A 101,959-nucleotide genomic window follows, 5' to 3' on the forward strand; every position below is an offset into this window, starting at 1 on the left:
ATTTTAAAAAATAAATCCAACCCTTTTGTTTAGCGGAATTTGAGGGTAAGTTGTCATGCTCTCATGAGTCCCAAAATCCACAGCTCTGCGATGTGCAGCATGGCTATAGCTGCGATCATAGAAGTCACCAAAATTCTGGTGAATGTGAAGTAGCTTTTGGGGTTCCCGCCCTCATCCCTCTGTTTCTCCACTTTTATGTAAATAAGGACTCTTTCAGTGGTGCCCTGTGTCATGGACTGTTCCAATGTCATGCATATTTCTATATCTGGTGTGCGTTTATTTTAAAAGCTGTTCTCTTCATGGAAAATTAAGTGTAGAGAATAATAAAGGATATTTCCTGTGCCATGTATCTGGTAGTGGAATTCTTTCTGGCGTGAAGGTAAAATGCTACAAATTAAGTCCAATGGGTCTTCTGTGATCAGCCTCTAGCTAGTAAAGTAGAGCTTCTGGTCATAGTGGCCCACCTATCAGCCAAACAACTCTTTTGATAACCTATGGAACAGAAGACTGGGGGGAGTTACATCTGTAATCCTAGCTCTGAGATTGACATATTTTTATTTAAGTAGAAAGTGGATACCAAGTTAGTAGTTTCGCTTTTTCGTTTCTAGGGCTGAATTTCAAGGGGATCAGAACTTCCAGTTGGATGGAAATGAATGTGCAATTTAGCACTTGTGTGCATTTTTCTGGGAAGAGGTATACACTAACACTTAGAGCCTTAGTGCTATGTTGTATTGTTTGGGGAAGGTGTGACCTTACATTGTTATTTTTAATGCAAGTAAGCAGATAGACAGTGACACCAATATAAGGGTGTTGACAACCAACAGTTCAGTCTATGTCTTTAAGTAGGTAAAGGCTGTCAGGGAGTGGGTGGTGGGCCCGAGAGATGAATTGAGGCCAAACAGAGAATGGGATGGTGCCGGAAGTAGTGAACACCCCAGTGATGTCTCTTAGGGAGGTTGTAGAGGGAACTCAGTGTCAGGTAGGGGTGTGAGAGGGGGTTGCATACCTCTAAGGTTCCTTCCATTTGGAGCTTATGGAATTTTTTTTTTTTTTTTGAAATGCCATGAACCCAACCTTGCACAGCAGCATTGGGAGAGTCAAATACATTTATGCCAAAGATGTCGGGGTGGGTTTGGCTTGTCGACTTGGAGTTGGGCAGACATCCCAAGGGGGTATTATCATCTGATCATTTAAATTTTACCTCCAGAATTGGAGTTCGGGTTTATTATAATGAATCAAACAAAAGGCAGCCACATTGCTTCCAGCCCTCCCCCCATGCCTGCCGACATTTAATAAGGGGCCCTTCGGGAGTAAAGTAGGGAGCCTGGGGCAGAGGAGGAAAGGGCAGCTCTTCTGGGGGGCTGGCTGCCACTCTGTCCTCTAGGCTGACAAATGTAGTTGGAGAAGCCTCGCAGGTGGGCTTCACTTTAAGAAACTGGTGGATGGGCTTCCCTGGTGGCGCAGTGGTTGAGAATCCGCCTGCTGATGCAGGGGTCACGGGTTCGTGCCCCGGTCCGGGAAGATCCCACATACCGCGGAGCGGCTGGGCCCGTGAGCCATGGCCGCTGAGGCTGTGCGTCCGGAGCCCGTGCTCCGCAACGGGAGAGACCACGACAGTGAGAGGCCCACGTACCACAAAAAAAAAAAAAAAAGAAAAAGAAACTGGTGGGCTTTTGAAATGTCCCAGTTTTAATCACACTCCTGTCCTATGTTTGGAGAGATAGAGCTTCATTTTTATCTCCTTCCAAAAGGCCCTGATATGTGGAGTCTCTCCCTAGGCCTCAATTTGTTCATCTGTGCAATGGGTCAGAGGTTATTAACACTAAGTGTTCATGGATAAGCTTCAGAAATATCAGAACCTTCTGAAATGAAACGCAAATTTTTGTGTGCATGAGGTTGTGTCTACCTTTCTGGGAGAGAGAATTGATACATTCATCAGATTCTCAAATGTTGAAGACTCACAGGTATATATTACCTTTGGGGATCTCTTTCTTCCAATAGTACATGGCATCTCTCTCTGTCCTCACCCCAAATGAAATCAGTATGACAACAGAGTTCATTTCTGAATCTCCATCACCCTGCATTATGTTGACTTTTCATTTTAATCCCCACCCCAGATCCAATATCTCATCTGTTTTCCTGGCAACAGTTATGAAACCTTAGTTTTCCAATCGGTAAAATGAAAAGGTTGGATTAGGTGAGTCTGTAAAGTCCCTTCTGTTTTTTGTTTGTTTGGGGGGGTGGTGGCTACACTGCATGGCATACAGAATCTTAGTTCCCTGACTTGGGATGGAACCCCATGCCCCCTGCAGTGGAAGGGCAGTGTCTTAACCACTGGACCACCAGGGAAGTCCCCCCTTCTGTTTTTGACTCTATGATATACTCTCAGGGAGCAACCACAGATGTGATTGGTGAATTCACACTAAAATGTGAATGACTACCTTTCTAGGCAGCTGCTGACAGACAGAAGTGGGAGTTGCTGCTTTTCACCCATTCTACGTTTTTAGCGTAGGTTTCAGCAAACATTTTCTGTAAAGGTCTCTGTCAGAAGTACTCAACACTCCTGTTGTAGCATAAAAGTAGCTTTATTTACAAGAGAGGTAGTGGGCTGGATTTGGCCTGAGGTCTGTGGTTTGCCCTGGATTACTGAAAAGAACAAAGGTTTTGAATCAGATTAGACCTGGGTTTGAATACCAGCTCTACTACTTACTCCTGTGGAATCTTGGACAAGTTATGTAAAATCTGAGTCTCTCTAGCTTCTGAAGAGTGGGAATAAGACTTCCAAGAGGATCAGTGGGATCAAATAAAGATGACGAACACTTAAGAGCAACCTCTCTGGGGCCACATTGCCTGGATCCAAATCCTGGTTCCATCACTCAATTGTGTGAAGACTTAGGCAAGTTACTTAACCTCCCTTTGCCTCAGTTTATCATCGATCCATGGCAATGACAATGACCCCACCGCCTCATAGGATCATAGGTAGGATTAAATATTAATATTGGATTCAGAATAGTGCTAGCTTACACAGCTTGTTGTTATACATTTAGTACATGTCAGTTACATAATGATGATCTATTTCTTCTCCTTCTCACCCACCTTTGCCCATTTCAAAGGCAGCCCAGCTACTGCTGTGTTTTCATGTAGCCGAAACAATGTCTCTGTTCCCTTGTCCCCTCCTTAGGAAACTGCCCCAGAGGTTTGCATTGGGGTCTGAGTAGCCAAATCTGAGTCTCCTTGGGCCTGAGTGCATGTGACCACTGGGCAGGAAGTTCCAGCTTCGGAAATACCAGCCTCCACAGGCCTTGCCAGGCAGCAGCCAACCTCCTGCAGGACCTGGCTGCCTCACAAGCCCTCCGCCGTCAGTCCCCATTAGGCTGCTGGCAAGGGAGATGCTCCCTCAGCTGGGCCATGTTTCAGGGAGGCCCTGACCTCAGCTATGACCCAGAAGAGCTGGAGACAGAAGTGTGGTAACCAGAGGCTCCTGAAAGAGCTGGCAAGTGATTGGCTTCTGAGGTCTTTCTTATTAGCTACTGGCTTGTCATCAGGCCTGGGAGGGGCTGAGCTGGGCCCCTAGCAGAGCATGAAGGTAAGGGGTTGGGCTGCAGGAAATCAAGGGAAACCATCTCCGTCCAGAGAAGGCCCAGCAGGGGTCGTGGCCGGAACATACCCTTGAGCCACGGTTGATTGTTTCTACAGCAAAGAATATAGAGGGTGCAGCCACCGCACCTACTGCAGCTTCAGGCTCCAGTCCAGAGTCTCAGCCTAGGACAGGAAGATGTGGAGTCAGAAGAGGAGAGGCCTGAAGCAAAAACTCAGCTTCTGGCAACGGTGAGCCTGGGGTAGAGACTTGAAGGCCATGGTCAGGCCAACAACAGGGTACCTGCCTACTGCCCACCCCGAGTCCATTCCCAGGTTCTTGCTACATTTCTGTTCTTGCACCACGGCACCCCAGACTTCCCTGGTAGTTGCCATTGACCCCCGACTCTCATCTCCAGCCACTTGATAGTAACAATAACCTATCAATGGAGAGGAGTGAGAGGGCAGGGCCGATAAATGAGGCAAACTCACTTCACAGATAAGGAAGGACATTGCCACTCTGACGTTTCAAGTGAGCTGCAGAATCAGATCAGGGAGTGTCAGAACCAAGACTAGAATTTTTAGGTAAGCAATTAAATGTATAGAGTTCCCCACCGGAGTTTTAGGATTGGAAGGGAGCATGGCACAAGCAGTACCTGGCTTTGTTAAAATAGAAAATGGGGCCATCCAGGTCTCACAGGCCGTGGTTCCCAGGAGGACTGAGACCTTAGGAGCATCAGCACCTTGGACGAGGCCAACCCACTGGACTGACATTCAATTAACAAGCACATTAGCTTATCCTGCCGCAGTTACTATTCCCAGTGCTTTACAAATTGCAACTCTTTGAATCCTCTTAATGAGTCGATGATGTAGTAGTATTATCCCCATTTGTAAGTGGGGAAAATGGAGACACAAAGAGAAGAGACAACTCACTAGCTGGTGGGACTGGGATTTGAAGCCAGGAAGTCTGGCTGCAGTCTGTGCTTCTAACTACACTGATGTGCTTTATTCCTTGGTCCCCAGCCATCTAGGCATACCATGGTCCAGCTGGTAGGGGCATGGGTCCTCAACTAGTTCCAACGCCCTCTTCAATTACAAATAAGTACTAGATATGAAAATAAATTTATATGTGTACACATTTGTAATTTGTACACATGTACATACTTTATAAACATGTTATATATGCATGCACTTAAATCTATATACATTTATATATAAATATAATTTGCCTACACAATGCTAGGAAGCAAATGACTCGCCCTAGATCACAAAGTAAGAGATTTCATCTTGAACAGACCTCTCCTGTATCTCAAGGAAAATATCTTTGCTGGCTTTCTCCACACACACCCCAATCCCATGCTTTCTGGTTCTTATGTCCATCTGGACTCACTATCCAAAAGCAAAAATATTATACTCATATGCGTTAGGATGATAAGTGGCTGCATGTAACTGAAATCTAACCGTGGTCTCTTAACAATGAGTTTTTCTCATTTTCTTGTAACAAATAGGCAATGAGTCAGAGAGAAGAGTGTTCTTCAGCAGGAAGAAAAGGGAGAAGTGTCCCCGGTTCTGGAGAAGGACTTTAGTGAGGATCTCCTCCTGGACATGCCCAGAAGCCCAGGATGCCTCCGGTGATGCTTAAGAAAGTCATCAAGGATTTGGACTCCTTCTAGCTTCCTGTTCTACCATCTACAGCATGTGGTTCTCACAGTCATGGAGAAAAATGGCTAATCTACCGCTGACATCTTGCCCACCTTTCAGGCAGGAAGAAGGGAAATAAAGAGAAAGAGCAAAGGGCAGAGGCCTGCTGAATCTGTGCCTCTTGACTCTGAAGAAGAGTGGATTTCCTAGAAACCTACCTGGATGTCCATCTACATCTCAATGGCCAGATTCATGTAACCTGGCAACTTTAGCTGTAAGAGTCTGGGGTGGGAGAAAGACTGTGTAACTGGATACATTGCTTCTCTGGACAGAATCAGGAAGAGGATCTTAGGAAGAGGATGAGAAGGATATTGGGAGGACACTGGTCGTTACCTCCCTTTCATGCCTTCCTCACCTGAATTCCATCATCTGCTGACAATGGCAGGGGCCCTTGTGAAAAGCACCACGGTCTGAGTGGCCATAGATAAAGGGCTTCTCTGTCCTATGGGGTGAGATCAATGACTCCCTTGGGCTCAAGTTATGGGGATTCGGGACGCAGGTCTTGCAGGTAAGGACAGACTGACCTGGGTTGGCATTTACAGAGGCACCTCTAACTGGCTGAGCAGGCAGGTATGTCTGCTTGTAGCCAAATATAAGAGTTAAAATGTTAACAACTGACCTTCTCTTTTAACTCATGTATTAATTCAAATAATGTACACATGCTGCTTCTCTCTGCTAACTATGCTGATAGGCTCTAGCCTGTTTGGCTATTGCTTTTTCTCCTGAATCACAGCTGTGTAGGATCAAGCAGTCAGCAGAAAAACAGTCAGTCTGGCCTGCCTTGACTGGAGGCAGACCACCACAAGGTCCGTGAATCACGTAAGTATCAAAAGAAGCGGATCCAGCCCAGCAAGGTCTCAGTCGCACAGTCTTGCGATCCCCACCCTCAAAATCCTCCTTAAATAGACCTACCCTCTTTCAGAGAGTAGGACAGGTAGTTTTCAAGATCTTAGTCTGTTACCCTCCTCATTTGCTGGCACATTAAGAAATTTTTCTTTCCTTTATCCTCAAAACCTTGCCCTCGTTATTCTCATTGGGCATCGGGGACAGGGACCAAATTTTCGGTTACAAATTGGTTGAGCCGGCCAGAGGCACCTCGCTTCCCCCAGTGGGGTGCTGTCCATCCCCTACCCAAGTCCAATGGAACCCTGTCGGAGCGGCGAGGGGAGGACCCGCCCCCGCCCCAGGTTGCACTTGGAGCCCACGCCGGCCAGAGGGCCGCCTTCCGGGAAGAGAGTGAAGGACTGTCCAAGCAGCTGCCCGGAGCCCCATTTAGCTCTGCGGAACTCCGGTCTCTCTCCCCAGATAGGACGTGGTCTCCTGCAACTTGAACCTTCTTGGAGGAAAAGGAAACAGATTTTGGAAGAGTCGAGACACCTTGGCCATTTGGGTAAGTCCCCTGGTGTGCACACCGAGATCCTTGATTCCGTACTTTTAAGGAAGGTCGTTAAACTTCCAGCCCTTTACGGGGTGTTTGTTGCACCACTGGTATGGAAGTCACGGTTGAGTGGGACCAGAGAACCCGGAGAAGTTGTTCCCTTTTGAGTTTTGAAAGGTTCCTGTTTGTTTAGCTGTCCTTGTTGGGTTTGGTTCCTTTGTTGTTCCTTTGTCGTCTCTCTGCTTTTAAACATGGGAGGTGCCGTTTCAATTCCGTCTGAAAGTTCCTTGGGAAGGATTATGGCCGAATGACCAACTTACAGCTATAACGCTATGTCTAAAAGGAAAATGGGTAATGAGAGCACTATTCCATCTTGCAGTTATTCCCTAGGGTGTATTTTACAAAACTGGGTGATTTTTAATATGCTCTAGAAAGAGAAAGAAGTTTTTGTTTGTTTGTTTGTTTGTTTTAACACTGCATGGCCACAGTGTTCTTTAGACTCCGGAGAAAAATGGCCAAGATGAAGTTTTTTTATTCCCAAACTGTTTCTTTTTGCATATGCAGTTAGAGAAAGCTGGTTTGATAAAATACTTTTTTTCAGAATTCTGACCCTGTGAGAACAAAAATATGCCTAGGAGAAAGCTTGAGGTTAACTCTGACATGTCCTTGAAATAGAAATGCAGCCCACTTTGCCTGAGACTTCAGCCTTGGGTTAATAAGTAGAACTGTTGCCGAAGTCTCGGCTTCTCTGTGCACCGATGCCGAAAAGAAATTCGGAGACAGAGATTTTGGAGGAAGAGAGAGGTGGCTTGATTTTTCTGCCAGGCACAAAGGGAAGACACAGCAGGCTAGCGCCTCAAGGACTGTGACCCCCACCTCCTTCGGGAATCGGAGAAGATTTTATATGTGGGGCTGCAGTCCCGGGTAGATGATAAGGATCAAAGTAGTGAAGGTCTTGCATTCTTCTTCTTCCCGCATTATTTCAAAACAGTCACAGATGGCGTCAGGCAGTCGGGTAATTGGGTCGGTTTGTCTCTGGGTTATCTGGCCTGCGACCTTGTTTCTGAAATGCAAATCCTGCAAGGGGTGATTTTACAAGGGAGTGCAGGATGTAATTCACATAGTGTTAAAGAGTAATAGGTTAGCTTTGTGAAGTACAAATCTAGTTACAGAAACTACAGATGCTAGTAAGAGAAGAGAAACCAAAAAACTAAGAGTGATTAACTCTTTCAGGCCGGGTTATCTTTCTTCTCTAGCCTGTTCAGTGTTCCCTTGTTCTCAGGAGAGGGAGAACTTCACTTCTATTTTTGCTGCAACAAATTCCCCACTGCTAGTTCATTCCTTCCATATCAATGGAGGGAGAGAAACAGGCGTCATTCTTGTCTGGCTGAGGACAAAACTTCAGTTTTGCTCCACTTGACAAACACCAGCTATCCGGCCCAGGGGCCCATCTATCTCCTATTTTATATCCCCCCTGAGAGGTGTGAACCCCAAGAAATCTTCATTGGGAGGATAAGGGACGACAGTATGTCTTCTGTAGCTTCTTTAGGCTGGCAAGGGGCTCGCAGACCCTACCTAGTTGGGGTCACGGAGCTCTCACCCTGTCTTATGAAGGGCACCGGGGTGACTTGTGTTGTTGTTTTGGCAGGATCTGTTCCGAGAAATGGCTGGAATCTTTGCATCATCATTATCTTGATGTGAACCTATTGTAATCTGGAAGAGACAGAACTTAACAAGTAGTTTAAAAAAAAAACAGAGGCCAAAGTTTAGTAAAAGAATGATTGTAGCCGGGGGCCCAAGCAGGACTAAGAGCCGTGTTATGCTTGGTAGTAATTTTGATCCTGGTCTAGATAGAGTCAGCACTTGGGTTACGCTGTCTAAAGGAATGGAGCCATTTGGTGTGTTCATATATATAATTTTATGTCCTCTTCTATTAGCCTAGTGTGATTGATGTAGGTGTAACAGACCCTGTTAGAAGTATTTGGAGGAGTGACAACCTAAACGTTAATAGACAAAATAGATCTCATTTCTTTTTAGGAGAATAAGCCTGAAACCCAGTCTAGGTCTGGCGCTTTGGGGAGACTTGTAGCTAGGTAGCTGGTTATCTAGTTTCATCAAAGAAGGTTTTAACCTTTGATGTGGTATTAACATATAACTAACAGGAGCTACCGGTCACTACATATGTGTTTTCTCTTTTTGTTAACATATGATCTAAAGCAAGTTTTTCATCTAAAAGTGTAATAGTTACCAGAGGAGACCTTTAAGAAGTAAGGTTGCAGTTACCAGCTGCCAGCAGACATTCTTTTGAGAATGGCTGGTAACATCCCAAATCTAACACAGCTCAGAAAACTCAAGTTCTTAGCAATAAAAGGACTTGCCTAAAATAACACCTAAGTGTCACTGTTAATGCTATCAGTGTTTCTCTAGGTATGAGAAGATGCAAGAATTGGGGCTCATAAAATCTTCTGAAAGCATTGAACTATCTGAAGGCCTGTCCTGTCTGTTTTTCCCAGAGCACAGAGTGCCTCATTTAAGATCTCCACCCTGAACTCCTTGTAGAGGGTGTTGAAGGTCACCAGCTACAGAAGCTCATGATTTAATCCTTGTAGAGGTAGATGGCAAGTGTCAGTTTTCCGTCGGCAGGGCCCCTTTATGGTCATAATTTCAACCATGGTTTGGGGCATTTCATGACCATTTTGTCCCACAGTACTAGGAATGCTCTTTCCCAGGTCTGGTGAAGATTTTGCTGATAGGCCACTCCATGTGCTATTATTACTGGACTAGGCCTTTACTCGTATCCAGAAGTCTCTGGACCACCTGTCTTCCTAGTCTCTTATGGTCCAGGATATTCCCTCTTGTTGCTTCCTCTCATATCTAGAGTTAGGTTATGGTAATCAATTGATCTCCTATGGAACTATATATCCTCATTTTATCAGAGACTCAGTCACACATTTGGTAACGTAAGAAACAATACTTTTTTTGAAATAGGCAAAATACAAATAGCATAGCTGGCAGTATTAATAAAGTCATAAGTAAGAATTAAGCCAAGAACTTCCATTAGGTGCAACCCAGTATATCCCAGGTTGTCTTGACTTAGTCTGTTCTATACCAATCCCTATTCTTCAGGGAAATTATATATTGGCATTGTCCATAAGGTACTCAGCCCAGTTTCCTAGTGTTACTAGAATGATTATCCTTAGTATGATTTAATTGTTCCCAACATAGAGAAGCCTTTAACCTTAAATTACCATAGCCTGGTGTTAATTACATAAATCCATCCCATAATTGTGGGAGGTTTTATTCCTTGGCTGAAATTTTGCTTGTTGCTCTGATTGAACTTTGAGTAATAGAAGAAAATTCATATTTATGGTCAGGGTCAGAGCAGGTATTATTAATTGGTCAGGTGAGGGTATCTTATCTGGTGATATCAATAGTGGCCTGAACCTGACTATAATTTTCCTTTTAAGATTAATTTTTTTTTTTTTTTTTTTTTTGTGGTACGCGGGCCTCTCACTGTTGTGGTCTCTCCTGTTGCGGAGCACAGGCTCCGGACGTGCAGGCTCAGCGGCCATGGCTCATGGGCCCAACCGCTCCACAGCATGTGGGATCTTCCCAGACCAGGGCACGAACCCGTATCCCCTGCATCGGCAGGCAGACTCTCAACCACTGCGCCACCAGGGAAGCCCAAGATTAATTTCTTAAGAGTCAACCAATTAGAGCCTTGGAGTAGAGAAATCCACTCAGGTAATCCAGATACTAGACATAGGTAATTGGCCACAAACCCAACAACTGGATTGATTTTTAAAACTAGCATAGGATTGTGCCTATGATAGAAAAACATTTGATTCATATGCGAAGGTCCAAGAAGTCAAGAGAACATTATAAATGGGCATATGAGTCAGGTCCAGGATCTTGGGTAAGCTGTCTATTTCTGATGTTGTCTTTTTCTCATCCTGGTGTGAGTGTAGTTTCTCCTCTGAGCATTGTTTTAAGGTGATTTTGAGGTCAGCTGCCCTCTCTATAGGCCAGTCCAGTGCAGGGGCCCTTTGTAAGTGGAAATTAATCCAAGAATTAATTCCCTTTAGTTTTACTGTGTCTGAGCTAGTTAAGAGTACCTGATAAGGGTCCTTCCATCCAGTTTGGAGATAGTCCTTTAAATTATGTCTTTTCCAGTATGTATAATCCTCTGGTTATAGGTCATGGGGCATCTGATCTTCATCCAAAGATAGATTACTGAGATAAGCTTTAGAAACAAACTTAGAGTGGCCTTTAATAATTCAATTAAACTTTTTAGCAATATAACATAACAGCAAGGAACTATCTGGGAAGTGAGTCTTGGTAAACACAGACTTCAATTAACAAAACTAGAATTTAATATTCAGTAAAACATAATTGTTTTTCTTCACTGTGAGGGCATTAACCTTGCAGCCAGGGAAGGCTTTATCCTATCAAATAAAAAATGAGGTTTGGGGCTTCCCTGCTGGCGCAGTGGTTGAGAATCCGCCTGCCGATGCAGGAGACACGGGTTCGTGCCCTGGTCCGGGAAGATCCCACATGCCGCGGAGGATCCCACATGCCGCGGAGCAACTAAGCCCGTGAGCCATGGCCGCTAGGCCTGCGCGTCCGGAGCCTGTGCTCTGCAACGGGAGAGGCCACAACAGTGAGAGGCCCGCATACCGCAAAAAAAAAAAAAAAAAAAAAAATGAGGTTTGTTAGGGAGCCGGAAAAAGCCAAGCAGCCATCTTGGATTTTCCATAGCCCTGACTGTTTGATTGACAGCTATTGTTTACACATTTTTAATCCCCTGATTTAGAAGTAGACTGTTGTCATGTTTTCAGGACATCAGGATGGCAAAAGTCTGACAATGAGGGGTTAAGTTGTGTAGAAGCAGAGTGAACTTTATCTATGTGTGCCATCATAATCTTTATAGAGCATTGTGAAATAATACTTATTTGCTTTACCGAAGTAACAAAAGATTTTAAAAGCAAATGTAAATCACTTAAAGGCAAAGAAATTTACATAGTCTGTTATTAAAGCAGCACTCCAAGAAAACTTTGTTCTCTTAACAGAGACAGAGAACCAAATTTTAGTCTGGTATCAATAAACTTGGCCTGATGATTTATATAACTGTAATTGATCATATAGGCTTTTTGCTTGCTGAAACTTTTATAAGGAGTCTCAGACTGAACTTTTAAAAGACCTCTCAGGGAAGTCACACCAAGGCCTTGTCACAGATTTCGCTTACCAGATGTAGGTGAATTCCTCCCTTTTCAAGGTCCCGAAAATACCATGAGATTTCTATACCTGTTAGTGAGGTAGCCTTCCTAATTTATCTGATAAAGCTGCTGGGGACCTAAAAGTTTCCAGTCTTTGGAGGGAGCAGATAGAGAAGATTAATGTTTTAATCTTACCCATAAGTGTAAATCACCAAATTGTTGTAAACCATAAGTAGCTTGAGGAGAAGAGCTTCTTTATATCCAATTTAGCATTATGGTCTGAAAGTCAGAAACTTGTATTTATCCAAAAGTCCTTTTTATAAATCTTCTTGAAGAGGAAGCATTTTTGCAAAGACATCAGGGTGAAGCTGTGTCTATAGAGACAAAAGACTTAAGGCAAATTTAAAATCTGATTACAGTGTAATTACCAAGGTAACTTGGTTACTGTTGTGACATATGACACTTAATAACTAGAATTATGACTGATAACATTTTACCAGGACATATCAGAATTTTTTTGAAACTCCATATAATTTCTAGACTATCTATATTAGTAACAATTACCATACAATATAACCTAAGAAGATTTATTACACATTTGACAATACTTCCCACATACTTTTAACATACCAAATGAACCTAATTAGTGTAATCTCTCTTTTGGGGATGTTTCAGGGGCCATTTGAAGCACCGCAAAGTTACCTAGAGGTCAAAGAAACTTCGTTACATTTGATTTGGGAAGTTTTATCAAAAAAATCAAAAGCGTTTAGAACACTCAGATAAGATCATACGTCACTGGGAAACAGTAGTTATTTACTTAGCCAAAGTAACGATAAAAGATTTTAAAGGCAAATATCAAACGGATCATTTAAAAGGTAAAGAAGCATGGGACTTCCCCGGTGGCACAGTGGTTGGGAGTCTGCCTGCCAATGCAGGGGACATGGGTTCGAACCCTGGTCCAGGAAGATCCCACTTGCCGCGGAGCAACTAAGCCTGTGCGCCACCACTACTGAAGACTGCACGCCTGGAGCCCGTGCTCTGCAACAGGAGGTCACTGCAATGAGAGGCCCACGCACCGCAACAAAAAGTGGCCCCCGCTGGCTGCAACTAGAGAGGGCCCGCGTGCAGCAACGGAGACCCAATGCAGTCAAAAATAAATGAATGAATGAATGAATAAATAAATAAGCAAGCTTGAAATCTGTCATCCAAGGCAGTTCAGCATCTTAAGAAAACTTGTACCATGTATAAAACTCTTTTCTAAGGGTCCGCATTCTGCAAACCTTTTTTTATCACTTTCTGTATCCATTTCTTTATTTTCCCATTCAGAAACAGCCACCTGTAAGTCAGACCTACTTCCTTATCCCTTAATAAAATACAATTCCATTCCTCATACCTTCCTTACTAAAAACACACTTCCTACTTTCCTCAAGCAACCATGAACTGTCCTTTATATCAGTACTCTGTAGATTGGAAAAACATATATCCAAATAATAATTTTTGAAGAATGTGCTTTCTTATAGAAAATATCTCAGTGTGGCACCAAGCACATTTTTTAATAGTTCTAAACCTTTTGTTTCTCTGTAAAAGGAAGCCAGTGTTCAGTAATTACTGTTTCAGTATTTTATTTGGAAATGGCCTAGTTATTTAATAAACTTCCATCCTTTAACTTAATTTAGCAAACTCTAAATTTTCAAGTTGTCGAATATCTGGAGAGATCATGCTTAAGCGAATATTCCTAAAACATAATTATTCCTAAAAATTCATCCAAAGTTCTTATCTCATTTGCAATTTTTCTTCTTAAAAGTTTCTTCACATCGAGTTATTTTCATTGCTGACAAATTTGTAGCAGATATAATAAGGTCTTATTTAGTTTATATTAAACCTAGGCACAATAAAAGTATTGTACTTAATGTTGATGGCTCTAAAGACATGTCCAGATTAATTAGATCAACAAACGTAAACATTAATACCAGATATTAATTTAATATTGAATATTTCCCAGTTCACATGAACCTGAAATTTATTTAACTTTTCTTGTATTTAGAATTGTTTGATTTGTAAGTGCTTACTTTTCTTTAAAGCCAATTAAATAGAGCTCCTTTACAAATTAACCTCAGCAATATTATCCAAAGACAGAAACACATACTGAGACATACACATATATCCAGACAGAGATCTCATAGTTTCCACTTGAGATTTAAAATGTCTCTTTGCCTCTTTTTTTTTTTTTTTGTCTTGAAGTTCTACTAATTAACCCAAGGCTGAACTCTCAAGCAAAGTGGACTGTGTCTGTAACTCAAAGACATGATAAGAGTTAACTTCAAGCTTCATCCTAGGCATATTTTTGTTCTCTCAGGGTCAGAATTTTGAAGAAAAGTATTTTAACAAGCTAGCCTTTTCTAATTGCACATGCAAAAAGAACTGGCTTTGCAATTTTAAGAAAAGTTTTATTTTAACCAGTTTTCTCCAGAGTCTAAAGAACACTGTGGCCATACTGTCAAAAATGATCTTTCTCTTTTTGTGGTCATGGTTTCACAGCTAAAATTTAAACCAGATAGTGCTCAAATTGGCTCTGATAACAGGGGCAGACTGGCTGATAAAATGTTGTCCTAGCGGGGATTGTCCCTCTGGGGAGGTGGGGTTAGTTTGATTAGAAGAATCTGAAGGAGTAAGGGAACTTGCAGGGTGGGGGAATCTTGGTTCCCCCCCGCCCCCGCCCCGGCCCTGAGAATTGGGAGAGGTTAGAAGAGGATCATTTAGAATGTCAGGGGAGTCTTTTTGTTTTTTTCTGATTCCTCCGGCTTTTGATTATGGAGCCACATAGAGCAGAATTATAATAAAAAGGGCACAAAGTCCTGAACATAAGGGAACCTCAGTCCATTTTCCCCATCCTGTGGCAATAAAGATCTAATTGTAGGAGACCCATTTTCAGGCCATTTTTCTTTGTCATTGGATCATAGCTACAGGTCGACCAGTCATTTAAGATTTTCCCTAAAAGTTCCCAGATGCTGGTGGAACCGCTTCCCATTTTGGCTAGAGCAGTTGGTAACAGACGTTAGATGTTACCGCGCTCAAATCAAAACATAAACCTTCACCTCGTCAGCTGGAAGTCACACATAAACATAAACCATAAAAGGAAACAGCAAAGGGATGCTCAAAAAAAAAAAAGAGGGCTTCCCTGGTGGTGCAGTGGTTGAGAGTCCGCCTGCCGATGCAGGAGACACGGGTTCGTGCCCTGGTCCGGGAGGATCCCACATGCCGCAGAGCGGCTGGGCCCGTGAGCCATGGCCGCTGAGCCTGCGCGTCCGGAGCCTGTGCTCCGCAGCGGGAGGGGCCACAGCAGTGAGAGGCCCGCGTACCGCAAAAAAAAATTAAAAAAAAAAAAAAAAAAGAGAGAGAAAAAAAGGAAGAAATAAAAACTAGAAACATATGGCAGAGACCTGCCCAAACGTGACTTCCGAGTCCCACTCGACCTGGATGGTTGCCCCAAAGCGGCGCCTTACATCAGAATCTCCCTTTGCAGGGAGAATTCCACATCAGGATTTCCCTTTGCAGGAAAATCCTCCAAATTGGAACCGAAGTTCCCCTACGGGGATGGTCAAAGGTCACGGAGTGCACTCCCAGAGACTCACCGTAGGTGCTGACGGGGTGTGTCGCGACCTCCATATGCCCTGCCCTCTTTCTGATCCTCCAATATTTAGTGTTTTCTCAAAGTGGAAGTCCAGGCCGGCACAGGCAAGAGAAGAGAAGATGTCCTTAAGGCCAAAGAAGCCTGGCAGCTGCTGGGTCAGCCTTTCCCGCGTTCTCTGCCGCAGCCTCGGAATTCCGCAGCCGAGTCGGCGGGCCGGGTGTGATCGGGGCACAGCCCTGGGGCAGGGAGTCCCTGGTGATCTGGACTCAGGGATATCCTCGAACCCTCCGCTCTCCTGAAGGGCGTGGAGAGAGGTCCCCAAGCTTCCGATCAAGCCGAGGGGCACTGCGGAGCCGCCTGCCTGCGAGCAGATCCCGGAGGAGCCCCATCTTGTGGCCGAAATCTCGGCTTCTCTGTGCACCGATGCCGAAAAGAAATTCGGAGACAGAGATTTTGGAGGAAGAGAGAGGTGGCTTGATTTTTCTGCCAGGCACAAGGGAAGACACAGCAGGCTAGCGCCTCAAGGACTGTGCCCCCCACCTCCTTCGGGAATCGGAGAAGATTTTATATGTGGGGCTGCAGTCCCGGCTAGATGATAAGGATCAAAGTAGTGAAGGTCTTGCATTCTTCTTCTTCCCGCATTATTTCAAAACAGTCACAGATGGCGTCAGGCAGTCGGGTAATTGGGTCGGTTTGTCTCAACCTGGGTTATCGGGCCTGCGACCTTGTTTCTGAAATGCAAATCCTATACATGGGGTGATTTACTACAAGGGAGTGCAGGATGTAATTCATATAGTGTTAAAGAGTAATAGGTTAGCTTTGTGAAGCACAAATCTAGTTACAGAAACTACAGATGCTAGTAAGAGAACAAAAACCAAAAAACTAGGAGTGATTAACTCTTTCAGGCCAGGTTATCTTTCCTCCCTAGCCTGTTCAGTGTTCCCTTTATTTTCCTTGTTCTCGGGAGAAGGGAAACTTCATTTCTATTTTTGCTGCAACAGAACCTCAAGCCAAGGGTTTGAAAAAGGCAAAGAGGCTCTTTTTTTTTTTTTTTTTTTTTTAAGCGGAACGCGGGCCTCTCACTGTTGCGGCCTCTCCCGTTAAGGAGCACAGGCTCCGGACGCGCAGGCTCAGCGGCCATGGCTCACGGGCCCAGCCGCTCCGCGGCATGCGGGATCCTCCCGGACCGGGGCATGAACCCGTGTTCCCTGCATTGGCAGGCGGACTCTCAACCACTGCGCCACCAGGAAAGCCTGCAAAGAGACATTTTTAACCTCAAGCAGAAACTATGAGATCTCTGTGTCTGTCTGGATATATGTATGTCTCATTATGTGTCTGTCTTTGGATAATATTGCTGAGGTTAATTTGTAAATGAGCTCTATTTAATTGGCTAAAAGTAAGCGCTTACATATCAAACATTTCTAAATACAAGAGAAATTAAGCTAAATAAATTTCAAGTTCACATGATCTGAGGAATATTCAGTATTAAATTAATATCTAGCATTAAAGTCAGTTTAAGTTCGTTGTTTAAGTATGTTAATTAGCAAGGCACATCTTTAGAATCATCAACATTAAGTATAGTACTTTTATTGTACTTGGGCTTACTGAGAGTCAATAAGTTCATACTATTGGGATGGCCAAAAAGTGCCTTCGGTTTTTAAGTAAAAATAAGACACATTTTTCATTTTCATCAAGAGCTTTATTGAACAACGTATTCACCCTTTTGTTCCACTACCTTCTGCCATTTTCCAGGCAACTTCATAATTCCATCTTCCCAAAACTTATCTTTTTGAGCAAAGAACTGTTCCAGGTGCCTTTTACAGTCTTCCAGGGAATTGAAATTTTTTCCATTAAGAGAATTTTGTAAAGACCGAAATAAATGGAAATTCGAAGGTGCAATGTCTGGTGAATATGGCGGATGAATCAGAACTTCCCAGCCAAGCTGCAACAGTTTTTGCCTGGTCATCAAAAAAACATGCGGTCTTACATTATCCTGATGGAAGATTTTGGGTTTTCTGTTGACTAATTCCAGACGCTTTTTGTTGAGTGCTGCTTTCAGTGGGTCTAAATGGGAGCAGTACTTGGTGGAATTAATCGTTTGGTTTTCTGGAAGGAGTTCATAATACAGGGCTTCCCTTCCAGTCTCACCATATACACATCACCTTCTTTGGATGAAGACCGGCCTTTGGTGTGGTTGGTGGTGATTCATTTCGCTTGCCCCACAGTCTCTTCCGTTCCACATTATTGTATAGTATTCACTTTTTATCACCTGTCACAATTTGTTTTAAAAACGGAACGTTTTCCTTAGAGAATCACATGCAGAAATATGGTCAAGAAGGTTTTTTTCACTTAATTTCTGTGGAACCCAAACATCAAAGCAATTAACACAACCAAGATGGTGCAAATGATTTTCAACTCTTGATTTGGATATTTTGAATATGTTGGCTATCTCCCACATGGTATAATGTTGATTGTTCTCAATTAATGTCTCGATTTGATCGCTATCAACTTCAGCTGGTCTACCCAACCGTGGAGCATCGTCCAGCGAGAAATCTCCAGCATGAAACCTTGCAAACCACTTCTGACACGTTCGATCAGTCACAGCACCTTCTCCTTACACTGCACAAATCCGTTTTGCATTTCAGTTGCGTTTTTACCTTTCTTGAAATGATAAACCATAATATGCCAAAAATGTTGCTTTTTTTCTTCCATCTTCAATATTAAAATGGCTATACAAAAATTTCCAATTTTGATGTCTTTTTAAAATGCATGCTGATATCACAGCTGTCGCATACAATCTAACAAAATTGTTTCGAATGAAGTCAAAGAAAACTAAGTGCTACGAGAGATATGAAAAAACCGAAGGAACCTTTGGGCCAGCCCAGTATATCTATTGCAAATTTTGTCAGCAAGAAAATTAACTTGGTATGGGATAAAAGCTTTTGAGTGAACACTTTGGGAATAATTATGTTTTAGAAATGTCTACTTAAAAATAGTTTTTCCAGGGCTTCCCTGGTGGCGCAGTTGTTGAGAGTCCGCCTGCAGATGCAGGGGACGCGGGTTCGTGCCCCGGTCCGGGAAGATCCCACATGCCGCGGAGCGGCTGGGCCCGAAATAGTTTTTCCAGATTTCTGGTAGCTTGAAATTTTAGAGTTTTGCTAAAGTAAATTAAATGATAACATTAAATGTCAAAATCATTTTTAAGGTAAAATACTGGAACATTGATTGCTGAACAAATCTAAGTTTACCTACTTTTGTCTGCTTACGAGAGGGAAACTAAAGATGTTTGGGTTTATTAGACATGCGTCTTGTACCACATACAAGAGAAATCATGCTATGAGGAAACTATGTTTTTGGAGGTTATGAAATAAATTCTTAAGTTTGCTAATCAAGGAATGCTGATATCACAACCAGTTAAATTACTTGTTTCTTGGTTTTGTTAAGGTTTCTAAGAGTTAAAAAATTATTATATATAACTAAAGCTACTAAAATAATAAGAGAAACATTTCAATATGTAAAAATAGTAGGATATATGTTGTCAGTGACAGAAGATATGAAGACTGGAAATATATTCATGGGGAAAAAAAGGAGAATAATTTTGTCCTAGAGCTGATTGCTTATAGTTTTAAAAAAGGGGACAGATTAATATGGACACATAAAGTTATGGAAGGTTTACAGAAAAAGAACCTTGAAAAAAGGAGTGTTTTTTAATGGTCAGGATTGATTAAGATTAGATTGAATTTAATTAAATGAATGGATTTTGTTATTAACAGTAAAGTGGTACCAATAAACAAAAAGAATTTGGTTTTCTCTCTCTGTTAAAAGAACAAAGTTTTCTTGAAATGCTGCTTTTGATAACAGATTGTGTGAATGAATCTCTTTGCCTTTAAGTGACTTGTATGTGCTTTTGAAATCTTTTATTACTTTGGTTGAGTGAATAAGTATTGTTTCAAAATGACCTATAATTCCATTCACCAAGTGTTTTGAAACTTTTTGATATTTTTGACAAACTTCCCAAATGTCAAATTCTAGTTAAGCTTCTTCTGACCTCCAGCTAACTTTGAGGTGCTTCAGAGGGCCCCTGAGGCATCTCAGAAAGAATATTAAACTAATTAGGATTATTTGGTAGATTAAATTAGAGGGGAAGCATTGTCAAATAAAAGGTAACATTAAGCCTTCTTTTTGTTATGTCTATATAAATATATTGTGGGTGTTACCGAAATTATATTAAATTCCTTAAAATCTTATATGACCTGACATAAAATGTTATCCATCATCAAAATTGAGGCTCACACCAAAGGGACTGAACCTGAGTATCAGGGAAATGCCCTGACTTTCATGCAAAGTAAACAACAGAATCTTTAAAGATTATAGCACATGTAGATAAAGTCAATTCTGCTTCTACAAAGAAAATTAACCCCTCATTGCCATCCTGATGTCTTAATAACATGGCAACAGTCTGCTCCTAAATCAGAGAAATTAAGATAGGTAAACAATAGCTGTGAGTTAAACAGTCAGGGCTATGGGAAACCCAAGACGGCCACTTGGATCTTCCCAGCTCCCTGGCAAACCCCATTTTTTATTTGATGGGTTAAAGCCTTCCCTGACTGCAAGACTGATGCCCTCACAATGAAAAAAGAAATGGTTAGAAAATGCGTTTTCCACTTGGGATATTCTTTCTACAATCATAATTTGGCTATATTCGGTAAAAATGAGGGTACTTTTAGAGAGAAGAGATTACGTTTCAATAGATGTTAAATTCTAGTTTTGTTAATTGAGGTCAGTATTTACCGTCTAAAACTCTCTTCCCAAATAGCTCTTTGTTACCGTGTTACATTATTGTAAAGTTTAACTGAGTTATTAAGAAGATATCCTGGGGCTTCCCTGGTGGCGCAGTGGTTGAGAATCCGCCTGCCGATGCAGGAGACACGGGTTCGTGCCCTGGTCCGGGAAGATCCCACATGCCGCGGAGCAACTAAGCCCGTGAGCCATGGCCGCTGAGCCTGTGCGTCCGGAGCCTGTGCTCCGCAACGGGAGAGGCCACAACAGTGAGAGGCCCGCATACCGCAAAAAAAAAAAAAAAAAAAAAAGTAAGAAGATATCCTAAGCTTGTTTCTGGAGCTGATCACTGTAATCTATCTTTGGATGAAGATCAGGTGCCCCATGATCTATAACCAAGGGGTTATGCATACTGGAAAAAGCATCATTTAAAGGACTGTCTCCAACCTACATGAGAGGCTTCTTATCAGGTATTATCAAGTACCTCATGCACAAGGAAACTGAAGGGAATCAACTCTTAAATTCATATTTCCCAATTAAGAAGGGCCTCTGCATTGAACTGCCTATAGAAAAGGCTGCTGACCCCAAATGACAACCACACCAGGATAAGAAGACAACAGCGGTGGTAGACAGCTGACCCAAGAATCTGTATCAGCCCTGAAGAACCATCCAGCTAATGTAATTGAACTGTTTACCAAATGTTTGTCTTCCTGTCAAAATGGAAAGTTATTGTTTTACTTCTGACCATACTTTTAACCCCAATGTTCAGGATGGAAAGAAAACTCTCCAGTGAAGTTGTCTAACTATTCATGACATGTATCCCTGCTTGCTTTGCGTGTACTGCTAAAAGCACATATACAATGTTTGAATGACAATTTGGTACAATTGATTAACTGCATAGCCTCTAAAGTGTTTCCCTGTCAGCATACCTCACTGTATCTGTTTGTCCTATCTGATTAGTTTTCCCCCAACGTGGAGAACTAGGCAAAGGTATAAACGAAGAGTAAGCCTAGCACTGAGGGACATGAATGGACCCGGAGCAGGCAGCTAAACCACTCCACTCCTTAAATAGACCTGCCCTCTTTCAGAGAGTAGGACAGTAGTTTTCAAGATGTTACTCTCCTACCCTCCTCATTTGCTGGCCAAATAATATTTCTCAAGGGAATTCCCTGGCAGTCCAATGGTTAGGACCCTGCTCTTTTACTGCAGAGAGCGCAGGTTCAATCCCTGGTCAGGGAACTAAGAACTCACAAGCCATGTGGGGCAACCAAAAAATAAATATAGATAAATAAATATCTCAAGGACTCCAAAATGGCACTGGCCAGCACTAGTGTGCTTGTGGTAGAATGAGCTACCAAAAGTGGCTACCGCCAGCAACTGTGTCCCCGGGGTGAGCTCCAGTTGCTTCCTGCCTCTCCGGGAGACTCTTCTAGAACAGCAGAGGTGACTCAGGAGGCCCTGGAAGATCTCAGCATCACAAGACGGAGAAGCCAGATACCAAATCACGAGGGAAGGCCAGTTGCAGTTGGCAAAACTCATTTGGACTGTGATGTAAGTGAAAAACACGCTTGTTGAATGAAGGCATAATCAAAGAGCTAAAAGACTGGAATGTTTCTAAGTGCCAAGAGCAGAAGAGTACAGGGTTTTCTGTGAAACTTTGGAAAGGATGATGAACTACTTGACAAGAAATTTTTCTCACTCCAAACAATTGGGTTGAATCAACTGGCACTTTGGTGAAGCTATCCTGAGAAGCCACTATTCTTTTCCATTTTCTCCTGCTGCCCCCACATATAAAGAAAACAAAGTGTTTCTAAGGCTATAGATAGCCATGTGGGATGGTATTGTAATTAATACTGATTTCTGAAGACCCTGGTTTTGCTAGTGAAATGATAGGAGAATGATGTGTGTACATTAAAAGAAGTGTTGTTATATTAAAATCTTTTTTCTCTTTCCTTCATTCTCAAAACCTTGTCCTCATTATCATTTGGCATTGGGAACAGGGACCAGAATTTTGGTTACATGCTGAGCAGAGCATTTCTGCCCACTCCAGGCTCCTGCTCCCCTTCTCTGGCCTGACAGGGCCCCTTGGCAATGGAGGAAGACAATCAAAATAGAACATGGGGCTTCCCTGGTGGCGCAGTGGTTGAGAATCCGCCTGCCGATGCAGGGGACGCGGGTTCGTGCCCCGGTCCGGGAAGATCCCACGTGCCGCGGCGCGGCTGGGCCCGTGAGCCGTGGCTGCTGAGCCTGCGCGTCGGGGGACTGTGCTCCGCAACGGGAGAGGCCACAGCAGTGAGAGGCCCGCGTACCACAAAAAAAAAAAAAAGACCATGAGCAGTGTGGCCACCAGGTGGCACTAGCACCCACTCCTGCTGCCAAGCAAAGGCTGAGGGAAGCCCAGAGGACTAGGGGTCTTTGTTCTCTGGACCCATCTCAGAGCCTATCTGAACCCTCAACACCTCCCTGACCAGGGCAGTGAAAAGCGGTTCTTGTTTGGATGAAAAGACCCATTGGGTTTTGTATTGTTATATCTTGGGGGGCATTATTCACTCATTCATTCATTGATCAAAATCATACCCAGCCATTCCAGGAAGGAAATAGAGAATACAAAGAAGGAATAACCCTATTCTCAGGAACTCTCAGTCTAATGGAGAAGACAGATGGTGTGCTAATAAGGAAACATTTATTGAGCACCTATTGCATACTTCTTTAAAGCCCTCTAGTGGCTCCCATTGCCTTCAAGGTAAATCCAAACTCCCCCTCCTCAGCCCACCCTACCTCGCTGCTCTCGTCATCCTGTACTACCTGCAGGTGTGTCCCCAAGCACATCCAGCCCCCTGGGCCGCATACCTGTGCATTTCTCTGAAACTGACTAATTCCTATTTGTCCCTCAAGATGTCACCTCTAAAAAAAGCCTTTCTGAACCTATCCTTGTCACTGTATTTACCACAATTTGTCAAACTGATCTTTCAGGGGACCAACAACTTTGGGGCCAGGAGGTCACAACCACTTACTTTTATTTGTATATCCAGTGCCTGGACAAGTATCTGGAACATGGTCGGCCCTCAGTGGGTGGTTGGGTTTACAGATGAATGAGACAAGGCCATTTCATGACCTGGCAGTGAAATCACGCACAGAATCCCACCTAGGGCGACAGGGCTCCCCATTACCGATGGCACTTGAGCTGAGTCATGAGGGAAATTCCAGGTCGTGAGAGTCACAAAAGTGACAGCACAGAAGTATGAGGCAGTACAGGGAATACAAGGATTTGCAGATTTGAAGGGTCTAAGTGAAAGGGCTGCAGAGGGACATAACATCCAGAAGAAAAGGGCCCTCCTATTCTGGATGAGATGGAACTTTTTCCAGAGGGCGGTGGGGAGTCACTGAAAAGCTCTAGATTGGTGGAGTAATGTGATCAGACTTGGGTGTTATATAGTGTATCAGTGAGCAATTGCTGTGTAACAAACCACCCCCAAACTGAAAACAACAACCATATATTTGGCTCCTGAGTCTGTGGGCTACCTAGGAAGTACTGCTGATCTGGACCAGCCTCTGCTGATCTTGATTGGGCTCACCCATGTGTCTGCATCTATGGCTCAGCCAGAGGCTGGCTGGTCTTTGTTGCCTCCAGGTGCTGTCTCATTCTCCAGCAGGCTCAGCTGGGCTTGTTCACATGGTGGTCACAGGGGCGCAAGAGAGTAGGTATTTACATGCAAGGCCTCTTGTGTCCAGAGCTGAGAGCTGGCACACCATCACGTCTGCTGTGTTTTATTATCAAAGCAAGTCAAGCGGCCGGCCCAGACTCTTCATGAGTGCAGCTGCAAAATCACATGGCAAAGGGCACGTACAGAGAGATGCGAAAATGACTGTGGCCATTGAGATGAATCTCTCTGGCTCTGCAGGATGGAGAACAGCAGCAGGGAGAACTAGTTAGAGTCTTTGATTAGCCCAGGTAAGAGGCAAAAGATAGATACTCTTCAGAGAAATGCTCTGTGAGTGAAGTCTCCTTAGCACTTCCAAGCTGCCAGGTACTGGATTAGTTCCATCTTGGAGGCTGGGGAGGCCACCTGGACCAGAAGACATTTAATCTCAGTTTGAAGAGGAGGAATAAGATTTGGGAAGCTCCCACCCAAGCAGCCACTGCATGGTTGGGGCTTTAGAGGCTGCAAGAGCCAAGGGATCAGTCCGAACGCTGTCCCTGGGAGTGTGAGCTCAGGCATAGTCACCATTATTTGGGAAGACTGCTGAGAGTTTGGCCCTGGGGTTGTGGTCCAGCTCCATGCCTGAAGGAGGTGTGGCTATATGGAGAAGAGGACAGCAGAGAATCATCAGTCAAATGGGTGCCTTTCGCCAGAATCAGGCAATGATGTTAAAGATGCGAAGCCCAGGTAAAGATTTTTAAACCATGTTCTGTGTAGGAAGGCAGGATTACTTTGCACTTAAGGACTCAGGTTCTAGGGCCAAACTGGCAAGGGTCATATCCCAGCTCTGTCACCGGCTCTGTCATGGGTGTGAGACCTGTGCTGTCACACAGTACCCACTCAGAAGCCTCCAGGCTCTGTGGTAGCTTTAGTACTCTGCTGTTGCCATCTTGAAAGTCATAATAATTTTTAAATTATTGCATGTGCAGTCCAGTTCCTTTAAACTAATCTTCACAAAAGCCTTGCTAGGTAGACATTAATATGTCCATTTTACAGATGAGGTAGCTGAGGAAATGGAGGCAGCCAGTATGGACTTTCTAAAGGCAGAACTGGCATGGCCCTGCCAGGGGGTAAACAGCAGTAAGGGAATAATCTGCCCCTAATTTGGTTCTTACTCTGCTCTTACCCTCAGTTCCAGGCCTCTCACAGTATCATAGCACCAGGAGGAAGATAAAACCCAGTGGAGCCTGGGCTGTCAGTGCACTGACAGCCAGAGCACTGGCTCTGGACTCGGGAGATAGAGATAGAATTCAGAGCGTGATTTTCTGGTTGACCTTGGGTGTGTACATTTCCCTCTCTGAGTCTCAGTTTCTCCATCTATAAAATGGCACAGATGCATTCTGAGGTCCCTTGCTGCACCCTTGTATTAATCAGGTCTTTTATGTTCTGTATTCTGATGCCTTGACATCTGGGGCCTTGCTGATTCTGGAGGGACTGCCCCTCCCAGAGTTCGCCAATCCCTCATGATAGGAATGAACTTCCCCTTCAAGCGTGCCAGAGCCTGTACCCCAACTACCTTCTTTATCAGGCCCTCCACATCTGGCCACTGTCATCCTGCCCTAATCACTCCAGGCCAAGTACCTGACAACTCCCTAAGCCCCAGAACCTGTTGAAATTGGCTACTTTGCCAATCCCAAACCTGCTTATCCTGCCTCACCTCTTCCTTCCTCCCAGCAACCAAGATAAAGGTTCTTGCGCCCAATTCCTCCTTCCTTCCTCTGCCTCCTGATGCACCCGGTGCCTCACCTTGTGGCCCACCATGGTGGTGTCACGCCCCCTCCTCTGTGAGCAACAAACTATCTTTTCAGTGGCAGCTGGCTCCTGATCCATGGCCTTACCACACCTCAGGTTGTCTATTAATACACTCTACCTTAAAACAACCCCTTTATTTATGAATTCCTTTTTTTTCTTTCTCCATTCCAGGCACTCTTTAGAAACAACAACCCATTTCAACCTTACAACAGCCCAATGAGGTAGATACAGTTGTCACCCCCATTTTAGAAATATAAAACCGAGGCACAGAAAAGGGAAGGTTCTTGCCTCAGGACACACAGCTAGTAAGTGCTGAGCTGGGATGCAAACACATGCACTGTGGCTCCAGAGTTGGTATTAATATTCTGGTATGCCACTCTCCATGATTTGGCCTCATCCATACTAGTAATCAAGAGGAAAATAGCAGGCACTCTCCAAGGTTCTCAACAGCAAGGCGGGAGGTCAGCTGATTTCCCTCCTGCACGTGGCCCGTGCAGCTGTGTCTCATGGCGTTTACCCTCCCCTGTGTCTCCTGCCACCAGATTGGCTGGGCTCAAAGCTCCAAGTCCAGAGAGTGAGCCATCGCTAGGGAACTTTTGCCCTGTATGCATCTCTGGCACCTCGTCCCAGACAAAGATTTCAAAATGTCACCCCGCTATTTGCATTTCAGGAGGACTCATGCCAAGCTGTGGAAGTGGAGAGGTCAGGACCAGAGCAAAGAGCCAGAGTACAGAAGAGCAGCTCCCATGCCTACAGGTCTCTAGGAGTTTGAAGGGGCAGTACGGTCCCACCCCTCAGCTCTGCCCCCCTCCAGTCCCGCCGTCTCCAGCTCTGGCTGCAAACTCCTACCCCCCGAACCCCCCAGCCACCTCTAAGACACATCCTCCCCTCCCCAGAGTTTGCCCTCTTTTATACTGACAGCCAGGACTAAACCCTCCAATTACAGGTAGCCAGAGACTCTTCAAACAATTTGTTTCATAATTGTTTCTCCCTTCCTGGACTCTAACCTTAGTGCACTGTGAGCTACCCAAGGCAGACACCAGCACACAGAGGCCTTTGGACAAGGGGAGGCTGTGGTCTGGGGTCCTCAGAACAACTTGAAAACTTTCAGAGCAACTCCCAGACCCACAGCCGCCCAGCTGGGGAATTAAGGGCAAATCTTTTCATTTCCCTGGGCTTCTATTTCATAGAGTTCCATGCTCTTATTTTGGAAACACCTTAACTCTCATTCAGTCTCCCTTCTGATGCCTAAATTAACTTCACAATATTCCTGCTAAGTGACTCAGCCTCCTGCTGCACACCAGCAGGGTCAGGGAACTCATTACCTCTCCAGGCAGGGATCTTTGGACAGAATGTTCTTACAGTAAAGGGACTCCATCTCTCCATAGTCTTTGGCTCTAATTATTCATTCATCCATCCCTCCATCTTTCCTTCCATTTATTCATTATTTCACTTATTCATTCATTCTCCAAACATTTACCAAATGCCTGGCACTATGCTAAGTGTAATGGATACAAAGATAAATCCAAGACATGTTGCTGTAAACTGGACTGGATCCTGAATTTTTCTAGTTTCCTCAAATATCAGGCTACGACTCTCCAAACTAAAGTTTCAAGTTTTTTCCCACCCTTCTGATTTGGAATCACTAAGCACAAATACTGTCCTTGAATCTCCTTGGAAGGGAACCTATTATAACAGGTCCTCCAAATATGACAGCCAAATATCAGGGACTTAAACCTTGGGTCCTCATTTCCTTCTTTTTTTTTTTTTAATTAATTAATTTATTTTTGGCTGCATTGGGTCTTTGTTGCTGCACGTGGGGTTTCTCTAGTTGTGGCGAGCAGGGGCTACCCTCACAGGCTTCTCATTGCAGTGGCTTCTCTTGTTACGGAGCATGAGCTCTACGCACACAGGATTCAGTAGTTGTGGCACGCAGGCTCAGTAGTTGTGGTGCACGGGCTTAGTTGCTCCACGGCATGTGGGATCTTCCCGGACCAGGGCTCAAACCCGTGTCCCTGCATTGGCAGGCAGATACTTTTTTTTTAATATATAAATTTATTTGTTTTATTTATTTATTTTTGGCTGCGTTGGGTCTTCGTTGCTACGCATGGGCTTTTCTCTAGTTGCAGAGAGCAGGGGGACCTCTTCATTGGGGTGTGCAGCCTTCTCGTTGCAGCAGCTTCTCTTGTTGTGGAGCATGGGCTCTAGGCACATGAGCTTCAGTAGTTGTGGCACGCAGGCTCAGTAGTTGTGGCACATGGGCTTATTTGCTCTGCGGCATGTGGGATCTTCCTGGACCAGGGCTCGAACCCATGTCCCCTGCATCGGCAGGCAGATTCTTAAGCACTGCGCCACCAGGGAAGTCTGGCAGGCGGATTCTTAACCACTGTGCCACGAGGGAAGTCCTTTGGGTCCTCATTTCTCAACTTAAAAGGATTCCTCTAGACGCTAGGAACTGCACACCTGCTGGAGACCTCAAAATCAAATTGACTAGGAAAAGAAGCAGCCAACATTGAGGTAGACTACTTCCTACCAAGACATTGGATCCAGAAAGTTTCATTCCATTTCTCCTCTGCTATTTGACCATTCTTTTCCTAATTCTTACACCATGAAAATATTTTATGATTCTTTTGTCCACCCTTTGCCTTGCTCTGGCCTGGAAAGATAATGCCATTGCTCAAATACCTCAGGACATCGCAAATGATGGTAATCCAACCACCAGATGACTGTTAGATTTGCCACAATAGTGGTGATTCTGTAGTTTTTCCTGTCACAAACTTACCTTGATTTCCAATGGCTCAGTTTCCCTGGAACAAACTCAGTCCCCTCTGTACTGTGTCAGACAACGTGACCATGGGGGTCCATATCCCTGTCTCTGATTCCCTGCCTGTGATCCCAAACTGTGTTCAAAAAGACGGACACAAGGCAAGGATAACTGGAATAAATATGCCTGTGTGGTTTATCAACCCTCAAATTTTATTGACCTCCATGGCTGATGCCTTTCCGGCCCTGAGACACACACTCAAGTGGGAATTATCAGAAGGCATTCATTATTCAAACTTAGCTTCCTTTGGCAGGTTACTACTCTTCCGGGTAGGAGTAAGTGTAAATGAGGCTATGATCTGAAACCTCTCCTCAACTGTTAAAAGCATTGCAGGATCTTCTGCTAACATAATGGTTGCCCAACAAAAATCCTTAGACTCTCTGGACAGGTGGGTTTTTGTTTTTTTAACATCTTTTTTGGAGTATAATTGCTTTACAATATTGTGTTCGTTTCTGCTGTATAACAAAGTGAATCAGCTGTACACATACATATATCCCCATATCCCCTCCCTCTTGCGTCTCCCTCCCTCCCTCCCTATCCCACCCCTCTAGGTGGTCACAAAGCACAGAGCTGATCTCCCTGTGCTATGCGGCTGCTTCCCACTAGCTAACTGTTTTACATGTGGTAGTGTATGTATTGGACAGATTGTTTTTGATAATAAAGCTGCCGTTGAGTATCTTTTAGCTGAACATGTAGGCGTCTTTGCTGTGGACCATGCCACTTGAGGCACCTGGATTAACACTTGTGGGGAAGTTGAACATCAGTTGAGCATGAGATCACTGAGCAAGCCACATGCCTTAAGGAAGTGGCTCTTTCATGGGCTTCCCTGGTGGCGCAGTGGTTGAGAATCCGCCTGCCGACGCAGGAGACACGGGTTCGTGCCCCGGTCCGGGAAGATCCCACATGCCGCGGAGCAACTAAGCCCGTGCGCCGTGGCCGCTGAGCCTGCGCGTCCGGAGCCTGTGCCCCGCAACGGGAGAGGCCACAACAGTGAGAGGCCCGTATACCGCAAAAAAAAAAAAAAAAAAAAAGGAAGTGGCTCTTTCAATGGGGCCTTTCCTTGACTTATTTGATTTTGATTGATTTAGGTCTTGGGGACCCTGGCTTTAAAGTACACTCTAGACATTGGGAATTATCCTGCTTCTGATAATCATAGTAATCTCCCTGGTGTGTTGTAGCCTCTCAAAATCTTTAAATACATATTCGTAGCCAATCTCCCTCAGACTGGAACATCAGAAAAGGAACAAAGAGAATAACCAACTAAAAAAATGTGAATCGAAAATCATGACCTCTGAATACAACAGAGATTCAGCAAAGACCGTCATGACCTGTGAATGCCACACAGAGGATCAGTGGTAGCTGGGAGTGGCCCTGATGCCTCAAATTGTATCAGGTCTCTCAGTTAAGCTGAGACTCTGACCAAAAGCGGAAAATTGTCAAAAGAGACAACGGTCCCAAAATGGAATCACTTGCACTAAGCACACGTCACCAAACAGGTTTAATATCTAACTTAATTTTATAGTTCAACTTCTCCCAGGAGTAAAATGTTAAACCAGTCGATCTGGAATTGCCTGGTCAGCACCAGTGAGGTCATTGGCCTGATAGACCCCTGCCATCACCCCCTTAAAATTTTTTTTTTTTATTATGGTAAAAGTCACATAATATAAAACATACTGTTTTAACCATATTTAACTGTACAGTTCGGTGGCACTAAGTACATTCACATTGCTGTGCGACTCTCACCGTCATCCATCTACTGCAGTTTTCACCTTCCTAAACTGAAACTCTGTCCCCATTAAACACTAACTCCCCATTGCCCCTCCCCATCCCCCCAGCCCCCCAGCCCCTGGCATCTACAAATGTACTTTCGTACTCCACGAATTTGATTATTCAAGGAACCTTGTATAAGTGGAACCAAACAGTATTTGTCTGCACCTACTGTATATTGGAATGCATTTTTAAGGTTAACTTAATATGTGTCCTACAAACAGATTGTACCTCCTTTTTTTTCCCCTGTGCTAAACAATAGGTTCTCATTAGTTATCTATTTTATACATAGTAGGGTATATATGCCAATCCCAATCTCCCAGTTTATCCCACCCCCTTTTCACCCTTGGTGTCCTTTGTTCTCTATGTCCGTGTCTCTATTTCTGCTTTGCAAATAGGTTCATCTGTATTTTTTTTCTAGATTGCACATATATGCGTTAATATATGATATTTGTTTTTCTCTTTCTGACTTACTTCACTCTGTATGACGGTCTCTAGGTCCATCCACGTCTCTGCAAATGGCACAATTTCATTCCTTATTATGGCTGAGTACTATTCCATTGTATATATGTGCCACATCTTCTTTATCCATTTGTCTATTGATGGGCATTCCATGAACTGGCTATTGTAAATAGTGCTGCAATGAACACTGGGGTGCATGTGTCTTTTCAAATTATGGCTTTCTCTGAGTATATGCCCAGGAGTGGGATTGCTGCATCATATGGTAATTCTATTTTAGTTTTTAAAGGAACCTCCGTACTATTCTCCATAGTGGCTGTATTAATTTACATTCCCACCAACAGTGCAAGAGGGTTCCCTTTTCTCCACACCCTCTCCAGCATTTGTTGTTTGTAGATGTTTTGATGATGCCCATTCTGACGGGTGTGAGGTGGTACCTCGTAGTTTTGATTTGCATTTCTCTAATGATTAGTGATGTTGAGCAGCTTTTCACGTGCCTCTTGGCCATCTGTATGTCTTCTTTGGAGAAATGTTTATTTAGGTGTTCTGCCCTTTTTTTGATTGGGTCATTTTTTGGGGGGTATTGAGCTTCATGAGCTGTTGTTATATTTTGGAGATTAATCCCTTGTCAGTTGCTTCGTTTGCAAATATTTCCTCCCATTCTGAGGGTTGTCTTTTCGTCTTGTTTATGGTTTCCTTTGCTGTGCAAAAGCTTTTAAGTTTAATTAGGTCCCATTTGTTTATTTTTGTTTTTATTTCATTACTCTAGGAGATGGGTCAAAAAAGATCTTGCTGCCATTTATGTCAATCGGGAATTGCCTGGTCAGAACCAGTGAGGTCATTGGCCTGATAGACCCCTGCCACCCCTTAATGTAAGGTGACGATGCCACCAAAAATCCACTCCTATTTAGTAACTTCCTTGTCCCACCTCCTTCTGCCTATAAGAATCTTTCATTCTGTATAGCTCTCTGAGCATCTTTCTTTCTGCTATATGGGATACCGCCCGATTCATGAATCATTGAATAGAGCCAATAAGATCTTTAAATTTTAATCAGTTGAATTTTTACTTTTTTAACACCTTTAATTCATGACAGTTTACAATCTTCCATTTATAGAAATAGGTAAAATTTTCTTTTTGAACAATTATATTAAAACAAAAAGAATTAATTCATTTAAGAAAACTGCTCATAGGAACTTCCCTGGTGGCGCAGTGGTTAAGAATCCGCCTGCCAATTCAGGGGACATGGGTTCGAGCCCTGGTCTGGGAAGATCCCATATGCTGCGAAAACAACTAAGCCCATGCGCCACAACTACTGAACCTGCACTCTAGAGCTCATGAGCCACAACTACTGAGCCCGTGCACCACAACTACTGAAGCCCGCACGCCTAGAGCCCGTGCTCCACAACAAGAGAAGCCACCGCAATGAGAAGCTTGCGCACCACAACGAAGAGTAGCCCCCTCTTGCCACAGCTAGAGAAAGCCTGCGTGCAGCAACAGAGACCCAACACAGCCAAAAATACATACATTATTTTTTTGAAAAAGAAAACTGCTCATAATAGTACAGACAGTATGCTGATATGGCTAAAAATGTGATGTTAGCATGAGAATAACAGATTCCAGAAACACTGTATATGTCTAGGCTGCATTGAAAAATTTCGTAGAATTCCGGGTTCATAGAATGTTGATCCAAGGTGGATGGTTCATGAGGGATCACCTCAGCCATCGCCACCCCTGCCTCTCGCCACTCCCTTTCCAAAAAGGACGTCTGAAGTCACCCTGTGGGTTTCCAGACCTCTGGTCCCCCAGTGCAGCCTTCTCCACCATGAAGACTCTGCCTGATTAATCCCATGATTAATGGACAGAGTCCAGTTGAATGGTCCAGTAGGATGTGGGCTCAGACTTGTCCAGTGCTTGTTCTAGTATGTGCTCTCCATGTATCTGTTGAGTGAATTGATGGAAATGGCAGGGGTCTGATTTGGAGCTTAGAGGTGTCTTCTTTCCCAAGACCTGCCCAGCTACTTAGGCATTAAGGCCAGTATAGGATTTTCATCTTCAGACTAGTTCCATACGGCAGTTTCCCAAGTTAAAAGCTGTAATCTCTATCAAAGGCCACTGGAACAAGAACTGTATCCCTTACGGCTGGTGCGACCCAGGGAGAGGGCACAGGTTAAGCAAACTGAGGTCTGGCTTGATGCCTCACCCATTTCTGCAGAGTCATCATGAGCCAGGAGTGGGCATGCAGGCTGCAGACACTTCAAGGTCTGGGCATAGCTGCGCGTGTTTGCGGAACTGTGGGTGTCACAAGAGGGCATGTGATGGAACAGTGGGGCTGGGAGAATAATTCATCCTTACCTTTTATATTTTGCTAAGACAGCATCGTGCAGTCTTCATAGTCTAAGAGCCAGGTCTGTCTCAAGTTGCAAAGGCCAGCTGGCCAGGGCAAAAGGCAGGATGGTTTTGCCTTAACAGCTGTGTGTGAGTGTATGAGTGCAAAGTGATTAGAAACAGCTTTGTTTTCTGCTTAGGAAGACAGCCTGGGTTGTTCAGTGTGGATAGAGATAGGGGTGTTCTTTATTAGGCTGTGCTTTAGGACCCTGGTAAAAGGGAGGAGGCCAGCCCAGGTCAGTCTTTGTAGAAGCAGTTGCCTCTGAGGCCTGACTCTGCTGCTGTCCCAAACTCACCCCTCACCGGCCTGCCACAGTGGCTAGAATGGGTACAAATGAGCATCACTCTTACACCTTGGGTCTCCAGAAGCTTCATTTCAGATACAACCCTATGACGTTGGCCAAGAACCCATGAGCTTTTCTAAGATTGTCATGTGCCTTACGGTTGCCCAATTCTCCCTAATGTTAATATTGGTCTGGCCTGGACAAGGTCACTTTTGACAAATGACAGTTGGAAAACAGTGCAGGCATGGAGAAGGCACAGCTGCCTCTTCAGTCTGCTGCCCTAGAGACAGCCCCTTCACATCTGCTCCCTCTCCGTGGACAAGAACACGTTTCACATCTCACGGCTCCACTTAACACAATGCTCAGAGTAAGGTCTGTAACACCGTGCAGCTTTTGTTCAATTCTCAGCCCTTCCTCTTACTTGCTGTGTGACTGGGCCATTTCCTTGTCCTCACTGAGCACTGGAAGATCATAGATGCAATTCACAGGTTTATTTTGAGAACTAAGTGAAATCCTACATACAAAGCCCTCAGCACCGTCATTCCCACACTGTGAGTGCCCCGTAAATATTTGTCAAATGAATGTCTGAGTGAATAAAAGTGGAAAATACTAATAAAACACTCGCAGGCTTCCCTGGTGGCGCAGTGGTTGAGAGTCCTCCTGCCGATGCAGGGAACACGGGTTCGTTCCCCGGTCCGGGAAGATCCCACATGCCGCGGAGCAGCTGGGCCCGTGAGCCACGGCCGCTAGGCCTGCGCATCCGGAGCCTGTGCTCCGCAACGGGAGAGGCCACAATGGTGAGACGCCCTCGTACTGCAAAAAAATAATAATAATAATAAACACTCGCAATATTATAGCCAAGAAATGGCTGTTGCAACACAAATTAGAGGTATAACCTTCCAAAATTTTTCCTCCCCAAAGAAAGATATTTTTTATATTATAATGGGATATTGTACATGACTAGATTTTTTATTTTTATTTATTTTTTAAAAATTGTTTTATAAATTTATTTATTGATTTATTTATTTTTGGCTGCGTTGGGTCTGTTGCTGCATGTGGGCTTTCTCTAGTTGTGGCAAGTGGGGGCTACTCTTCGTTGCGTGGGCTCCTCATTGCAGTGGCTTCTCTTGTTGCGGCGCACGGGCTCTAGGCTCGCAGGCTTCAGTAGTTGTGACACGCAGGCTCAGTAGTTGTGGCTCACGGGCTCTAGAGCGCAGGCTCAGTAGTTGTGGCACACAGGCCCAGTTGCTCCGTGGCATGTGGGATCTTCCCAGACCAGGGCTCGAACCCGTGTCCCCTGCATTGGCAGGCGGACTCCCAACCACTGTGCCACCAGGGAAGCCCTAGATTTTTAAAAATATTTGTTTATTGAAAGATTATCCACACACCATAAAATTTACCTTTCTAAGGCGTACACTTCAGTGTTTTTCAGTATATTCACAGCGTTGTGCAACCATCACCACTATGTAATCCCAGAACATTTTCATCACCTCAAAGAGAAGCCTCTACGCATCAGCAGCCACACATCATTCCTCCACCCCAGGCCTGCAGCAGCCGCTAAACTACTTTCTGCCTCTATGGATTTGCTTAATCTGGACATTTCATACAAATAGAATTATACAATATATGTCCTTTCATGTCTGGCTTCTTTCATTAGCGTAATATTTTCAAGGTTCATCCATGTTTAGCATGTACCAGTACTTCATTTCTTTTTATGGCTGAATAATATTCCACTGTATAGATAGATATTATTTTATTTGTCCATTCATCAGTTCCTGGATATTTGGGTTCTTTCCACTTCGGGCCATTGTGACTAATGCAGCTATTTGTGTACAAGTTTTTGTATAGATGTGTTTTCAGCTGTTGTGCGTATATACTTAGGAGTGGAATTGCTGGGAAATCTGGTAACTTTGTGTTTGATTTTTTTTTAATTTTTAAATTTATTTGGCCTCATCACGTGGCATGCAGGATCCTCAGGGATCGAACCCACGCCCCCTGCAGCGGAAGCATGGAGTCTTAATCACTGGACCGCCAGGGAAGTCCCTGTGTTTGATTTTTGAGGAATTGCCAAACTGTTTGCTAAAGCAGTCATAACTATATTATAATCTGTTTTTTTCCCCTTTACAATAGAACATGACTGCCTTTCCTTGTCAATAAATAGAGGTGTGTATGACTTCCCTGGTGACTCAGTGGTTAAGAATCCACTTGCCAATGCAGGGGACACGGATTCGAGCCCTGGTCAGAGAAGATCCCACGTTCCACAGAGCAACTAAGCACATGCGCTACAACTACTGAGCCCGCATGCCACAACTACTGAAGCCCTCGCGCCTAGAGCCCGTGCTCTGCAATAAGAAGCCACCCCAGTGAGAAGCTCGTGCACCACAACAAAGAGCAGCCCCCGCTCGCCGCAACTAGAGAAAGCCCGCGCACAGCAACGAAGACCCAACGCAGCCAAAAATAAATAAATAAATAAATAGAGGCGTGCATCACTAGTTTGAGTGAAAGCATAGTATTTCCTTAGCCAGCTGGACCAGAATGTTTAATAATTCTATAACACAGGCTTTGAGCATTTTCCTTGTGTCCCTAGCAGGTAAGTGGCACTTTCACAGGTATACTCAGAGCACTTTGTATCCCTCTACTTTGGTGCTTTCAGATTGCATTGCAATCTACCTATCACCTCTCCCTGCATCTGTCTTATTTATTACATGGTGAGCTCCTCCAGGAGACGGAACATGTCTTGAATTTATCTTTGTATCCATTGCACTTACCAAGTGCCAAGTATTTGGTAAATGTTTGGAGAATGAATGAATAAGTGAAATAATGAATAAATGGAAGGAAAGATGGAGGGATGGATGAATGAATAATTAGAGCCAAAGACTATGGAGAGATGGAGTCCCTTTACTGTAAGAACATTCTGTCCAAAGATCCCTGCCTGGAGAGGTAATGAGTTCCCTGACCCTGCTGGTGTGCAGCAGGAGGAGGCTGAGTCACTTAGCAGGAATATTGTGAAGTTAATTTAGGCATCAGAAGGGAGACTGAATGAGAGTTAAGGTGTTTCCAAAATAAGAGCGTGGAACTCTATGAAATAGAAGCCCAGGGAAATGAAAAGATTTGCCCTTAATTCCCCAGCTGGGCGGCTGTGGGTCTGGGAGTTGCTCTGAAAGTTTTCAAGTTGTTCTGAGGACCCCAGACCACAGCCTCCCCTTGTCCAAAGGCCTCTGTGTGCTGGTGTCTGTCTTGGGTAGCTCACAGCGCACTAAGGTTAGAGTCCGGGAAAGGAAAAACACTTAAGGAACAAATCGTTGAACCTGTAGGTGGCTACCTGTAATTGGAGAGTAAAGTCTGGGCTCTTTTTTTTTTTTTGCGGTACGCGGGCCTCTTCACTGTTGTGGCTTCTCCCGTTGTGGAGCGCAGGCTCCGGACGCGCAGGCTCAGCGGCCATGGCTCACGGGCCCAGCCGCTCCGCGGTATGTGGGATCTTCCCAGACCAGGGCACGAACCCGTGTCCCCCACATCGGCAGGCGGACTCTCAACCACTGCGCCACCAGGGAAGCCCTGGGCTCTTGATTTAAAAGAAGGTAAATTCTGGGTGGGCATGGCTTACAGCCCTAAACAGCAGCCCACGGGGAAGGGTGGGAGAGCGTTTCTGTTACTTGCAGCTTGGGCTACTGAGCAACTGGGGCGGGAGCCTGTGCAGAGAGCTGGGGGCGGGAGCTGGGGGCGGGGACTGGAACAGCCCCTCTGAGCAGTGCCAGGAGACCTGCGGTCACAGGAGCTGCTGTCCTTCCACGATGTGGCTCTTCGCTCTGGTCTTGTCCTCCCTCACCACTTTGACCGCTTGGGGTGAGTCCTCCTAAATTCAAATAGCGGGGGACCTTTGGAAATCCTTGTGTGGGACAAGGGGAAGGAGTGACAGGTGCGGTTCTGCAGCAGCGCGCCCTCTGTGGACTTGGACCGTCTAGCCCAGCCGGTCCCCCGCAGCAGGAGACACAGTGGACGATAAACACCCTAGACTCGGCTGCACGCCGCCACACCAGAGGAGGACAACCGGCTAACCTCCTGCATCCCAGTTGAGGACTTCGGAGAGTTCCATATCTTTTCCTCTTGATTACTAATACGGACACGTGGCCAAATCCTGGAGCTTAGCTTACCAGAATATTAATACCGCCTCTGGAGGCAGAGTGTGTGGGTTTGCATCCCAGCTCAGCACTGACTAGCACTGTGAGCTTAGGCAAAGGACTTCCTTTTTCTGTGCCTCAGTTTCCCCCTCTATAAAATGGGGGTGAAAGCTGTATTTACATCATGAGGCAGTTGTGAGGTTAAATGGGCTGTTGTTTCTGAGAGAGTGCCTGGAATGGAGAGAGTGCAAAAAAGGGATAAAGAAGTTGTTTTAAAAGACAGTGTATTGGAACTTCCCTGGTGGTCCAGTGGTTAAAGACTCTGCACTTCTACCGCAGGGGGCGCAGGTTTGATCCCTGGTCGGGGAACTAAGATCCCGCATGCTTCGCAGGGCAGCCAGAAAAAAAAAGACAGTGTATTAATAGACAGTTTGGGGTATTCTAAGGCCCACAGATCAGGAACCAACTGTCATTGAAAAGATGGTTTATGACTCAATTTCCCCAGAGGAAGGAGTACGGAACTACCATGGTGGGCCTGGAGGTGAAGCCCTGGGTGGGTCATGAGACACAGGGAACAAGGAGGAACTGGGGGTAAGGGGCTGTATCTTGGTTGCTGGGAGGAAGGTAGAGGTGAGGCAGGATAAGCAGGTTTGGGATTGGCAAAGTAGCCAATTTCAACAGGTTCTGGGGCTTAGGGAGTTGTCAGGTACTTGGCCTGGAGTGATTAGGGCAGGATGATAGTGGCCAGATGTGGAGGGCCTGATAAAGAAGGTAGTTGGGGTACAGGCTCTGGCACGCTTGAAGGGGAAGTTCATTCCTATCATGAGGGATTGGCGAACTCTGGGAGGGGCAGTCCCTCCAGAATCAGCAAGGCCCCAGATGTCAAGGCATCAGAATACAGAACATAAAAGACCTGGTTAATACAAGGGTGCAGCGAGGGACCTCAGAATGCGTCGGTGCCATTTTATAGATGGAGAAACTGAGACTCAGAGAGGGAAATGTACATGCCAAGGTCAACCGGAAAATCACGCTCTGAATTCTATCTCTATCTCCTGAGTCCAGAGCCAGTGCTCTGGCTGCTGTCAGTGCACTGACAGCCCAGGCTCCACTGGGTTTTATCTTCCTCCTGGTGCTATGATACTGTGAGAGGCCTGGAACTGAGGGTAAGAGCAGAGTAAGAACCAAATTAGGGGCAGATTATTCCCTTACTGCTGTTTACCCCCTGGCAGGGCCACGCCAGTTCCACCTTTAGAAAGTCCATCCTGGGATCTTCCCTGGTGGCGCAGTGATTAAGAATACACCTGCCAATGCAGGGGACACGGGTTCGATGCCTGGTCCGGGAAGATCCCACATGCCGCGGAGCAACTAAGCCCGTGTGCCCCAACTGCTGAGCCTGCTCTGTAGAGCCTGTGAGCCACAACTACTGAGCCCGCATGCCACAACTACTGAGCCCACATGCTGCAACTACTGAAGCCACGTGCCTTGAGCCCGTGCTCTGCAACAAGAGAAGTCACCCAATGAGAAGCCCACGCACCGCAATGAAGAGTAGCCCCCACTCGCCGCAACTAGAGAAAGCCCGCGCACAGAAACCAAGACCCAACACAGCCAAAAATAAATAAAATTTTTTTAAAAAGAAAATCCATGCTGGCTGCCTGCATTTCCTCAGTTACTTCATCTGAAAAATGGGCATATTGATGTCTACCTAGCAAGGCTTTTGTGAAGATTCGTTTAAAGGAACTGGAGTGCCCATGTGGCACATAGTAAGTGCTCAATATACGAACATGACATATAACACAAGTGGCAACTGCTGCCGTTACCAGGATTGCCTATACCTCTCAGCCAATCGCCTACTTTTTCACCCTTGCCAGTTGGACGTCTGTCCACTTCATATCTCTTGAAGGTTATCATCGGATTTGTCTCTAAGACCAAATCTGGGTTACTCCTTTCTGTTCTGGCCACATACTTTGAGAGAGAGGTTGACCTTCTGTCTATATCTAAAGGGGAACAATTGGGAGGATGAGAGGCTGGAAATGGTTTCCTGTAAGGATGCTTAAACAAACTGAAGCTGTTGAGGGCGGACAAGAGAAGACTTGAGGGATGGGTATGAACGTGGGTCACTAAGGCTGCCTGTCACACGAAGGTGCAGGATGTCCCGCAGCAGGTAGGACCAGGACTGATGTGGCAGCTGCAGGGAGATGCGTTTCAGCTCAGTGAGAAAGAACTGTCTGCTCCGTGAGAAGGGGACAGATGGCATCTGAGCCCCAGTCTCGCTCCCTCTGGATGACCGTGCTCAGAGCCAGCAGAAGGGGCCTCTTCAAGCTGATTGTTTCACTCGCTTTTACTCCAGGACGGTTCACTGCTGCTCATTTACCCACTAAATAAAGCCCGAATCACTGGCCTGGCGTTTGAGACCCTCCCAGACGTGAACCTGTCTTATCCAGGGTTATGTTCCTCCCCCATTACTCTTCCTGACCCAAACGGGCCGATCGCTCTTCCTCGAGCAGGTCTTGCACTTTGCTGTCGCAGAGCCTCACCTCTGCACAATCCCGTCCCTGTTTATACCTTTAAGCACCCTCTTCCACCTCCTCTTGTCACTCCTTCGACTACTGCAAGTCCCAGCTCCAAGGTCACTGCCTCCATGAAGCCACCAGTCAGAAGGTCTTGCTCCCTCTTCTGTCTCCTATGGCACCTTACTCGGTGCCTCTCTCAGGACACGGACCACTTTCTTCCCAGCAGTAGGTCAGGTATGTATGTGGCTCATCCTCCACATAAGGTCAGATTTCTGAGAAGAGCAGTGCGCTCTCGTTCATCCTCTCATCCAGCGTGCAGCTCGGCACCAGCGTCCAGTGATTGTTTCTAGATGCTCCTATGTGTGGAAACTGAATGCCTTCTTCATTCCCAGTGGCTCTTCTTTTTGCATTTATGTCTTATTTGATGCTCTTGTACCTCCAATTCCAATTCGCTCCTTCAGATAGCGCTGTGAGTTAGGAAGGACAGTTAGCTTCATTCTCTCTTACATGAGAAGAAACTGAGGCTTAGAGAGTTGGGGGGACATTCAAGATCATATGGCAAAAGTAACAAAATTCACCCAGAATCCAGTTCACACCTTCACCACTGACATGTCCTCATTTCCTCTCAATGTCCATCAGGGCAACCACCCTCACTGCCTGTTGTGGACACCGCGCAGGGCAGAGTCCTGGGGAAATATGTCAGCTTAGAAGGTTTTGCACAGCCTGTGGCCGTTTTCCTGGGAGTCCCTTTTGCCAAGCCCCCTCTTGGATCCTTGAGGTTTGCACCGCCGCAGCCTGCAGAACCGTGGATCTTCGTGAAGAATACCACCTCTTACCCTCCCATGTAAGTCAAGGTGTGACTTTGGCATCTTCCAGTGGGGACGTTAGCCTCAAAGGGATGCAGGAAGGAGCCAAGGCAATCCTTTGAGTGGCTCATACTTCATCCTGGAATCCTCAAGATACTGTAGATCGTTAAAAACATTCCAGAACTCTCATAGCATTCTAGAGCCCTTTATTCAACTAATATTTATTGAGCAACTTTGCCAGGCATTTTCTAGTTTCCTGGAATCTATTAGTGAACAGAACAAAGATCCCACCTTCATGGAGCTTGCATTCTAGCAGGGGCAGATAGATAGTAAACAATATGCAAATTAATAAATAGACTATACAATATGTTAGAATATGATAAGTGCTGTGGAAAAAAATAAAAGTTGAGCAGGTGAGGGGTTTCAAAAGTAATGATTCTGTTAACCTAAAACAATAAAACAACCAGATATTTTACCAGCAAAACCAGAGATTTATTTGGGAGCAGCAAAGAATCGCAGCTGGGGACATGCAGCTATGGCAAACCACATGCAAGTCTGGTAAAAGGGAAGGAAACTCTTTTATAGAGGCAAAGGGGAAATTAGTAGGCGCCGTTATAAACAAAAAGTCCATTGGAGGAAACTGGGAGTTTGTTATGTAGTGGCTTTTAATTGGCTGAGTAATGATAATCTCTGGTTGTCTGAGCTGTTGCCAGGCAAGGAGGAAATCTTTCTTGTAGTAAAGTCGTGTCACTTCTGGTCAGAGGTGCACAGTATGTCTCTTCCTAGGGGGATCTGTATTGAGGAGGAGTGGTATCTTCCTGAGATCTCCCCCTCCTGACCTCCAGATTCCATTTTAGTGAGAGTCCTCTTTATTAATTTTCACAGCTCTATTCATTTTCCTTCTTGAACTTTACCATAGTGGGAAGTGAGGTGGGCCAGGAGATGTGTGGATGGGTAGTGCTTTGGGGTGTTGGCTGGGCAAGTTCTCAACTCCCAAATGTGTCAGCTACCTAGTCACAAGCAGAACAATGGTTGATATGTTCTAGTTAGCTGGTCAAGTTGGCCAAGAAGACTCACAACTGTCCCCCAAGGCACCTTAGATGTCTACAAGCATTGATTCAGACCTTATTTATCTCAGCAAGAGATTTCTAATAATTTCCAGGGTCCTGCCTCCTGCTGAATGTTCTTTTCTTCTCTTCTCTCCTTACTCCCTTCCTTCCTTACTTCCGTTCTTTTAAAATAATATTCATTCTTTTTATTTCCTAATTGCAATTAATGTTTTATTTATTTTTATTGCAAGTATACATTTTATTTCCTGATTGCAAGTAATAAGTAATACATACTTATTACATAAAAGTGAGAAAATATAGGTAAGTAAAGGTAAGAAAATGAAAATCATACACAACTCTACCACCTAGCAAGAACTGTTGTTCATATTTTAGATTCTATTTTTCCAGTCTTTTATCTGTTGCATAATTTCTCCCTTAAAATGTAATCACATAATTTTCTGTACCGAATTCTAATGTGTGTGGTTTTTCCCCCGCACCAAAAAGCAATTCTCACACACCATATATGTGTCCAACAATTTAGCTAATTCTGACGCTCTCTTCCTAGAGATAGCATCAGATTCCACAGATTAAGGGCTCAGCTCCACAATAACTCCCTCTGCTTCAGATGCCAGTTCCAAGTCCAAGTTGTCACCTATGCTTCTGACCAACTGGCTAAAAATTAGAGGTTCCTGTGACCCCCTCCTTAGGTTCAATAGAATTTGAATATTCAAATTTGAATATTCAAATATTCAAATTCAATAGAATTTGCCATAGCAGCTCACAGAACTCAGGAAATTAGTTTTCTCACTAGATTACCAGTTTATTATGAAGGATATTAAAGGATAAAAGCCAGATGAAGAGATCCATAAGGTGAGGTCCCTAACAAAGGAGCATCCATTCATCCTTCTTGAGTTTGGGACCCAGCACGGTGACACTTAGAAGAGTTCTGGTTCACCAACCAGGACGCCCTCTGAACCCTGTCCTTTTGAGTTTTATGGAGCCTTCATTGCATGGGCAGGATGATTGTAAGCATTGGCCACTGGTGATTGATTCCTCTCCAGCCCATCTCACCTTTCCAGAGGTCAGGGGGCTGTGGTACAAAGTTCCAACCCTCTAATCACATGGTTGTTCCTCTGGCAACCAGTTCCTGCTCTTAGATGAGGTCCAAAAGTCACCTCATTAACCCAACAGTATACACCACTCAGGAGATTTCAAGGGTTTTAAGAGCTCTTCAGCAGAAACTGGACAAAGATCAAATACATATTTCTTCTTATATCACAATATCATATTACACGATACAGATACTTTATTTTTTTAAATTTATTTATTTAAATTTATTTATTTAAATTTATTTATTTTTGGCTGCGCTGGGTCTTCATTGCTGCACGCGGGCTTTCTCTAGTTGTGGCCAGTGGGGGCTACTCTTCATTGTGGTGCGCGGGCTTCTCATTGTGGTGGTTTCTCCTATTGTGGAGCACAGGCTCTAGGCGTGCGGGCTTCAGTAGTTATGGAGCATGGGCTCAGTAGTTGTGGCTCACAGGCTTAGGTGCTCCATGGCATGTGGGATCTTCCTGGACCAGGCCTCGAACCCATGTCCCCTGCATTGGCAGGTGGATTCTTTACCACTGTGCCACCAGGGAAACCCCAAGACAGATACTTTAGATGCCAGTTTTGCTCATGAAAGTATATCATGAACATCATTCTATGACATTAAATATCACACCCTGACATTAAATAGTTGCATTACATTGCATATTGAATCATAATTTATTTACCACGTTTCTTATTTGGGATTATTATTAATTGTTCTTGATGATTTTGATAATATAAGTAGCACTATGATGAATATCCTGTAGCTAAATCTTCATAAATATTTTTGGATAAGTTCTAAGAAATAACATTTCCGAGTAAGAGTATTTTTTAAATTTCCTTTCAGAAATATTCCAACTGCACCCCTTTAATTAATATATGAAAACTTCCATTAACTGAATTTTTGTGGTTTTTTTCTTTTTGTTGTTGTTTTGCGGTACGCAGGCCTCTCACCGTTGCGGCCTCTCCCGTTGCGGAGCACAGGCTCTGGACGCGCAGGCTCAGTGGCCGTGGCTCACGGGCCCAGCCGCTCCGCAGCATGTGGGATCTCCTGCCGCGGAGCGGCTGGGCCCGTGAGCCACGGCCACTGAGCCTGCGCGTCCAGAGCCTGTGCTCCGCAACGGGAGAGGCCGCAACGGTGAGAGGCCTATGGTTTTGGGCTATTGAATAGGCAAAATAACGATAATTTTTATTATCATCGTCATTATATATATGATTATTCTCTTTATTCTGCATTTATCTGAATACTATTGACATTGACTTATTTGCTCTTTTTAAATCTTTGATTGTCTTCTTTTATGAATATTATGCCCCTTGCCTTGGTGATCTAGGGAAAGTTCCCCTGGGATGGAAATCAAGAGTTTATCTTTGGGGCTCTGACTCTGCCACTTGACAGCTGTGTCATCCAAGCATCTCAGTGCTTCAGTTACCTCATTGACATACTGGAGGCAGTCATGCTGTTTTGTGGGGACACTGAGATCTGGAAATGTGGCTTATAATGTCCTTGGAAACATAAACACTACATAGTATGGTTCTTTCTGGCTGTGTGACCTTGGGCAAATTCTCTAACCTCTCTGTGCCTCAGTTTCTCAACTGTAAAATGGGGATAATAATATAACCTAAATCATGGGGCTGATGTGAAGATTAAATTAGTTAATATATAAGAAGTATTTAAAACAACAGTTGGTGAGAGAGCACCGGAATCACAACTAACTGCTGAACAATCATCGAAAGGAAGAAACTGGAACTCACCAAAAAGATACCCCACATCCAAAGACAAAGGAGAAGCCACAATGAGACTGTAGGAGGGGTGCAATCACAATAAAATCAAATCCCATGACCGCTGGGTGGAGAACACTTATACCACAGAAGTCCACTCACTGGAGGGAAGGTTCTGAGCCCCACATCAGGCTTCCCAACCTGGGGACCCGACAATGGGAGGAGGAATTCCCAGAGAATCAACTTTGAAGGCTAGAGGGATTTGACTTCAGGACTTTGACAGGACTGGGGGAAACAGAGACTCCACTATTGGAGGGCACACACAAAGTAGTGTGCATATGAGAACCCAGGGGGAAGGAGCAGTGACCCCATAGGAGACTGAACCAGACCTACCTGCTAGTGTTGGAGGGTCTCCTGCAGAGGCGGGGGGTGGCTGTGGCTCACTGCAGGGATGAGGACACTGGCAGCAGAAGTTCTGGGAAGTACTCTTTGGTGTGAGCCCTCCCAGAGTCCACCATTAGCCCCACCAAATAGCCTGCAGGGTCCAGTGCTGGGTCAGCTTCAGGCCAAACAACAACAGGGAGGGAACTCAGCCCCACCCATCAGCAGACAAGCAGATTAAAGTTTTACTGAGGTCTGCCCACCAGAGCAACACCCAGCTCTACCCACCACCAGTCCCTCCCATCAGGAAGCTTGTACAAGACTCTTTGATAGCCTTATCCAACAGAGGGCAGACAGCAAAAGCAAAAAGAACTACAGTCCTGCAGCCTATGGATCGAAAACCACATTCACGGAAAGAGAGACAAGATGAAAAGGCAGAGGAATATGTACCAGATGAAGGAACAAGATAAAACACCAGAAAAACAACTAAATGAAGTGCAGATAGGCAACCTTCCAGAAAAAGAATTCAGAATAATGATAGTGAAGATAATCCAGGACCTAAGAAAAAGAATGGAGGCAAAGATTGAGAAGATGCAAGAAATGTTTAACAAAGACCTAGAAGAATTAAAGAAATAACAGAGATGAACAATACAATGACTGAAATGAAAAATACACTGGAAGGAATCAGTAGCAGAATAACTGAGGCAGAAGAACAGATAAGTGACCTGGAAGACAGAATGGTGGAAATCACTGCCACGGAACAGAATAAAGAAAATAGAATGAAAAGAAATGAAGACAACCTAAGAGACCTCTGGGACAACATTAAGCGCACCAACATTCGCATTATAGGGGTCCCAGAAGGAGAAGAGACAGAAAAAGGACCCGAGAAAATATTTGAAGAGATTATAGTCAAAAACTTCCCTAACATGGGAGAGGAACTAGCCACCCAAGTCCAGGAAACACAGAGAGTCCCAGACAGGATAAACCCAAGGAGAAACATGCTGAGACACATAGTAATCAAATGGACAAATATTAAAGACAAACTATTAAAAGCAACAAGGGAAAAATGACAAATAACATACAGGGGAACTCCCATTAGGTTAAGAGCTGATTTCTCAGCAGAAACTCTACAAGCCAGAAAGGAGTGACACAATATATGTAAAGTGATGAAAGGGAAGAACCTACAACCAAGATTACTCTACCCAGCAAGGATCTCATTCAGATTTGATGGAGAAATCAAAATCTTTACATACAAGCAAAAGCTAAGAGAATTCAGCACCACCAAACCAGCTCTACAACAAATGCTAAAGGAACTTCTCTAAGTGGGAAACACAAGAGAAGAAAAGGACCTACAAAAACAAACCCAAAACAATTAAGAAAATGGTAATAGGAACATACATATCGATAATTACCTTAAATGTGAATGGATTAAATGCTCCAGCCAAAAGACCCAGGCTCACTGAATGGATACAAAAACAAGACCTGTATATATGCTGTATACAGGAGACCCACTTCAGACCTATGGACACATACAGACTGAAAGTGAGGGGATGGAAAAAGATATTCCATGCAAATGGAAATCAAAAGAAAGCTGGAATAGCAATACTCATATCAGATAAAATAGACTTTAAAATAAAGAATGTTACAAGAGAGAAGGAAGGACACTACATAATGATCAAGGGATCAATCCAAGAAGAAGATATAACAATTATAAATATATATGCACCCAACATAGGAAGACCTCAATACGTAAGGCAAGTGCTAACAGCTATAAAAGAGGAAATTGACAGTAACACAATAATAGTGGGGGACTTTAACACCTCACTTAAACCAAAGGACAGATCATCCAGACAGAAAATTAATAAGGAAACAAAAGCTTTAAATGACACAATAGACCAGATAGATTTAATTGATATTTATAGGATATTCCATCCAAAAATGGCAGATTTACACTTTCTTCTCACGTGCACATGGAACATTCTCTAAGATAGATCACATCTTATGTCACAAATCAAGCCTCGGTAAATTTAAGACAATTGAAATCGTATCAGGCATCTTTTCTGGCCACAACGCTATGAGATTAGAAATCAGTTACAGGGAAAAAAATGTAAAAAACACAAACACGTGGAGGATAAACAATACATTACTAAATAACCAAGATATCACTGAAGAACTCAAAGAGGAAATCAAAAAATACCTAGAGACAAATGATAATGAAAACATGACGATCCAAAACCCATGGGATGGGGCTTCCCTGGTGGCGCAGCGGTTGAGAGTCCGCCTGCCGATGCAGGGGACGCGGGTTCGTGCCCCGGTCCGGGAAGATCCCACATGCCGTGGAGCGGCTGGGCCCGGGAGCCATGGCCGCTGAGCCTGTGCGTCCAGAGCCTGTGCTCCGCAACGGGAGAGGCCACAACAGTGAGAGGCCCGCGTACCGCCAAAAAAAAAAAAAAAAAAAAAAAAATCAAAACCCATGGGATGCTGCAAAAGGAGTTCTAAGAGGGAAGCTTGTAGCAATACAATGCTACCTCAAGAAACGAGAAACATCTCAAATAAACAATCTAAACTTTCACCTAAAGGAACTAGAGAAAGAAGAACAAACAAAACCCAGAGTTAGTAGAAGTAAAGAAATCATAAAGACCAGAGCAGAAGTAAATGAAATAGAAACAAAGAAAACAGTAGCAAAGATCAATAGAACTAAAAGCTGCTTCTTTGAGATGATAAACAAAATTGATAACCTTTAGCCAGACTCATCACGAAAAAGAGGGAAAGGACTCAAATCAATAAAATTAGATGAAAAAGGAGAAGTTACAACAGAAACCGCAGAAACGCAAAGCATCATAAGAGACTACTACAAGCAACTCTATGCCAATAAAATGGACAACCTGGAAGAAAGGGACAAATTCTTAGAAAGGTATAACCTTCCAAGACTGAACCAGGAAGAAACAGAAAATATGAACAGACCAATCACAAGTAATGAAATTGAAACTGTAATTAAAAATCTTCCAACAGGGGCTTCCTTGGTGGCGCAGTGGTTGAGAGTCCTCCTGCCGATGCAGAGGATACGGGTTTGTGCCCCGGTCCAGGAAGATCCCACATGCCGCGGAGTGGCTGGGTCTGCGCGTCCAGAGCCTGTGCTCTGCAACGGGAGAGGCCACAGCAGTGAGAGGCCCACGTACCGAAAAAAAAAAAAAAAAAAAAAAAAATCTTCCAACAAACAAATGCCCAGGACCAGATGGCTTCACAGGTGAATTCAATGAAACATTTAGAGAAGAGCTAACACCCAACCTTCTCAAACTCTTCTAAAAAATTGCACAGGAAGAAGCACTCCCAAACTCATTCTATGAGGCCACCATCACCCTGATAACAATACCAAATTAAAACACTACAAAAAAAGAAAATGACAGACCAATATCATTGAAGAATATAGACGCAAAAATCCTCAACAAAATACTAGCAATCAGAATCCAACAACACATTAAAAGGATCATATAGCATGACCAACTGGGATCTATCCCAGGGACACAAGGATTCTTCAGTATATGCAAATCAATCAATGTGATACACTATATTAACAAACTGAAGGATAAAAACCATATGATCATCTCAATAGATGCAGAAAAAGCTTTTGGCAAAATTCAACACTGATTTATCATAAAAACTCTCCAGAAAGTGGGCACAGAGGGAACCTACCTCAACATAATAAAGGCCATATACGACAAACCCACAGCCAACATCATTCTCAATGGTGAAAAACTGAAAGGATTTCCTCTAAGATCAGGAAAAAGACAAGGATGTCCACTCTCACCATTATTCCACAAAGTTTTGGAAGTCCTAGCCACAGAAATCAAAGAAGAAAAAGAAATAAAAGGAATACAAATTGGAAAAGAAGAAGTAAAACTGTCACTGTTCGCAGATGACATGATACTATACAGAGATAATCCTAAAGATGCTACCAGAAAACTACTGGAGCTAATCAATGAATTTGGTAAAGTTGCAGGATGCAAAATTAATGCACAGAAATCTCTTGCATTCCTATACACTAACAGTGAAAGATCAGAAAGAGAAATTAAGGAAACAATCCCATTCACCATTGCAACAAAAAGAATAAAATACCTAGAAATAAACCACCTAAGGAGGTAAAAGCCCTATACTCAGAAAACGATAAGACACTGATGAAAGAAATCAAAGATGACACAATCAGATGGAGAGATATACCATGTTCTTGGACTGGAAGAATCAATATTGTGAAAATGACTCTACTACCCAAAGCAATCTACAGTTTCAATGCAATACCTATCAAATTACCAATGGCATTTTTTACAGAACTAGAACAAAAAATCTTAAAATGTGTATGGAGATACAAAAGACCACGAATAGCCAAAGCAATCTTAAGGGGTAAAAAACGGAGCTGGAGGAATCAGACCCCCTAGCTTCAGACTATACTACAAAGCTACAGTAATCAAGACAATATCGTACTGGCACAAAAACAGAAATATAGATCAATGGAACAGGATAGAAAGCCCAGAGATAAACCCACACAGTTATGGTCAACTAATCTATGACAAAGGAGGCAAGGATATACAATGGAGAAAATACAGTCTCTTCAATAAGTGGTGCTGGGAAAACTGGGCAGCTACATGTAAAAGAATGAAATTAGAACACTCCCTAACACCATACACAAAAATAAACTCAAAATGGATTCGAGACCTAAATGTAAGAGTGGACACTTTAAAATTCTTAGAGGAAAACATAGAAGAACACTCTTTGACAAAAATCACAACAAGATCTTTTTTTTGACCCACCTCCTAGAGTAATGGAAATAAAAACAAAAATAAAAAAAATGGGACCTAATTAAACTTAAAAGCTTTTGCACAGCAAAGGAAGCCATAAGCAAGATGAAAAGACAAACCTCATAATGGGAGAAAATATTTGCAAATGAAGCAACTGACAAAGGATTAATCTCCAAAATTTACAAGCAGCTCATGCAGCTCAATAACAAAAAAACAAACAACCCAATCCAAAAATGAGCAGAAGACCTAAATAGACATTTCTCCAAAGAAGGTATACAGATTGCAAACAACACATGAAAGGATGCTCAACATCACTAATCATTACAGAAATGCAAATCAAAACTACAATGAGCTATCACCTCACACCAGTCAGAATGGCCATCATCAAAAAATCTATAAACAATAATTGCTGGAGAGGGTGTGGAGAAAAGGGAACCCTCTTGCACTGTTGGTGGGAATGTAAATTGATACAGCCACTATAGAGAACAGTATGGAGGTTCCTTAAAAAACTAAAAATAGAATTACCATATGACCCAGCAATCCCACTACTGGACATATACCCTGAGAAAACCATAATTCAAAAAGACACATGCACCCCAGTGTTCATTGCAGCACTATTTACAATAGCCAGCTCATGGTAGCAACCTAAATGCCCATCGACAGACAAATGGATAAAGAAGATGTGGTACATATACACAATGGGATATTACTGAGCCATAAAAAGGAACGAAATTGGATCATTTGTAGAGACGTGAGTGGACCTAGAGACTGTCATACAGAGTGAAGTAAGTCAGAAAGAGAAAAACAAATATCGTATATTAATGCATATCTGTGGAATCTAGAAAAATGGACAGATGAACTGGTTTGCAGGGCAGAAACAAAGACTAAGATATAGAGAACAAACGTATGGACACCAAGCGGGGAAAGCACAGTGGGGAGTGGTGGTGGTGGTGTGATGAATTGGGAGATTGGGATTGACATATATACACTAATATGTATAAAATATAAGAACCTACTGTATAAAAAAATAAATCAAATAAAATTTAAATGATAAAAAAAAAATCTCCTATTAGGACGACCAATAGTTCTTGCCTATGATGGGTTGATGATAGAATTTTAGCATGTCAGTGCTGCAGGACCCTTATGGAAATTACTCTCCTCATTTACACAGAGGAGCAGACTGGGGCCCAGAGCAGACAAAGAATTCACCCAAGGAAACCCAGCAAATTAGGCTGAGGCAGGACTAGAACGTAGTTCTCCTAAAGCTGCCCCACAAATATTTCACCCCTGACCTGTTGTAGGCCATAAATAACTGCCACTTGAGTGATTTCTCCTGGTTTATGGAAGTCTCTCGTGGACTAGAACATGTTTCCCTGTTGGCAGAATATGGTCACCCAATAGGGGGCATCATACAGTGCCCAGTGGAGAGCTGGTCTGGACCCAGGGCATGAAGGAAATAGTCCTTTCCCAGGCCCATCAGCATATAGGCAGCCTCCTTCCTTAACTCAGGGCATCCCAAAGGCCCCAGGAAGGGAAGAGGGTCAGGCCTCACCATACCTGGTCCTGGGAGACCTTGGTGAGCCTGAGAAGCCCCCATCAGATGCCCCTGGTAGCCTCCTACCTAACCCAGTGTCTTGAGTCTGGTAAGAACGACTCTATTTACTGCCCTAAACCTGCCAGTCCAAGACCTGGCCTGACCGCAGGAGACATCTGCTTGGTCAGCTCTGATTGAACTTCAAGAATTCTTTTCTCGGGCTTCCCTGGTGGCGCAGTGGTTGAGAGTCCGCCTGCCGATGCAGGAGACGCGGGTTCGTGCCCTGGTCCGGGAGGATCCCACATGCCGCGGAGCGGCTAAGCCCGTGAGCCATGGCCGCTGAGCCTGCGCGTCCGGAGCCTGTGCCCCGCAACGGGAGAGGCCACAACAGTGAGAGGCCCGCGTACCGCAAAAAAAAAAAAAAAAATTCTTTTCTCTCCTTGCCCCTCCCAGGTGCTCCCAAGACCCAGTGGCGGGGCAGAGGCTCTCAGAGCTCTTTACCAACAGAAAGGAGAACATTAATCTCAAGTTTTCCGAAGACTGTCTTTACCTAAATATTTACACTCCCGCTGACTTGAGGAAGAGAAGCAGGCTGCCGGTAAGCAGTGGGAACTAATGGTCAAGGCTGGTGTAGACTGGAAGGGGATGAAGGCAGTGCTGGGTTGGGGCGTCTTGGACCAAGGCTGTTCCAGGGTGCCCGGGCTGTTCCCCAGGGGCCCCAGGGCTTTCTTTACCACCACAGCCAAACCTGACATCAGGGAACACAGCTTTTCCACACCTCAGTTTCCCATAGTGACAGACATAGGGCCTCTGGGGGAGTTCGCTGTACATCTGTAATGCACATTTTAATTTTTCTAAGGTCTCTCATGCTAATAGATGGACAAGAAGGATTACTCTTAATTGTTAGATTAGGAATCTGATACCCAGGGTGGCTAAGACATAATTTCCAATAAAGTCAGAGCTGGAAGGAATCTTGGCGATAAGCCAACAACCCAACCCTCCTGTTACAGATGGAGAAACTGAAGCCCAGTGAGGGGAAGGCGAGGTCACAGAGTAGGGTTGGCAGGTCTGGAGCATGGGTCTCCTGATCTTCAAGTCACGCTCTTTGACACACACACACTAGCAAGTGGAGCCTGTGTGTGGCCTTTCCTCAGCACACAAAGACCTTCTCTGACAAACTTTCAGTGTCTCAGTGTCACAGGTGGAGGGTGCAGAGCCTGGAGCAACAGAGAAGCACTTTCCTTTGCCTTTGCCAACTATCAAGATTTTATTGTAGATAATTTTACTTCCTAATTGTCTTTGGCACAAGCTGATGACCCAGTGAGTTAGCATTTCCAGAATAAATGGAAGCCCAGAGATGGGGCAGCCTTCCAGACTCAGGCTGGAGGGTGGGGCTGGTCTGCTGGGAAAGGAGGGGTCAGTGGGGTAGAGACAGGAGGGGTGTGAGCACCCAGCCATCTCCCAGGAACACCCCTGGCATGGTGCCCAGATGTGGAGGAGGGCATCTGTGAACTTGTGACTAGAAGGTGGCCCTGCACATGCTGGGCTCAAAGAGGTGGGGACAGTTGTTCATTCATTCATTCATGCATTCATTCATTCCCCTAGTCCATACTCAGTACCCCCATATGCATAGCTAGAATTGGAGGTTAAGAGAAAGGAGGAACATAAAACCATGACCACACAGCCCCTGCCTTCGAGGATCTTAGCATCTGGGTTGCACAGAGCTGGAGTGGCTTCTTCAGCACATCACTGCTGGCCAGCCCTTGGCTCAGCCTGGACTCAGAGATGACTGCACACTCAGTCCCTCTGCCTGGAGGTAGGCAGGGATCAGAGATGTAGGAGGAGCAGGGGCTCCAGGAACCTGAAACTGGAGGACCTCTACTATGGACACAGGCTCTGGAACCACAGGGTCTGGGTGTAAATCCTGGTTCTACCTTTTACTAGCTGGGAGACCTGGCTCTGTTTCCTCAAATCAGGGGTAATCACACACAAGTATTCAATGATGAATATCAAGATTTATGTCAGTGTCTGACACAGCACACGAGGCAAGTCTTGCTGATGCATTAGTTAGAGTTGAAGGGAAGAAATTCCTCCTGCCTGAACAGCCAGCCTACTGCACCGTGGCCATTGGCTGGCGTGTGCTGGGCAGCTCAACATGTGGGCTCTGGAGCCAGACTGCCTGGGTTCAAGTCCTGCCTCCACAACCTATTAGCTGCGTGACCTCAAGGTGGTTAAGTGCTTCCTTTTTCCTGTCAGTGAAATGGGACAATAATAGTCCCTATCTCGTGGATGGTTTATTTTTAAATGCTTAGAGCAGTACTTGACACATAGTTCATGTATGAGTTCTTTGATTTTTTTATTAACAAAATCATTATACTATTATTTTAGCCATTCTCACTTTCTTGCTATGTGAACTCTTTAAATTCAGGGCCATGCATTATGAATTGTCATGTCCACTCTCATCCTCAATTCTTACCACAGTCCCTGGCACCTAGTAGGTTTTCAGATCATATTCATCAGATGATTGAAGACTTCTTAGAGGAGGTGGCTTTTAGGCTGGGCTTTGGAGGATGGGTGAGATTTGGGGAGCAGAGGAGGCAGCGGAAAGGCATATTAAGAAGAGGTACCACCCAGAGTGTGTGCTTCTTGACATGGTCATCATTCACGTGAGAAGTTTATTTCACCACACAAAAGGTAACTAAGGTGAAGCTGAAATAAGCTTCTAACCAAGGGCGGTTGCACGCGGAGTGTGCTGAGCTGCATGAGGGGTCCAGGAGTGAGGACGGTGGGAGTGTTGGGGAGAAGATGACGCTCTTAGCCTTGGCTGTTCCCATGATGATGTTCTCAGCATGAAGAGTACTGGCAGGAGGTGGCCCTGAGGCAGGGGAGACAGGCAGGGGCAGCCAGGGTGCACGGAGTGGGGTGGTGGCCGGGGCCACAGCTGGGAGAACGGGTCGATGACCAAACCAGACAGCCTCTTGAGGTCTTTCCCAGCCCTGCTTCCTATGCCCTGTGTGGTTGCTTCCTCCCCATCCAGGTGATGGTGTGGATCCACGGAGGAGGTCTGATGTTGGGTGGGGCATCAACCTATGATGGGCTGGCCCTCTCTGCCCATGAAAACTTGGTGGTGGTGACCATTCAGTACCGCCTGGGCATCTGGGGATTCTTCAGGTAAGATACTGGGCTCTCCTCATGGTACACTGACCCTCAGTGTGGGAGTGCTAGGACCCCACTCTGGTCATGCAAGCCCTCAAAGGGATCTTTGCTAGGTTCCCTACTAAGACATGCAATTCCCCTCATAATTGGGCTCTACCTACCTTCTTCCCCAGCCACCCTGGTCCACTTACTTGCATGTAAAATGCCTAATCTGCCTGACAAACGCCTCTTATTCCTGCAAAGCCCAGCCCAAATGCTACCTCGTCTGAAATACTCATCTCTTTTTCACCTGTGCTGCCCAGCATGTTGCATACCTGTAAGATGACAGTTAACAAGCAGCACAGCAGTTAGAGGCTTATACGTCTTACCTCATGGGGAAGTAAAGAAGGAGCAGGCTCGGGCTCCCCTGGTGGCGCAGTGGTTGAGAGTCCGCCTGATGATGCAGGGGACGCGGGTTCGTGCCCCGGTCCGGGAGGATCCCACATGCTGCGGAGCGGCTGGGCCCCGTGAGCCATGGCCGCTGGGCCTGCGCGTCTGGAGCCTGTGCTCCGCAACGGGGGAGGCCACAACAGTGAGAGGCTCGTGTACCGCCAAAAAAAAAAAAAAAAAAAAAAGAAGGAGCAGGCTCATGTGGGAGCTGCGTAAAGTCCTGTAGGTGGAGGAACGGGTGGCTAGAACTTGGAGGTTGTAACAAGCACCTGACTCTAGTGGACACATCTACTGGGAGGAGCATAGGGCCCACTCACCCCATTTCCTTCGTCGGGGTTTGGCACATGCGTGAGCGAAGGCTCAAGTCTCCTCCGTGGAGTCTCCGTGGGGACAGGAACCGAACTTCCTGCAGGCACAGTTACCGAGCCTTTTCTGAATGCACCAGCCCCAGGACCTCTTACCCTCCGGTGGCTGGAGGGTGGGCTGGGGGAGGGGTGGTCATCTCACTGGCAAGACCTATGGGCTGGAGGAGGGCTGTCCCAGGCGAGTCATGTCCCGGGATGTGTCACCCTCCCTGAGAGTCCTCACCTCCTTCCCCCACGGCTCACGGCTGCTCCCAGTTACAGGATAACTGCGCACACCCCCCCTTCCTCTCCCCAGGCTCTCCTCTACCACGTCAGTCAGGGTTTCACCCCAACCAGACACCAGACCGCTCTGGTCCAGGTCACCAGCGGCCCAGCCTTGGCAGCAACCGCACGTCATCCCTCACATCTTTTTGAAAAATGTCCTCCTCTTGGCTCCTGGCCACCTCCTCCCTCATGGCCGCTCCTTCTCGGCCCCTCCCAGACCTCCCCCCAGACACTCCTCCTTTCTCCACAGGGCCTCCTGCTCAGCTGCAGGCAGCTCCACCCTTCCGGTTACTCAGGATAAAAGCCTGTGGGCACTGGGATTCTTTCCTTTTTCTCACACCCCACATCCAGTCACCAGCAAATCCTCTTGGCTCCACTTTTACAATATATTCAGAATCCAGCCACTTCTCACCTCCTCCCTTGTAGTCACCCTGTTCAAAGCACTCTGTGTCTCTCCCCTGGATTGTTGTAATAACACCTACTTTTATAACCCTGCTATTTTACACCATGTCTGATCCACACAGTAGCCAAAGTGATCATTTAAGACATAAATGGAATCATGTCATCCGGGCAATGGCTTCCTAGCTTACTCAACATGACATTGACATCCTTACCGAGGCCCCCAGGGCCCTCTGTAGCTGTATGTCCTAGACTCACACTTTTGTTCACTGGACGCCGGGGCCTTTGCATGTGCTGTTTCTGCTGCCTGGAATTCCCTTTGGAACTGTAGAATAGTAGATGCTCAATAAATAGATGTGGGATGGATGTACAGAGCACTACAGCGGAACAATGCTGCAGGATGGGAGGCAGGTGAAGACCCCAGTGTCAGGGCTGTGGAAGCCCAGCCTTTTCCAGAAGGCTCACCCAGACACCCAGCCCCATCTGTGGTCCTGAGGGCCCTGCTGTGACATCTCTGCTCTCAACCCCACCCTGTCCTCTTACTCACAGCACAGGGGATGAACACAGCCGGGGGAACTGGGGTCACTTGGACCAGTTGGCCGCACTGCACTGGGTCCAGGAGAACATTGCCAACTTCGGAGGGGATCCAGGCTCTGTGACCATCTTTGGAGAGTCAGCAGGAGGGGAAAGTGTCTCTATTCTTGTAAGTGTTCCTGGCCCTGATGTGGCTACCATTGGGACCCCTTGCAGACCAGCCAGTCTAGTCATGGGACCTTTACTTACAAGACCTGGATTCAAGGCTGACCCTACTATGTGCAGCGTCAGATGGTGGAAAGTTACGGCCAAACCCTCCTTGGCCCGCAGGAAGCTCAGAGCTCAGCTTAGCATCCTGGGGCCAGATCTCCAGCCACGGCTGCAACGGAGACATTCCTCCTGTCCTGTGTTGGTGGAGCTCTTGCTCTCCTTCCTAATCATTTTACCATTAGTACTCACCTCACTTCTCTTGGGAAGTAGGGGTGGGTGTAAATTCTGAATAAAAAGAGGCAACCATGAAGTTGGGTGCAATGTCATTATTTGGCTTGAAGCCAGGTCTACAATTCAAGGGGACACGAACACTAAGAACAGGTCAGAGGCCTCCTCTGAGGAGGTCTGATGGCTTGTTCATGCTCAGGAAGGAGGGCAGCAGTCTCTGGGACTGAGGACGGAGCTGGGCTGGGGGAGGAGGGGTAGAGAGAGGAAGGAGGATGGAAGGGGAGATGGCACCCGGGAAATAGAACACAGACACGACCTGGGAGCCTGATGTGGGAATGGAAATAGGGAGACACGGAAGGAAGCATAGGTGGAAAACCAGGTTAGAGGTGCTGGGAGCTGTTAGAAACCCTCCAGCTGCCTCCCAGTTGAGCAGAAGATTAACACTATTACTGTATTTTTAAAACATATGTTGGATTCATAGTTGAATATTCAGAGGAAAATGTTTTTATTTTATAAAATGGAGAAAAAACAAAAGCATAGATAACTCCCCCAAAATAAAAATTCATCCACAGTCCCATTAGCCAGGGATTGTCACCATGGACAGTTTTATTTTTCTAGTCTTTTTTCCATGAATCTATCTATCTATGTATCTATCATCTATTATCTATGTACCTATCTATCTGTATATATGAATTTTTAAACAGAAAAACTTCCTTAATATTATAACACAAATATTTCCCTAACCATTAGTTATTCTTTCATATTTTTCGTGTGTATAGTCGAGTGTAGTATAGTATTTCATTGTAAGAATGAAAAATACGTTATTTACCCAATGTCATATATTAGAACCTTGTGTTATTTCCAATTTTTATTGTTATAAATAACATGAACATTTTAGAGATTTTTGTGTGCCTCCATGATCATTTTCCTTAAAATAAATCCTAAGTAATGGAAATGGGGAATCAGAACTGGGCTTTAAAGTGTTGCTAGGAATGGCTGAGCTGCCTTTCAGATACTTTGATTGTTCTAATCAGTGTGTGCCACACACTTCCTGTTTTGTTCTTCCCTCTGCTCCTGGCTCCTTCCAGCTGAGGTTTTCTTGCAGAAGCCAGGCCCCATGGTCCCCAGGGGAACAGCCCAGGACAGGACTGTGGATGGGGGTAGCTCTTGAAGACCCCTCCCCGTGAGCATAAACTCCCTTTCTCGTCACCCTCCTCCCAGGTGTTATCTCCCCTGGCCAAGAATCTCTTCCACCGGGCCATCTCTGAGAGCGGTGTGGCCCTCACTTCTGTCCTGGTCAAGAAGGACGTGAAGGCCGCAGCTAAGGTAGGTCTCACACTGGACTGTCCCCACACCGTTTGCTCTGCTCTCCTGGAGTTGTCAGGGGTCTTTCTTGACGTGGGAGCCGGCTGACATCCTCAAAGAATCACAGAAGTGAGGGTGGCTGAGCAGGGAGGGCAAGGACACACCTCATCCCACCTCCACCTTCTACCGCTGAGCAAAGTGGGGCAGAGAGCGGAAGCACTCGCCAAGGTCAGCGAGTGATCAGGGCAGAGCCGGACTCCAGCTCGTGACTCTGGACTGCCAGCCCCAGGCACGGTCCACTGACCATATTTCCTAAGGGAGCGGTGCTGGGCTGGACGTGTCTGGTGGACTGTCATTGTGTCTTGCCTCTCTCGGGGTCTGAGGTCTAGTGAGCTCATTTGTACCATGTGGGCCTGGAGTGGTGGTTCCTCCCTGGGGGCTTGTGACTGGGGTGGGTTCCTGAGAATTCATTCATTGCTTCATTCATTCATTCAACAGATAGTTTTGGTATAATCTGACATCTTGCAACCTCATGAAGCTTCTGTTATAATTGAGGAGACAGATTAATAATTATATAATTGCACAACTTACAAAATGTCAACTGTGACTAGAGCAATAGAAGAGAGATACTTGATGTTATAACAGAATCCAAAAGGAGCACTTAGTCCAGTGGATAGGGGGAACTTTTCTGGAAAGGCTTCATGAAAAAAAGCGATCAACGAGTTGAGATGAAAAGGATGAGCAGTAAATTACTTGGTAAGAAAAGAATATCCAGGAAGAGGGAACGGCCTATGCAAATGTCCTGTGGCAGGAGCAGGTATCTCAAGTGAGAGAGCGTGAGAAAGGCTGCTGTGGCCAGAGCAGAAAGAACAGACAGAACCTGGAGTGAAGTGAGGATGGGGCCATCAGCAGGGCCATGCCGCATAGGACCTGGTGAGGACTTTGTCTTTATTTGGAGAGTGTTAAGAAGCCAAGGAAGTGTGAGCAACAGGGAGGCTCTCCTGAGGAGTGTGCACTGGACTCATTGATGTGGAGCGTTTTTTACGGGCTGTGAGAGCTGGTTAGGTGGACAGATGGGGGCAGCAGCCACTGGTAAGCAGGAGGGGAGGAGATAAGACACCAAGAATTTAAAAAACTGTTGAGACTGTTTTTCAGAATTCTTTGGCTATTAACAGCAGAAGCCCATTGATCAGGCTTAAGTCAAGAAGGGGGAGTTTATTTAAAGGAAACAAAGGTGGCAGAAATGGTGCTGGATTTTGCTGTCACGCAGGACCAGAAATTGGCAGAATGAAGAATCCAAGACTCATATTTTTTTTTTTTTTTTTTTTTTTTTTTTTTTTTTTGCGCTACGCGGGCCTCTCACTGTTGTGGCCTCTCCCGTTGGGGAGCGCAGGCTCCGGATGCGCTGGCTCAGCGGCCATGGCTCACGGGCCCAGCCGCTCCGCGGCATGTGGGATCTTCCCGGACCAGGGCACGAACCCGTGTCCCCTGCATCGGCAGGCGGGTTCTCAACCACTGCGCCACCAGGGAAGCCCAAGACTCATATTTTTGCTCGCTCTCTCTCTCTCTCTCTCTCTTTCCCTCTCTCCCTCCCTCCCTCCCTCTCTCCTTCCCTCTCTCCCTCCCTCTCTCCCTCTCTCCCCCTCTCCCCTCTACTTCTTCATGTGCCTTTTTATTTAATTTTTCACCAAATACATACTGAGCATTGATTGTATGTCAGACACTGGACCAGGCTCTGGGCAGCCCATGTGCACTCTCCATGCTCCCGCCATCATGGAGCCTGACTTCTCTCCTGCATCTTCCCCTCTGGCTGCACTTTGCAAGTGTCTACTCTGAGGCCAAAAGGCTATTAATTGGGTGAGCCGAGATTTGAAATTAGTGGGATTCTGGATTCCATGCTCTTAAACCCCACTCCATGCTGCCTCTCTTTAGATGTTCAGCTTTGAGATCATTATGTCCACTTGAACAGAGATAAGGCAGCAGAGGCTGAGGAGTATAATTGGCACGTCTGGGATCCAGGACATACTGGCCTAGAGTATCTTCTGCTACCATGTGTTGACTTTAGAAATTGAGGTTGGGACAGAACACCTCTTTATTGATGGAGCGAAGAGAGAGGGCTCTTGAATTTTGCTGTCACCTGTGATCTCTGCAGAAAATTGCTGTCTTTGCTGCGTGTAAAAACACCACCTCAGCTGTCCTTGTTCACTGCCTGCGCCAGAAGACAGAGGACGAGCTCTTGGAAATAACGCTGAAGATGGTGAGTACATGCACTCTCACGGCCACACAAGCTCCCCGTCCCGTAAACATGGCCCCAGGCTTCATCACTTCAGCTGTCCCCTTGCCCTGGAAAAACTACCTGGGACAGTTTCTCACTCTCCAGAGCAGTGTCAGAGCTCTGCATCTGAATGGGGAATTTCCTTCTTTCTTTTTTATTATGGAATATCTCAGACGTTAGCAAAGACAAAAAATAACATAATGAACAACTGTGTAATAACTCCTCATATCTATCAAAACTTACTTTTCCCAGTCTTGTTTTTCTGATAGATTTTTTAATATGTGACTATTTTCTTTATTGTAAATATATATATATATGTCACGTACAATTTACCATTTTAATCATTTTAAGTGTACAATTCAGTGGCATTAATTTCATTCGTAGTACTGTGCAACCATCACCACTATTTCCAAAAATTTTCATCATCCCAAACAAAAAATCTCTACCTCTTTAAACAGTAACTCTACCTTCTCCCCTTCCCCCAAGACTCTGGAAACCTCTAATGTACTTTCTGTCTATGAATTTGCCCATCCTAGATTCATTCATATAAGTGGAATCTGATAGAATTTTAAGAAATTAAACATTACACATTCTCAGAGGTGATTACCATCGTGAATTTTGGGGAATGGGGTTATTTAGAACAAAGCTTTTCAGAAAGGTTGTCACAATTGTCTTGGTTAATTTAGAAACCACCTCAATTATAATTCAGTGGTGGCCCAATTTTCTAGATTTCCTGCATGTCTGCCTCAATAGTGATTCTCACATAATCGTTTATCTACCCATTCATCCACCCATTCATTCATCATCTTATTATACATCTGTCCATCCACCAACGAATCCAATTCATCAGTATCTTTTCATCAATCTAATATCAATTTATCTATAACATTCATTCATCTGTTATCAATCATTCATATATCTGTATTTCATCATCCATCTCTCTAAAATCAATGATCCATCCATCACCTAATGTACTAGCTATCATCCATCTATCCACTTATCCCCCCAATTCACCCATACTCCAAGTATTGACTAATTCCATCCACCCATCCATCTGTCTTCGCTAAGTGTATGGGGGGAGGTAACAGAGAGGGTGATGCAGACATAACTGGATATAGACCCTGCTCATAAGGAACTATTCAAGGAGAAACACGCCCATATACTTAGTGGATTAAGTGTGGTGGGAATACAGAGAGGGGACGCATTCATTATAGTAAGCAGGGATGCTTCACAGAGAAGGTGGTGTTTCAGGATTGGTGGATGGCTATGGTAGTGGGTCATCATAGGAAGCTACAGCACAACAGATACCCAGAGATCACCACATTTAGAGCCAGTGGGAACTATTGGAGTAGCCCGAGTGCCTGGCCTCTCTGTCTGGACCCTGGACTCCTGAGGATGCTCCTGGACCCCCAGTGGCCAGCCTCCAGCACTGGACTCTGCTCTATTTCCATGGGTTAAGTCCAATGTAGCCTTGGATCCTGGTTTCTCAGGCTCAAATAAGGTGACCAATGTGTTCAAAGATAAAAACACAACTGTTTTCTGATGCCTGGAAAGAGGTAAATTTATTTCAGCAATTCTCCATGGGCAAATTCATAGACAGAAAGAGATCCGCTTATAAGGGGAGAGTCGGTGACTTTGGGAGAATCCAGAGAAGCTAAGAGCCCGTGTTATCCTTCTAAGATCTTCTGAGATCACGTGGAAGTGTTTCCATGTTTATCCTCTCTCCCCAATAACACACGCGGGTGCGTGTGCGCGCGCACAAACACACACACACACACACACCTGGATTGTGGGGCTACAACCCATAACAGAGGGACCCTTACTGGGACTTCCTGCATACTGGTCAGGCCTGTTAGCTGCAGTGTCACAATAAAATCAGCACAATCTTGGTGAACTCACAACAAAGGGAAGCATGGGGTGGGGTGAATTTCAGTGAGCTTATATGAGTCAAGATTTTCTAATGCAAGACGAGAAAACTAGAAAGGGGTATGTTGTAACAGAATCTTCAGGTTACTAACTGAAAAGTCCAGGAGTTGATGGCTTCAAGCATGTCCGGATCCAGATGCACATATGATATGATTAAGACTCTGTCTCTATCCCTCAGCTTTTTACCTCTCTGTGTTGGCTTCACTCTGAGGTAGATTTGTCCCCTGGGGAGGTTAGACAACAACAGTATTCTAGACTTACATCTTATCTGCTTAGTAACCCTCTTTCCCAATAATTCCAGCAAAAGTTTTGGGTAAACTCTATTGAACTGACATGGGCACATGTCCATCCCTGAAGTAATCCCTGTCTTCAGGGAGATGGTGCACCTCAGGTCACATATAGATGCCTGGTATCGTGGCGTGAGACTGGGGAAGAGGGAGTCTCCCAAAGGAAAATTGGGGTGTTTTTGCTTGGAGGAACAAGAAGAGGAGATGGGTGAAGAGCAGGGCAGGCACAAGCAACAGTCCTCTCCAGAGCTCCCCTCCCCTGTCCCATACCTCCACCCTGTGCTCACGCCCAGGGGAGCTGGTGCCCTGCCCACTTCCTTTCAGCCCAACCAGGGTGGTACCAGGAGGGAGGACTCGATACCTTTGATGCACAGCTCACAGGATCAGCTTTTCTCTCAGGAAGCCTTCTCACCCACAACCTCTGCCTTTGTCTTCACAGAAATTTTTCGCCCTTGATTTACATGGAGACCCCAGAGAGGTAAGATGCTTACAAGAACTGACTATAGATGGAGAGATGCATATAGATATACATACCCTTCAAATTAAATACACATTATGTTATATAGTTTATACCAACTTGAGTGAAGATTTGCCCGCATCACCTAACCACTGCTGGCCCTGGTCAGAGTTCTGCCCTCGGGGGTCCACAGACTTAGCCCCCTTTGTTAGGACCCTGAGTGTGTGGCCACCACCCATGGGCACGCAGGTCTGCGATGCAGGCCGTGAGCTTAGGCAGGTGGAGAGGGGGACGCGGGCGTGACCTCGACCGGGAAAGCACAGACACGACGCTGCCCTCTTCCCCAGAGCTTTCCTTTCCTGCCCACCGTGCTTGACGGAATGCTGCTGCCAAAGATGCCCGAAGAGATTCTGGCTGAAAAGAATTTCCACCCCGTTCCCTACATCGTGGGAATCAACAAGCAGGAGTGTGGCTGGATTCTGCCAACGGTGAGAAAGTGCAGGCCTCTTAGACTCGCCTCCCCTGCCCGTAACATCACCCCTCCCATCTCTGGTCACAGGACCCCTCCTTCTACGCACCCCCCTCTGGGACCTTCATACACCTTGACGTTTCTGTGGAAACCTTCTCCACGATGGTCCAGCTGTCACCTGGGTGGTGTGGCCCTGGGGACCCACACCCACACACACTCTCTGCTTGTCCTCCCATCCAAGAATCCTGAAATGTCAGTGCCTGGAGGGCTGGTAGAGATAATCATTGGGCAGATGAGAAACCCAAGGCCTGGAAAGGGGAAGGGGCTTGGGAGTTAAGGAGAGTGAGGCCTGGGACCTGCAGCCTCTCCCCTGGGCTTGGTGCTTTCATAGTTTCTCCATAAATTCCACCTACCCACACCTCACACTCTCAGTCATCTAATTGGAAAGATTCAAAGGAGCCTTCTTCCTCCTGAGTTAAAATTGACTTCTAAAAGTTAGGAAGAGCTTTCCCTTCAGTCAAAAATAAACAAAGCCGGACACTAGTTGAATTGGTAATGAGTTTGATTCAGTGACACTCTTGCTATAGGGAAAAGATCAATTGTAAACTGAACCCAAATCCCTGAAACAAAAGGCTGGAGCCTATTTAAGGCTACAGGCACGGGGAGGGGGGATTTGTCCATGAAACTGGGCCACCTGGATTTGTTAGCTGGCATTTATCTGGAGGAGAAACAAACTTCTGTCTTTATGACAGGAGGCCATGGTGTAAGTAGAAGCAAGGCTCCCACTGAAGTTAGGCATTATCTTTCCACAGGGACTGGGGGAGAGAGCAAGAATTATCCCCTGAATGTTTGCTTTTCATAAAAGTAGGCTCTCAGGTCCTTGAGAAAACAGGTGGGAACAATGGTTTTACATCCCAAAGGACAGAAAAAGGATTTATAATTACAAGGTTTCTAAAGTAACTGCACTAAGAAAGGGTTCAGGGACATACCTGCCTATCACCAGGTTTTGGCTAGAACAAACAGTAAAATCTCCTGGCAGCACAGAGCTTTTTAAGGGGGCCTGGGGTCATGCTAGGGACATGGCCTTAAGCTGCTTGTAGCCGTGCTAGAGTTTGGTCAAGTCACTTAGTGCAGAGTTTTGCTGGAGTCATTATATGCAGAGTTCTGCAGTTCTTCAGAATAATTTCAGAGGTTATACCAAAGGACCAAAACCATAATGGCAGAATAGGGGCTTTCTCTGCTATCTAACACAGGCGGGGTATTTGTGAGGTCTGTGTCATCTGCCCCAGAGCCCTCTACGTCAACACTTGGCTGGCTGAAACATTCCCTCTCTGTCTTGATGACCACTGTGGAGACTCTAGCCTAAATATATATATATATATATATATATATATATATATATATATGCACTCATACACACACACACACACACAAAGACTGGGACAGCTTCCCTTAACAATTACTTTATCTTCTTTGCATTCCTTGATTTCTAGATATAAAAGTCCATTTGATTCATTGATTTTGCCCAACTTATCAAAGACCCATGCCCTACAGAGTGAAGTAAGTCAGAAAGAGAAAAACAAATACTGTATGCTAACACATATATATGGAATCTAAGGAAAAAAAAAAAAAAGGTCATGAAGAACCTAGGGGCCGGACAGGAATAAAGACTCAAACCTACTAGAGCATGGACTTGAGGACATGGGGAGGGGGAAGGGTAAGCTGGGACGAAGTGAGAGAGTGGCATGGACATATATACACTACCAAATGTAAAATAGCTAGCTAGTGGGAAGCAGCTGCATAGCACAGGGAGATCAGTCGGTGCTTTGTGACCACCTAGAGGGGTGGGATAGGGAGGGTGGGAAGGAGGGAGATGCAAGAGGGAAGAGATATGGGGATATATGTGTATGTATAACTATTCACTTTGTTATAAAGCAGAAACTAACACACCATTGTAAAGCAATTATACTCCAATAAAGATGTTAAATAAATAAATAAGTAAATAAATAAATAAATAAACAATAAAAGACTCAAAAAGAAAAAAAAATAGACCCATGCCCATCAAGATATGACAGTGACCTTCAGCCTGCAATGGTTTGGTTTGTTGGTAACTTTGGTTTTCCTGCCATTACCTGATGATTCACAATTGCTTAACCTTTGTTTTAACAGTTCATGGGCTACTCATTCTCTGAAGGCAAGCTGGACCAGAAGACGGCCACCTCACTCTTGTGGAAGTCCTACCCCATCCTTGTAAGAGTCTAGGAATCACAGGAATTGGCTGAGCCCTAAAGAGGGGAAGAGGCTTGTCCCCACTTGCGAAGCAGCTAATGGCAGAATGAAGACTGGGGCTGGGGGTTCTGCCCCACTTTTTCTGCTTTTCTTATCACTACCCAGGGTTGGGGGAGGGGTAAAGTTTGCACTGGGCTCAAAAAGTTCACCATTAACGCAAGAAGAGAAACTGTGTCACTCACCAGGGGTGGTGAAGTCAAAAATCCAGAAATAGCAAAATTAAAACCACCAAATGAATGAAGAGTATTTAGTAAGAGTTTATGGTACATAAAAAATAGTTCACGCCAGGGGACACGGGTTCGTGCCCTGGTCCGGGAAGATCCCACATGCCCCTGAGTGGCTAGACCCGTGAGCCATGGCCGCTGAGCCTGCGCGTCCGGAACACAGGCGTACGGAGCCTGTGCTCCGCAAGGGGAGAGGCCACAACAGTGAGAGGCCCGAGTACCGCGCCACCCCCCCAAAAAAAGTTCACGCCCTGGGGGCTTCCAACTTCAAAGACTGGTAGGAAGCTCGGGGGCATGAAGTTACAGGATGGCTTATAAAGTGAAACTGAGGAAGTTGTTAACATTTTCAGTGATTGCTTATTACAATAGAGGTTTTCAGGTGGCAAGGGATTGGTTAAAAGTGATTATCTCATACTATTTTAGGGAGATGACTTAAGTTTATTTTGTGATGGTCAGAGGGATTTACAAAAAATAACCTAAGTTAGGTTTTGCTTATGTGAATGAAATAAGCTAGAGTTAGTTTTGCTTACATGGCTTAAATGGTTTTGTCTGCACAGATAATTCATAAGTCTGGTCTCCATTTTATATTTAACTTTAACAGTGGTCACTTTCACTCGATCTATTTCAGAGCATCCCTGAGGAACTGACTGCGGTGGCCGCTGACAAGTATTTAGGAGGAACAGATGACCCTGCCAGAAAGAAAGACCTGTTCCTGGACTTGATTGCAGATGGGATGTTTGGTGTCCCATCTGTGAATGTGGCCCGTCACCACAGAGGTGAGTCCCAGACATTGGACAGGAGAGGGACACTGACCGCTCCGGCTTCACTGACTGTCCTGCCCAGCCCTCAGCACAAACACATGTGGAAATTGCTTCATCCAAGGCTGATTGCATTTGGCCTGGGGTGGGGCACTGTCCTATTTTGGTTTCCAACAGAAGCAGACTCCAAGAAAAGGATCCAAATGCAAAGAGTTTATTTGGGGGGTGATCCCAGAAAACACCAGTAGAAGAGTGGAGAGGTGACATGAATGGAGAGGAAGCCAGTCCACACTGCACTGTCAAGAAAGCATCCACTGTGGACACCTGGACCTGGGGAGCTCTGGGAAACCAGCAGAATGCATGTCTCAGGGTTATCCCTAGTGAGTGGCAAGAGAGCTGGGGTATTTATCCTCCAACTTTGACAAGTCATTGGTTGAAGGCTGTTCCCAAGGGCAGTTAATTCCCTGGTCCTTTGACCTGTTGCACACATGGGCAGAGTGCTCTCTGGCTGCCAAAGACCTCAGGCAAAGAGCTACGGATGCAGGAGGTAGAACTCAGGCTGGCGTGCCCGGAAACAGGGGATATGGGGAGGCACCGACAGCATCTGCCACAGGGCTCCTCACCTGAATTGCAGTGGTCTGTGGGGCTAGAGGGGCAATCTTGGAAGATAGATCTTGGAAGGTTTCCAAGGTCAGAGCTATCTTCAAACTAGTTTGTTAACCAGTGGAGCTGGGGGTAGAGTGAGGCCAAGCATAGGATCAGGAGTGTTGTCTGGGACCAAGAAAGCTGAAAGGAGTGAGTATTGGAAGAGTGGGGCCACGTGGTCTAGAGGATGTCAATGTCTGTGCCTGGCTGTTGTTTCTCCCATTGTGTGCTGTGTCTACCACAGGACCTTCCAACACTGACCCAAGACTGTGTGTAGGGTGTGAGGTCAGGGATGGATGAGCTCACCTGGAGAGGAGGTGTCCCTTTTGGGTACCTTTTGAGTTACTCACAGGACCCTTCATTTCTTGGAGACCTCATTTCACCTAGTCTGCAAGCCAGGAGATGGTTCTGGGGTCCAGACCTCTCTGCCTAATGGTGCTAGAAGGGTTTTGAGACTTTGAGACTTTATAAGCGTGATAAAACGTAGCTGTGGCTGATTTACTCTGTCCCCAAGCACTCAGAACAGTAATTTGGAGATACTAGTTACCATTTCTTCCTCCCTAGGGTCCTGATGACCAGCCAGGGACTGCCTGGGGTCAAATCTGTTCTTTCATAAATTTGGTCTTGCCTCTTGCTACGTGTCTGATTTGTAGTATCCCCTTCAGCATCCATGCTGCTCCCAGCCATAATGGACTTGAGTTTTTTATCTGACATACCGTGACTGAATTCAAGGTCCTATTGCCAGCACTTCCCAGAGTTTATCAATGTTATTTTTTCACTGTTGTATTTCTCTCAATCTCTTTTTGATAAAGTAGTTTTCTGAGTATAAAATTAATCTTACTATTGTAGAAAGTTTTGAAAATATGGGAACATGTTAAAGAAGCAACTATATATTACTCATAATTCCTTCACCTAGAAGTATCAGCTATAAAGTTTTGACATTTTTTTCTATTAGCCTTTCCATGTCTTACACATAATTTTAAAATTAATTTTATGTTCATAGACAACTATATTGTAGGCATTTCCTCAATGTCAATAAAAATTCATGGAAAATATCAATTATTTCATGGTATGATGGATTAAAATTTACTTTAGTATTCCTGTCCTATTGGGTATTTAGCCTGGCTGCTCATTTTGATGCTACAGAAAACATCATACTCAGCCTTATGTGCATAAATCTTTTTTTTTTTTTTTTTTTTTTTTTTTTCCGGTATGTGGGCCTCTCACTGTTGTGGCCTCTCCCGTTGCGGAGCACAGGCTCCGGACGCACAGGCTCAGCGGCCATGGCTCACAGGCTTAGTTGCTCCGCGGCATGTGGGATCTTCCCGGACCAGGGCACGAACCCGTGTCTCCTGCATTGGCAGGCGGATTCTCAACCACTGCGCCACCAGGGAAGCCCGTGCATAAATCTTTAACCAAGTTTCAAATAATTTTCTTAGAGTTGGTTTCTAGAAGTGAAATTATTAAGCTGGGCTGTAGGAGAATTTTAAAGTTCTTGATAACATTTTGTGAAATTGCTTTCTAGTGTATGAGAATGTGGATTTCTTAGTTCTCTCACTTGGGATAGTCAGATTAAAAGAATAAAAATAATGCTGCCAATTTTATGTAAGTCCTACCTCACCAAAAAAAGAACATCACACTGATTTAATTTGCATACTTTTTATTACTAGCTCTCTCCTTCCTCCTGATTCTCTTGTTGCTCCTAATTGTTATTATTGAAATCTCTGCCCTACTTTCCTTTGAAGACGTGTGTTGTGATTGTAGGAATTATTTTAAAATACTTATTTATTTGGCTAAGCCGGGTCTTAGTTGTGGCACACGGAATCTTCAGTTATGGCATGCGGGATCTTTAGTTACGGCATGTGGGATCTTTAGTTGCGGCATGTGGGATCTAGTTCCCCGATCAGGGATTGAACCCGGGCCACCTGCACTGGGAGCATGGCGTCTTAACCACCGGACCACCAGAAAAGTGCCCTAGTAGGAATTTTAAAATAAATCTCAGTGGTTTAAGGCAAAACACTGAAAAAAAAAGAAGAAGAAGAGGAATGAAAAGAAGACTATCTTTTGGGCAGCATGCCGCCCTAATTAAGTTCTCTCATTCACACTAGGTCTTTCTTTGTATGGTTGGGTTCTGAGTTCCTTTCTAACACTTCTGAGTAGCAGAGGCAAGGGTAAACACCCTCCTTTCAGTGAGTTCTGCTTGACCCTGAAGCAGTTGTTTAGCAAGTGGATTATGGAACCACAGACGGATTGCTTCTTCCAAACAATGCCTCTTGCTAAACCAAGAGGGCAGTGAGTGGGGGGAAGGGAGGCAGTTAAATAAATTATTCTACATCCTCCTGTGAGGATGGCATATATTGTTACACTATGTAGTGGACAAACATTTAATGATATGAAGCAATTATTATAGTCATGTGGAATAACATATACAATAGTATCCTAATTTTATATACATAAGTCGGATAAGTGCTAAAATATTAACAGAGGTTTCTCTGAGCGGTGGGATTAGATGTGATCTTTTTGTTCTTATTCCTTTTTTCCGCATTTTCCAAATGTGATTCTGTCCCCAGGAAGGGAAAAAGTGTGATATTTCCCCGCCAGGCTGACTTGGGGCCTGACCCTTCCCCGGTAGAGTCACTCGCTCTGGGAATAGTGATCAATGCAAAGCACAGGGCTCCCCAGGCACCCGGGTGGTCTGGGCGTTCGCCCTGAAGGAGCTACATGGGCAACTCTGCTCAAGCATCAGCAGGAAAACTGACATCTCCTTGGGGCTTAGAGAGGGGGTGGTGAGAGTAGGGGCAGGGGAGAGGAGGAGGGAGGAACTGTACCCTGCCTCGGCCCCTTCTTCCTCCTGCCACCACCTGAACACTCCCTGGGCCAGGCAGGGAGCAAGACCTGTGAGATGACAGAGAAAAAGGAAGTGTTGAATTATGGTTTCCCGAGACACAAGGAATGGACTGTCCCCTTTCTGCATAGGCTTGCATTTAAATATCTGCACTTTCAGACCAGCAACTTGGATTTACTTCACTCTTCTTGGAATACGTGTGAAAAACACCAGAAGCGCTCAAAAATGGGCATAATAGAAGGCACCTGTCAGGCTGCAGGTATTCTCCAAGGGAATGAAAACTAACCTGTTAGCAATGAAATGTCGTGGTATTTCTGTGTACATAAACTATGTATCTAGATGTTCTGGTGTGTGAATGCATCAACAGGCAAAGAGGTTCATATGTATTGACCCAGTGCCTCTATAACGATAGTTATTTTGAATCAATTTCCCCAAAGTTTCAACATTCATTCATTCATCCACTCATTCATTCAATAACTGGCTCAAATCCAGTTCCACCTCCACCACCAGTACACCCTTAAGCAAGTCACAGAACTTTTCCCAAACTGTTTTTCTCTGTTTTATCTGATAACCAGGGGCTTCCTGCGGGGACACACAGGGTCTGGCACACAGTTGGTTCTCACAGTGGGCAACTTCTGATAATATTGTCGTTCACTCAGGACCAGGCATGGCCCCCAATTTCCTGATTGCTCACAGGGCCCCTCCCACCCACCTCTGGAGCCCTTGATACCATCCAGGTGTGCGTCTGCCGGAGTGAACTGTGCATGAATCCATGTCTTCCAGATGCCGGAGGCCCCGCTTACATGTATGAGTTCCAGTATCGCCCAAGCTTCTCATCAGCCATGAAACCCAAGACGGTGATAGGGGACCACGGGGATGAGCTCTTCTCGGTCTTCGGGGCTCCATTTTTGAAAGGTGATGGCCCTTTGGTGACTACAGACTTGGAGTTAGGGGGGTCTGGGTTCAAGTCTTGGTTTGGTGGCCTTGGGCAAGTTCCTCCTTCTCTCCAGGTCTTAGTTTCCTGAATTCACCATAACAGGGTTGAAGGACAAAGGCTCCCAACCTTTCTCTTGCTCTAATGTGCATGATGGATGATGCGTATCCTTGCGCCCTCATCCATGGTCACTCTAAGAATCCAGACCTGGGCATCAGTAAGACAGGAGGTGGGTCACCTGCAGGGCCCTGCTCAGGGCTAGAATGCCACCACTCACTTCGCACTCACAAGAGCATATCAGAAGGTACGTGAGAGTAAGGTTAGAATTGCTCTTAACCTTGAATCAGGACTAATATGTGTCTGTCTATCCAACCATCTATCTATCTAAAACTCACATCTTTTAAAATTAAATATGTTTAGGATTATAATATTTTAAAGAATACCTCTCACAGATGTCTTTAATGTCTTAACCCTCAGCAGTTACAGACAACTTGTGTGTGACACCCCCCAGGGCTGTTCATGACACCCAGTGCCTCTGGGCACTTTCTGGATGGATGACTCTTTGGGGACCTTGCAGCTTGGTTATTGTTCAGATTCTATGAAAATGTGTGTGGGTGAAGGAGATTGAAAAAAGACCCAAAGGAGAGTATCCTGGGAGGTGGGGTTACTGTAGCAGAAACCCTGGGGTGTGGCCCTGTGACCCAGCCAGTTTATGGATTGACTACAGCCCTTCACTGAGCCCGACCTAGGTCCCTAACTGTCAAGCTTAAAGTGAACTTGAATTACCCAAGATCTTCTTAAAATGCGGTTTTGACTCAGTAGGTCTGGAGTAAGGGCTCCGTTCCTGAATTTCTAACAAGTTCTCAAGGGCTGCTGCTGCCCCCGAACCACACTTTGAGTAGCAATGGCTTTGTCTCCTCCCCACAGATGGTGCCTCAGAAGAGGAGACCAATCTCAGCAAGATGGTGATGAAACTTTGGGCCAACTTTGCTCGGAACGGGTGAGCTGGTGGCACAGACAGAGCGGGGTTGGGAAGGGGCAGGGCGTGTCTGCTGGGTGGGAGGAGCTTCAACGTGTGCTGGGCAAACTCCCCGCCCTGTGACCCCTGGCATGAGAGCTCCCTCGGTGGACAGGCTGCCCAGGAGATGGTCAGCCTCCTGTCTCTGGAGGCGTATGAGCCTTTGGCAGAGATGAAGCCAGGGGGTCCCTGACAATCTCTGAGGGTTGTTGGGGCCATACAGTAGCTTTGGGGAATTTCTATGTGATTCTGTTCCCAGGAATCCCAACGGGGAGGGGCTTCCCCCTTGGCCAGTATATGACCAGAAAGAGGGGTACCTTCAGATTGGCGTCACCACCCAGGCAGCCGAGAAGCTGAAAGACAAGGAAGTGGCTTTCTGGAATGAGCTCCTGTCCAAGGAGGCGGCAAAGAAGCCACCCCAGTTAAAACATGCTGAGCTGTGAACGGGAGGCTCAGCTGGCCTTGCGGGCTTGTGGGACCCCAGACAGGGGTATTCTATAGAAGGTGTTTGTGGGCCAAAGAGGCATCTTACTGTGGAGGCTGGGGACTTATCTGATGGGAGTAGCAAAAGTCAGGGAGGGGGAATTTCAGTTTCTGTGGCCTCAATTTTGGAAATAAATGTTCTTTTGGAGACCAAGTCAGTGTCTTTGTCTTGGGCTGGAATTAAGTCATCCTCATTAGCTAGAGAAGGATGAGAGAGGGCCCCACTGGCAGGAAGCTGACTCAGGCAGCTCTGGCTTGGCCTCTGGACAGGAAGAGTCCAGTAGGCTGGGCCCTGGGGCGGGGGGGCTGAGGGGGACACTGCACCTGCTCCATATGTCTGGGCCGTCAGCAACTCCAGTAAGTGGAGGTGAGGGAACCAGAGTGCAGTGTCCCTCTCCTCCATGTGGAGCCGCCTGTAGACATGGAGGGGGCACAGACCGAGGATGTACCTGGACTGGGAAAGAGGGGGACTTGCCATGGTGACACCGTGGCACTGTTGTGTGGCCCTTACTGACTCTCCCACAGGTCTACAATTCTTTCTTCAACTTACACAGTATCCTCCCAGGCCCTCCCTGAGGCCATCTCTTCCAACAATTCCTCTGAACCCTTTCTGCAGCCTGGACCACATCAGGTCCAAGCAGTGACCACCTTGAAGTGAGTCCCTGAAGTGTCACCTGAAAACGGACTCTTTCAGGATACCTGGGGTGACTTCTGGCTCCTGGGATATAGGAAGCTCTAAGGAATGCCACTCCCACCTTAACAGAAAGAAAAAAATGGATTATCCTCAAAATCATGACTTTCTCTGACTCATTCAAAGAGGTTGCAGGGCAAACAATTACCCTGAGATCTCAGGGAAGACGGGCACTTCGGAGGAGAGATGAGAAGTGAACACTGGCTTACCGTCTGGCGACAGGTGGAAGATAGAGTCACCATATGTGTGAGTACAATTACTCTAAAAATTCGAATCAAGGGCTAAAGGCCAAATGTGGGCGAGTATGAGAGTATGAAATCCTAAAAACCACACACCCACAGGGAATTTACACTTGTTACAGGCCCTTCTCCATGGACCTCTATCAGGGACCCGTGAGAAATACTGGGAACAGGTAGTAAGACAAGAGAAAACCTGCCTCAAGCTTCAAGGGTGCAGGCTTCAAGCAGGCTTGCAGGCTTCAAGCTCTGCTCAGACACTTCTCCATTAAAAAATAAAATCCCCGGGCTTCCCTGGTGGCACAGTGGTTGAGAGTCCGCCTGCCGATGCAGGGGACGCGGGTTCGTGCCCCGGTCCGGAAGGATCCCACAAGACGCGGAGCGGCTGGGCCCGTGAGCCATGGCCGCCGAGCCTGCGCGTCCGGAGCCTGTCCTCCGCAACGGGAGAGGCCACAACAGTGAGAGGCCCGCAAATAAATAAATAAAATAAAATAAAATAAAATCCCCAAACCACTGAAGAAAGGTCAGCAAACCCACTACCCTTGGGGCCCTGGGGAAGACCTATAGTGGCTGAGGAAAAGGAAAATTTTAGAACTTTATATACATATAGAAAATTTGGGGCTTCTCTGGTGGCGCAGTGGTTAAGAATCCACCGGCCAATGCAGGTGGAATGGGTTCGAGCCCTGGTCCAGGAAGATCCCACATGCTGCAGAGCAAATAGCCTGTGTGCCACAACTACTGAGCCCACATGCCGCAACTACTGAAGGGCAAGTGCCTAGAGGCCATGCTCCTCAACTAGAGAAGCCACCACAGTGAGAACCTAGGGCACACAACGAAGAGTAGCCCCCGCTCGCCACAACTAAAGAAAGCCCGCGTGCAGCAACGAAGACCCAAAGCAGTCAAAAATAAAAAATAAATAAAAATAAATTTATTTTAAAAAGAAAAACAAAATGTTAAGTAAAATCCTAGTGCAGGTGACAGCAGAAATGGTAGGCATCCTCCTACAGCTTTTTGAAGGACAGGGACAGTCTTCCTCATGGCTTTATATCTCAAGTGCCAACTCCTCTTTTGTGGGAAAAATGATAACCCTTTCTGGGAATTGGCACATGCTCACATGATTGATGAGGACGACACAGGACACACAATTATGCACAGCAGCCCTTTCTTAACGGTTTGTAAGTAGGAAAATACCGCCTAAAATATGACTGATATAAATAAAGTAATAGCTAATATTTTGGTTACTTACTGTGTTCCACGCTTCAAACTAATATTGTTGCATCTATTAAATTCTTAAATCCTATTAAATTCTGACATCCTAATGTGTTGCATAGATAAATTATTAAATAACCAGGCGCTATTATTTTACACTTTTGCAGTGAGGAGAATGACCAGAGAGGTAATGTCACCTGGCAGTAACGGACAGGTGGGACTGGCCGTCCTGCAGGCTGACTGCAGCCCCCCGCCCAACCGGACACCATGTCATCCCATGAAAGGTGAGGACGCTGAACACGCGGCACAGAGGCAGCGGTGGGAAAGCACTGAGCTGGCAGTCAGAACCCTGTGCCCAGCTCTGTGACCTCTCAGGGCTTCAGCCTCCCACCTCTGCAGCCAGGAGCACAGCTGGACTCTCTCCGAAGACCCCTGCAGCCGTGAAAAAGGAGAGGCCGGATTCAGCCTCCAGTGATGTCATAACTGGCACCATGTGGCCGGGAGGTGAGACAGCTGTAGGGTAGGTTTAGTCATCTGAGTATACACTGTGGGCCCTTGGGTAAGTTGCTTAACCTCGCTGGAATTGGCACAATCGCTCCAGACCATGGAGGCTCACGGCATGGTGCTGGGGGCTGGCTTTCTCTTGTCCCCAGAGGCCCTGCTCACTGTCTCTCCAAGGCTCTGTGCCCTGTCCTGGGCACTGATGGGGCAGGCAACCTGAACCTAGTGTCTGAGAGCAATCACCTCAGGACAGAGGACACCATCCTGAACTCAGTCTCTGGGCCTGAGGGCACCTGGGCCCAGGCCTGCTGTTGGGAAGGGTGGAGTCTGTCCTAATGCCGTGGCGGTGCCTCCTTCCATGGGGCTTGTTGGAGGACATCCCCACGCCCTGTGGCACTGCATAAGCAAGGTTCCTCTCCATCTGCCCTCACCATAAGCTTGCTTGCAAACCAGGGAGCCTTTCTCCAGGAGCTTGTTGGGAGCTAAAGGAGTCTCTGAGCACAAATGTCAGCGTGGAGATAGCAATCATAAAGGACACCTCGGGTTCGGGAAGCCCGAGCTAGGAGCCAGGCCACTATCTCGCTTATTCCCCCTCATTGAAATTCATCTTTTTTATCGAAAGGAGGAAATGAAATCTCAGAGAGTATCAGTGACTTGCCAGGTCAGGAAGTGGCATGGTGGCTGGGAACCTGGGTGCCTGACGCCCACACCCACGCACGCAGCACGGGCCGGCTCCCGAAATGCCCTCTTCACACAGGGCACCTGTGGCCGCTCTTGGTGCTGACTTCTGAGCCACCTGTGTCCCCTTTCTCTTGGATTGCCCGTCAAATAGGGATTCCCTCCCCAGACCGGCAGGGGGCCCAACACCTGAACTATGTTACCTGTTCCCTCGGCACAGGCTTCTTGCTAATAAACACCACCCGGCCCTCCGCACCGCAGCACCACGGTCACTCTGCAGAGGAACACATGAAGTCCTTCTGCAACCAAGTCTCCTGGAAACGGCTGGGAAATTCCCACCAAACAAGTCCAGATCACTTTCGGGCTGTCAGGTAGCCATGGGCTGGATTTTGAGGGAAGGGAAGATGTCAGGCTGATCTAGGGAGGAACTTGGGAAGATTCAGAGCCAAGCCACTGGAGGGAGCTGTCAGGGATGGCAAGTGTCCTGTCCGGAGCCCTGGGCCAGCCAAGACTCATGTTCCCTGTGGGGAGGGAGGGGCAGAGCTGCTAGAGGCGTGGGTGGTCCACACACTGGGGCATCTGTGAAGTGTTCCCAGAACTCGGGCACACCTTCGGTGTATGTGCAGCATATGAAAGCCTCTGATTATCAGAAGTGCTCCTGGACGTATGAACGTGATATACATGTTGAAGGGAAAAATGGGTGTCACATATCGTGTCCTTTTACGTTTTTTGTTAGCGATTCTTTCTAGTGACCAGAGTTAAAAGTGTGGCATAAAATACAAATAGGTCTTTCCAGGGTGTTTTAGACACAAGCCCCGTGTAGAAGTCAAACAGGAGGGGTGTGGGATTCCATCCCCTCTGGGTACTTTTCCAGGCTCTCATCACCGAGGACTGAGTTTGGCAGGGGCCCTCAGAGAAGGAAAATGAGACATGGACAACTGTCTCAGCAATCCATACGCCTAAAGGGAATACAGGGCGTGTGTCCTCTGTGTGTCCAATGCTCTATGTCATCTGGCGAGCTTTTCATTTGGAGCTGAGAAACGGAAGCTCAAATTAACCTGAGCGGCTACGACGCTCAGTGTGTGTGTGTTTTGCGGGCGACGGTACTCTTTGGTCCAGAGCCGAGGTCTCTACACTTCCAGTCCAGTTCCGCACGCCAGTCCTAATGGGCACGGGGTCTCTTTGTCCAAGACAGACAAAGGAAGACAGAGCCAGAATAAAGTCAACAATTTTTATTACAACTCACATATTTCATAGAAAAAGGAATGTAGCGTCAGGTCCGGTTGTATGAGAAACGCTACAATGCAGGTCGGCCCGTGTTCCTCCGTCGACAGCCGGGGCAGGCTCTCCGTGACATCAGGCACAGCAGCTGCGCTTGTCCGAGGCCCCTTTGCACACGCAGCCCTGGGCACACTTGGCGCAGCCCACGGGGCAGCAGGGGCAGCAGCCTGGGGAAGCGAGGGCAGCGTGCAGGGACCACGCGTTGTCCGGAACCACCCTTGCCAACAGCAGGCCTGGCCCCAGCTGCCCTCAGGCCCAGACCCTGAGTTCAGGGTGGTGTCCTCCGTCCTGAGCTAATTGCTCTCAGACACTAGGTTCAGGTTGCCTGCCCCATCAGTGCCCAGGACAGGGCACAGAGCCTTGGAGAGACAGTGAGCAGGGCCTCTGGGCACAAGAGAAAGGCAGCCCCCAGCACCATCAGTGATGGGAGCCAAGTCCTCAGGATCAAAGTGGAGGCAGAGCCTTCACAGAGCAGCTCCCGCTCGGGATGGGGAAGCTCTGGGCTGCTTCGACGGGAAGGGGCTGCACCGGGTCTGAGAAGCCACACACGGTCACTAGTTCATGTCCCTAAAGTGTTTCAGTCCCTGAGAGGATTCAGAAGCGTGACTCGGGAGGCAGGAGGACTAGTTTAGTGACAGGTCTGAGGTTGTTGGTGACCCGTCTGGGTCTCGGTCTCCCTGTTCTCGAGTGCGCGCCTGGGTCTCGGTGATCTCGAAGGTGATTCCAGCTCTGATTGTGAATCCCTTGCTGGTGAGGGGGTGCCGGGATGTTTGGTCACTGTTCTGCTCCTGCCTGCTGAGCTCTGGGCTCCCTCCTGGCACTCAGCCAGGACCCCGCATTCCCAGAGAAGGCCCCCGCACACTCACTCTTCTTGCAGGAGGTGCATCTGCAGGCTTTGCAGCTGCAGGAGCCGCCTGCCAGGAAGGGAAAGGCCAGCAGTGAGCAGGGAGGGGGATGCAGGAGCTACAGCAGACGGTCAGCAATGCCTCCCTGAGCCCTCCTCCTCTGTCAGGACCCAGCCCCGGGAGCTCGTGTCCACTGAGGCGCATAGAGAAGCCCCAGCTCCTCTCTTCTGGTCCAAGGAGAGTAGGTCCCCTCTTGATGGACTCCACAGGGAAGGTCCCAAGCTCCAGACCCATCCCAGGCTCACCGGGGCTAGGGGCCAGGGCCTATGGCCTGAACCCCAAAGAGGCAATGTTCCCTCCTCCATCAAGTCCTGGCAACTCCGAGGCCTCCTCCCAACACTGGGTCTAGCAATCCCCTGACTTCTGGGTGACCTCAACAAAGACAGTTTTGAGCCTCTGTACTCTCCATTCAAAAATAGAGGCTGGGGCTTCCCTGGTGGCGCAGTGGTTGAGAGTCCGCCTGCCGATGCGGGGGACGCGGGTTCGTGCCCCGGTCCGGGAGGATCCCCCGTGCCGCGGAGCGGCTGGGCCCTTGAGCCGTGGCCGCTGAGCCTGGGCGTCCGGAGCCTGTGCTCTGCAGCGGGAGAGGCCACGACAGTGAGAGGCCCACGTACTGGAAAAAAAAAAAAAAAAAATAGAGGCTGGAAATCTCTGGCGGTCTAGTGGTTAGGGGTCAGCGTTCTCACTTCCTAGTTTCTGGGTTCAATCCCTGGTCAGGGAACTAAGCTCCCACAAGCCGAGTGCTACGGCCAAAAAAAAAAAAAGATTGAAAAAATGCTGTCCCTTCCCTGGCTAGGAAGAAAGCAAAAGCACTGGGTGAACCGCGGGCGTCCACTTGTGCTCAAATTCAAAATTCTTCCTCATCTAACCCCAGGGACACTCTGTCCTGTGCCTGAGAAGCGGGCCACCAAGGCCCAGAGCCAGTGGTTCCTTACCAGTGGAGCAGGGGCACTTGGGGTCTATTTGGAGCCCAGGTGAGAACGGGGATCTGATGCAAGCGGCCAAGAGGCACCTGAGCTGGTGGGAGGCGTGTCGAGCCTAGGAGCCGGCTTGCAGTGTTCCTACCCAGGAGAGCCGGCCCGGGCGCAGAGGTCCCACCCCCTCCTTGCCCCCGCCCCGCGGATCTGCGCTCCGCGCCGCGCGCGCGCACCGGCCGGTCGTGGTGGGCCGGGCTGTGAGGAACTGTCGGGGCCGAGCGCACGATTCTCCCAGTGCGCCTGGGTCGGCTCTGCGCAGGGAGAGGCGTGTTTGGTGCCTGCTCGCGGGTAGAGACTGTTTGCCAGGAGGTGCGCGGTTTCCTAGCCACCCTGTCCGCCCCCTCCCGATTTTCCTGAGGGCGGCAGCCACTTTGGGCCCGGATTTTGCAGCAGCCCAGCCTCTGTGTCCTGGCTGTCTTCCCCACCCCCGACCCCGCGCTGTTGTCTTCAGGTTCACCGTTTCCGGAGCCCGTGTGCAGCCCTAGTGTGTCGCTCACGTCCCAGGCGTGGCTGGATTCTGGGAGTTGTGTGCAGAGACCGGTGGTGGATGTGACCTTCAGCACCGATCCTCAGACTCCCTCTTCCCCCACCGTTTCCCGTCCTGGTCCCCACGACGGTCCTTAGGCGGCGTTTCTGTAACGTTTCTCCGTGAGAGCAGCGCGGCCAACTTAAGACCTCTGCCTGCCGTCCTTCCTTCTGTTCTCCACTCCCGAGTGGATGGATGGGCACATGTGTCCCGGGGCTCCTGGCCTAAACTTGCCAGGGTTTTTCCTGATCCCAGCCAGTCCACCCTGCTCCAGGATGGAGGTTCCCAAAGCATGAGATCCCACCCCACGGAAGGGATCATTGTGAGTGATGGGCAGACCTGGCGTGACATAGCAAAGCGTGAAAAGTGGTCGTTTCCCTTTCAGTATGCAGCAGCGGGAAGAGCACTGAGCAGGCAGTCAGATCCCTCTGCGTAGCGAGCGCTGTGACCTCTCTGGCCTTCAGTCTCCCATCTCTCCAACCAGAAGCACAACCAGACTGTCTCAAAGGACCCTCCCAGCTCTGAATAATGATAGGCAGGCCTGAGCATTCAGTGACCTCATAATCAGCGACCTTTGGCAAGGAGGTGAGACAGCCTTGCTATAGGTTCAGACCTCTGACTATGATCTGTGTGCCCTTAGGCAGGGCGCTTAAACTCTGGGTAGCCGCCCACACAGTACAGTCATTCCACGCCCTGCAGGTTCACTCTGTTACTGGTTCCATGTAGATCAAGTGATATGAAGGGTGGGCATTGATTTTGTGTTTCTCCAAATGGTGTGTCGGCATCTTATCCAAGGGGGATATTGCAGGGCATCCACGCTCCCCCTGCCAACGGATCAGTAAATTTGCAATCAAACTTTAACCTCCAGCCTGGAGTAATGCTTGCAAAACCATGAGCCTTTCCCCAAGAGCTTGTTGGAATTCAACAAGATTCTGTCCCAGCATCGTCACTGTGAACAGAAGCATCATAATAGACCCTGTTGGTTAAGCCCTAGTGAGGAGCTAGGCCGCTCTCAATTCCACATAGGGCTATAATCTCCTTTTTATAGGAAATGGAGACTTAGAGAGGTTGAGCGAGTCATTTAGGATCCGTGGCTGGTAAGTGCCACTGCGGTCTGTTGACCAAGACTGCAGGCAATCTTGGTTCCCCAGCACCCATGCACCCAGCACAGGCTGGCTCCTGAAATCCCCTCTTCACACAGGACACCTGTGGGTAAGTGTGGTCCTGACACTTGGGCCACGTGACTCGTCTTTCTCTTGGACTTTCCATCAAATAGCAAATCCCTCCAAAAGCTGTCAGGAGGACTAGCTATTGCCATTATGTACAAGTCACTCAGCGCCTCACTCCTTCCTAATAAATGCCACCACAACTTTGTAAATGCAGAATCTGACACGACCCTGCACAGGCAGACATGAAGTCCTTCATCTGGAACCAATTTCCAGGTACTCTGCCTCTTGTTGGGAAATGGCTGGGCATTACCTGCAAATTCCTAGTCCCTTTGCTGGTTTCAAGTAGCCAAGGGCTGCATTTTGAAGGCAGAGTTCAGCCTGACCTAAAGGAACTTCGGAAGATTCAGAGCCAACTCACCCCGCAGGGAGTTCTCAGGGGTAGCAGGTGTCCTGTCAGTAGCCCTGGGCCAGCCAAGACAGATGTTCCCTGTGGGGAGGCAGGGGGCAGAGCTGCTCCAGGCATGGGTGGTCCACACAGTGGGGCGTTTGAAAGTGTTTTCAGTGTTCAACATACTCCTTTGATGAACACATGTGGTTTTTTTAAATAATTGAAGTATAGCTGATTTACAATATTGTGTTAGTTTCAGGTGAACAAACATGTTTTAACTTTTTAAATTTTTCCTGTATTACTCTGTTCTTCATATATTTATTCAAATTTATTGAATCAAAAATTGGGTTTTGTATTTTGTGTCCTTTTAAATTTTTCTTAGTAATTCACTTAATTTTATTTTTAACAAAGTTGAGGTTTGTGAAGTTAGAAAATAAAAACCACAGCTATAACGTTCATACGTCTTTCAGTGCAGGGAGTTTGAGACTTCCAGGTAGGGATTCAGGTAACTGGAGGTGTGATTCCAACTTCTTTAGAGTCTGTCAAGCCTAAAATCTATGAGGAAGTGAAGTTAGCCAGGGAAATCAGAGGATGGGAAATGAGGCGTTGAGAAGTCACCAACCCTTGCCATGCCACCAACCCTTGCCATGAGAATGGAGGGGACCTTGTATCTGCTGCACACCCTTAGGGCATCTGGTCTGACGCTCTTCCATTTTACGGAAGATGAACCCAGTGAGGGAGTGTGTCTTGTCTTAGGCACTCAGTCTGTTAGGGACTCACATTTTGTTCCAGTACCCAAGTCTCTGCTCTTCTCATCCAGTCTCCTACACCAGCTGTGGATAGCACAAAAGCCCTTATTCCCAGTGCACAGAAAAGAACGCCGAGTCAGAATAGTGTCCACAACTTTTATTACCACTTACATATTTCATAGGAAAGGGAATGTAGCAATCAAGTCAGAGTTGTATAAAAACGCAGGTCGGCCCGCGTTCCTCCATGGACACCCGGGGCAGGCTGTCCGCGACATCAGGCACAGCAGCTGCACTTGGCCGAGGCCCCTTTGCACACGCAGCCCTGGGCGCACTTGGCGCAGCCCACGGGGCAGCAGGGGCAGCAGCCTGGGGAGAGATGGGGGAAAGCAGATGTCGGCGATGACTTTCCCAGGCTCCTCCTTGCCCGACAGCAGCCCTGCGACAAGCCCTCAGATCCAAAGGACCCCGAGTACAGAAGAACATGCTCTGTTCCAAGACAGGTGGGAGGACCTTGAGGTTTGGCTTCCCCTAGGAAATGGCTGCCCTGCCCCATCTACGCCAAGGGCAGGGCAGCAAGTCAGAAGCAGCAGTGGCAGGTACCGAAGAGCAAAGGAAGACCAGACCCCCGCCAGAGCCAGACACTCAGAGCCCGCTCTGGGTTCCCTCCCTCACCCTAGCTGCAGCCCCCAGGTGCCCAGAGAAGGCCCCACACTCACTCTTCTTGCAGGAGGCGCATCTGCAGGCTTTGCAGGTGCAGGAGCCAGCACAGCTGCAGGAGCCGCCTGCCAGGAAGGGAAAGGCCAGCAGTGAGCAGGGAGGGGGATGCAGGAGCTACAGCAGACGGTCAGCAATGCCTCCCTGAGCCCTCCACCTCTGTCGGGACCCAGTCTCGGGAGCTGGTGTCCACTCAGGCGCATAGAGAAGCCCCAGCTCCTCTCTTCTGGTCCAAGGAGAGTAGGTCCCCTCCTGATGGACTCCACTCCACAGGGATGCCCCAGGCTCCAGACCCAGCCCAGGCTGACAGGGGCTGGGGGCCAGGGCCCACGGCCTGAATCCCAAAGAGCCAATGTCCCCTCCTCCCATCAAGTCCTGGCAGCTCCGAGGCCTCCTCCAAACACTGGGTCCCGGTCTAGCAGCCCCCTGACCAGCCGGGTGACCTCCACATGGACAGCCTGGAGCCTCCGTGCTCTCAGTGTTAACGGAGAGGCAAAGGGAGACTGACATGCTCTCAGGAGCCTGGCTACCAAGAAAGGCCTGGAGCCGTGACAGGAGTCCTCCTGAGCTCAGACTCAAAAGCCTCCCTTCTCGCGTCCTGTGGCTGGGAAGGGGGCATCCTAAGGCTCAAAGCCAGGGCTCTCTTACCAGTGGGGCAGGAGCACTTGGGGTCCATCTGGAGGAGAAGTGAGGCCGGAGGTCCAAAGCAAGGGGCGAAGCCGCTGCACCGGTCCGGTAGGGGGCGAGTGGGAGCCAGGAGCCCGGGGGCTCAGTTATAGGCCGAGGAGGCGGCCCGGGCGCAGAGGCCCCGCCCTCGCCTTGCAGCCGCCCCGCGGGTCCGCGCCCGCGCCCGCGCCATTCGGCCCGAAGCGCCCTGGGCCGGGCTGTGAGCAACAGACGGGGCCGAGCGCACCATTCCACTTCGGTGCCGGCTGGAGCGGAGGAACCGGGTGCCGTGCGGTAAGCGGTGTCCCAGCCCCCTGTCCGCCCCTTCCCTATGTGCCCGACGGGAGCAGCCAGCCACCCTGTTGCCGGGTTGTGCAGGAATCCGGCTCCCGCGTCCTCCGGTCTTCCGCGCCCCAGGCCCCGCGCCGCCGGCCTCCGGGTCGCCGTGTCCTGCAGCCTGAGAACAGCCCCCGCCTCCGGCTCGTGTCCCTGGCTCGGCTGGAACCGGGGAGCGGTGTCAGAAAGCGCAGGCGCATGGGACCCTCAGCCCCGTTTCGCGCACCCCGTGTGTCCTCCGGCGTTGCCAGCCCCGGTCCCCAGCACGGGCCTTTGGAAGCATGTTTCCGGTACCGTGTCCTGTAAGGGCAGCGCGATGAACATTGCCTCCAGCCGGTAGTGCTCGCTTGTGTTTTCCTTTCCTGGAGGGATCATGGCGCATTTGTCCGGGGGCTCCTTTGCCTAAGCTTTCGAGGGGCGCTCCTCACTGTAGCCGGTCCACCCCTCGCCAGGGTGGAGGTTCCCTAATCATGGGGTGCTCCCCAGGGAAGTCATCATTGTAGGTGAGAGGCAGACCTGGCGTTAAGGAACAAAGCGAGCCAAGTGGATAGTTCCCTCTGAGTAGTCCTGACACTTACTCACCATGGAGTCCATGCCAGGCCTCGTTAATCACTTTTGCTCTCTGAATTGTCACACCAACCCAGAAGGGAGATACTAGTCAGGAGCCCGTTTCTCAGAGGCCAATCTACCTACAGTACAAGGAGGCTACTAAGGCAGCACCCAGCGCTGGGGAGTGGTGCGCTGCTTCTGTGTTTTTGTCGCTTCGCAGCTGAAAGAGAGAGTCAGTGAGAAAGCTCCCCTTTTGGGCCAGAGCTGTGTCCTCAGCCCGTCTCTACCGTGTCCAGCTCAATCCTGGGGGCGACCAAACTGACGGAATAGGAATGTATGTATGATTCTGTGGCTACCTTCTGACTCTCTCCTTCTGTAGTGTTCAAGAGGTTTCTTTTGGTATAACGTATTTCAGAAAGTCAGTGGAAAGAAAACGGTAAGGAAATCCTGATGCAGGCGACAGCAGAAATGTCAGGATCCTTCTGTATCTGTTAGGAGGACACCGACTGTCTTGCTCACGGCTTCCTCTGCGTAGCGTCAATGGCTCTTTGCGTGAAGGCAGGATAACCCTCTCAGGGCAACTGCTCCCACACTCACAGGGTTGACGAGGCCGGCGCAGAGCACAGAGCTACACACACCGTCCTTGCTTGCGTGTCTGGAAGGAGAGCAATGTCTCCTAGGGTAACGATAACAAACAAACAAGTAAATAAATCCGTGATATGATAGATTACTCACCGAGTGCCCAGTATATTCTGACATTCTTTGCATGGATTCAATCCTTTAATCCCAAGAGCCAGACACTGTTATTTTGCCCTTTGAGCAGAGGAGACTGAGCCCCAGAGAGGTTATGTCACGTGGCTATATGTGACCCAGATGGGACTGGCCGTCCTGCAGGCTGACTGCAGCCCCCCGCCCAAGCGGGCACCATGTCATCCCATGAAAGGTGAGGACGCTGAACACGTGGCACAGAGGCAGCAGTGGGAAAGCACTGAGCTGGCAGTCAGAACCCTGTGCCCAGCTCTGTGACCTCTCAGGGCTTCAGCTTCCCACCTCTGCAGCCAGGAGCACAGCTGGACTCTCTCCGAAGACCCCTGCAGCCGTGAAAAAGGAGAGGCCGGATTCAGCCTCCAGTGATGTCACAACCGGCACCATGTGGCCGGGAGGTGAGACAGCTTTAGTGCAGGTTTCCTCCTCTGAGGATAGGCTGACTGCCCTTGAGTACGTTGCTGAGCCTCTCTGGAATGGGCACCATCGCAGCAGACCATGCCGGTTCACCGAGTCTGTCCGAATGCCGTGGCGGTGCCTCGTTCCATGGGGCTTGTTGGAGGACATCCCCACGCCGTGTGGCACTGGATGAGCAAGGTTCCTATCGATGTCTACCCTCACAATGAGCTTGCTTGCAAAGCAGGAGCTTGTTGGGAGCTAAAGGAGTCTCTGAGCACAAATGTCAGTGTGGAGACAGCGATCATAAGGGAGACCTCGGGTTCGGGAAGCCCGAGCTAGGAGCCAGGCCACTATCTCGCTTATTCCCCCTCATTGAAATTCATCTTTTTTATCGAAAGGAGGAAATGAAATCTCAGAGAGTATCAGTGACTTGCCAGGTCAGGAAGTGGCATGGTGGCTGGGAACCTGGGTGCCTGACGCCCACACCCACGCACGCAGCACGGGCCGGCTCCCGAAATGCCCTCTTCACACAGGGCACCTGTGGCCGCTCTTGGTGCTGACTTCCGAGCCACGTGTGTCCCCTTTCTCTTGGATTGCCCGTCAAATAGGGATTCCCTCCCCAGACCGGCAGGGGGCCCAACACCTGAACTATGTTACCTGTTCCCTCGGCACACGCTTCTTGCGAATAAACACCACCCGGCCCTCCGCACCGCAGCACCACGGTCACTCTGCAGAGGAACACATGAAGTCTTTCTGCAACCAAGTCTCCTGGAAACGGCTGGGAAATTCCCACCAAACAAGTCCAGATCACTTTCGGGCTGTCAGGTAGCCATGGGCTGGATTTTGAGGGAAGGGAAGATGTCAGGCTGATCTAGGGAGGAACTTGGGAAGATTCAGGGCCAAGCCACTGCAGGGAGCTGTCAGGGGTGGCGAGTGTCCTGTCCGGAGCCCTGGGCCAGCCAAGACTCATGTTCCCTGTGGGGCGGCAGGAGGCAGAGCTGCTCGAGGCGTGGGTGGTCCACACACTGGGGCATCTGTGAAGTGTTCCCAGAACTCGGGCACACCTTCGGTGTATGTGCAGCATATGAAAGCCTCTGATTATCAGAAGTGCTCCTGGACGTATGAACGTGATATACGTGTTGAAGGGAAAAATGGGTGTCACATATCGTGTCCTTTTACGTTTTTTGTTAGCGATTCTTTCTAGTGACCAGAGTTAAAAGTGTGGCAGAAAATACAAATAGGTCTTTCCAGGGTGTTTTAGACACAAGCCCCGTGGAGAAGTCAAACAGGAGGGGTGTGGGATTCCATCCCCTCTGGGTACTTTTCCAGGCTCTCATCACCGAGGACTGAGTTTGGCAGGGGCCCTCAGAGAAGGAAAATGAGAAATGGACAACTGTCTCAGCAATCCATACTCCTAAAGGGAATACAGGGCGTGTGTACTCTGTGTGTCCAATGCTCTATGTCATCTGGCGAGCTTTTCATTTGGAGCTGAGAAGCGGAAGCTTAAATTAACCTGAGCGGCTACGATGCTCAGTGTGTGTGTGTTTTGCGGGGGACGGTACTCTTTGGTCCAGAGCCGAGGTCTCTACACTTCCAGTCCAGTTCCCCACGCCAGTCCTAATGGGCACGGGGTCTCTTTGTCCAAGAAAGACAAAGGAAGACAGAGCCAGAATAAAGTCAACAATTTTTATTACAACTCACATATTTCATAGAAAAAGGAATGTAGCGTCAGGTCCGGTTGTATGAGAAACGCTACAATGCAGGTCGGCCCGTGTTCCTCCGTCGACAGCCGGGGCAGGCTGTCCGCAACATCAGGCACAGCAGCTGCGCTTGTCCGAGGCCCCTTTGCACACGCAGCCCTGGGCACACTTGGCACAGCCCACGGGGCAGCAGGGGCAGCAGCCTGGGGAAGCGAGGGCAGCGTGCAGTCGGACCACGCGTTGTCCGGAACCACCCTTGCCAACAGCAGGCCTGGCCCCAGCTGCCCTCAGGTCCAGACCCTGAGTTCAGGGTGGGGTCCTCCGTCCTGAGATAATTGCTCTCAGACACTAGGTTCAGGTTGCCTGCCCCATCAGTGCCCAGGACAGGGCACAGAGCCTTGGAGAGACAGTGAGCAGGGCCTCTGGGCACAAGACAAAGGCAGCCCCCAGCACCATCAGTGATGGGAGCCAAGTCCTCAGGATCAAAGTGGAGGCAGAGCCCTCACAGAGCAGCTCCCGCTCGGGATAGGGAAGCTCTGGGCTGCTTCGACGGGAAGGGGCTGCACCGGGTCCGAGAAGCGACACACGGTCGCTAGTTCATGTCCCTAAAGTGTTTCAGTCCCTGAGAGGATTCAGAAGCGTGACTCGGGAGGCAGGAGGACTAGTTTAGTGACAGGTCTGAGGTTGTTGGTGACCCGTCTGGGTCTCGGTCTCCCTGTTCTCGAGTGCGCGCCTGGGTCTCGGTGATCTCGAAGGTGATTCCAGCTCTGATTGTGAATCCCTTGCTGGTGAGGGGGTGCCGGGACGTTTGGTCACTGTTCTGCTCCTGCCTGCTGAGCTCTGGGCTCCCTCCTGGCACTCAGCCAGGACCCCGCATTCCCAGAGAAGGCCCCCGCACACTCACTCTTCTTGCAGGAGGTGCATCTGCAGGCTTTGCAGCTGCAGGAGCCGCCTGCCAGGAAGGGAAAGGCCAGCGGTGAGCAGGGAGGGGAATGCAGGAGCTACAGGAGACGGTCAGCAATGCCTCCCTGAGCCCTCCTCCTCTGTCAGGACCCAGCCGCGGGAGCGCGTGTCCACTCAGGAGCATAGAGAAGCCCCAGCTGCTCTCTTCTGGTCCAAGGAGAGTAGGTCCCCTCCTGATGGACTGCACAGGGAAGGTCCCAGGCTCTAGACCCATCCCAGGCTCAGCGGGGCTGGGGGCCAGGGCCTATGGCCTGAACCCCAAAGAGGCAATGTCCCCTCCTCCATCAAGTCCTGGCAACTCCGAGGCCTCCTCCAAACACTGGGTCTAGCAATCCCCTGACTTCTGGGTGACCTCAACAAAGACAGTTTTGAGCCTCTGTACTCTCCATTTAAAAATAGAGGCTGGAAATCTCTGGCGGTCTAGTGGTTAGGGGTCAGCGTTCTCACTTCCTAGTTTCTGGGTTCAATCCCTGGTCAGGGAACTAAGCTCCCACAAGCCGAGTGCTACGGCCAAAAAAAAAAAAAAAAAAAAATTGAAAAAATGCTGTACCTTCCCTGGCTAGGAATAAAGCAGAAGCACTGGGTGAACCGCGGGCGTCCACTTGTGCTCAAATTCAAAATTCTTCCTCATCTAACCCCAGGGACACTCTGTCCTGTGCCTGAGAAGCGGGCCACCAAGGCCCAGAGCCAGGGGTTCCTTACCAGTGGAGCAGGGGCACTTGGGGGCTATTTGGAGCCCAGGTGAGAACGGGGGTCTGATGCAAGCGGCCAAGAGGCACCTGAGCTGGTGGGAGGCGTGTCGAGCCTAGGAGCCAGCTTGCAGTGTTCCTACCCAGGAGAGCCGGGCCGGGCGCAGAGGTCCCACCCCCTCCTTGCCCCCGCCCCGCGGATCTGCGCTCCGCGCCGCGCGTGCGCGCGCACCGGGCGGTCGTGGTGGGCCGGGCTGTGAGCAACTGTCGGGGCCGAGCGCACGATTCTCCCAGTGCGCATGGGTCGGCTCTGCGCAGGGAGAGGCGTGTTTGGTGCCTGCTCGCGGGTAGGGACTGTTTGCCAGGAGGTAGGTGCGCGGTTTCCTAGCCACCCTGTCCGCCCCCTCCCGATTTTCCTGAGGGCGGCAGCCACCTTGGGCCCGGATTTTGCAGCAGCCCAGCCTCTGTGTCCTGGCTGTCTTCCCCACCCCCGGCCCCCGCGCTGTTGTGTTCAGGTTCCCCGTTTCCGGAGCCCGTGTGCAGCCCTAGTGTGTCGCTCACGTCCCAGGCGTGGCTGGATCCTGGGAGTTGTGTGCAGAGACCGGTGGTGGATGTGACCTTCAGCACCGATCCTCAGACTCCCTCTTCCCCCACCGTTTCCCGTCCTGGTCCCCACGACGGTCCTTAGGCGGCGGTTCTCTAACGTTTCTCCGTGAGAGCACCGCGACCAACTTAAGGCCTCTACCTGCCGTCCTTCCTTCTGTTCTCCACTCCCGAGTGGATGGGTGGGCACATGTGTCCCGGTGCTCCTGGCCTAAACTTGCCAGGGTTTTCCTGCTCCCAGCCAGTCCACCCTGCTGCAGGATGGAGGTTCCCAAAGCATGAGATCCCACCCCACGGAAGGGATCATTGTAAGTGATGGGCAGACCTGGCGTGACATAGCAAAGCGTGAAAAGTGGTCATTTCCCTTTCAGTATGCAGCAGCGGGAAGAGCACTGAGCAGGCAGTCAGATCCCTCTGCGTAGCGAGCGCTGTGACCTCTCTGGCCTTCAGTCTCCCATCTCTCCAACCAGAAGCACAACCAGACTGTCTCAAAGGACCCTCCCAGCTCTGAATAATGATAGGCAGGCCTGAGCATTCAGTGACCTCATAATCAGCGACCTTTGGCAAGGAGGTGAGACAGCCTTGCTATAGGTTCAGACCTCTGACTATGATCTGTGTGCCCTTAGGCAGGGCGCTTAAACTCTGGGTAGCTGCCCGCACAGTCATTCCACGCCCTGCAGGTTCACTCTGTTACTGGTTCCATGTAGATCAAGTGATATGAAGGGTGGGCATTGATTTTGTGTTTCTCCAAATGGTGTGTCGGCATCTTATCCAAGGGGGATATTGCAGGGCATCCACCCTCCCCCTGCCAACGGATCAGTAAATTTGCAATCAAACTTTAACCTCCAGCCTGGAGTAATGCTTGCAAAACCATGAGCCTTTCCCCAAGAGCTTGTTGGAATTCAACAAGATTCTGTCCCAGCATCGTCACTGTGAACAGAAGCATCATAATAGACCCTGTTGGTTAAGCCCTAGTGAGGAGCTAGGCCACTCTCAATTCCACATAGGGATATAATCTCCTTTTTATAGGAAATGGAGACTTAGAGAGGTTGAGCGAGTCATTTAGGACCCGTGGCTGGTAAGTGCCACTGCGGTCTGTTGACCAAGACTGCAGGCAATCTTGGTTCCCCAGCACCCATGCACCCAGCACAGGCTGGCTCCTGAAATCCCCTCTTCACACAGGACACCTGTGGGTAAGTGTGGTCCTGACACTTGGGCCACGTGACTCGTCTTTCTCTTGGACTTTCCATCAAATAGCAAATCCCTCCAAAAGCTGTCAGGAGGACTAGCTATTGCCATTATGTACAAGTCACTCAGCGCCTCAGTCCTTCCTAATAAATACCACCACAACTTTGTAAATGCAGAATCTGACACGACCCTGCACAGGCAGACATGAAGTCCTTCATCTGGAACCAATTTCCAGGTACTCTGCCTCTTGTTGGGAAATGGCTGGGCATTACCTGCAAATTCCTAGTCCCTTTGCTGGTTTCAAGTAGCCAAGGGCTGCATTTTGAAGGCAGAGTTCAGCCTGACCTAAAGGAACTTCGGAAGATTCAGAGCCAACTCACCCCGCAGGGAGTTCTCAGGGGTAGCAGGTGTCCTGTCAGTAGCCCTGGGCCAGCCAAGACAGATGTTCCCTGTGGGGAGGCAGGGGGCAGAGCTGCTCCAGGCGTGGGTGGTCCACACAGTGGGGCGTTTGAAAGTGTTTTCAGTGTTCAACATACTCCTTTGATGAACACATGTGGTTTTTTTTTAATAATTGAAGTATAGCTGATTTACAATATTGTGTTAGTTTCAGGTGAACAAACATGTTTTAAATTTAAAAATTTTTCCTGTATTACTGTTCTTCATATATTTATTCAAATTTATCGAATCAAAAGTTGGGTTTTGTATTTTGTGTCCTTTTAAATTTTTGTTAGTAATTCACTTAATTTTATCTTACCAAAGGTTAGGTTTGTGAAGTTAGACAATAAAAACCACAGCTAGAACATTCACACGTCTTTCAGTGCAGGGAGTTTGAGACTTCAGGTAGGGATTCAGGTAACTGGAGGTGTGATTCCAACTTCTTTAGAGTCTATCAAGCCTAAAATCTATGAGGAAGTGAAGTTAGCCAGGGAAATCAGAGGATGGGAAATGAGGCATTGAGAAGTCACCAACCCTTGCCATGCCACCAACCCTTCCCATGAGAATGGAGGGAACCTTGTATCTGCTGCACACCCTTAGAGCATCTGGTCTAACGCTCTTTCATTTTATGGAAGATGAACCCAGTGAGGGAGTGTGTCTTGTCTTAGGCACTCAGTCTGTTAGGGACTCACATTTTGTTCCAGTACCCAAGTCTCTGCCCTTCTCATCCAGTCTCCTACACCAGCCGTGGATGGCACAAAAGCCCTCATTCCCAGTGCACAGAAAAGAATGCCGAGTCGGAATAGTGTCCACAACTTTTATTACCACTTACATATTTCATAGGAAAGGGAATGTAGCAATTAAGTCAGAGTTGTATAAAAACGCAGGTCGGCCCGCGTTCCTCCATGGACACCCGGGGCAGGCTGTCCGCGACATCAGGCACAGCAGCTGCACTTGGCCGAGGCCCCTTTGCACACGCAGCCCTGGGCGCACTTGGCGCAGCCCACGGGGCAGCAGGGGCAGCAGCCTGGGGAGAGATGGGGGAAAGCAGATGTCGGCGATGACTTTCCCAGGCTCCTCCTTGCCCGACAGCAGCCCTGCGACAAGCCCTCAGATCCAAAGGACCCCGAGTACAGAAGAACATGCTCTGTTCCAAGACAGGTGGGAGGACCTTGAGGTTTGGCTTCCCCTAGGAAATGGCTGCCCTGCCCCATCTACGCCAAGGGCAGGGCAGCAAGTCAGAAGCAGCAGTGGCAGGTGCCGAAGAGCAAAGGAAGACCAGCCCCCCCGCCAGAGCCAGACACTCAGAGCCAGCTCTGGGTTCCCTCCCTCACCCTAGCTGCAGCCCCCAGGTGCCCAGAGAAGGCACCACACTCACTCTTCTTGCAGGAGGTGCATCTGCAGGCTTTGCAGGTGCAGGAGCCAGCACAGCTGCAGGAGCCGCCTGCCAGGAAGGGAAAGACCAGCAGTGAGCAGGGAGGGGGATGCAGGAGCTACAGCAGACGGTCAGCAATGCCTCCCTGAGCCCTCCTCCTCTGTCAGGACCCAGGCTCGGGAGCTCGTGTCCACTCAGGCGCATAGAGAAGCCCCAGCTCCTCTCTTCTGGTCCAAGGAGAGTAGGTCCCCTCCTGATGGACTCCACTGCACAGGGATGCCCCAGGCTCCAGACCCAGCCCAGGCTGACATGGGCTGGGGGCCAGGGCCCACGGCCTGAATCCCAAACGGCCAATGTCCCCTCCTCCCATCAAGTCCTGGCAGCTCCGAGGCCTCCTCCAAACACTGGGTCCCGGTCTAGCAGCCCCCTGACCAGCCGGGTGACCTCCAGAAGGACAGCCTGGAGCCTCCGTGCCCTCAGTGTTAACGGAGAGGCAAAGGGAGACTGACATGCTCTCAGGAGCCTGGCTACCAAGAAAGGCCTGGAGCCGTGACAGGAGTCCTCCTGAGCTCAGACTCAAAAGCCTCCCTTCTCGCGTCCTGTGGCTGGGAAGGGGGCATCCTAAGGCTCAAAGCCAGGGCTCTCTTACCAGTGGGGCAGGAGCACTTGGGGTCCATCTGGAGGAGAAGTGAGGCCGGAGGTCCAAAGCAAGGGGCGAAGCCGCTGCACCGGTCCGGTAGGGGGCGAGTGGGAGCCAGGAGCCCGGGGGCTCAGTTATAGGCCGAGGAGGCGGCCCGGGCGCAGAGGCCCCGCCCTCGCCTTGCAGCCGCCCCGCGGGTCCGCGCCCGCGCCCGCGCCCGCGCCCTTCGGCCCGAAGCGCCCTGGGCCGGGCTGTGAGCAACAGACGGGGCCGAGCGCACCATTCCACTTCGGTGCCGGCTGGAGCGGAGGAACCGGGTGCCGTGCGGTAAGCGGTGTCCCAGGCCCCTGGCCGCCCCTTCCCAATGTGCCCGACGGGAGCAGCCAGCCACCCTGTTGCCGGGTTGTGCAGGAATGCGGCTCCCTTGTCCTCCGGTCTTCCGCGCCCCAGGCCCCGCGCCGCCGGCCTCCGGGTCGCCTTTTCCTGCAGTCTGAGAACAGCCCCCGCCTCCGGCTCGTGTCCCTGGCTCGGCTGGAGCCGGGGAGCGGTGTCAGAGAGCGCAGGCGCATGGGACCCTCAGCCCCGTTTCGCGCACCCCGTGTGTCCTCCGGCGTTGCCAGCCCCGGTCCCCAGCACGGGCCTTTGGAAGCATGTTTCCGGTACCGTGTCCTGTAAGGGCAGCGCGATGAACATTGCCTCCAGCCGGTAGTGCTCGCTTGTGTTTTCCTTTCCTGGAGGGATCATGGCGCATTTGTCCGGGGGCTCCTTTGCCTAAACTTTCGAGGGGCGCTCCTCACTGTACCGGTCCACCCCTCGCCAGGGTGGAGGTTCCGTAATCATGGGGTGCTCCCCAGGGAAGTCATCATTGTAGGTGAGAGGCAGACCTGGCGTTAAGGAACAAAGCGAGACAAGTGGATAGTTCCCTCTGAGTAGTCCTGACACTTACTCACCGTGGAGTCCATGCCAGGCCTCGTTAATCACTTTTGCTCTCTGAATTGTCACACCAACCCAGAAGGGAGATACTAGTCAGGAGCCCGTTTCCCAGAGGCCAATCTACCTACAGTACAAGGAGGCTACTAAGGCAGCACCCAGCGCTGGGGAGTGGTGCGCTGCTTCTGTGTTTTTGTCGCTTCGCAGCTGAAAGAGTGAGTCAGTGAGAAAGCTCCCCTTTGGGCCAGAGCTGTGTCCTCAGCCCGTCTCTACCGTGTGCAGCTCAATCCTGGGGGCGACCAAAGTGACGGAATAGGAATGTATGTATGATTTTGTGGCTACTTTCTGACTCTCTCCTTCTGTAGTGTTCAAGAGGTTTCTTTTGGTATAACGTATTTCAGAAAATCAGTGGAAAGAAAACGGTAAGGAAATCCTGATGCAGGCGACAGCAGAAATGTCAGGATCCTTCTGTATCTGTTAGGAGGACACCGACTGTCTTGCTCACGGCTTCCTCTGCGTAGTGTCAATGGCTCTTTGCGTGAAGGCAGGATAACCCTCTCAGGGCAACTGCTCCCACACTCACAGGGTTGACGAGGCCGGCGCAGAGCACAGAGCTACACACACCGTCCTTGCTTGCGTGTCTGGAAGGAGAGCAATGTCTCCTAGGCTAACGATAACAAACAAACAAGTAAATAAATCCGTGATATGATAGATTACTCACCGAGTGCCCAGTATATTCTGACATTCTTTGCATGGATTCAATTCCTTAAGGGACACCTCGGGTTCGGGAAGCCCGAGCTAGGAGCCAGGCCACTATCTTGCTTATTCCCCCTCATTGAAATTCATCTTTTTTATCGAAAGGAGGAAATGAAATCTCAGAGAGTATCAGTGACTTGCCAGGTCAGGAAGTGGCATGGTGGCTGGGAACCTGGGTGCCTGACGCCCACACCCACGCACGCAGCACGGGCCGGCTCCCGAAATGCCCTCTTCACACAGGGCACCTGTGGCCGCTCTTGGTGCTGACTTCTGAGCCACGTGTGTCCCCTTTCTCTTGGATTGCCCGTCAAATAGGGATTCCCTCCCCAGACCGGCAGGGGGCCCAACACCTGAACTATGTTACCTGTTCCCTCGGCACATGCTTCTTGCTAATAAACACCACCCGGCCCTCCGCACCGCAGCACCACCGTCACTCTGCAGAGGAACCCATGAAGTCCTTCTGCAACCAAGTCTCCTGGAAACGGCTGGGAAATTCCCACCAAACAAGTCCAGATCACTTTCGGGCTGTCAGGTAGCCATGGGCTGGATTTTGAGGGAAGGGAAGATGTCAGGCTGATCTAGGGAGGAACTTGGGAAGATTCAGAGCCAAGGCACTGCAGGGAGCTGTCAGGGGTGGCGAGTGTCCTGTCCGGAGCCCTGGGCCAGCCAAGACTCATGTTCCCTGTGGGGAGGCAGGAGGCAGAGCTGCTCGAGGCGTGGGTGGTCCACACACTGGGGCATCTGTGAAGTGTTCCCAGAACTCGGGCACACCTTCAGTGTATGTGCAGCATATGAAAGCCTCTGATTATCAGAAGTGCTCCTGGACGTATGAACGTGATATACGTGTTGAAGGGAAAAATGGGTGTCACATATCGTGTCCTTTTACGTTTTTTGTTAGCGATTCTTTCTAGTGACCAGAGTTAAAAGTGTGGCAGAAAATACAAATAGGTCTTTCCAGGGTGTTTTAGACGCAAGCCCCGTGGAGAAGTCCAACAGGAGGGGTGTGGGATTCCATCCCCTCTGGGTACTTTTCCAGGCTCTCATCACCGAGGACTGAGTTGGGAAGGAAAATGAGAAATGGACAACTGTCTCAGCAATCCATACTCCTAAAGGGAATACAGGGAGTGTGTACTCTGTGTGTCCAATGCTCTATGTCATCTGGCGAGCTTTACATTTGGAGCTGAGAAGCGGAAGCTCAAATTAACCTGAGCGGCTACGATGCTCAGTGTGTGTGTGTTTTGCGGGGGATGGGACTCTTTGGTCCAGAGCCGAGGTCTCTACACTTCCAGTCCAGTTCCGCACGCCAGTCCTAATGGGCACGGGGTCTCTTTGTCCAAGACAGACAAAGGAAGACAGAGCCAGAATAAAGTCAACAATTTTTATTACAACTCACATATTTCATAGAAAAAGGAATGTAGCGTCAGGTCCGGTTGTATGAGAAACGCTACAACGCAGGTCGGCACGTGTTCCTCCGTCGACAGCCGGGGCAGGCTCTCCGCGACATCAGGCACAGCAGCTGCACTTGTCCGAGGCCCCTTTGCACACGCAGCCCTGGGCACACTTGGCGCAGCCCACGGGGCAGCAGGGGCAGCAGCCTGGGGAAGAAAGGGCAGCGTGCAGTCGGACCACGCGTTGTCCGGAACCACCCTTGCCAACAGCAGGCCTGGCCCCAGCTGCCCTCAGGCCCAGACCCTGAGTTCAGGGTGGTGTCCTCCGTCCTGAGATAATTGCTCTCAGACACTAGGTTCAGGTTGCCTGCCCCATCAGTGCCCAGGACAGGGCACAGAGCCTTGGAGAGACAGTGAGCAGGGCCTCTGGGCACAAGAGAAAGGCAGCCCCCAGCACCATCAGTGATGGGAGCCAAGTCCTCAGGATCAAAGTGGAGGCAGAGCCTTCACAGAGCAGCTCCCGCTCGGGATGGGGAAGCTCTGGGCTGCTTCGACGGGAAGGGGCTGCACCGGGTCTGAGAAGCCACACACGGTCACTAGTTCATGTCCCTAAAGTGTTTCAGTCCCTGAGAGGATTCAGAAGCGTGACTCGGGAGGCAGGAGGACTAGTTTAGTGACAGGTCTGAGGTTGTTGGTGACCCGTCTGGGTCTCGGTCTCCCTGTTCTCGAGTGCGTGCCTGGGTCTCGGTCATCTTGAAGGTGATTCCAGCTCTGATTGTGAATCCCTTGCTGGTGAGGGGGTGCCAGGATGTTTGGTCACTGTTCTGCTCCTGCCTGCTGAGCTCTGGGCTCCCTCCTGGCACTCAGCCAGGACCCCGCATTCCCAGAGAAGGCCCCCGCACACTCACTCTTCTTGCAGGAGGTGCATCTGCAGGCTTTGCAGCTGCAGGAGCCGCCTGCCAGGAAGGGAAAGGCCAGCAGTGAGCAGGGAGGGGGATGCAGGAGCTACAGCAGACGGTCAGCAATGCCTCCCTGAGCCCTCCTCCTCTGTCAGGACCCAGCCCTGGGAGCTCGTGTCCACTGAGGCGCATAGAGAAGCCCCAGCTCCTCTCTTCTGGTCCAAGGAGAGTAGGTGCCCTCTTGATGGACTCCACAGGGAAGGTCCCAGGCTCCAGACCCATCCCAGGCTCACCGGGGCTGGGGGCCAGGGCCTATGGCCTGAACCCCAAAGAGGCAATGTTCCCTCCTCCATCAAGTCCTGGCAACTCCGAGGCCTCCTCCCAACACTGGGTCTAGCAATCCCCTGACTTCTGGGTGACCTCAACAAAGACAGTTTTGAGCCTCTGTACTCTCCATTCAAAAATAGAGGCTGGGGCTTCCCTGGTGGCACAGTGGTTGAGAGTCCGCCTGCCGATGCGGGGGACGCGGGTTCGTGCCCCGTTCCGGGAGGATCCCCCGTGCCGCGGAGCGGCTGGGCCCTTGAGCCGTGGCCGCTGAGCCTGGGCGTCCGGAGCCTGTGCTCTGCAGCGGGAGAGGCCACGACAGTGAGAGGCCCACGTACTGGAAAAAAAAAAAAAAAATAGAGGCTGGAAATCTCTGGCGGTCTAGTGGTTAGGGGTCAGCGTTCTCACTTCCTAGTTTCTGGGTTCAATCCCTGGTCAGGGAACTAAGCTCCCACAAGCCGAGTGCTATGGCCCAAAAAAAAAAAAAAAAAAAAAAAAGATTGAAAAAATGCCGTCCCTTCCCTGGCTAGGAAGAAAGCAAAAGCACTGGGTGCGGGCGTCCACTTGTGCTCAAATTCAAAATTCTTCCTCATCTAACCCCAGGGACACTCTGTCCTGTCCCTGAGAAGCAGGCCACCAAGGCCCAGAGCCAGTGGTTCCTTACCAGTGGAGCAGGGGCACTTGGGGTCTATTTGGAGCCCAGGTGAGAACGGGGGTCGGAAGCAAGCGGCCAAGAGGCACCTGAGCTGGTGGGAGGCGTGTCGAGCCTAGGAGCCGGCTTGCAGTGTTCCTACCCAGGAGAGCCGGCCCGGGCGCAGAGGTCCCACCCCCTCCTTGCCCCCGCCCCGCGGATCTGCGCTCCGCGCCACGCGCGCGCGCGCGCACCGGCCGGTCGTGGTGGGCCGGGCTGTGAGCAACTGTCGGGGCCGAGCTCACGATTCTCCCAGTGCGCATGGGTCGGCTCTGCGCAGGGAGAGGCGTGTTTGGTGCCTGCTCGCGGGTAGGGACTGTTTGCCAGGAGGTACGCGGTTTCCTAGCCACCCTGTCCGCCCCCTCCCGATTTTCCTGAGGGCGGCAGCCACCTTGGGCCCGGATTTTGCAGCAGCCCAGCCTCTGTGTCCTGGCTGTCTTCCCCACCCCCGGCCCCCGCGCTGTTGTGTTCAGGTTCCCCGTTTCCGGAGCCCGTGTGTAGCCCTAGTGTGTCGCTCACGTCCCAGGCGTGGCTGGATCCTGGGAGTTGTGTGCAGAGACCGGTGGTGGATGTGACCTTCAGCACCGATCCTCAGACTCCCTCTTCCCCCACCGTTTCCCGTCCTGGTCCCCACGATGGTCCTTAGGCGGCGTTTCTCTAACGTTTCTCCGTGAGAGCACCGCGACCAACTTAAGGCCTCTACCTGCCGTCCTTCCTTCTGTTCTCCACTCCCGAGTGGATGGATGGGCACATGTGTCCCGGGGCTCCTGGCCTAAACTTGCCAGGAGTTTTCCTGATCCCAGCCAGTCCACCCTGCTCCAGGATGGAGGTTCCCAAAGCATGAGATCCCACCCCACGGAAGGGATCATTGTAAATGATGGGCAGACCTGGCGTGACATAGCAAAGCGTGAAAAGTGGTCGTTTCCCTTTCAGTATGCAGCAGCGGGAAGAGCACTGAGCAGGCAGTCAGATCCCTCTGCGTATTGAGCGCTGTGACCTCTCTGGCCTTCAGTCTCCCATCTCTCCAACCAGAAGCACAACCAGACTGTCTCAAAGGACCCTCCCAGCTCTGAATAATGATAGGCAGGCCTGAGCATTCAGTGACCTCATAATCAGCGACCTTTGGCAAGGAGGTGAGACAGCCTTGCTATAGGTTCAGACCTCTGAATATGATCTGTGTGCCCTTAGGCAGGGCGCTTAAACTCTGGGTAGCCGCCCGCACAGTCATTCCACGCCCTGCAGGTTCACTCTGTTACTGGTTCCATGTAGATCAAGTGATATTGAAGGGTGGGCATTGATTTTGTGTTTCTCCAAATGGTGTGTCGGCATCTTATCCAAGGGGGATATTTCAGGGCATCCATGCTCCCCCTGCCAACGGATCAGTAAATTTGCAATCAAACTTTAACCTCCAGCCTGGAGTAATGCTTGCAAAACCATGAGCCTTTCCCCAAGAGCTTGTTGGAATTCAACAAGATTCTGTCCCAGCATCGTCACTGTGAACAGAAGCATCATAATAGACCCTGTTGGTTAAGCCCTAGTGAGGAGCTAGGCCGCTCTCAATTCCACATAGGGCTATAATCTCCTTTTTATAGGAAATGGAGACTTAGAGAGGTTGAGCGAGTCATTTAGGACCCGTGGCTGGTAAGTGCCACTGCGGTCTGTTGACCAAGACTGCAGGCAATCTTGGTTCCCCAGCACCCATGCACCCAGCACAGGCTGGCTCCTGAAATCCCCTCTTCACACAGGACACCTGTGGGTAAGTGTGGTCCTGACAGTTGGGCCACGTGACTCGTCTTTCTCTTGGACTTTCCATCAAATAGCAAATCCCTCCAAAAGCTGTCAGGAGGACTAGCTATTGCCATTATGTACAAGTCACTCAGCGCCTCACTCCTTCCTAATAAATGCCACCACAACTTTGTAAATGCAGAATCTGACACGACCCTGCACAGGCAGACATGAAGTCCTTCATCTGGAACCAATTTCCAGGTACTCTGCCTCTTGTTGGGAAATGGCTGGGCATTACCTGCAAATTCCTAGTCCCTTTGCTGGTTTCAAGTAGCCAAGGGCTGCATTTTGAAGGCAGAGTTCAGCCTGACCTAAAGGAACTTCGGAAGATTCAGAGCCAACTCACCCCGCAGGGAGTTCTCAGGGGTAGCAGGTGTCCTGTCAGTAGCCCTGGGCCAGCCAAGACGGATGTTCCCTGTGGGGAGGCAGGGGGCAGAGCTGCTCCAGGCGTGGGTGGTCCACACAGTGGGGCGTTTGAAAGTGTTTTCAGTGTTCAACATACTCCTTTGATGAACACATGTGGTTTTTTTTAATAATTGAAGTATAGCTGATTTACAATATTGTGTTAGTTTCAGGTGAACAAACATGTTTTTACTTTTTAAATTTTTCCTGTATTACTCTGTTCTTCATATATTTATTCAAATTTATCGAATCAAAAGTTGGGTTTTGTATTTTGTGTCCTTTTAAATTTTTCTTAGTAATGCACTTAATTTCATCTTACCAAAGGTTAGGTTTGTGAAGTTAGACAATAAAAACCACAGCTAGAACATTCACACGTCTTTCAGTGCAGGGAGTTTGAGACTTCCAGGTAGGGATTCAGGTAACTGGAGGTGTGACTCCAACTTCTTTAGAGTCTGTCAAGCCTAATATCTATGAGGAAGTGAAGTTAGCCAGGGAAATCAGAGGATGGGAAATGAGGCGTTGAGAAGTCACCAACCGTTGCCATGCCACCAACCCTTGCCATGAGAATGGAGGGGACCTTGTATCTGCTGCACACCCTTAGGGCATCTGGTCTGACGCTCTTCCATTTTACGGAAGATGAACCCAGTGAGGGAGTGTGTCTTGTCTTAGGCACTCAGTCTGTTAGGGACTCACATTTTGTTCCAGTACCCAAGTCTCTGCTCTTCTCATCCAGTCTCCTACACCAGCCGTGGATAGCACAAAAGCCCTTATTCCCAGTGCACAGAAAAGAACGCCGAGTCGGAATAGTGTCCACAACTTTTATTACCACTTACATATTTCATAGGAAAGGGAATGTAGCAATCAAGTCAGAGTTGTATAAAAACGCAGGTCGGCCCGCGTTCCTCCATGGACACCCGGGGCAGGCTGTCCGCGACATCAGGCACAGCAGCTGCACTTGGCCGAGGCCCCTTTGCACACGCAGCCCTGGGCGCACTTGGCGCAGCCCACGGGGCAGCAGGGGCAGCAGCCTGGGGAGAGATGGGGGAAAGCAGATGTCGGCGATGACTTTCCCAGGCTCCTCTTTGCCCGACAGCAGCCCTGCGACAAGCCCTCAGATCCAAAGGACCCCGAGTACAGAAGAACATGCTCTGTTCCAAGACAGGTGGGAGGACCTTGGGGTTTGGCTTCCCCTAGGAAATGGCTGCCCTGCCCCATCTACGCCAAGGGCAGGGCAGCAAGTCAGAAGCAGCAGTGGCAGGTACCGAAGAGCAAAGGAAGACCAGCCCCCCCGCCAGAGCCAGACACTCAGAACCCGCTCTGGGTTCCCTCCCTCACCCTAGCTGCAGCCCCCAGGTGCCCAGAGAAGGCGCCACACTCACTCTTCTTGCAGGAGGTGCATCTGCAGGCTTTGCAGGTGCAGGAGCCAGCACAGCTGCAGGAGCCGCCTGCCAGGAAGGGAAAGGCCAGCAGTGAGCAGGGAGGGGGATGCAGGAGCTACA

General features: G+C 48.2%; 4 protein-coding genes and 1 long non-coding RNA gene across 8 annotated transcripts in view; 1 reads left to right on the top strand and 4 right to left on the bottom strand.

Annotated features, from left to right (window-relative positions):
• Positions 1-4,684: 4,684 nt before the first annotated feature.
• Positions 4,685-16,194, bottom strand: LOC131744431 (uncharacterized). Its single transcript, XR_010837911.1, has 3 exons — positions 15,504-16,194; positions 12,067-12,245; positions 4,685-8,368 (listed from the first exon to the last, which is right to left on the bottom strand). It is a non-coding gene; the product is annotated as an uncharacterized lncRNA (long non-coding RNA).
• LOC131745370 (liver carboxylesterase-like) lies at positions 6,488-78,875 on the top strand. Of its 4 annotated transcripts, none has more exons than XM_067020113.1 (14): positions 6,488-6,667; positions 40,722-40,926; positions 51,907-52,051; positions 54,491-54,624; positions 56,616-56,769; positions 58,260-58,364; positions 60,496-60,600; positions 63,271-63,309; positions 63,636-63,776; positions 65,927-66,007; positions 66,899-67,046; positions 71,302-71,433; positions 72,380-72,452; positions 72,730-73,107. In XM_067020113.1, coding segments are annotated over exons 2-14 (1,443 nt in total). In that variant the 5' UTR covers positions 6,488-6,667; positions 40,722-40,924; the 3' UTR covers positions 72,914-73,107. The 4 variants fall into 4 exon arrangements, 3 of the variants coding, with proteins under 3 accessions (XP_066876214.1, XP_066876213.1, XP_058901690.1); XR_010837910.1 differs by lacking the exons at positions 40,722-40,926; positions 72,730-73,107 and adding exons at positions 73,771-73,890; positions 75,257-78,875 and having other exon boundaries at positions 6,499-6,667; XM_059045707.2 differs by lacking the exon at positions 6,488-6,667 and adding an exon at positions 37,214-37,297.
• A 3,530-nt stretch (positions 78,876-82,405) lies between these two features.
• LOC131745381 (metallothionein-1E-like) lies at positions 82,406-83,907 on the bottom strand. The gene is made up of 3 exons (XM_059045721.2): positions 83,626-83,907; positions 82,980-83,045; positions 82,406-82,629 (listed from the first exon to the last, which is right to left on the bottom strand). The coding sequence occupies exons 1-3, from the start codon at positions 83,651-83,653 to the stop codon at positions 82,538-82,540; spliced, it is 186 nt and encodes a 61-aa protein (XP_058901704.1). The 5' UTR covers positions 83,654-83,907; the 3' UTR covers positions 82,406-82,537.
• Positions 83,908-92,138: 8,231 nt separating this feature from the next.
• Positions 92,139-93,493, bottom strand: LOC131745378 (metallothionein-1E). The gene is made up of 3 exons (XM_059045718.2): positions 93,295-93,493; positions 92,649-92,714; positions 92,139-92,297 (listed from the first exon to the last, which is right to left on the bottom strand). The coding sequence occupies exons 1-3, from the start codon at positions 93,320-93,322 to the stop codon at positions 92,206-92,208; spliced, it is 186 nt and encodes a 61-aa protein (XP_058901701.1). The 5' UTR covers positions 93,323-93,493; the 3' UTR covers positions 92,139-92,205.
• A 7,771-nt stretch (positions 93,494-101,264) lies between these two features.
• LOC131745377 (metallothionein-1E) overlaps positions 101,265-101,959 on the bottom strand; it is a 2,844-nt gene continuing 2,149 nt past the window's right edge. Inside the window, exons 2-3 of the mRNA XM_059045717.2 lie at positions 101,840-101,905; positions 101,265-101,488 (exon numbers count right to left, since the gene is read on the bottom strand). Coding sequence (XP_058901700.1) covers positions 101,397-101,488; positions 101,840-101,905 — 158 coding nt within the window. The 3' untranslated portion in view covers positions 101,265-101,396. The remainder of the gene's footprint in view (positions 101,489-101,839; positions 101,906-101,959) is intronic.

This window comes from Kogia breviceps, chromosome 18, assembly GCF_026419965.1.
Source record: "Kogia breviceps isolate mKogBre1 chromosome 18, mKogBre1 haplotype 1, whole genome shotgun sequence".
In the NCBI taxonomy this organism is placed as follows: Eukaryota; Metazoa; Chordata; class Mammalia; order Artiodactyla; family Physeteridae; genus Kogia; species Kogia breviceps.

Bases quoted from the DNA above. Each gene is read 5' to 3' on its own strand.
- LOC131745370 (XM_059045707.2), top strand. From the start codon at position 37,246: ATGTGGCTCTTCGCTCTGGTCTTGTCCTCCCTCACCACTTTGACCGCT. The intron at 58,365-60,495 runs GTAGGTCTCACA...TGATCTCTGCAG, and splicing joins ACGTGAAGGCCGCAGCTAAG to AAAATTGCTGTCTTTGCTGC. The intron at 63,777-65,926 runs GTGAGAAAGTGC...TTGTTTTAACAG, and splicing joins GTGGCTGGATTCTGCCAACG to TTCATGGGCTACTCATTCTC.
- LOC131745381 (XM_059045721.2), bottom strand. From the start codon at position 83,653: ATGGACCCCAAGTGCTCCTGCCCCACTG. The intron at 83,046-83,625 runs GTAAGAGAGCCC...CCTTCCTGGCAG, and splicing joins CAAGTGCTCCTGCCCCACTG to GCGGCTCCTGCAGCTGTGCT. The intron at 82,630-82,979 runs GTGAGTGTGGGG...ATCTCTCCCCAG, and splicing joins ATGCGCCTCCTGCAAGAAGA to GCTGCTGCCCCTGCTGCCCC.
- LOC131745378 (XM_059045718.2), bottom strand. From the start codon at position 93,322: ATGGACCCCAAGTGCTCCTGCCCCACTG. The intron at 92,715-93,294 runs GTAAGAGAGCCC...CCTTCCTGGCAG, and splicing joins CAAGTGCTCCTGCCCCACTG to GCGGCTCCTGCAGCTGTGCT. The intron at 92,298-92,648 runs GTGAGTGTGGTG...ATCTCTCCCCAG, and splicing joins ATGCACCTCCTGCAAGAAGA to GCTGCTGCCCCTGCTGCCCC.